We start from the raw sequence: 114,703 nt of genomic DNA, 5'->3' as shown, positions 1-114,703 counted from the left end.
GACCTTAAGTTGCCAGGTGCTACTATAGAATAGATAGAAAAAAAATAATTAAAACATTTTTATGTTTCCATTTGAAGACCATTGCTGAAATTTTTTGAAGGTAAAAATTTCAAATCCAGTGTCAGGAAAAAAAAAATTCTGTTGAAAGGATGCAAATCTCAACACATAGAGGTTCAAAAAATAAAACATGATGGTTCAAAAAGGCAGGAAAAAAAATTAAATTACAAAATAGAGACTGAAGAAAAATACAAGAAGTAAAACCAAAATCCAATTAATTTTAAGAGCATGATGGAACAAATCCTTTTCTTTCATGATTTCGTAAAAAATTTAGTTGTTGAAAATCTTTTTTGAACATGAGCTTAACTGCGGGTTAGAAATCGAATTTTTCCCGACTACAAAATCAAATTTCAGAAAAAATAACAACTAAAAAGAAAAATTTTAAAAAATAAGGGCAATTTTCTGCTTCCACTTTCATGGATGAGATTCTTTGACTGATCAATAGAAGAATCTCATTCTTGAACAGTTTCTAAGAGATGCAACCAAAAGCAAAACTCTTATCACTTAACAATCTTACTATTCTCAATAAAAGTCATTAAGCGCCTTTTTAAAAAAAAATCAAACACACTATGTAAGTGTGTGTATAACATACATACATACATATATATAAATATATATTAGGGTGGTCCTTATTTATATGGGAAATTTTTTTTTTCGGAATTCAACAAGTGCCGCCCTCTAGTTTTGTGACACTATAATAAAAAGTTAACGTGTGCAAAATTCGAACTTGATCGGTCAACAATAACACGTGCCCCTAGGCCGTTGAACTTTAACACTTTTGATAATTTTCCCACAAATCTTCGGGTTTTTACTTCAGACCCATTACATCGTTTCTCCTAGGTTTACAAAATATTTTTACAGTGAAGTAGCACTAAATTTAATCTTTTTAATTACTTTATATCATCTAAATATTTTACGTTTAATAAGAATGAAATAATATATCTTCAATCGTACGCTTTTCTCAATGTATCTTGATAGTGTGTATTTTTTTCCGATAGTCTTGGACGGTCTGCAAAATAAATTGTTTTTGTGACCCATATTTGGTAAATTAGTTGTGAAATTCTTCGATTAATATTGTACTCCTCTTTCTGTTGTATCATTCACAAATTTCAGTATTTTAACAATCTCTCTTCCCTTTAAATAACTTCCTTCATTTTGCCGTGAATCAGGATCAAATAGGAAAAAATCTTTTAGTATTTGCAACTTATCAAACAGTTTTATTGACTCATAAGTGATTCTATAAAGAGGAAGATCTTTACTAAGAAAATATTCCAAATCATGTATCATCCAAATCATATGTTATCTCAAATTTGTTAAACAGTCATCAGACACGTCTTCTTTATCACATACATTTTTTGGACTAGTCTTTACCTATCTTCAAAGTTAATTCCTTCGACCAATACGGACAAAGCTACTAGCTTATCCTCTAAATACCATAAGTGGTTTATGAATTTTCCAATCACTGCTTCTGCTGCATGTTTGTCGTCATTTTGTACGTTGCTAGTTTTTCAGACATATTATATTATTCAAAGAAGCCTCGATTTGGTTGCTGTGAAAAAATATATCTTCATACAGCATTTAATTGTAAATCAGCTTTAAAAAACAGCATAGAAGGGCTTTCTTTCATGTAAGGTCAATTTAAATTGTTTCCTAAACAAACATTTTCAAACAAAAATTCCTTTTGCCACCCATCTGGCTCAGGGATAAGCTCCAGGTTGCCGAAGTCATATTCCTGTAGGAGGAAATTCACCACGAAATATTATTACAAGTTATGAGAATTCTCTGTAATCTTTCTCAATTCTGCTTTTTACGAACAATAATATGTCATCAACTTCGTCTTTTAGAATTTAAGTGGTATGTGTACTTGATTGAAATGTTATAAGTTCTGAATGATGGAGATCTTTCCACAAAATTTTGAAGTGCTTAAATAATTGAATATCTGATCTAGAACTAAGAACTTCTTTAAGGACACACTCTGCAGTACGATTTCAAGTGCATGATGATGGCAATGCAAATGTAATATATCACCGTTCAGTTTTTGCTCCAAAAAATTGCACAATCAAACACTACAGCTAGAACAATTAGCAATAAAGAGCTATCATCTAAGATGTCATATACAACTGAAAAAGTATCTAAGGAATTCGGAGTAGCTGTTCAATATTAAGACCTGAAGCTATCACGGTAATCCTGTCAGCGTTCTTTGTTCAGTTACATCTAGATGTAGCTTTGTATATCAGTGAATAACTAAAAAATTAAAATTTAAATTCATGAAATTTAATTTTACCTCTCGAAGATTTTCTCTTGCTCTCTTAAGGATGTATGATTGATCACTAGGTCATTTGGATTTAAATTTACTGCATCTACATAAGCTGTAAATAAATGAACAACATGTTGTTTATCCCTAATATGACATTTGTCTAACAGTGATGAAACGCGAGCAGATATCGGTAGTTGTCAAGCTTTTTTGCATTGTGGTAGACCAGCTGTAGAAAACAAAAGTTCAACAGGTTATATTATATATTCCCGTTTTGGTTTCTAAATCTTGTGAATCGCAAAAATTTGATAATAAAGGACTATGCATTGAAATAGAAGAAAATTAATTTAAAGTATACATTTCTACATTGTTCCGATCTGGATATATTTTTTTTAATTTTACATTTTAGCTATTGAAAATACAGTATATTTTTATGTTAGGAGTAATAGAGGATTTTTCGAAATTTATATTCTAAAAATTAAAAATTGCATAAGCATTTAGATATGTTTATAACTAAAGAAAAACGAATTAAAATATAATTGCCATGACTTATATTTATAGCATTGAAGCCTAGCGACCCTATTTGCTACACCTATTACATACGCAGGAAAGTTTGTAAATCAACACCCCCAAAGCCTGGAAGAGGCAATTTCTTGCTGTCAAAGATAATTCATTAATGGCCTATAAAATCCCTTGTGTCTATCTATCTTGGTGAGAAGAAACGTTCCCTGCCGCTTGGTTGGAACAAGCACAGAAGAGGGGTACGCTTGACCCAAGGCCTTTGGTGTACATTTTATTCTCTGTAACATGTTAAATTTTACAGAATGAAAGTGAGAGAATGGTCGGTCTAGAAGTAGCAGCACCTATTGAGGTTCAAAATCACTTTAAATATAAAACGTTAGACTATTTTTACATAAAAATGAGAAAATCCGCAATTTTGTCTTCGAAACTCAAAGAAGGGGGCCCTAGGGGCACGTGTTAATATTCATGGATTGACTTACAATTTTGCAAGGATCATTTATTTGTGTAATGGAACAAATTGAGTGGGCGTCATGTAAAATATCTGCAACTTCAAAAAAATAAGGACCACCCTAACATATATATATATATATATATATATATTATTTTTGGGAAACTTTTTAGTTTGATTTTTGCATGCTATAGCTCAGAAATAATACAGGCACAAGTAGACACAAGCTCAGACAGGGCCTGATTACTGGAATGGTATTACAGGATATGTGAACCTGGGCACTACAATTTCAGGGACACCAAAATTGGGTAAATTTCTTTCTTCACTTTTTTGGAACCTACTACTTTGAAAATGTGCAGATTTCTTGTGAGAAGGGTACCAAATTTTACTAACTTTTTTATCACTAATGGCTTAATTTGGTTCTGAGCTCAGTCTGTGATTTTGAGGGAAGCGAGCGGAAAGGTGCTATATTATAACACGATGGACCAGATGAAACCATCTACAATAATGTTGAAAAAAGAAATCACCATTGAGTAAAAACTTCTTTGTTTGTTATTTTTACCCGACTGTGCGACGCAAAGGAGGGTAATGTGTTTAACAGTCTATGTATGTATGTCCTTTTCTATGTGGCGTTCTACAGGCTAAACGCCTTGGCCAATTTTGGTAATTCTTATGACAATCGATTTGTCTTAACATCGGGAGTGTCACTAAACACACGACAGTAATTAAAATTCTCCATATCAGCAACCAGTTGCCATTTTGTTAGTTCGGGATCGTGTCGCACGCAGTCGCTCACTACCTGCGTGCGACACAGCGTGAGGCAAATGCAGGTAGCTTTCACTGCCTGAATTTTTCGTTTACTAACGTCTACTAATTAGGGCCTCGGTGGCGGAGTGGTCTAAGCGATTGCTTCTCACACTTGAGGCAGTGGGTTGGACTTCCACCCTCGCTCCGAATGTACTTTCCCGAGTTTTGCTACGTGTACTTTCGCAACAGGCTTTTTTAGTTTTGCGAGAAAGATTTGACTGATGATGTTTGCTAGCTCGCGTCGTCATGAGTTATACAGGATGTTTATATAGCTGTGCTGTGGTTGACTTAGTTCTCGCATTTTTGCTAAAGGTCAAGCACATGTAGCTTTAAGTCGAGTTAGGTCCCTAGAGGGACTAATTATCTGTAGTTTAAACCACCGCAAGTTACTTAATAAACCTCACGATACAAACTCTCTCAATGAAATGACAAGATTGCGAGTCTTATAATCATACTAAGTCAACGAAAATTAACTAAAAAGTGTAAAATAAAAATTATTAAATAAAAACAAAAAACCTGACTGCTTAAAAACCAAAAAAACTAAAAAGAAAAATGTATAAGCCCAGTAGTTTAGAATGCTATTAAGTACTTCTGAATAACTGCACCATTGAAATAGTTTTATATTCGTACACAGAATGGAAGGATCAACAGTCGGGGCCCATTCAAATTTTACGGGGTTCCTTGATTCAAAAAGGAATGGGCCCCGACTGTTGATCCTTCTATTCTGTTTTTGAATTTATGATATGTCTTATCTGTGTACGAATATAAAACTATTTCAGTGGTGCAGTTATTCAGAAGTACTTAATAGCATTCTAAACTACTGGGCTTATACATTTTTCTTTTTAATCTTTTTTCGTTTTTAAGCAGTCTGGTTTTTTGTTTTTATTTAATAATTATTTTTATTTTCTAATATTAATATTTCACAGCATAAACAGTGGCTGAGCAAACAATACTGCTTTTTGCATTTATGTAAAAAGTTTTTTCCACGTCTTCTTAAAAAGGGGACTGAGATCAACTTGCTCACAGGACCAACTACCATCATGCCGGCGCTGTTCGGAAAATATAGAATTAATTCAGTAAAATTATTCCCAATAGCTCAAGAAAACTTCTCCTCAATCCACTAAAAAAATAATCAGGTAAATTTTTGGAACCTCAATATCTGCATATTTCAAGAAAACTGTTGCGTTAAAAGTACGACCTTGTTTTCGCATCAAAGACATTCTCATGTAGATTGATTAAACTTACCATGCTCGAATCAAATCAAGATTGCGTCTTCCCACTAATCGAGCTATCATCTTAACACTTTTGAAAAAAAAAGGTTACCGAAACCGGTAGGAAGTTCCAAACTAATTTGTACCAGTGAAGTATACCAGAAATCCTATCAACTGTGAGGGTATGAGGGAAAGGACAACTTTGCAATGGATAAAAATGCAAGCAGAATCACTCCCGATTGGGTATGAATATAACCAATGCAAGCAAGAACACTTGGGTCGTGTTCGAATTGATGACAATACTCACCGTACTAGACACTGACGTCATCATTCAACCGATTGCGTTCGACGAGCTCAACCCTTAGCTACCGGTTGATTGGTCACGTGACAGCTGGTGACACAAATGCTAAAGCAGTGAAGGTGACGTCATTATTTGTCATGTGATCGACCAACCGGTGAGCTACCGGCCGCTCATCAAACGCAACCTATGCATAAACTTCAGGAATCTTTTCCGATTTCCGATTCCGAGTCACAACTGACTACAACTGTATTTATGTCGAGGACTGCATACTAAATGCCTTGCCTCCATTATTTTTTTATACCGATAGATGGCAGCACCATCACCGGATCGTACAGTTAATGAGAATTTAGAGCTAGTCCAGGAGCTAATAGCTACCTGGTGCTAGCACCCCCAGAGGTATCGTTTCACTTGGAGGACATTGAGACCACGAGCATATTTAACGTCGCCCAGTCCCCTTTAATGACGACGGTGGATCTTCGACCATCGAGGTTCGAACTCAGGAACCTCCGGCCCCGAATCCGACACTCTACCGATCGGGCTACCACGGCCCCCAGGAATCTTTTGTTTTTAAAATTCAAATAGACGCGTTCTAATAGAGCTACTGGTTTCTTGTGCAACCGGTTGCTCTGTGCTTGCACCATACCCAGAGAAAAATTAATACTTACGGTTCAGTGTTGAAATTGAAGTTCTTCTCGAGATGTTATTATTCAGTTGGATATAGGATGGGACTAGGTCATATTCAAATAGAGTTTTATCGTTTAACTTGAGTTGTTAATTTAATATCATGACGTTTGTTCACATGGTTCTAGAGTCTCTGGCCAAGTTTACCCATAACCTTAGCGAGATCACATGATTTATGGTTAACCAGTCCCGCTTTCCGAACAAGCCTTCTTATTTATTGAAGGGAGGCAAAGCCGCACTCGACACACGGACGCATAAACGGAAACCAAAAATTGTGAAATGTAAACATTCGGAAGCAATTATAAGCATTCAATTCCAAATGCATGTTATACTAAAAAGTAAAACGTACAAATAGCTGATGTTTTATTTTCAAAATTGCGGCGCATATTGGTTCTTCTCCTGTGAATAAATGGAGTTTCCCGTTCTTTGTTTGCTGCACGAAACTGATATTTATTCATCATTTCATTACCTGTTGTAGTGACGTCTAAGTTAATTTGTGATGTCTTTGAAAATAGGAGAAGTGAAAAAAGAACCAGTAATTCATCGAGTCTCGCCACGAACTATTCCTGGTGTCTTGTCTGCACCAAATAAAGGAACAATCGATTGGTAAGAGTGTAAATGATGAACTTTGGGTTTTCCACAGCAGCATTCACGTATTTGGCACACTTTACTTTTTACAACAAAATTTTAAAGCATTTCTTTTGTAACTACTTTTAGACTTTTCTCCGAATTTTTGAAACGTTTCTCTGTTGAATGGTATCAACTGATATTGATACACACGGTCATATTATATATTTTTAAAATATATTTTGAAAATAATCTTGCAAATTTTATCATTGAAAAAAAGAAATTTATTATCTCATAAGTGATCGAAAGCAACGAAACCAATATTTTTTTCATCAGTTCAATTCACATTAATATTTTAGAAACTAAAATTCAAGGCAGGATCCTTCTGAAATATTTCAGTTCACCTCCATGCAAAGTCGGAAAAAGATTATCAAAATTTTCTATGAAAATATTTTGTATTTAATTATTCATATATCCTAGAGGTAAACTATCTTCTTGATTTTTCTTGAATATTTCGTTAGAATTTTAATCAAATAGAAATACGAATGTGATGACCAGCAATAGGCTCTGGACCCAGCTAGGCTGGTTCTATTCATTTTACTAGTCCCTAATAAAGATCATTGGGCCTCTTAAAGCTGTATCTATCTCCTTGCTCATCAGGGAAAGATGGGGCATGTTGGTCCGCTTTTCTACTTTTCATTTTTTATCTCATAAAAATATTAAATGAGCAGTTTGGTTTAACATCATTAGGTTCATTAAACACTTCTCATCATCCCAGATTTTTTTTTTTTTTTTGATAATGATCAATTCATTAGCTTTGTTTATATTCATTTTTTAACATAACTCTGAAGCAGACTAAAGTGTCCTGAGCAAGTGGTATGTTGATCTAAACTATAGAAACAACTTCTTTTGTAATTTTAGTGATAAATTATTATCTAATGTTGTACTAAACTTATGTTTCTTAATAAATAAAGCATTAAAAAAATTAAAGATCAATATAACGTGTTAAAACATTAAATTGGCCAGCTTCTACTTTGGCACTATTTATGTCAGAACCATCATTTCTCAAGAATCAGCATAACTTGGGTATTCATTAACTTCATTGTTGCTATTACTTGAATTTTGCACTTCTAATTCTTCTCAAAATTTTGTTTTTATTAGTTTTCTAAATGTGGACCAAAATAACTTAACTTGGTTTGAAGAAATGGTATCATAATTTTTTCTTTATAACAAGAAATAAAAGAAACTTTGAACAAAAGAACTTACTTTAGGGGAGGAGTTCAAGTTATTACTTCATCCTTCATCAAAATCATTTTAAAAAATAAAGTTGCAAACTTATAAGAAATACTCAGCTCTGAAAAAAATAGCAATAACCATTGTTCAATGTAACTATCTTGGATTTTGTTAAAGGATTTGCAGCATGGCTATTTATTGGTCATTAATTAAAATAAAAAATATTAATAGTTATTAACATTGGCGTAAACAAGGGGAGCCCCCTACGTTTTCTGAACCATAGGCAGAGTTATTATTTTGCCCCGCTGGTTTTTTCAAGCAATGGATTTTTAAAAATTGTTTGGCAAATGATCTATACCTTATTCTCAAACGATAATTAAGTGTAATTAGCATATTACCAATGCAATTGTTATGAATTGTATGCAAAAGTTGTAGCCTTGTGCTTCGACCACCAATTAGTAATTTCAATCTACAGTTTATCTATTTTTAAACTGCACCACAGTGGTGTAATTTGAAGACCAGAAGAGGTCGGTGTACCTGATCCCAAAGTGATGGTGAACCTCACCCCCCCCCCCCACAATATATATAGGCAAGTAATCCTAATTTATTAAATTTAAGTTGTAAACTAGGATTTAATGCCCAAAAAAAAAAGAGAGTGTTTTGAAGAAAGAGCGGACATTTTGTATTTCGAAGTTTTTCTTAAAGCAAAATTTAATTTTAATCCTTTAACTTGCACTCACATAAATGAACAACCAACCATGTAAAAGACGTGTCAAAATAGAACAATGACGCAACCACAAAGGGGGCCCACAGCCTCCCCCAGAATGCTGAGTTGAATGTTTTTCAAAACCTTTATAATTGATGAGAAGAAAAGAACACATCTTTAGAAAACAAAGTGATTTTCAGAAATAATTAGTAATGTAAAGGAAGATCCTAATTCCTTTTAAAAATAAATCTTTGAATTAAAAATATTCAAAAGTAACAGCTTATTGATCAGCTAATCCCCCCCCCCTCCTCTCTCCATCCTATTACTTCTCTCTTTTTTTCTAGTTTGTCTGAAAATAAGAAAGTTCAAAAAGCTGTCCTCCGAAGCCCCCCCCCCTCTTCCCCCCTCACACACCGGAATTATTATGGAGCATCTTCAATTTCATTTTCAGGTCTTCAATTTCAGGAATTTTCCAGTTGATTCACCCCAACTACCGAACAACATAAAAAATCGCTTAAAATTGTGATTTTGGAGTTTTAATTTCGAAAAAGTATTGGCCCTAATATTACAAAATGTGTTCTTAAAATCTCGTTTTCAAGACTTGAATTTCAGAAAATATTCGGGCAAGGGTGCCTATACTGCCTTCCTCCAACATCATAAGCAATTAGGTTTTTTAAACTACATTTGCAAAAATTTTAAGTGTAATAGCCCCTGAAATATAAAACATTGCTTTAGTTTTTAACACCGTAATTTTGAAAACTTTACCAGAGAAGAGCTTCAAAACCTCCTTCCCATAAAATTTTCAACATTTGTATAAAATTGAGTTTTTTAAACTTTAATGTTGAAAGCAGGGGAGGAGGAGGAGGAATTGAATTCAACCTATTAAAAAAGAATCGATCGGGTAAAGTCCTTGAGCTCCATCCGTTACTCTAACGCTGATATATATGGCCTATAATCACGTTTTGATAGCTTCAATTTCTGGAAATTCCGCTGAGACCCCTATACCTTTTGTCCCAAGAACAGGGTTGGGTTTTTTGCCGGCAAAAAGATATTTTTGCCGGGACAGTGGAAAAAACCATGGCAAAAATGGAAAAAACAGCAAAAACTTAATTGCAAATACAGTAGCATTATACTGTTAATCAAGAAATAGTGACAATATAATATAAATAATGCACTTTAATATTTTAATTATGTCTCTCCATGTTACTTCTAATTTATAAGGTGAAAAATAAATAAAAAAACAAATGTTGGGATTGCAAAACTTAAGATTTTAAATGTTTGCTAAAACAATTTTTTCAGAATGGTCCAATTCCTTCAATGCTAAAACAAGGAATGTTCACAAGCTTAGTAAATTAATAAAAAGATTGAGTTCTAAATTTGTTTAATTAATCACTTTTTTTTTTATCCTACTAAGATTTTTAAGCTATTTAATTAATAACAGAATATTTACTTGAATATAGAAAAATATTAACTTTTCATCACTAAAGAAATAATGTATTTTTTCTCACTTACTGGGAAAATGAATAGCCAAGAGAAGAATTTAAAAAGAAGAAAAAAAAAAATGATCAATATGTGCATTCTATATTCATTCTACTTTTTAGTAATACTAGCTCACTCTACAGAAAATGGCAAAGCCTTTTATCAATTATCAGTAAGAAGTTATCTCTTTTCATTGTAAGTTAATTATTTGTCTTAGATGTTACAAACTGAAATTTTATGTTAATGTTTAAAAATTTAAAAGTAAAAATGCTCCATAACTTTAAAAGTAAGTTAAACCTTAATTTTTTTTAAACTATAAAAATAATTAAATTAAAATTTTATCAAAATCTTTTTTAATGCATTTACTTTTATATAAAAGGAAAAAAAACTGTCTGTAAGTTGTTAACTCAAAATCTATTTTTGCCACTTTGGCAAAAACTGGGTAAAACCTATTTTTGCTGGGCGGTAAAAACCGTGGATTTTTCCATGGTTTTTTCCGCCCTCGGCAAAAACTTGCCAACCCTGCAAGAACATCAATGAAGAAAGTCTAAAATTGTGTTTTTAAAGCTACAAGTTTCAAAGTTTTTCAGGGGGAGAGCCCCCGGGATCCCGCTTTTCTATCTGATCTACATTTGTCTTCTTGTTCTCAATGTGCTCTCCTCCCTTCCCTAAAAACATTTTTCTGGTTGTGCTACTGAAATAGAACATCACTTTGGTTCAGTACACACTGTACAGATTCCTCATTCCTGGGATCCTGGAAAAAAACTTCGAAAGATACCACAAATTATCGCTCCGGTTGTCATCCATGCTGGGTGCGCCACTGTATATATATATATGTAAGGCTATACTTATAGATCTGTCTAGTATCGTAATCTAAATCTGAAAATCCCCTTACTAGCCTAGTAACTCTTCTTGGAACAATTTCCAATGAAGAACTATCTTTCTTGAGATAATTAGACAAAAACTGAGGAGTATACTCCAAATATGACCTTACCAAACTGCTATATAAAGGCATCTCGCCTGGAGTGCAAGTCATTGCTATGACTAACCAGTTGGGAGTCCCTCGGGAAAACTATATAAAGGAAGAGGAACAGTAGCATGCGTAGAATTTGGTGCATTTGAAATAGATCTATTGTTAAACCTAAGCATTCTATTAGCTTGTTACTTGCAATGCTCCACTGTTGGCTATAAACTTGAAGACCTGATTTATTAAGACTCCCAGACCCAGATCATTGTGAATCTAACTGAAAATGTTGAAAGTTCTTTCTTCTGTAGTAGATGCAACTGATGCATTTAAAATGTACTAAGCTATTTTAACATTTGTTCCTCACAAATTTTTTCACTATACCATTAAATTCATGCTCTCTTAATTTTCCCACTATCTTATGATGAACAATCCTATAATTTCAATCTGTCATAAACAAAAGGTAAACCATTACATAGGTTGGATTGCTTCAAGCTATTTCCTTGCATCGTTGGATTTAAAATCTGCAAATGAATTGGATCACCAACATTTTTTTTTAGACTGCCAAGTGTGTCGATTCACAATTTATTTTTAATAATTTCATCAAATTTTTCAATAAAAATAGTATAAACTGTATATACTACCTATGTATTGCACATCTTATTTCATATTTAGATAAAAATTTATCATATATTCACCTTTTACTTTTTTTCCAAAAATATCCAGTTTTTGGCTATTCACCTGAAAAATTATTTCCCTACCCACTAGGTATTTACCCGATCCACATCACTGATCACAAATAACAGTTCCTATCATGTTCATATTTTGTTTTTAAAATATTTATTTATTGCTGTTTTTAGGGGTTGGCAGTCATTCATAGCTTATGGATGTTGTAATCATGTTATTATTGTGGACACCAAAAATATAAAGGTATGTGTTCTTTTATTACATCTCAATCTTCATCTGTCTTATTTGCTCTGTTTTTCAGAATATAGCAGCAAGCTTAATGATGATAATTTTATGATTTAAGCACATGTTCAAACTTTACATGAATTAGCATTTCAACTGAGTATTTTAAACTTAGATTTTCAGTATAAAAACATGGGTGCAAGACCTTCCGTCTCAGAACGGATTTCTGTCTTGGATTAAATTTCCAAGATTTATGCTGTCTTCAATGATGTAAAAGTGGGAAGGGAGAGTTTCGGATTCCTCCAGTTTCCGATTAAAAAAAAAAAAAAAAAATTGGAAACTGGAGTCTTAAAAACAGTAATTTAGGCAATCTTTGGTGATTTGATGAGATATGGTTTTGGTGTTCTAACCTGAAAATGTTTTGTAGCTGATGTATTAAAAACTATCAGGGACTATACTTAAATTTCTTAAGAGAAAGGGAGTTTGAGACCATCTCCTGAAAAGTGTTTGTAATTGAAGTCTTAAAACGGTTAATCTGTCGAAATTCCGAAACTGCAGTCTTAAAAGCAAATTTTAGACCGTCTTGGGGTTCGGGGACCACTTTCCCTGAAAATTTTTTCTCAAAGCTGAAGTATTCTGAACTCAGCTTAAGGTAAGCTTTGAGGGACTTAAAAAGATGGAATTCGAAGGCTTACTCTCAATAAATTTTAGAAATTAAATTCTTAAAACTTCGGTAATGAAAAGGGGAACCGCAAATTTAAGTCAAATGTAGCTTACATAGGGGAAGGAGTTTCGGGGGGGGGGGGGGCTCTCTCCCCCAAAAATTTCTCCATGCTAAAGTATTGTAATGCTATTTTGGCTATTTGTGAGTGAGTTAAGGGTTAGGGAATTCGAGGGTCTTTCTCGGAACATTTTGGAGATTGAAGTCTTAAAACTTTGGGTTGTCTTTGGCGATGTGTTGAGGGGAGTTGCTCTTTCAATCGAAAAATAAATCTTAAACATAAACTGACACTGCCTTTAATAAACACAAAGAGAGGGGGTATTCCACCGCCCAGCCTGAAATATTTCCGTTTCTGAACTTTAAAGAGCTCTATTTTGGGCTATCTTTGAATGACATAAGGGGGAAGGGAATAGGAAGCTTCTTTCAAAAAGTTTCCAAAATTAAAGTATTAAAACTTTTATTTGGTCATAAGTCATGTATATAGGTAGGGGGGGGGGGATACTGTCCCTAGGAAAAAAAATTTATAAACAGAAGCCTTAAAGCTCAAATTTAGGATATTTGTGGTGAACTGAGAGGAAGGGGTTCGGGAGTTCCCTTCTGAAAATAATTTGATGGTCAAATATTTAAAAACACGACTTTAGGCTATATTCGAGTGCCTTAAGAGGGATGTGACTTGAGGGCCCTCCCTGGGGTGAGGATTCAGTTCCCTTATTGCTTTTTTTTATTTAATGAGTATTGGAAAGTACCTTATTTAAAAAATGTATCTACTTCACTGAAGTGGTTTTTTTATGGCTAATTTCACCACCCTGCTATCTTATAAAAGAATTCTTTTTCAAATGAAGACTGTGGGGGGAATGGTGCCAGTTCATTATCATTAGTCACCCATACCCTTCCACCACCTTTCTTTCTTTTCTGGTTTGCTGGCACTACCTTGGGTAGACTTTCTGATCAGAACTGATTTATGTTGCAAAAGTGAAAATCTTATGTCCCAAGCGATTTCATTGCTGCTATCTATATCGGCAAAAAACTAATGGCGGGGAGCCTCGAACGCTTTTAACCCTAACATTATCCAACATCGTCTAAAATTGCGACTTTTGGAACTTCAGTTTCAAAATATTGCGGAAGGAGAGTTCCTGAACTGCATCCCTTCGATAATGCATTCAAAAACATATAAATGTTACGAAAAATGGGGTACAATTTTGTTTTTAAAGCTTCAATTCTGGGGGAGAGTCCAGAGCGCCCTCCCCCCTCTTTCTCTAATATTTTTGAAGGTTGCCCAATATTGTGATTTTGGAACTCAGTTTGAAGAAAATGATGTAAGAGAGTCACTGAATCCCTCCTTTCCCTGAATTTCACCAAAATGGCCTACCATTATGTCTTTTGGACTTCGATTTAAAAAAATTCTGGGGGAGAACATCCACCCCCCCCCCTTATTGGCACTTTTTAGGTTTTTGGAATTACAATACCAAAACATTTAAATATTACGATTTAAACTAAGTTCATGTTGTTAGAAAAAAGTCAAAAACTCTTAAAATTCAGATTAAACACAGATTCCAAAACTGGCACAAATCTGCAACATTTATAAACATAAATTTTTCCTTAAGCACGCATGCTTGGGGGGGGGGGGAGGCTGAAAATATTATCTGTCTTGAAACACATCACCGAACTTGCACCCGTGATAAAGAATTTTTAAAAAGATAAAGAAGGGGTGGAACAAGGAGACAGATTAATCAGTTTCAAAAGTTTTCACAAGTTGAAAATAGGAATGAAATCTTTGAAGCATTTAAAAAATATATGTTTTTTAGTTTTTGCTTACTCAGGTTTCATATTTTATGTTAATGACTTCTTAGAATCTGAAAATTCTCCTTAATTCTCTTTTTTGTTACAGCAGTTTATTTATATTTTTTGCATTAAATTGTATTATGCTCAAAACATATAGGTTCCCAGGTCAACAATCTCGGTTATTCAAATTTTTCCTATTCAATTTTTCTAACTAATATTCGTAAATGCAGATACAAAAGAGATGACTAGTAACAAGCAAGGGGACCCTAATTGGATGGTCATCATCTGACCTAGATAAAATTTAAAACATTCTGCGAATGAGGAAAATTTCTTTTTGCAAAAGTATGCTGTACTACTCCCAAGTTTTTTTCACCGCAAACTGAAAAGTTGGGGAGTTGAAAACCAGTAGAGTACCACTAAGTGACCAGAATGTGTTTCAATATATCTATAAAGTTTTCAGTGTTATTTCTGTAGGCACCTCAAAATTGGCAACTGACTTTTGGACACTGGCCAAAAAAAAAAAAAAAAAATAATAAAACCCTTAATAAAAAAAATAAAAAGTGGTTTAAAAAATATCAAATATAATTGAGGCTAAACATTACATACAAACTTCAAATATTGCACACAAACATATCTGTATCTACACTCTTGCAGTTGTAGACCATCTGTAACCCATTAAAATCTGATTAAATTTCCTTATGAAAATTAAATGTGATGAAAGATAATGAAAAAAAAAACATCGTTAATGTTGGATGGTAGAAGACAATAATATAAGAGACATCTGATGAACTAATCCAACTATAAGTAATACAAATACAAAGGTGACTGACTTCCAGCAGCAGGCTTTGGGCCCAGCTAGGCTGGTGTTAGTCAATTTATTAATTCGCAATGAAGATCAATGGCCCTTTTAAACCTATTTACATCTTTGCTGATAAACAGCCTCTTCCGAGATAAAGCTGTTCCAAATGCCTGCAACCCTACTAACGTAATACAGTAACCCCTCGTTATATCGCTTTTTCGGATATATCGCTCTTTTCTTCTGTCTCCCGAAACATTAAAGCATTAAGAAACATCAAAAAAGGAAGAATGATCTGGATGGGCAAAAGAGTTTTCTGTAAACAATGTGGTTACTTTTACTTTTCACATCCTTTCTACAGCAAGTCGAATGGAATAGTAGGTCCATTGGGAATCAGAGGGTATTGGAATGCTCTCTCTTGTCTCGCGGCAGCTCAGAAAAACCGTCTTCATTCGCCATTTGATGTTTTCAACTTTCTGACGGTGAAAATTTACTTAAATTTCAATCTTGTTTAAATTTCAATAGGTGTTATAGTACATTCGTGAACTCTCTCTCTACATCGAAACCATTAGAAAATCATGTCAAAAAGATCCAATGCTAATTTACCTTGTGTGTATTGGACTTATAAACTATTTTTAATGACCTTCGTTATATCGCGCTTTCGGACTATATCGCTCTTTTTCTTTGTCCCCCCGAAAAGCGCAATATAACGAGGGGTTACTGTAGTTTTAAACTATTTTCCAGGTTTGCCATCGATTTGAAATGCTTAATACAATGACCTCTCTTACTGCATTCCAAGCAGAAATTAAACCCATTAACGTCTTTCATTTTGGCATTTTCCTCATTTTATTTCATGTTCGTTTGATCCAATGAAGCCTAATTTATCCTGATGCATTAATAACTAATAAGGAAAAACGATTTAGTTGCTTCCCAACAGAATGCTACTCTGTTGCAAAATAATTTATGAAGAAACAAACTTAATAAAAACCTATAGCAGGGCTGCTACTGGTGACTAAAAATGACTATTGCCTCTATTTTGAAGAGTTGCAAACTATGACAACTATTTTAGCCTAAATTAAGGCGAAAACAACTACAGTGAAGCACCGCTTATACGTTTTTAAGGAACTGTATGAAAAAAGTGTACAAACGAAAAAACGTATAATAGGTATAGGTTAATGTATATTCGACTTTGCAAGGACCAATTTTGAAAACGTATAATTGATAAAAATGGTATAAAAGAGAAATGTATAAACGGTGCTCCACTGTATTTTGTAAAAAAACTGCTATTATTTCGGTTTAAAAAATGACTAAAATGTAAAAAATATTATGGATGTGGAAAAGAAAATAGAAAGGTAAAAAAGCTCTAAGCAAAAGCTTCAGCTCCAAGTATCAACGACCGAACTTTTATAATTTTGAACTCAATCGGGTCTTCCAAGTTGCATGAAAGGTCGCCAAATTGGTTAGCGCAACCTCATTTATCCCCAAGGATAAGTAAACAGTCCTCTTTTGTTTTTTTTCTCATGGCCCAAAGCATACTTCTTGCCAACAAGAATAACAATCATTTCAAATATGTTGATTAAATAGCGAAACTAAGTTTAAAAGAGACAAAGGCGACCGTTTTAGGTGCGTTAGGTTACTCCGGATCATTAACTTCTGGCAATCCTGCAATTTTTCTCTGTTTGTTGTGCTCTACAGCTAATAATTCTGACAATGTTATTTAATGAACATAGAGCATTCAACTTTTTTATTATTATTTTATTTTTCTGTAAATGTAAATAAAACTTAAATGTATAAATAAAAGCTTACAATTATTTTATCTGCAAAAGTGATAGTGAATTTGAGAGCAGCGTTAAGCATTTTTCTTATGTGATTTAAAAGTCTCATGGACCATATAAAATACTAGACTTTTATAATACTTACTTATGCAATTTCCAACTTGATACTGCAGATAACTGAGGTTTTACTGTATTTTCTGGAATATTTTGTGCAAAGCTTTTTAAATTTGAAAAAGTTGTGTGCTTTTATTACAATCATATATCTTCGAGGTTCTGTGGTCTTTCATAAGTATTTAAAAATATTATTTATTTCTAAAATTTAAAATATAGTTGGTTTTTTCATTCATTTTATTTATTTTCAATAGGTTTTCCAAACATTAGAGAAACATTCCAGTGATGTCATAAAGGTAATTTTTAAGAATTGATCCAAACTGTTTTTGCTTACTTTTCCAGTTGATAACATGCTCTGTATGTTCTTACAATAAAAAATCAAGTGTTCAATATTCAACCTCATATGTGTATTTCATAGCGATTTTTTTATTAACTTAAAAAAGTCTATTCTTAGGTGAAATGGTCCCATGAGAATTTCTATCATGATGGAAATCATCCCTATGTTTTGAAATTGGCTTCTGCTGACAGTAATGGACTTTTGATCGTTTGGGAAGTAAAGGAAGGAAAACCTATATCCACATTTTCTGAACCTGGAAAGCCAGCCACAGGTGATCATGTTCAATGTCTGTTTCTTTTACTCAATATGAAATTTTGTTTTATAAATACAAAAGCAAAAGTAAGGACCAGCTACTGGTTTTGTACCCAGTTGGCTGTTCCTAGGTTATTCATCAATATCAGTGAACATCAAGAGAGTCCTTTTAAAACTATGCACCCTGTTGCTGCTTTGGATATGCTGTTCCAAATACCTACAGCCCTAAGTTGCCTTCCTTTGAATCTCCTTTTTAAGAAAACTAAAACTGAATAGTGTACTTTAAATAAGGTGTTTGCTAAATTTCTCCATAAAGCTAGAAGAAATTCCTTAAAATTGAAAATTAAAGCTGTTGAAGAAATCTGGTATAGTATATTCTCAATGTTATGTTGTCCATTTCATCTGTTATCATGCTTCGAAAATCATTTTCTGCAGGCCCCTGAATATTGCTGTACTAATAATGTTAAAATAATCTGGGTTATATGTTAACCTTTTTTAGAAGTTTTGCTTAATATCTTTACAAAGAGATCAAAATCATTTTTCATCTACAAGACTTGGACTTTTTTCTTTTTTTAAAGGCTAATTTTGTTTTATAACTTTCTGCAACCATTCTGGCAGAGTTTTTGTTCTTTCTTATTGCCCTCTGCAGTGAGAGGGGTCTGTGATCTTCAAGGTACACATCAAGAATAAACATGATCTTCTTATCTGTATCCTTGATCCTATGTTCCTTCATTACAATTGAGAACCAGAAATACTGGCATTCTTCATCTTGAAAATCAAACAAAAGTCAATGATGCATGAATCCCAGCAATTCAAAGCATAAAAATTCCAAGACAATTGAATGCCAACCAAGAAGCAAATTTGCAAAAAATTCTCAGTTTCGAACAGGCTATAAATAAAACTGTAACTCAAAACAAAAAATAAATAAGGATTATGCATTTTTTCCACTAGTTGATTGGCTAAGTGTCAATTTTTAAACAATATGCTTAGACTTTTTACCTCACCCCCAATTTTACATTTTCCTGCTTGGTATGCTTTTATTACTGGTCGTACAGAATACATAAAATCACGGTTCCACTGTATTCTGTTTACTTTGTTTCTTACTATGCTGCACTGCTAACTAGACTACCGAAGTAGAGATTTATAAATACACCTAGATTAATGCCTGTTTCTGTTTCGTTAATGATAAATCACAGAAAAAAAAGGAAAATCTATTTTGCATGATTACTTCCATGATTTAATTGATCATTGAAGTGCTCCATAATGACCCCCTGGGGGGGGGGGTCACTCCATTCCTGGATTAGGGGATCAATGATTGCCGATGCTATTCAATGCCTAATTACTAACATAAACCTAATAAACATGAGTTTTGGTTAGAATTAGTAGAACAGTCTAAAATTACCTTCTAGGTGGGGTTTTTATTCATAACTGCCCTTATATTCATGTAAACTATTGTATTAGGATTGACAATGTGTTTTTAAAGTTGGGGGTGGAGAGTGTCCCAACTCCCTGGCTGTGACATTGGTTTAAATAAAAGTTTAGTTTTGAGTTGCATTGTATGCAAACTTTTTGTATCTATACCTTAACTTTAACTTTGATTTAACTTTTAACTATGATTAAATAGGGTATGTGCTACATTTTGAGTTTTGAAATCCATGACTTATCATGGCTTCTGCTCGTAACTTTCCATGATTCAGGAACTGTAATTTTTCCAGAAAAATAAAATATTTTTTCACTAGAATATCTAATTTAGTGTTTTGTGAGAATTAAAATGCAATCATCTGATCTATGCTTTGGACATATGTTTCTAAAAATTCAAATAACAGTGAAATATCACTAGTTCAGCTACTTTATAACTAAAAAACAATTTATGTATCGATGACTAGTGATAAACATGAAATAATTAGAGTTTTACTTAATTATTTTGCTATTAAAAAGACATACATTTATAAACCTAAAATTGTTCAATATTTTTTGGGCTCCATAAATCATACAAAATTTTTACATAGGTAAGAATTTACATGCAAGCAAATTTATTATTTTCCAAAAAATCTGATATTATACACAATAATTTTTCAATCACTAAAAATTCTGAAAAAAAGTTTGAATTGCAAAATGATTTTTCAAATAAAAGATGCTTCAAACAAGCAGTAATGATGATGTTTTTTTTCTATGAATTCTTTTAAATAAATATTTTTTCATAAACAATTAATGAATCTAAAATTTCTTTTCTAAAAAAAAATGCTAGTAGTTTTCTAAAAAAAAAAAAAAAAACTGTGATTAGCAATAATTTTGTTATTACAAAAATTAAGTTGATAATAAATAAATAATCAGAAAAAAAGTTTAACTAAAGTTCTTAATAATTAACTTGCCTGACATTATCAGATTTATTATTGCCAAAGTTTTAGGATAGGCTACAAGTATTGAAAAAAATTCCTTATTTGATTTTTAAATGTTTTCGAACTTTTTAAAAATTTACCCTTGAAAATTTTTTAGTTTCTGTATTTTATCGATATCCTGAACATCCTTATTTAATTCTTGAAACCAATTTTATTTTCTAGCTTCATTAACTTAAGACACTCCTGAAAATTAATGATAGTTTTTATTAATCTTTTGAATCAACAACGGATGCAAATAACTTAAAATTTTCAAGTCGAATGAGAGCAGCAAAACTGGAAGTCTACAAGTCCTCAGCTGCACAATTAGACATATAAGCAGGGTTAAAAATAATGCTAAACACATAATTACAAATGTCCAAATGATGGAATCACATATTAAAGAAAAACGACCAAGTATTATAGATGCCGATGCAATCGAAACGTGTGAAAAATCGTAACTGATGCGTAAAAACGTAAGAGATGGCTAAGATGAGTAGGTTTTGCTCCTAATCTGTACAGTTCTATTCATACGCATGTTCTTGCACTCAAAATCTATGACCAGTTGTCAGATTCCATGATTATGATTTTTGAGCATTTTTTGCTGAAAATAATAATTTTCCATGACCATTTTGGATCATAGTGAAATCCATGACTTTCCATGACATTCCCTGACTTTCCAGGTGCACTGACACCCTAATTAAACTTTAAACAAAATAAATGCTGTACAAAAATATGCAAGACTTTGTAATACAGTATTTATCTTTTTTTATTTACATTCTCCAGCTCATATTTTAATCTGGCAGGGTTATCCAAAAATTTCAGAACATATTCCCTCCTTCTCTTTGAAACTCAGAAATCTTCCTTTTTTGATCATACAAAAGAATTAAACTAACCATATTCCCCTCCGAAATTTATCCATATCTCCCTCTGAAATTTTTTCTCGCTATGCACTGGAATCTGGATTCAGTCACATCAATTCCATGTTCTACAGAGTGAAAAAATAGATTGAATGTGGATCTCCATGGCTACTTTGGACTAAAACTAACAAGTTTTGAAACAAGCATTGCTAATCTTGCGAGCATTATGATGCACCTCTTTCTCATGCAAATCTCTCTCTCTTATGCAAAAAATTTGTTTTCAAAATCAAAAATATCATGTAACCTGTTGTTTTTTTTCAATTTGTTTGGGAGGGATTTGTTAATAAGAGAATTAGCAAAGTCTTAGGCGACAATGGTCAAAAAAGTTATGTGTCCTCTGACCTAAATGAAGCACTTGACACTCTCAAATGTTGTCTTATACCACTGAAAAAATAAAGTGCAAATAGTAATGCTACCTGATTAAAGGCAAACTTGTCCAGTTATTTTGACAACACTGAGATGGAAATCTGATTTAGAACTTGATTTTAGTAGAAATGATGTGTGATCTAATTTTACTTGGTGAATCTGATATGTGTATTTTTGTTTATTTACTTTTTTTTTTTTTGAAATTTGTTAAGTAATCAACTTTAAAAACCAAAACTCATAAAAAGCTCACATGAAATATCTATAAGGAAGGAACTTGATATGCTCAGATGTCGTAAAAAGTAAAACCTTTTATTACTTTGTGCAGTTTTGGATGCTTTGTCAAATTTTAATAACAAAGCAAGCAATATGTTGCATTCACTAATGAAGTTAAAAAAAAATAATATAAAGAATGTTTAAAAAATAAGTAAATGCTAGGAAATTTCATTTAAAAAAAAAAAGAAAAAAAGTCTTGTTTTTTTTATTTGTAAGAGTTATGAAAGTATTGTTTTAATTCCTGAAGTTGAAATTAAAATGTCACATTAAAGTATTCCATGTAGCACAGACGGGTGGGGAACGGTTGGCCAACTGGGGGGGGGAGGCAACCCGCAGAAAGCATTCATAAATGGTGGGCTGGTGACGCAACAGTGAGTGAACAATGGTCCAGCCATTTCTGCTCACCATTGGGCCAACCAACAATATTTTCGAAGGCCCAACTATTTCTGAAGTTTGTTGGGCTAACTAAAAATTACTTTGTTGGGACAGAGATCAGTCAAACTTTCAATAGTTTCTTTTTTATTCTTTTTTTACTGTGAAAGTGTACTGTGTGTATTCAAAGTTTTCCGAATATTTTCATTGCTCTTTTTAATTTTTTACAGCAAAATTTTGGGTATTTTTTTGAACAGTAAAAATAAAAAGTGCATTTTCCGAATATTTTATTATTTTCCCCCTTTTTTACCCCAGAAATAAAGTTTCTATTTATTGAGGTTGATGTATATATTTTTTAAACTTATTTTTCAGTTTTGTTCAGATATCCCATGAGAAATACTGAAAAAAAAATTGTTTGAACCAAAAGTTTTTTGCTAAAAAAACATAAAAGTTTTGTCATTTTTGATACATGTTCTTTTAAAATTTTCTCTGAGCTTGAGAAAATTTTCTATAATTTCTAAGTCAATAGTGCATAAAATCCTCTCTTAAATGCAATTTAAAGTCTTTTGATATCAGTTTTAAACTTTGTTATTTATACTTATGATTGAATGTATCGTCAGTATTCTATTTTTAATTCTCTATTTTGGCTGTAATGACTTATCCAAAAATGTAACATGAGAAAGCATTTTACTTTGGGCTAAAATTATAACATGAAACAGTAGGAAAAACACAGAAGCATAACCATGATATCTCAGCTTGAAAGTGCCGGGCTGGCGATCTGTTGGGCACAGATTCGATTTATGTCATGGGGGGAAGTTTGGGTTAACCTTATAAGTGAGCTGACAATTGCAAAATCTACTTGGACATCATAAACAAAGCTAAAAACAATTTTTTTATTTTTCTTAAAAATCTGTACTATATATATTATTTACTGAAACAGTTCTTTAGCATTGGGGTAGACTGCTGGGCCTTTGCTGACCCTTCTCTGTTGGGGAACAGTTGCCAAAGCAGACATTTCTAACTGTTAGACTCCAATGTTGGCCAACATTTGTCCATCCATTTGTGCACATCACATTGGTTAATGTTCTCGGTTTCATTACATTTTTTAAAATTCACTTTTCTTGAATTAAGTATTCTGTTAGTGAAATAATCTCTGAATTCTTAATTTCTGTGCATTTTCTGTTTTAAATAGGAAATTTCTTTCCTGTGCTTTAAAGAATAGTGCCATTTGTTATGTAATTTGTTGTTAAAAAATTTTTTATGTACTTTTAACCCTAGAGATTGAATGGCTTTCTGGACGTGATTCATCTCAAAACTTTCTTGTTGCATTGCATCCACCATTCTCTTTCATTATATGGAATACAGATTCTGGAACCAAGCTCTGGAAGAAGTCCTACACTGAGACATTGCTTTCTTTTGCATTGGATCCATTTTCAGAAAGTAATGTAACCTGTAAGTAACATTTCACTACCACGTGAGATAATTGAATCAGTAGTTAACTGACTCAGTCGCTTTAATGAATCAAATCCTCAAAAACAAAACAAAATCCAGCTTTAACATTTAAAAACTGTTCGAATCAAATATGCTGCTTTAAAGAATCAAGCCTATGTGATCATCCATTTCCCACAAGCATAAGGTGAATCAGCACAGTCTTTTTTTCCCCCTTCTTTTAGTAAAATGAGGATTTTTTTGGAAAGCATATGGAAAGAAGGCAGCTTAATCCTTTGTTTCCTGGTTGTTTTGCTGCTAGTCATCCAAAGTGAAAGGAGAGATGAACAATTAAGCAGCTACAGAGAAAGTATCGAGGACGTTAGTGGCTATGGAAGAGTTGTTGGGGAATTGTTTGGCTTTGGAGATAAAGCGATTGATATCCTTGAGTCTGGAGGAAGGATTGAGGAACTGGGCTGCTGACTAATGGCAGGAGCATCTTTTTTTCCCCAGTAACATTAGTAGTTTACAAAGCTTGAAATTCTTAACCTGCACAAATGTTACTGTCTCAATGTCCGACCCCTCTAGCTATTCTGTTTGAATCCATTCACTGCAATCTAAATAGAATCTCTTTTTCTTCATTTCAGAAAATTGTCTTTGTTTTAAAAGCAAGCCTCGCATTGCTCCCATATTCTTTATTTTCCTATAAATCTGAAAAAAAAAGAAAAATTTTCTATACTGCCTATATTTTTTAGTCCCTACTTCCTTGCAACTCCAATTTTTTCCCCTCGATCTTCAAACACCACTGAAACGTATTTGCACTGAAAAAGGTATTTTTTAGAACATTCCAACGCCAAACACGTGCTTCGTCAAAAATTGTATGCCTTGTTTGAGATTTCAATCATTTTGCATCTTGTAACGGTTTCAGTTATTTTTGAAGTTGGTTTATATAGTAATATAGCTGCCTTAATGCAGCTTATTTTATTCTTTATTTCTATAGTTTATTTATATCTTTTCTTGATTTTAGTTGTTGGGCTAAATCAACCAAGAAAATGATTTAATGCTCATAGTCTCAGATTTAGATGAAACTTAGCTTGTTTGCTTCATTTAGGTATTTAACATAGTATGCAGAAAATTTTTGATGAATCTCAAATGGCTTAGGTTTTTTAACCTGTTAAAGCTTTTGAGATGTCAAGGTTTTTCATGATAGAATGAAAAAAGTTTGATTTGTTCAATTATGGGAAAACTAGTTATGGAAGATTCATTGATTACAATACAGAATTAATATAGTTTTTACAAGTATAATTTTATGTGCAAGGAATCAAGAAAAATCATTAAGTACTATCACTTGATTGAGAAAATTTAAAATTAAATTTAAAGCTCCATGCCAAGCAAAATATCACTGAGAATTTTAAAGGATAACCAGGTTTGTTACTATTAATTATCATTATTAATGCATTGACAGATATGATTTTCCTCATAAAATAATCAAATTACTAGTTTTTTCACTCCTTTTTTTCTTTATTTTTTATACTTTGAAAACAAAAATAGTATAAAAAATGTCTTCACTCTCGACAAAATAATTTAAAATTGCTTGTAATTAAAATCCAGATATGTTGCCCTTGAAGGCATGAAAAATGGACATTTTTAAGTAATACAGCTAAGATTATGCACTGATTCCTTATTTGAGAATTATCGCAGAGTGCTTTAATTACACAAAAATATCGAGACCAACATGCATTCTTACAAACTTGAATATATATATATCCATTATACTGTATATCACTGCCCTAGTTCAATACTGAGACATGGTAAAAAATGCCGTCTTGAGAAAAATACGTTGAACGAAAAGAAAAAAAATCTGCTTTGAAAAATGGAAAATGTACAAGGGAAAATGAAATTAGAGAGTGAAAAAACTGAAAATCATCATATCTTGGTATGGGACCTAGATGAAGCATGAATTACTCGATGTATCAATGTAAAAATTTCAAAATCAAACTTTTTAAAGATGTCGTGAACTAGAACTGCAATATGTGTGTATGTGTAGGAATATTGAATTAATTTGCATTTTGGGAAAATGCGATCTGTTAAATCTCAAGCTCAGATGTTTTTTCCAATTGTTATTATTTTATTTTATAATTTTTTTCTTTGAAAAAAAGAGGAAAAAACACATAATGGTATTTTTGCATCAAAAAGTTATGAAAGTCGGTAGAACCAATAAAGAAATCTATAGTTATGTCAGAAAACGTAAAATACCAACTATTTTAACAGTTCAAAACCACCACAGATTACTTAAACCTCATTCATTTCAAGAAGCGTCCACAGAAGAGCACTGCTTCACCCAAGATCTGCTCTTCAAAGTCATAAATTATTACGAGTTTTTGAGAGAAAAACAAATTTACACTTGTCTTTTGCTGTTCTTTGGAGTCCTGTGGGAAAAGGGGGTAGGGGACAAGATAACTTATTAGACTTGGAAAATTGTTAGCTTAAAAAAGCTTGCTTCCATATGTATCCATTTCTTTTAATGATTTAAGTAGGATATATTTTTATTTTCTGTTTTATTTTTCTTCATTTTGTTGTGACATTGCATTAATGTTTTGAAAAATATCTTAATCTATGGTTCACACTCATATGTCATGGTAGTTTTCTTTTCTCTCATACCAATTGAAAAGATAATGCAATATAAAATACTGAAGCATTTTTCAAAAGTCTGAAAAAATCCAAGATTTGAACATACCGAAGACCCAAGGACTCCAAATTTCAGACTTTGTACTGTCTTTTGTTTTTAGTTCTTGGAGAAAATCCTCTTCCATTGTAACTGTGACTATCAACACTGTTTTCAGCCAGTGATCATTTTTATTAAACTACTTGCTCTGCATTCTTCATGACATATTGTTTATTTCCTAGTCCTGGCCAGTGACTGCATCCTATTTGTTGATGATTTGGGAGTGAATAGGGCTCCTTCTGGTAACGGCCGCAAATTTTTCATCTCTAACCCTTTGGCTGAAGACAAGAATAAAAACTCTTCCCGTATCATAAAAAAAATGTGGCTTTTGTCAAAACCAGATGGCAGATCCAGGTTAGTAAAGTTCAATTGAATGAACTTTATTATTCAATGAACATAACTAAAGTAATTTCAAATAGTTTTTAATTTTTTTTTCGTAAATATTTTATGATTTTAAACAAACATTGCTCTACAACTTGTCTATGTTAATATAAGCCAGTGGCAGCCCATGAACAGCTATTGCAAAGTGCTGCAAAGGCTAGCGCCACCACTGATTTGAGCAGAAGTTAAGGTTTCTATACATTTCTATAAAGGTCACATCTTACTCTTTAGAGTTTTATTTTGGTTATCTGTTAAGATGTGGCGAAGAATAATTTTGGTATTTTTTATGGAAATTGATCTTTTTAAGGACGCCTTTTAAAGTTCTGAATCAAATGTGAAAAAAATCTCATTTTTTTAATGCTAGTAACAATGCTGTATGATTTTACTAATCTTATTTTTCAATAAATCATTCATTAATAAGATGACCATGAGTTTAAATAAGATACATTATTGCTATCTCCTTAAATTTTATACATTCAGTAAGCATTGTAGAACTGGGAGCTATTGCAATGTACTGGCTATCCTTCCCACACCCCAGGAACTACTCAGTTTGGTTCAGATAATTTTACGGTCCAAACTCAGTTTTCATTTACCACATACTACATCATAATAGGCAAGCAGGTTCAAAAAAAAAAAAAAAAAAAACAATATAATAACAATATAATTTGAGCACTAAAGTTTTGAACCCTACCAATCTTGCCAGAATAAAACAATAATTGCTCAAAAATTATTGATTGTGCCAAAATCTCAAATGTTCAATACATTCCTCAGCATTTTGCATACATTAAATACAAATAATTTTGTTGAACAGATATAAAAATGTTTTGCTACCAGTTTGTATAACGGTGCTCCTACAGTATTGTTTTAATTTATTGCAACCTTTGCTTGAAATTTTAAATCAATTCTGAAATTCTGCCTGACTTTTCCATAATATAACATTTCAGCAGTTTCATTGCTTACTGCAACATCATCACTAGCTTTTTATAATAATAGCAGAGAGGTTTTACCGTATCTACTCGCGTATACAGTAGAATACCTTTATAATGCCGACCTGTATAACGCAATTCTCTATAAACCGCACAACTTTTCAGAAGTAAACAGTAAGTTTTGAAGTTTAAAAAATCCCTCTGTTTTGCATTGCAAACATATAAAATTGTTAGGAAAATTAAATTTTGAATCAGTTTTCCAAATTTTCATCTTAATTCAAAGCTTTTAAATGAAAATTAGCATTCACAGTAAAATGAAAAAACCAGATGGTTCTTGAAAATGCAGCTGTTATGCAAACCACAAAGCTAGCAGAAGTGCAGGATATTTCACTTTCTTGTAATAAAGGAACATATTTATTTGTGAATGACTCATTGTATAATTAGTGTTTTGATACTCACTACAGATAAAACTCATTCTGAAGTGCAAATGTGTAGATATATTTTGAATATTAGTTTAAAAATTTGTGAAATGACCTATATAATGCCAAAACCTGTATAACGCAAAATCTCTGATCCCAAGGTGTGCGTTATAATGGTCTTCTACTGTATGTCGAGAAATTTATTACAAAAAATGATGATTAAAGTTAACGGGTTGACTTATATGTGGGGCAGAATTTCCGAAAATGTTCCCCAATTTTTTTCTTAGAAAAAACATTCGAAAACATTAACATTTTCTCGATTTTAGTCCATCCCTTTTAAGCAGATGCTAAATAAGTAATTACTTAAACATTCTGCTATCCTTTTACATCATAGCCTCCCCCCCCCCTCTTAGAAAATAGAACTTCTTTGATTTTAGTACTTTTTTCTTTACAAAAATGTAAAAACATTTCTTCTCCAGCCATTAATGAATTAAGTTATTAAAAGTGTCAAATTTTAATAAATCTAGCCGGTACTGAAATCAATTTCCATGGTAAAATATCCTGCTAAACCATAGGGGATATATCTGAGCCCTCCCCCCTTAAAACTTAGCATATGGGCGGCAATGTTTTACATGGTCTGAGTGTGAAGTACAGAATAAATAATTACAGTAAACCGCCGACTACGCGAAAAGTGCGGGGATCGCCATATTCGCAAATTTTCCCGATAGTCGAGCATTATTGCTCATTTTTTTTTTTAATAATACGATATTGCTACAGCATGAAATTTTTCTGACATAAAATTTAAATAAAAGCAATCAGTAAAAAATATCGTAACAGGGAAATAGAAACCCTTTACAAAAATCACGATCACAAAAGGGAACCCTTTTGGTGCAAAAGAATAAAAATTGGAGGTTTTTTAACATAAAAATGTTCACTGCATTTCGTTTTCCTCCTTTTTATAACGCTTAAATTCAAAATTAGCCGCAAAAGTAGTTTTGGCAGTAGTAGCAGTAAAAGGTTTTTCAAAAAGTAGGGACTCGACTTATACGCGGGTTTGTGATTTTTTCCTGATTGGTCGACTTATATACAAAACTGACTTATACGTGAGTATATACAGTATTATTAACTTTTTCACACCAGTTGCTGCCAAAATTCTTTTCCATAACTGCAGAGCCATGCTTAAAGCATAAAAATTTGAAATTGACTTGACTAATCACCTTAACCTAGAAAAAGCAAGTTTTAGAATGCAAAGCTTGCATAAGTGTAGTATTTTTTTCCCTCTGAAGCAAATACCTTCAATCCTCTACCTGCCTAAGATTGTGACAAGTCAGGGTCCACCAGGGAAGAACTGCTTTGCTTGGTTTGGGATAGAAGAGTTAAATGCAAACATCCCATACATGGTTAATGGTTAAAGTATTTCTGGAATGAACAAACTGTAGAAATTGATCTTGTTTTGCTTTGCATTGACTATTGTGCACTTCAAGCGACATGTACATGGTTGATGTGTACAGCTAGAAAACATGCAGCTGGAACCATGTATATTTTAGCCTCATTTACATGGTTTCCTGCTGCATTAGTATCTAAAATCTATTGAACGTAGTATCTCAGCTTTGCGCAGCTCCTGATGTAATATTTGTTTCCTGAAAGTGTCTGCTGATTTAGAGTAGGTGAAGTGTTTCATTGCTGTCTAGATTAGAGCTAACCCAAGTCTGTGAGTAACACATGTCTCTGTTGTAGGGATGGGTACCTTCTATTATCTCCTAATAGATAACAAAATACTCTGTTGTTGTTAAGTTGCATAATCGGCAAAGAAAGTCGAAATCAATTAGTATCTTTTTCAAAAAGTATACAGATAAATCTCTACTGTTAATAGTGAACTTCTGATGAGTAAAATATCAGTTCTGCACAGATATTAGCACCAATGAACTTGATATTTTAAGATGGTTTTTGCGACTGATTATGATTTTACAGCATATCATCAGAATGTATTTATTTTATTACCCATTTCTTTAAAATTGTCGTGAAAAAAATTGAATACTTTAAAACACTTTATTAACATTTCGCACATTTAAAGTTTTTTTTTTTTCATTTGTCCTTAATTTTTTTCAATGCAGTTTGTACTATTCACAGCATTATCGCTTTTAAGCTCTTTATCTAAATGAGGCCTATTTGATTTTCTCATATTTTGTAACATTATTTTTATTTTGAAACTAGCAATATGATTAAAACCATTTCCACTACTTTTTTGTTGTTGAGAAAAAGCATTTTTCTTTTCAAAATCTAGCCAAAATTCCAGAATGAAAGATGCCATTGAAAGGGTCACTGAAAAAATGATCGAAATTCTATCTCCTAATCATAAAGATTAGATAAGTTAAAATTAACATTTATGGTAAAAATAAATAAATATAACATAAAACTATAAAACATAAGACAAAGGTTTCAACAAGAACTAGTTTTTGGTTGTGTTTTCAGTGAACCCTCCAAATGGAATGTTTTAGAAGAGGTTGAGTGAAAAAAATCCATTTTTCTTTTGTTAGAACTTAAATATACAATTCTCAGCCTACAGCCTCTGGAACCAACTTTTCTCCTCTTTGTTTTGTTTATTGTTTGCCTTTTAGAGATGAACTTGAAAAACAAGCGTATGCTTGTAATAAGCTTTATTTATGTCTTTTCTGTTTCTCTTCTTTTAATAAGGGCAAAGGTTTTCGTACTGTTTTGTTGTGCATACACCTTTGTTTGCTGCTTGGAAAATAGGCTGTTGTTTTAATCTTGTCCAAACTGAAAATAGATAAGGCGAGGGGATGTTCATGTATTTCATGCATCACCCCAGGCTCTTGATTTTCATTGGGAATTAATAGATTGACTAGGACCAGTCTAGCTGGACTCAGAGCCTGTTTCTAGTCATCATTTTTGTTTGTATTTGGACCTGGAGTGAAGTTAGATAGGTTTGAGAATTCAATCTCATTTTGAGCTGATGTTCATATGATTTTTACCTTTTTTAAGAGAAATAAAAGCCTGCAATGATCACTTTTTTATATTGTCAGTCCTGCTCTTTAACTGAATAAAAAGAAAAGCTTAAATATAATAAACTGTGCTGAGTTAGCTAAATCTCTCATGATTGCAGTGATCAGTGACTACTCTGTTGATATTTTTGAAGCAGAAAGACAGTATGTATTAAAATTTGTTCTTAAAGGCTAGGTTGTTATGCTAATAAAAAGAAAACAGTTGCACCATCACCATATTGTACCTCAGCAACAGAAGTAACACAATTCAAATATTTGAAAATTTTTGATTAAATTTTACTGATAATTATTGAATAAAGGAATTTTCCACTCATTTAAAGTGTGCTGTAAAACATTTAACCATAAACTGTTGTTTGAGATGGATTCAGAAAAGTCCTCTCTCTAAAAAGAGGCCTGGGCGGGGTAGGAAGGGGATGAATTTGTTAGAGGGACACTGCATTTCATATCCTCTGAATAGAAAAACAACAGAAAACGGCACTACCTATTGTTTTATGAAGTGGGAGTTTTTATTGATGTTGCATGGGCTTCTGAAGAGTTGAACACACCAAGTGTTGATGACTGTTTGGTAATTAATTTTTTTTTTCCAGATATCATTTAAAAAAATAAAATCTTATCTCAGCAGTTGCAGAAATATTCAAGTTAGCAGCTAAGGAAACGGGGCAGCATTGTGAAAGCTATGTAGATCCTAATCCAAGGATGAACACAAGGAAGGGGCGGTGGGGGACAATCGCCCCCCCCCCCCCACCTTGAGGAAACCTGACCTGGCAATTTCTTTGAATTGAAGCCCTAAAATGCAAGTGTAGGACTTCTTTGATGATGTTAAGAGAAGGAATAGGCTTCAAATATCCCATCCAGAAACTTTTCAGAACTGAATTTTCAAAAAGGTCATTTTAAACGATCTTCGGCAATGTTAGAAGTTTGAAAGCCCCCCCCCCCCCCCGGGCTTTTGAAAAATGTAAGTCACAAAGAAGGGATTTTAGACATATCTGGTAATGTTAGGGGAAATAATGGGAGAAGTAACTACCCTTTGGTAATTTTTCGAAAGTGAAGTTTCAGCATAATTTTAGATGACCATTAATGATGTTAGGGGGGGGGGAGGCTCGAAACATTTCCCTGGAATTATTTTGTAATTGAAATTCCAAAATGCAATCTTAGAATACTTCATAAAACAGAAAAGGTAAGAAGTACTTTGGGGAACCTCCTTGGTTTAATTTTGACACTTAAGTTGTTTTACATAAAAGTCCTGTGGCACTCCCCTCCCCCAGCAAATTAGACATGCAGTAAGAGGTTAGTAAACTTTCTGGATCTGTCCTTGTCCTAATCACAGCATTACAATGCTGCAAGATTAGGCTTTCCCCTACTATAGAGTCAGTATGCAGCAAAAGTTAAGATACAAATGTCAAATTTAGAATTGCACTTTTTTTATGTTATCTTGGAAGACTAAATGACTTGAGAAACTTCTAGAGCTAGAAGGATTCACTGAAACCACACTTACTATATCTTATAGTGATTGAGAGTTCTCTTTACAAGGTTAAATAAAAATGATTAGCTCAACACATGACATGTGTCTGGCAAAAATTGCCGAATTTTGTAAATCCAGTTAAATTGTACCTATTCTATTTTGTCAGATTGTGTATGAAATAAATTTTTGTGTGTAATAAATATGTGTTATGAAGTTTTTTTTAATGTCAATTATTTTATCTAATTTAATGAAATTTGGTTGATTAATGTATAATGTTTACCCACCTGTTGCATTTTTTCTTTCCAGTCCCTCAGGTCTATGGTCTTTCTTACTTTTTAACATTCTCACTTTGTGTTAATGTAGCTCAAATCTTCATACTTCAATCAGAGCTATTTATAAAAAAAAAAAAAAACTATTTTGGAATTTATACTTGTGCCTTATTTTAATATAAAATATCAGTGGGGCAGATTAATAAAAGAAAAATCATTTCTTTTCTTTTATGTTGAAGATGAAAATTTTTCATTTTTGAACTTTTTATCCTCATTTTTGATTAATAATTACCGAACCCCCCCCCCCCCTTTAATGTAAGATATTAACTTGAATGTGAAAAAAATCAATTAAATAGTACTACTGGTTTGATTTGAGAGCATTGTGATAGTATAATCCAATTCTCTTCTCATTGAATTATACATAATTTTATTGTATAGTCTACTTAGAACTGATTGAAACAAGGTATAATATGTGTACAAAGAGGGAATAAAAACTTAATGATGTTAGTATATTTTGCATATACCTGTCTATATTATCTATAAGTTTTCCGTTCGGTTGACACATTAGATTGATGACTTTTTGAGATGTGAATAGGATTTTTTCTTGGATTTTTAATTTCATGTAGTTAAATTTTGATACTCTGCACTACTGATTGATTGTATTTTTAGTGAAGATGGCATAACCCTAAATGAATGCCTTTTTTTGACCTATCATAAGTCTTATCGCCACCACTTGCTTTTGCTGTACCCAAAGGAAGTGCTCATTCTTGATCTTGAAATAAATCAGGTACTTTCTCTTTGCTGTACTCTCTCCATCCTATTATGGTTCTCAAACTGATATTAAGATATCAATGATAGTTTTTTTATGTACACATCAACTTGCTCCAAACTCGAAATGTAAAACATTTATTTCTTTTCTTACAATTGCCACACGAATTCACATTACATTAAAGATGCACATCACTTTGGTTTTTTCTCAGATTTTGTATTTTTTAATGCAGTGTAATCATGAAAAAAAAAATCTCATTTGGCAGCTTATTTTTAAAATTTAGCATAAAAATTCAAACACTTGAACTGTGTGCCAGAATGCATGTAGAGTTGTGAAGTTCTTTTGGACATAAATGTTTTAGTTTTTTCTTTTCTTTTTTCTAAAAGCATCTATCTCAAATGTTGTTGGATGCAACACTTAAACAGGATTGTAATGTATTGGGCATTCAGCTCATTTTTTTTTCTGTAATGCACTAAGCTTTGGTTTGTTGCCCCATTTCCAAACATCAAAAGAACATTTCATTCATTTATAAGACTTATATTAGAAATAGATAAACCATGAAAAAAGCAGTGCTATATAAAATGAGTATTTTAAATGTTGACGAATGTTTGACTCTTTTAGAAATATCATATATTAGGCATTGATCCTTATTTTACACATTTTGTACTTAACTATTAGAGTAGGGTTTTGAAATGAAACAATGGAATTGGTCTAAACGTATGCAACTTCTGCAACAGCTATATTTTTTTTTTCTTCTTTCAAACTTATTAAAATAGCTTGCATCGAAGAATTATAATAGAATGCTTTTTATTTTTGTCTTTTTGCAGTTATGGTCAACAAACTTTTAAGGTCACTTTTCATTAGACCTTCCTAGTCACTCGATAATGAAATTCAATTGTATAATATTTAAACATTTAAATGTAATAAGTTTCAATCTAAATTTAAGTGAATGAAGGTGTGGTGATTAAACCAATGCTGAAGAAATTTTACTAATGTAATTTAAAAATGTTGCAGAATAGAATTGAGCGTAAACATGAATTTTAATTGTTTGAATTCAGTGTTGATTTTATTCAGAATTTGTTTAAAATAGTGTTATTACACAGTTTTGGTTATGTACTTTTTATGTTAAGTAGCTAAGAAAGGAAACATGAGAAAAATCAATTGAGGTAGTGAGAAGCAAAGGGCTGTAAGTGGCGAAATTAAAAATTTGGTGATAATCAGTACACATGGTAGGTGAACCTCTCCTCTGTCTTGGGGCAAGAGATGGTACTAATAGTCGTGGTAGTTGTTGCTATACAGCATGATTTAGAAAAAAAATCAATGAAAGCCTACCTAGGATCTTATCTTTAAACACGTTTTACTCAAAACTTGAAAATGTCCACTTGCATCCCTGTGCTTCTCACTGCCTCAATTGTTCATTTTTCACAAGAATGAAAATACTGGAAAGTAGCAAATATCAACATTTCTTTTCTCTTTCAGACTGTTGGCATTGTACCTATGGAACATACTAGTTCTCCTATGATGCAATTTTTCTCATGTCGTCAAAGAGATTTGTTCTACATCTTACATGAATCTGGTAGTGTGTCCCTTCGACTAAGGCATCGCCCAGAATGTAAGTCCTTCTGATAAATTCATTAGCACCCACATATATAACTGTGCTATAGAATACTTCATTTCATATTCTACCCCAGATTTCAAATAAAAGTGCTCAATACCATGGTGTCTGTTTATAATCAAAATAAAATTATAAATTAAAGCCCTTGTAAAGGTGGACAATTTCTGATAGTTGATGTTTTCAGTTTTCATAAAAATTTTAGGATAAGTTAGCAGTACTATAAGAAAAAGGGAAGTTTATTTGTTTCTAAATCAAGCTTGTTTGTCCTTGAGTAAAGATCAAAGTTAAGGTCATAAATATTATGTTATTTAATATATTGTTGCCTCAGAGCAACAGTAAGATATCTTAGTGTTATTTCTGGGGATAGATATCTAACTGTTGCTCTCAGGTGACGATATGATTGTTTTACTTCTAAAGCATTGACTGATCCATGATCTGTGTCTGCCTATGGGATTTTTTGAAAATCCATGAATGGTAACTTTAAATTGCCAAGACCTAGCAAGGAAACCCTCGATCATGCAATTCGCAAAATCTATTCACTTTTTTGTAATAGCTACTACTGTTGCTTAGCTCATCAGATTTTTACTTTATCTATCTAAAAAATAATAGTGAAAAAAAAATGCTAATCCAAAAATTGATCTTTCAATAATATTTTTTTAGACGTTATTAAAATAAAATTATGTAAAAATATCATACATATTATACAAGACAAAAAAACAGGAAAGTTAATGACATAGAGAACTTACAACCAGGGCAAGATCAGGGATATTTTTTCTTCTCAGTGCAATATATTTTTGTACTCACAGCATACACATGAAAGAAGCCTAGATTCCTTAGCCTTCTGGATTATTTTGTCAAAAAAAATCATTTTAGTGGAAATATAATGTTTAATCAGTAAAATATTTAAATAATGTATCTTTTTTCACCAATAAAGTCCAAAGCTCAAAAATTTCGACAGATTCCCAAAACTCCAAGTTCTCTACTGCAAGCCCAATATCTTAGAAAAAAATCAAGCTTTGGCAGCTCTGCTTGATACTAGGTACATGTTAACGACAACGATTTGGTGGGTCACTCATAGCTTTATGGAAAATAGTTTTTTGAAAATGCTGTTTTCGTTTTTTGCCTGTATATCTGTTAAAGCCATGAGTGACACATAGAAATAACCAAAGAATTAAATACACAATATGGTATTGTACTTAGAAAAACATAAAACAATATGGGTTACCCTTGGTTTTAGAAGTTAGTCTAAAAACTGATAATCAAAAAGAAAAGGTCAAGTTTCAAGGTCAATTACTCTGTAAGTCACAAGTCAATTACTTTGAAATATAGCTGCAGTTATACATCATCGCGTACATTAATCCCACATTTATTTTCTTGGAGTTTCCTCATGACTTAGACAGATATTTGGCCAGAAACAAGACCAAAAAAAAAAACAATGAAAATAGATATTGTAAAATTGACCTTGCCCTCCAAGTCATGAGTAATCCACCAAGTTATTTATGCTAACATCAGGGTTCACTCCCTGAAAAGTTCCAGAGTGGAAGGCTCGGAAAGTATTGGGGATTTATTTAATTCTACATTTGAATGTGATCCTTGTGTTATATATCTAGTATTTAGTAGTAGTCATATTTTAAATAATCATCATAGGTTAATCATAATTGCTTTTGAGGAAAAATATTCATTTGGCCAACATTATGTATACATGACCTTAAACTTTGATCTCTGCTCAAGATAAAACAAATCAGATTTGAGAGGGAAGAAGCTTCACCTTCTCTTATCAATACTTTTTAAATAATTCTGAAAGTTTAAGGAAAATTTAAGGTATGACCTCCGTCCACTTTGTCCATTTAAAGAAAAAAAAAAGCTCTAAAGTTTTGTTACATAATGTTTGACAGTAAAAAAAAAAATCTATGTTATGATATTTTGTGTCTGTACTCTCAAGTATTATTAATAAATTTTGTGTGAAGACTATTCAAGTACAAAAAGTACCCAGTAAAATGATATATTTTACAGATACTTCACTTGATATAATATCCTGAAAACATTATTCCTCTTTCAATATGCTTTTCATTCTATGTTTGACCTAATGTCTGCTTTGCTGTTTGAAACATTTTGCATGTTTTTCAAAGCTTATACTGTTAAGTTCTGTAGTTTTTTTTTTTTTTCACCTCTTCAATACCTTGAAAATGTTATCTCTGAAGTTTCTTTCATCTTAAGGGTAAGAATAAGTTACAGGAGAGCTAGATCAGATTAGTAAAGCAGTAAAAAAACATTCTCTTGCCTTTTCTCTTGCAAAATGGTTGACATTTAATAATAAAACAGCCCATTTTCTATTGCTACAACTGTAGACTTCTTTCCTCGCTCAGTGCTTGCAGAGCATTCTGAGAAAAATAAGGGAATAATCACTTACCAATATATACACTGGTGTCCAAAAGTTAAGCATAGTTGTTATTTATGTGAGTAATGTGAGAAATATACATCGAAATAGGGGGAAACGTGATATGCGAGTGCAACACGGTTACAAAATAAGGAAACTACTCAAAAAACGGTAATATTTACTTTTATCATCCCAAAAAATAGTTTAAATGAAAATTAGGCATATGAGGAGTTTACTCTTTGCACAAAAATTTTTCTTTAAAAGATGATGCTGAAGTTCAATAGTGTGTATGGCCACCTCTGACTGCCAGGCACGCTGCACAACGATTACTCATACTTTCTATGAGGTGGTGGATGAGTTGTGGGCTTAAACAGTTTCAAGCATGCTGGAGAGATGTTTTTAGCTCCGGAGCGGAGCTTGGCGGGGGCGAACGGGCTGCAAGTTGTCTCTCGAGCATATCCCAGACATGCTCGATAGGGTTCAGATCCGGGGAGTTCGCAGGCCACGTCATTCGCTGGATATTTTCTGATTCGAGGAAGTCATCGACCACAGCTGTTCAGTGACATGGCGCGTTATCGTCCATGAATATGAACTCAGGACCAACAGCACCTCGAAACAAGCGAACATAAGGCTCAAGAACCTCGTCTGTGTACCTTTGACCAGTGACTGAGCCTGTCTCAAAAATATGGAGTTCGGTGCGGCCATCCAACATAATGCCCGCCCACACCATTACTCCTGCTGACGCAACGTGATGTCATTCTCTTATGTTTTGCGGTTAGAAACGAGTCCTCTTTTCTCTCCTGATCGTTACTTGATGAGAATCACTCTGTAGAGTAAAGCGGGACTCATCACTGAATATCACATTAGCCCACTATCCCAGACTCCAATGCCGATGTTGCAAGCTCCAGTTTAAACGAGCGGGTTTATGCGCTGATGTGAGAGGAATGCAAACTGCTGGTCTTCTGGCATACAGACCGACATGATTGAGTATCCTGTAAACAGTTTGGCTCGAAATTGTTATTCCTGTGACGGCACTGAGCGCCGAACCCAGTTCTCTGGCACAGCTGTCCCTATGACGTCGTGCAAAAATTGCCTGAAAACGATCTTGGCTTGCGGTTCTGACTCTTGGTCGACCTGGTACTGGTCGGTGGGTAACATCTCCCGTATTTGAAAACCTCTGCCACAGTCTCGAGATTACACACTGAGGCACATTAAGAATACGAGACACTTCAGTTTACGATCGTCTAGATTTTAGCATTCCAACGATTCTTCCTTTCGCAAGCATGTCCAATTGGCCTCTTTGTGTCATTATTAGTTCTGTTTCACCAGATCCAATGTTTCTTGGTACAGCAATTGCATGAAACGCGGCTGAACTCTCAGAAGCGTGCGAGCTGTTTTATCCACATTCCGAAACGCGCACCTAATTCGCGCATGACACCATCGACTATACTATTTTGCATAAACATATTGTTTCTTCTTCAACCAATGAATCTCCATAAGTAACTTTATATACTTTTACGAAAATTTACAGATTTTTCTCGCATTTTATGAATTATGCTTAACTTTTGGACACCAGTGTACTATGAGGGCTGTTTTTTTTTCAACCCCCAATAGGTTATAAAAGAAAGGTGGTTGAACATAAAAAATAACTTTAATATCAAAAGTAATGTACAACAGAGGTTGCTTCTCTACATAATCACCTTGAGAATTGAGACATTTGTCATATCAGTGAACGAGCTTTGAAATACTCTCTTCAAAAAATGTTGCTGCTAATGATTTGAAGTGCCTTGGGATCCTTTCTTTGAGTCCATGGTCATTTTTGGAGCAATGTCCCCCCCCCCCAATCCTCAAGCTATTTCTTCCATTAACAGTTTTTTTATGTGAATCTTCAGTTTTCCTTTAGCACTTGGTCAACTTGTTGAGCAAGGTCCTCTGTGGTGACAGACTTGCCTCCTTGACTCTCTTCATCATGCACATAGTTTGAGCAATCTTTAAACTTTCGGCACCATTCAGGAACCACACTATCACTCATAAAGTTTTGTAGATACACTTGACTTATTCTTTGATCAATTTCTACTGCACTATTCTCTTCTGCTTACAAAAAAGGAATAATGCTTTGCAATTCACACTTGGTGTCAGACTCTGCAGTAACAGAGGATGTAGAAGAGAGATTTGCTGTGCACACCAGGTCACCTGCTGCATGCCTGGCCTTCATGGTGTATGATAGGAGGTTGAAAAGAAAGCAGCCCTTGTAGTTTCCTATGGAAGCCTAGCTTGAAAGAGCAGCACTATCGCATCTGATTATGTAGTTTTTTCCACCTTTTCATGTCTTTTTCATTCTTGAGTATACTTCAACGTAGTGTTAAATGTTTTATAACTGTTTCATACATTCCTTATTTCAAACTCACTGTTATTAGTTAATTAACAGAAAGAAAGCGATGTAATCATTTACTGATGTGCAAATCTTTATTAAGTTTATCCTGTGATAAAATTATTTATTTGAAAAATATTTTTGAATAAAGGTTCAGAAAGCAGTCTAGAAGTGTCTTATGATTTGCAGTGCCAGTCTGATGCTCTAAGATTGACTAAGCATGCTCGAGTGACGGGAATGGCGCTGTGCCCTGTGACTGAAATGAAAGCCGCTCTCCTTCTCAGTGATGGGAGAGTCTTATTTTTCAAAATTGATGCCCATCAACAGGTAAACGTTAGTGGAATCTTTCATGAACCGTTAACAGAAAAATCTCTTAACAAAGAAAACTGTTAACAACTTTTCTTAACAAAGAAAACTGTTCATTTAATTGTTATAAAAGTCACCAATTATTTAAAATGTATTTTCTCTAGTAAGTATAAGTATCTACTATATTAAAATTTGACTTCTAAAAAAAATGGCAATACCAACCTGTATGTATATCATTGTAACATCTTGAAATCAGTTGCAATTTGAGGTTTGAACCAGATATCAAAAGATTTGTAGTTTTTCAGCGGTCATGTTTGGCCAACTTGCATCTTTAAATGACTTAAATTAGCGGAGATATTAGTTTAATACATCGAATCTGGGTCGCATTCTCTTCCTTTCCCCTTGACATGACAGGACTCTTCATGATGTTGCAACACTGCTGGCACACTGTCAATAATTCCTTGGCTCAGCTTCAAACACAAGTGGGTTGATTCAATACTTGCCTGATTCGAGAAAAAGTGAATTAAGTAAGGAACGTTTTTTATACAAATGTTTAAATATTTTTCTTTCAAGGAAAGAAATTTAGGACACTTTTTTTTGATACAATGATTTTTCCTTTTTTTCTTTTGAAGGAATGCTATTTACCTCACAAAACTGCCAATCAAATTTCTTTCATTAATTTAAGCTGCCTCAAGCTCCTTCAATACCTCAGGGGAACAGAATTCTACACCAATCCGCCTATGGCAATTTGGGCAAGCCACTGTGGGCAGCGAGGCTAAGGCTGCCGATGCAGGAGGCTAATCTAACGGCATTGGTAGCTAGTCATCATATAAACCTTGTTTAGTGTGTATCATTTTGAAAACTTTAATGTGACATGTTAAAGATAGTAATACAGGGGTGCCCACCTGGGGGAGGGGTCATAATGCAGACTGTGCCATTGAAATTTTTAGAGGGGGTTGTTTTGAGGGGTATTTTCATTTGCGTGGGATTCTTTATGATATTTACAGGGTGCCCTTGCTTTTCGGGGGGTTACCCCTGAATTATATAGCAATGACAATGGTTATTTGGTTTTTCATTTGTAAAATAATACCCTGGTAATTGCTATTCTTATGTTATCTACTATTACATTTTGAAAAAGTAAAAAATTTTCATACTTCAGAATTTACACTAAACTGTGTAAGGTGTATCAAACTGTGAAACATTTTGTACTGTAGTAGTTTGTCATAAACAGAAAATTTTGTACATTTATAATTTGACAAAAAATAGTTCTTGATCCTCACTATCTCCCAAATGTATTTTTATTTACCTGTATATTAATGCAGACACAAGCTTTCACATTCTCTTGAGTTCACTTTTTGTTTGGCTTAAAGCAATCCATGTTATCAACTATATAACATTATCTTAATTTTTTGTCATTTGTAAAACTTCCAGACATTTATGAAAAATGTTATATAGTTCTCATGCTATTGGAAATCCCACTTCAGGCATAATTCTTTCCATAAATTATTCATCTTTGTGACTTTTGTATTTCTTGTATTTTAGAGGTTTCATGTCATTCATGCATATTTCACAGTAAAATCATTAACATATGCATTTGATAAATGTATTTCAATGCATTACAGAAAGAAGAGAAAACCTTTCTTCCTCTATATTTGGCAAAAGTTTTGGACCACACTCAGTTCCCTCAAAAATTGATTGAGAAAACCTGCTTTCAGCACCCAGTAAGCACTCTTTCTGATGCTCTAGGTCCTGCATTATATCCATCAGAGAAGCATGTCCAAAGAAAAGAGACAGGACTCAATATTTTCGTCACTGGTCTCTTAAGTGCACTTGCCTCTCCCCCTCACGTCATACGCATGTGTCCACCAGTTACTTTCCGAAATTGGAATGTCTACAAGCCTTACATGGCTATAGGTGAGCTAATATTCCTATTATACTGATAAATCCATTTCCTTGAAACGTGAATTATTTTTCAATTAAGAATATTTGCGAATACTAAATTTTATGTGACTATATGTTGTGAATTGAACTGCAAATCTTTTTACGTGAGAACAATTGCATTTAGTTTTAACCAATGGAATTGCAGATTGAAATTTTTCTCAAAATATGAGTGTTTTTTTTATCGCACCTTTTTATAAATAGGTTCTTTTTCTTTCTTAAGTTTGATTTCTTTCTTTTTTTGAATAAGTGGCTGTTTAAAATGTAATATAAACACCCTCTTACAAAGGAAAGGTATCACTTAAATCCAAGTTAGAAGTTTAATACCAATCTTTCTCCAAATCCTCTTTCTGCTTGTATGCGTTATAAGTACCAAAAATTAGCTCTAGCTTTTTAAAATGAGAGTCTATAAACGTTTCTCCCTGTTAATTTGAAAAGTTAAAAGATCCGACTTATAATTAAATGCTTCTGTTTCTCCACAGGAACATAGCTCAAACTTTTTAAAATGTTGCTTTTTCTGAAATGAATTATGCATTCTGAAGTTAATCTCTACTTTCCCTTTAATTCTCCCCACAAGTGCTCATTGTACCAGATTCTGCTATTAATTTTATGTATATTAAAAGTTACGTAAAATCTTTACATTCTGCAGCAATAAAAGTTATGCATATCTTATGCATGTATTTTAATTTTTTACTGTAATAATTTTGTGTTCTTTTTTAGACTGAGAAAAATATGAAAGCTCAACATATTTGTTTGTACTTTTTTTTAATAAAGGTAATGCAGGTGGCAGTATTCAGATAATAAATATGGCAACTGGTGTGATAACAAAGGAGTTTGCTCTTCATACTTCTCCTGTTAGGTATATCTCTTTATTCTAACAGCCTTAAATTAACGAAAGCTATTTTTCCCATGTATGCAGTGATTATTTATGTGATAGAATTTTACTTATCCTTTGGATCTTGTCAAAATTAATTTATGGCAATTTGTAGAATCATCCAATGCAAAATCGTTTTGAATTTAACCTTTTTTTACACAGGCGTTTAAAATGGTATGCATCCATTTCTATGTGTTTGTATAACTTATTGTACATATTTTCAACTCTATTCTTATTTTGAAACATAATTAGCAAGATCCAAAGAGAGTGATGAACAATCTCAATCCTCAACAGTGAAAGTTTCATCTAATGGAAGTTCACCAAGTATTATTATTAGGGTGATATTAAATTCTTTATTGCAAAGTCCAAGAAAGTGAAAAAATGGCCAAAATTAAAAACTTAGTAGAATTAGTGTCAAAGTAGAATTAAAACACTAATAGAATTGAACTTGTTCTTTGCAAATAAAACATTAACAAGTATCCATTTCTCCCATTTTTTTATTCTTTTCGGGTTTTTTTTTTTTTTAAATTAAACTTAATTTTCTTCCTTAAAATAGTTACTCACAGCCCTAATAGATGGCGTTGCTACCGGTTAGTTAATCACGTGACAGCTAATGATCACTTGCTCCAATCAACTGCTTAGAATGGTAACGGATGCGGTAACCGGTTCATCATAGAACGCTGCGGTTAGTAACCGGTTACTTACTGGTCGACCGGAGAGGCTCGTCGAACGCAAGGTGAGCGGCAAACATCCGATGGGTGCGTTCAGAGTTTCCACTGAAATGCTGCCGGAGATGGTGTTTTGGTTAACTCTATGTTCGTTTTTCCACTTCTATCTCAAGCATGCGCCATTGCCGTTTTCGCGGTATCGTTCAGTTTTCAGACGCATGCTAACTGCGCCGCGTGTTTTCATCTTGCTACTTGATCTACAGCGTGCGTTGTAGTTTAACATTCATCTTTAGCGATGTCTGAAAAAAAGAAATATCTACAAACTTATGAGAGCGATTATACGAGTGAATTCTCTTTCATAAAAAAAATCAAATAAATACTTGTTATAACAGTGTTTTTTACTTATTATAGCATCGTTTAAAATCTCCCTTTTTCTCCCTTAAAGCTTTGACTGGATCTCCCGTTTTTTCTTTTCATAAGGTTGGCAAGTCTGTACTTCATTCTATATTAAAGGTGTTTCACTTTTAGTGTTAAATTAGCTCTTAATAGTTTTTTGTGTCCCATCTTTGAGTGAAACTTTCACTACTGAGGCATACCAATTTCATCACTCTGAATTTATCAAATTTATATGATATTATATTCATTTGGATACCTGGCTTCATGGTTTTGCTGCTTTGCCCCAACTTCACATCATTTTTTCCCCTGTAATATGTTTCCTTACTTTTGGTTAAGGATGTAAAGAAAAGACTCATTCTTAACGATGTATTGTATCTATTAGAAAATATTTTATGGGTTGGGGGTTAAACATGTCAAATCATTGAGGCATGCAACCCGACCATATCGAATTTTCCCTGAGACTTTTAGAAATCATCCTTTTTTGTACTTACCAGCAGTGCTTAAAAATGCTCTATGGAAATTGTTCTTGGAAAATTCAAATTCTTTGGTAATTGTATAATAGCTCATTTCAAAGAGAATTACATGTATTTTAATGGAATGAATAACATTTTGAAAAAAAAAAGTTCTTTTGCAAAACTTTAAAGATTTAAAAAAATTTTGAAAAAAAAAAAGATTTTGCATTCAAAATTTTTAGAGTTGGACTATGAAGTTAGGGTGATCAAAGCATGCAAACATCCATTTCGTGAAAAAAACTCAAAGCAGAATTTAAATTTTAGTGAAAGTTTGATTATTTATGAAACAAGCTAGGCTGATCATTTAGGAGGGTTAAGGTCCCCTTTAGGTTTGAAAAATTAATGCTTTTACACATAAAAAGGCAAGGTTTTAGTTGTTTTCCTATAAAATTTGCCTTGAGTGTACTCCCTTTGTCCCTCCCCCTGGAAAAATTCTAAATGACATGTGTAAAACAAGTTTTATGTAACCTTTATTTCCTTCAAAGTTGAAATAGAATTTAAAATATTTGAACTTGACCATAATCAGGAATTATCCCGAGATTTGGATATTTCTTGATCACAGTGGGTGTTTTTTTTTTCTTTTTTTAGATGATGCAGTTTTTAAATGGCTATACAACAGTAACTTATAAATAATACATCAGATAAAATTAACAAACTCAAAAGACTTAGTCAGCAAACAAGATGATTTTTTTGAAAAAAGAAAAACACTTTAAAATCTACAAATATCTTGATTTTTGGAGAATCCTGTTCAATAACCTTATGTTTATTTTTTTCTATATTTCTTCGTAATTACTGACCTGTGCAAAGCATTTTCACTCTGCTAAATGAATTCAAAACCCATTTTTTAAAAACTGTTTTTACACAAACAATAGCAAAAATGTGACTTGTTTATTTTTGGCTGATAGCATTGGAAAAATCTTTAAAATGGTGTCTTACTTTTAAAGTTTGATGATATATTAAAAGAAATTAAATAGGAAGCCCACCAAATGCACCTTTGAGTAATAATAAATAGGTCGTTCCATTTTGACCTGCAAGACCTTTATTTTTGCAACCGTTAGCCGTTTTTTATGATAAAACATCAGAAGTTAATATTTATCAAAACTATGAATAATAAACTTTCTAGTAAAGTTATCTAGCATACAAGACTTCTGATTTTCTGCTCTGAAACAAGTAGTGTGCTGTTTGTTACGTGCTTTAAAACAGTATCAAGAGAAGAAGAAAAAAAAAAAAAAAAAAAAACTGCAAGGTGTTATAACCTGCATTGAAAAAAATAGGAAGTTTATATGAAAAATTAAGATTATAAGTAGATTTGTAATGTAAAATAATTATAACCTGAACTTGACTAAAACTTTAGGAAAATAGTCCACTTTTCCTTTTTGAATTTATGAATTTTTATCATTGGATGAAAACTTGGATTGTATGTAAAATTGACTGAAAAGCACTGATATGAATTAAATCTTCTGAACTGAAACAATGATACAGTGTTTCAGTTAAATAATGATACATTGTTTCAGTTCAGAAACAATGATACTTCTCTGCCATCTGTTGAACATATCATTTTCCATCTGTATGTATTCTAGAAAATGTTTTTTTAACATCTACCAATACTTCCTTTATATCATTTATAATGATTAAATGATAGATTCCCATACAGTTTCCTTTATGAAATTTTTAGAACAATGGTAGTAAACTTTTCAAACAGTCAGTATTTTGCTTGATTATCTTTTTTATTTCTTAGGGGTATAGAGTGGATAGGATTAACTTCTTTCCTCTCATATGCACATCCAAATACAGGAAGTAGCCTCGGACAGGTGCGAAACGAACTCCTCCTCACTGATCTACAGTCAGGAAGAACCAACATCTTAAGAGCAGATAGGACAGAAGAATCACCCATTGATATGATTCGTGTCTCTTACCTTAGGCATGAAATTTTTTCTATTTTAACAATCCTACTTTAACAATCAAACTACTTAAAAAGACCTTACTGTTCTCTCTCAATATATATATATATATATATATATATATATATATATATATATATATATATATATATATATATATATATACACATGCACACAGTAAAACTCGTGTATAACAAGCCCTGATTTAATGAAAATCTGGATTTAACAAGGAAGTCAGAAATATTTGGTTCGTACAATGTTAAATGTATGGGAGCAAAACTCGCTTGTAACGAGCAGACCCCAACTTAAAGTGTGCAATATTCTTGTGGTTCATAAATTTTCTATTAACTTCCTACCCAGCTTATCCTTTTTGGGGAAAAATTCCTTTCACATTTCGAACTAAATCTAAAGTTATAGATGAATCATAAATCCTGAGAACAAGTGATGATAGCACTTTTTTCAAAATATTTGGTAGAGAAGCGTTTGAAAATTATATATTTATTGAAGGATACTCAAACTCAAATTCAAGCTAATACATATGAAAAAATAAATAAAAGAAAAGGACGATGTAACAAATGTGACCCTCTACAAACTTGATGGCTTTTGATGAGCAAAGAAACTTCCAACTTTTTTTGAATCCATGGGTTTAAATGACAATGTTTCTTACGCCATGAGCATTCCTCGAAAAACAGTAGCACAAGAAAAAGACAATAAGACAGCTGAAAGTAAATTAAAAAACTTTCATACTGTAGAGAAATACAAAAGCAAAAAAGGAAAACTGTGACTGATTTTTTCCGCAAACCCGTATTTTACGAGCACTCAGTTATTACAAACAATTTTTGCGGTCCTTTTGTGCTTGCTATAAGTGAGTTGTACTGTATATACACTCAGCAGTACCTCCAAATAGCAGACAGTCATGGAACCAAATGTTTTGTCTGTTATTGCTAGGTGTCCGAGAGAGAGGATTACTTTTGCTTTTCAAACTTATATATAATAAAATATGAAATTAATTATTAATAAACTATGAAAACTAGAACAATAATGAAAATAGTACTATTACCAATATGCTCTAACAGACTTATCAGAAGTGTATTATTTACAATCACTTCATTTTCAAAGTGTAATGCGAAAAACTTATGCGGGAAAATTGAACTGCATATATATATCCCAAACTAAAAAGACATTTGTTTTTAACAAACTTTGTAGAAGAGAGCTCTAGTACAGTTAGATGAAGAAAATGTAGTACAAATACTATTTTTTTTACTTTGGCTGTGTTAAGGGTAATTTTTGAGAAATTTATTTTTATTGAATCTTAATGCCAATTCAAAGCTTTTATTTATGAAATTACTGATGGCAAAAATTATCTTTTGTCTCAAAAATTTGAGCCGACTTTTTTTTTTTTTAAATTTTGAGTAATATATAAAAAGTTCTATTTTCAAAAATTGAAATGCAGTTTCTTGTAGACTTAATAACATTGACAAAAGTTGGCTATTGTTTGATTAAATCAAAATAAAGTGTATTCAAAGTATGAGAGTGCTGTGAATGATTGTTTTTTTTTTTTTTGATGTAAATGATTATTGATATGATTCTTTATTTTCTCAATAAAGTTTTTAAATTGCCGTTAAATTCATTTTTGTTTATGACAACAATTAAAAAAGATAATTTTGACTTCATTTACTCAGACAGTACATGGTCATTGTCCTGAAAGAAGATCCTTTTGAAATCTGGGATTTGAAGCAGCTCACACTCTTGCGAGTCATGCCAAAGAATTATCCAATCGTTACTGCATTGGTGAGTGTGTACAAATTTATTATTGTCTTCACTTTTATTCGTTTTTTTTTTGTGCATATTTGTTAAACTCTTTCGTATGAAAATTTATTTTGTTTGATACACAAATGATAGTGCTGTGTAAAAATGAAGCTGTGGATTTCTATTGAAAATAGAGCCTATCCTGTAAGCTACTCTACCTTAATCTTTTTACATCATTATGATGTTGCGTCTGATTTCAGGATTCAGACTCCTTCGCCAATTGTGCAGAATAGCTTCAAATGAAAAAAATCTGCTACAGAAGTGTAATGTTGGCAGTTTTTACACTAAAATTAAATATTATGCCTTTGTTATAGTATGCTTTTGTTTTAAAGATTGCATAACTGCCAGCTTTTGCACATTAGGTGTAAAATTTATGCATTATGTCAGTTATTACACCTCTCTGTACCAGGCAGAATTTTGATGTTGTTGTTGTGTTGTTTCTATTCCTCTGGTTGTCTGATGGAGTCGGACAAGAGCCAGTAAATCATTGACCCTTAAGAAATCATGGACAAGAAGAGAGGAGGCATATAAGTTTTCTTTGGTAAGACCCAATTAGTTCAGGATATGTTCGGCTGCAGCCAGCCAAACCCTGCACTTGGAGCAGACCGCAAAAGTTTTTCTGCCCTCAAAGACCAAAAGACTCTTTGTATGTCCACTCGCTAATCTAAAAATTGCTAATTTAGATGCTCTATCGCGGTTCAGGTCAAAAGAAGAGTCTGGTACCCTGGCCACATACCAGCCATGTTATTGAGGGATCTTCCACTCCTTTGATATATGAGAATTAATTTAGGACAGATGCTCTGAGTTGGTAAGGGCAGAGGAGGCTACAGCCCTCCTTGGCTAAGCGATACGCTTGCTTGGTTCCAAATACATCTATGTGGGATGGTATCCACTGAAAATGAGCATCGTGAAGCTTTAATATAAGTTGGAGGTTATGAAGGATGGAGATGCTTGTTTTGTCTCCAACATGGGTCCAACTGTATAGATGTTGAAGGGAGCTGAAACTGTCCAATAGGATCCAGAGTTCCCCAAAGTCGCTTTCGTTAATGATTGCTTCAAGGCCCAGATTAGTTGCAGTAAGTTCACTTTTAAAGACTGGAGAAATCTGGGTTGCAGGAGCTAATGAAAAAGTTATGCCCTGATTTTTCAATGTAGACCCCACTACCTGCACGATCGTCTAGTCCACTGCCATCTGTGTAAATTTTAATGACATCGCAGGGGATCTCATTTATAACTTCCAATGCTAGGTGACTAAGATGAGCCAGAATGAGATCTTGCTTTGTGATTGGAGCAGACAAGCTTAAGTGATAAAGGACTCTAAGAATTTTTGATATATTCTGAAACCCGTTTGCATCAACTTCTGTACTGTTCAATCATTTTTTGTCCACTATGCTGTTTTGTCGTTGAGATTATAGTAATTTTTTTTTTGAGCAATCACGATTGCTTATTGTTCGCACTTCACTGTTTTTGGCATGCTATCATTTTATTTTTCCACCGCCACCCTTCGCACCATCACCGTTGACCGGCTCCTCACAATGCTGCTCCTATAGCGAAAGCCGTCTCCAGGTTGCATCCATGTCCTACACACACGGGCATACATACACAACTACATACACACACGCACGCACGCATACACACACACATACACCTACACACACATTCATGCCTGCACACAGATACAAACACATATGCCTACACACATACACATACCCCCTACACACAAACACACATACCCCACACACAAACACACACGCCTACATACACACACTCGTGATTGCGAAAAACATAATTTGAATTCAAGATGTCAAAATTCAAATTAATTTTTATATTTATTTTCAATCTTTATTATAGTGTCTTTTCCATGGAGGACTAACACATGCATTTTTTTTTCACCCCCATCCAAAAATTATAATGCGATTGCATCTGAGTTAATTCAAGCAAGCACCTCTCATAAAAATTGCTTATTTTTTACTAAACTTGCCAAAAATAGGATTTATGAAAATTTTAAGCAGTGGTCGGTAGAACTACATTTTTTTTGTAGCTAACTACAATAACTTTATTACAAATGTAGTTAACTACAAATACCTTTCTTGAAAAGTAGCAACTGCAAACTACTTCTGAAATGTAGTCACTACTTTGCTACTTAAAAAAAAAAAAATAAATAAAAAACATTCACACACCTTGTTTGAGTATTGAGCAAAAAAAAGGTTTAGATTAGTAAATTAGCTCATTTAAAAATGGAATGTTACTTAGAATGATCTATTCTTTCTTTTTTTTGAGTCGATTTGTCACTCCAAACCACTTTCTACAATTTTTACAAATATTCGCTGCAAGAAATGAAAAGTTAAAGAATCTTAACTTAAATTTTTTTATTCTTTCTTGCCTGCATATATTTATAATTCAAGAAGTTACACTCGGCTACTTGACAATGTAAGTTGAAGCAGTCATTTATTGATTTAAACATTACATAGACTTCAAAAACTAATTTGGTGATAAAAAGCATCTTATAAACAGAAGAGAAAAACCTTTAGTATTTATTTTATATGAACTTATAATTTGTAGGAAGTAATTAATTTTAAGATTCAAGCTACGGGTTCAGACCTGGACACCATTTCCTTTCTTATGCCACTGATAAAATGAGATTAAAACTTTTTTCAATCCTACCTAATAATTTCAAAAATTTACAAGTAACTAACAATCACTTTTATTATGTTAATGTATCAACCTTCAATCAATAAAAAAAGGAAAAATAAAGAAATGTGAAAAATATCCCTAAAGCTACTTATTTGGCAATTATAGCTTATTCTTTTCTTTCTAAGCCACTCTCGATTCAATACAAATATTGGTAAAATGTAAAAATTACAATGCCAAACGAACTAAGAACATCAAACAGATAGAAGGTATGGCGTCAAAATGATATGTCTGAGGTCAGATCATATTTTTATAAGTCTTATTTCTCATTGCTTTCACTGATTTACTGGGTGAAGAGACACCAGTCAAATTCATTTGAAATTTGTTTCTTTTTTAAAACTTTACTATGCAGTGCATGATAAACTTTCAACAAGATTTGGAAATCTGATCTTGTGGAATTGTGTTGCATTTGCATATTTCAGTCTTATTCTTTGTGTTCCACAGTGATCAGGGTCACAAATACTGGGCACCAAGTCAGCTGGTTAGCTAAAAATAATCTCTTCATGACTAGTTTTTAGAAAGATAGGGCAAAAAATCCATTATCAATACAATTTTTAATATGAGGTAGCATTTATCTGTAAATAAAAACTTTGTTTCTGTGCTTCATACAAAAAAGAAAAGTTATTTACAAGAAGTATTATAGTTTTCATTAGTGCCCAGCTGCTAAATTGCCTTTGGAGACGACAGCTGTCTAGCATTCTTTCATTTATCATGTTCTAATCATATTCTATGAGTTTCATATGTAGAGAAAATATTGGCCAATTTACTTGAAAGATTCTTTTGTGGAAAAGAATATGTTCCAGTTGTACTACTGGATGTGGTCATATTTTTGAGGTATTGTTATCCACTGTTATAAAATATGTCCTTGTCTCAAAGCAACAGTTAGATATCTCAGCCCTAAAACAACAGTAAGAAGGGACAATGTAATGATTATTGTCAGTTATTTTTAATTTTGAAAACATAAGAAATACTGTTGTTAACTTTTCATTCTTTATTTAAAATACGTCTCTTTCATGTCACACAAAATTTGTCTCTCTATAAACATCACAGTTTTCATTTATCACTTCTCTTTTTTTTTTTTTTTTTCATTTTCATTGAAAAAGATGTTATTGTATGGCTATCTCCTGCCAAACTCGCAATATTCTCTAATTGTTTTTGAGATGTTTTAATACTTAGAATATTATTCAACATTGTGCTACTAATGTAACAAAGTGCTTGGGAACATAAGCTGACATAACCAAGATGTAGAATATTGGTAATTGCTATGCTTTAATCCATTTCAAAATTTAGTAGTTACGTCATGAGTTTGAGAGCAGTGAGGATATGATTTTACCTTTCACGTTTGACAATAAGATATTATAAGGATAACTTTATAATTTATGTGTAACACTCAGTCTGCATTATTTTGGGATGCTACTAACAAGACTGAATCCTTATGTAAGAGGTATTACTCATTGAGAAACAAAGTGTTACAGGTGACAGAAGAAATATTTTGAGTAAAACATTGGCATGGTTGGAATCATACAATGAGCCTTAATATAACTTAACTTAATTTTCTTAATCACCCTGGATAGCCGCACTTGTTGGGACTACTGTTAGCATTGCTGGCCACGAAACAAATGGGTGTTTTTCATGTTTTTTGCACTAGTTATCTCCAATTGTTCCATTTTGTTGTTTACACCTCTTTGCTTCCAATTTGTGATCATGTAATTAAACTAAAATTTGTGACTCTTTTTAGGAATGGTCTCCTAGTCACAAGAAAAGTCAATCTTCCCTGGAACTGTCATTTGAGAAAAATAAGGAATCATCCTCAGAATTTTCTATGGAACGAGATGTGTAAGAATGCATTTTGAAATATTTGTGTGTGCTTATTCTTTATTATTTTGTCCAAAAAATTTATATATTTTTTCTTTTGTGAAGTATTACATGCATTTAAGATCTGTTCTGAAACTAAATAGACATTGATCAATTTATTTTTGATTAATGGCTCTCTCATCTTTTAAATATTTGTTGTTTTTCCATTTTCCTATCATATTTTCAAAAAAAGTAGTTCTGAAAATGATTGCTTTTCTTAGTTTTTCATCCCCCCCCCCCCCTTTTGGAATTAAAAAAGAAGACAAACCTTGTGTTAAACACCCAATATTTTTTGCTAATTAACAGGAAATGAAAAAAAATAACACCCCTAGTATTTTATTCTTTTTAAAATTTATTTATTTACATTCTGTAATAGATTTTGCACTATGACTTATTTGTAAGAAGTGGAGGAAAATGTTAATATCAGCGCATTATATCATTAGGAGAATGTTTTACGTCCAATATTTAAAGCAAAAATTTCATTTCTTTATCCCAAAAATTTTCAAAAAAAAAAAAAAATGGCACCAAGACAGAGCCACCAGTCATACCACGAGAAACACCACTGCATTCCTTGAAAAATTAAACTTGTTGCTTAAAACAGGTATTGCATACATGCCTTTTCAGCATACTCCTGCTAAGTCCCCTGATGTATCTTCTATGGACTATTATACCTTTGGTGTGGTGAAAAGAGCTCTCTCTAAAGGCAGACCCACTACCATTGATGGACTTTAGAAAGTTGTGGAACGAGATAGGCAAGCGACACGTCTAGAAATGTTAGGAAAAGCCCTGCTATCATAGAAAGCATTATGTAGACATAGACCAGAAACAAGGTTATCAGATTAAGCTTATATAAAAAAAACTAAGTTTTAAATGTTAAGAAAATTGCTCTGTAATCATTTAAAAATGTGTAAACACCCTCTGTAGCTAGCTGTATATCTTATGAATTTTTGTGTCAAGTAATTTTGCTATAGTTTACAGTTATATTTCTTTAACCCTCCCTGTACAGCTCAGCTTTTATACTTTCCATTCCTGAAATACGGGGCGATTTTTTAATATTTTCTTTATACAGGGTGTTCCCCTTTAACCTGCGAGTCAAAAATACAAAATTAACTTTTTATACAGGCCCCAGGTCCTCCAACTTATATTTAGGGAAATAATCTCCATTGAAAAATAGTTCCAACACAAAAAATATGAAACAAGTACGACCAATATTCACCGAGATATGAAACGCAGCGTTTTGTGACTTACAACACTTTTCACTCGCCGTCAGTAACACCTTTTAGGGGAAAATATATTGGTTAACAAGTGTTTAAAATTACATGTGTGCATAGAGTGAATTTTCAAATTATTCGAGGTTTTGTAGCGTGTTTTTGCCTATCACAACATCACATTTGAATTTATTTTTGAATAGCAATGAAAAATATAAATACCTTTTTATTTTGTCAACCTGTCATTCTTCTGAAAGGGCGATAAGTTCCAATCTCACCTTCTGTATGGCCCCTTAAAACTTTGAACTGGAATATCTCCTTGAGCATTAGTCGCACAAATGTCAAGTTTTTTGTGTCAGTAATAGTTTTCAACGGAGATTATTTCTCTAAATGTAAGTTAGGGGACCTAGGGCCCCTATAAAATGTTAATTTTTTTTTGACACCTTTTTATTTTTGCTTCAAGCTTTCAATATCTTAACCCTGCAGCTGATTTTGAACATTTTTGCAATTGGAAGTATGCATTTAGGACTAACGGTTGCAAAAATAGAGGTCTTGCAGGTTAAAATGGAACACCCTGTACACATATCTTGCAATTCACATCTTCATCAGTTGTTTTAAAATAATACAGGGATTTCAATAGCTTTCAAGCTTAAGAAAAATATACAATATGATGCCCGCTTTAAACCAAGCAGGGTTTATTAGTAAAAAAATCAGACACTATTTCTATTTACGTATAATGCAAATAAAAAGTAAGATGACAAAAGGCAAACTCACACATAAGCAGGGGGGGGGGGGAATCAAGCAAGAGAATTGAAAATTCTGAACCCTCCTGTGCCATCTATCAGCAAAAATAAGCATCAAACCTTTTAAAAAATCTTTCAATCCTTCTAAAATCTTTTAACCTACATGGGAGAATAGCGGGATCCGTATTGAAATAAGGGGAAAAAATTCTTTGCCCCCAATTTTTATGTGACCTGTTGTCGGGGACAAAACTGGACTGCTCAAATTGCGGGAGCCATACGCCGAGGGTTAGTGTCCATTTAGTTCTGTAGATTTTTATGAGTTAAATAATTTAGAATTTGAGTATCGATTTTGAATGCATAAAATTGACATTTTTTGATTGTTATAAATGTTTATATAGGCATTGTTCTCTAGGTATTTTTCTTTTTCATAATGTATCAAAGCTATCTCCTGATAGGTATAACTCAGCAATGTTAGAAAGAGTTGTCAGATTATTGTAATGCGCTGAAATACTAATCAATTGCTGCTATCTGTATTTTTAAACTTATAGATAATTTGAGTCAGTGAGAAGTAAAGGGGTGTAAGTGCCAAAACTAAAAATTTGGAGATAACCAGTACAAATGGAAGGTGAACCTCTCCTCTGTTTTGGGGCAAGAGATAGTACAAGTAGCCTTGGTAGGTGCTGCTATACAGCATGATTTACAAAAAAAAAATTCAGTGAAAGCTTATTTAGGTCTGCAACTTAAAACCTGTTTTACTCAAAACTTGAAAATGTCCACTTACATCCTTTTGCTTCACCTCGCCTCATTTGTAATAGAAATAACATTTTAAAAATATGTATATATGCATTTTGATAAGAGAGAAAATAAGAAAATTAAGTTATAACACTAAACTAATTAAGAAAATTAATAGGTCTTTTGAAGAACTTTTAAGGAATTTCTATTCAAACTTTTAATGACTTAAAATATTGTACAACCAACTCATTTAGATGCCTCAACACCAGATTATGTGAGTCTAAAACTTTTTTATTTTCATTTCTTACTGAAATTTTCAAGTAATTATAGTAGCAAAATTTTCATGTTTCCGTATGCAATTTCTCAAATAGCATTCTCAGGTAAATGAGCATTTTCAATGAAATAATGAATATTACATTCACAGGATGTCTATGAAATGTTCATCATATCAGAAAGAGAACCTGGTATTTACTGATACAAATGGTATGCTTTACCATTTTTCTGTTGATGGAAATGTTGTCAAGCATGGTTCAGTTATCCCTGCTGATGTAAGTAAATAGCCATTTTTTATTAATTTAATGCATCTTATAATTAATTTGTATTTATATTTTTATGAAATCCTTCAAATTTGCAGTGTTTATGATAAAAAATGTTACTTCACTCATTGTCTAATGGGGTGACTTTGTGACAGCAGGAGTTAGATCGTACCGAGTAGATTGTGGCATAAAAGGTAGAAGGCTGTTTTTATAATAGATGGAAGGTTTTAAATGTGGCTCAATCTCAACTCACGCTATCGCATTCAACCTTTATGAAAATGTTTCTTCTATTCATTTCTTCAGTATTTTTTTTTTCAGATGTTAAAATTTGATCAAAAGCAAAGAACATCAATCGTATGATATCAGGGTTAGTAGTTGTAATTTTGGTTATGATTTTCGCCAAAATTTTAATTTTAAATGCCCAGTAGTCAAAGAATAATAAATTATATTGTGGTGAAAAGTAGTAATATGAGCAATGATATTAAAAAAAGCACAACTTTGAAAAAAAAAAAGCAGACATACATGTTTTGTGAGGTTACAAGAAACCCTTTTTCCTATGCTCAAAAGATTTTTTGGATGTTTTTCCATCTATAAGCTCTCATTTTTTGCACTAAAAAGGAGTTCGCTGTGATCCCTAAACACATGTACCGTGAGAGCGGGTAAATTTGGGACTGGGTGGCTAACTTTCAGACAGTGAATAATTTTTATTTTATGGGTTTCTTTGTGGCACACACTGTTTTAGTCCAGTGTGCAATCAGGTCTGTTGAGTAAACCTGTATTGCGCATTTACTTGACAGCCAGTTGTCAGAATACCAGTCCACTGCACTTGTTGCAAGCAAAGTTATTCTCTCCATTTGTTTTTCGAAAGTCTTGTTTTGGTAAAACTTTTTTTTGTGTCTCAAGAACTGTGCGCACCAAATCATATTCAAGTCTGTTTACACATTGATAAATACCACCTCAAGTGATTAATGTAAAAGTAACCATGGTATTATAAGTTTTATGTTTTATAACCTGTACATTGTAAATTTGTATTGTTCTTATGACCTGCTGAATATGATATTCTAGGATTCTTATCAACTCATTTCCCTTGCTGTTTCTAATGTATGTAGTGCACCTATATAATAATAGTGTGGTAACATTTTTACAAAGTCATGTTTCCCACTGCTTTTAATGTGGATAAAGCACTGTCTCAATGTTATCCCAATCAATGGGGTAAGATTGGGACGGATGTTTAAAAATAATGAAATACCATAACAATTACAGTTATTCTTTCACCAGATCTTGTAATAGAAGTCTCAACTGACATATTATTGATTTTGGAAGCTATTTTACTTTGAAAATAAAAATAAGAACTTATTAAAACTTTGAAAAGTGTCCCAAAGTTACCCCATCTCACGATATTTAATTTTTTTTTTAATATTTGATTTTTTAATGTTGTTGTTTGCAAAGGTGGATACTAGGGATGGGCGATAGTTCTATAGCCCCACCCTTGTGGGGCTGTTGGTAGATCATCCTTGGTAAATTTTCGATATTGAAGCTCAAAAAACAATAATTTTAGATAATCTTTGATTATGTTGAAGTAGGAGGAAAAGAGGCTTGTATCTCTGCCCCAAAAGTGTTTTGAAGTTAAGTCCAAAGCATTTATGATGAACGTTTGCAAACCATGATTCATAGTAAAGGGTATGTAAAAAAAATCAACCACCCCACCCTTGCAAAATTTCTAGAGCTTTAGGTTGTTAATATATTTAATTTAAGAATCGTTAGGGTTGAAATCTCCTACCAAAAAAAGACTCTTATGCAGTCTAGTATATTTAAAGTTCTGTAGGTAAATGACATTGGAATAGAAAGACAGTAATATAAAAATTGGTAAGTGGTCAATGCATTTGTAGGGGTATGACATTTTTATGCAAGTATTTTGACTTTATTCCAAGAAATTTCAACTTTGACTTTAAATTTTTATATATCTCTATACAAGAAACTATTATGTACTTTAATAAAATGTATCATGTTCCTAAAAACTTTTCACAGTTAAAATAATTTGTATATATTGCAGGCATGACTTTTATGTTCACATCAACAACATGTGCAAATAATTACTTTTTAAATCTGAAATGATTAAAAATAATTCTTATAATACACATAATTTTTATACCACAAATGCTGCTTGAAGTTTTCAAACAGTTTGTTTTCTCCTAACTGCTGTAGAATAGCTTGGCTGAAACTTTTTCCTTGCTTCTCTTTTTTGAAATTAAAATATAAATTTTATTGCCCTAGCTGAATTTTGGAATGACACCTGAATAGGTACCATTTCAAAAGAAGGGGAAAATAAAAAAAGAAAAGGGCAAGTGGCCAATTTCTGCAAGAAGTTTTGAAAACTAGGATCCAGCTATATGATGATTTAGTTAGTTCATATATTTTTCATGGTATTTATACAGCCCCAAATTACTGTATATGCATTTAATTCCTTCATTAGAATGAAATGAACTCAAGGATATACATTTCCTTCCTGGATATGAATGGATCATTTTGTTTACTTATATGCATATGATAATATGAACTCAATACTGTCAGGTAATGTTTAAGTTCACGCTGAATTTTTTTAAAAATCTTTTATTGTAAATCAAATAACAAATAACTAAGGTAGTTGCATTTTAACGCTTGTAATTTTCATGTTTTAGCAAGCAATGGGTAGTGTAAGCTGCATTGCATGGAAAGGAGATCACATTGTATTAGGTGATGTTGATGGAAACCTCACAATTTGGTACTTAAAGGGAAAAGTATCCAAGTGAGTTCAAATTTTTAGAAGTGAAGTATTTTATATTTGTGTTAAATGTTTGAAATATAATGTAAATGTCTTCAATTTTCGTGAAATTTCAGATTTTGTTTGTAGTACTATTATAAGAAAAAGTGAAGTTTCTATATTCTTAAATCTGATTTTTTTTGTCCCTTAGTGGAGGTCAAAGTTTAAGATTGTGAAGATATGGTACTAAATATATGATCGTTTTGCTCCAAAAGTAATGTGTGACCTATTTCAATTTTTTAAAATATGAATACTACTTGGTACTAGGTACACACTAGCATAAATAATTTGGTGACTCAGTCTTGACTTTGGGCGCAAAAGTCAATTAAAAATGCTATGTTCGTTGCTTTTTTTGGCTTTGTTTGTGTCCGGATATCTGCTAATGTGACCCTCCAAAATAATTGTAGGATGAATTACTCACCATAGTATAGTACTCAGAGAAATAGAAAATGACATGGGTTACTCTTTGCTTTAGCAGTTTAGCAGTCTCAAATTTGATGATTTAAAAAAAAAAAGTTTCAGAGTCAAAACCTCTGTGCTCGACAAGTCAATAGCTTTGTGATATAGCTGTAGTAAGAGTCCATGAGGTGTAGCTTAAGGTCTAAGTTAGAAACCCGTGGCATCTAATCAGCTTTTTAAATTACACAATTCCAAAGTTGACAGTTTTAAACAAAATAATCCAAGTTTTAGATCAATTACTTCTAAAAGGCTTGAGTCAATAAATTTGAGCAAGAGTTGTAATTATAATCTACGTGGTTGTACAGTATAATTACAGCTCGTGCTCTTAGCATAGTTTCAGATTCATATTAGAAACTCATGGGATCTCAAAACGGTCTGAAAAATGATGATTTCAGTATAAAAAAAGCGCTTCTTCACAAGTTTACATGCGTGTTACACAAAATCAAATGAGTTCAAACTCACAAAAATATAAAAACATATTAACAGCCAAATGTACTTGGAGCTCTCAAAATTCCATGCTTCCAGTGTGATAAAATGTTCTGCTACCTTAGCTACAAATGGCAATTCGTCTCAAAAGCTGATCCCCCATTCTGGAGCACTATTTTTTAGAGTTCCTAAATCCACAGAAATTAGATCTTGGTGATTTTATAGTGGTCTAGAGATGCTTTTGAAACTAACCTATGCAAAATTTTAGCTTCCGAGATTGATATATGGTGAATTCCGGTGGTAACGGAATGACAGTTTGAACAAAAAAATCGATGTATTTCTGTCTGTGATCACATCAAAATATATATATTTGAAAAACTGATGCATGGACTTTTATACACATCATAGTAAGTTGTTAAAAAAGCCAGGAATATTTTGCCAGTAATGTTTTTTTTTTTAATAAAATTTAAAAAAAGGTAACGAAAGGACAGTTTTGCAACATCATTTTCACTCAATCATGTTCTCCCCAAAAGTTTAGCCAAACTATAAAAGGAAAATTCTATAAAAGTTAGAGCACATATGGGGTGTATTAAAATTTCACCTCTAGTTTTAAAAAATAATTATTTTAAGCATATAAATTATATATTTGTTAAGGGTAATGGAAGGACAAGAAGTTGAAAACAATTTAACTTGGTAAATTTCAACTTACAAACATTTGTTCAGCTAATACAGCAGTCTGAAACAATGACATCTAATACCTGAGCCATCTGTTACAATTCTGAATTCTTGAAATTCTCAAAAATGTTATCAGAATCCATAGAACATTTATCTTCTTTGTCAGGGAATACAGAGATCATTATTATTCATTCTCAAACAAGATATTTTTACTCCTTCATCTTCTCTATGAAGTACCTGTCCAACATTGCCCTTTGTTGATTTCTTTCCCTTCCATTCACCTAACAAAACTTGTCCAAATGTTATGTCTTTTGCATATTCTCATTTTGGTGCTTTTGATTCAGCTGTATCTTCTTTTTAATATTATTCATAACTGTCAGTCTGTTGACTGTCAGTCTGTTGACTGTCAGTCTGAAGTGAAATCTCCTTTTATTTGTTAAAATACTGACTTTATTCAATAACATAACTTGTTACAGGGTTCAAATAGTGCATATTTTATGTGTCACGATAAGAATGGATATTACTCCATCATTTTGAAAGTTGATCTTTGAATTCACTGATCTCTTTGCAGTATCTTTAACGGTTGAACTAATGCTCTCAACAGTCCTTTCCTGTGACTTGTGTTAACAAATCTGAAAGCAGTTTAAATATTGTATTGTTCCAATATAAATGTCAAGTTTGTAAGCAATCGTTTCTGCTCAAATTGGCTTATCAAATCACAAACATGTCATACCAAAATAATTCTTGCATGCTTAGGAACTTTTAAGTAGTTTAAATGATTTTTATCAAGTACAATAGAATAAATAAAATCACAAAACATTTTTTAAAAAAAATTAAAAAAAAGTTTATTTTTTAAATGATAGCACACATAATTTTTGTACAAATATTACTTATATACATTTTAAATGTGGTTACTAGTTTTAAACAATAATTTGTTTTCCACTAGCATATTAAAATTTTACCCTGTATCAGCTTATAGATAAATGTCCTTCCATTAATGTAAAAAACCATGTAAATGAAATCTATATTAAAATTCTAACTGAGCCTCCTTGACAAGGAACATAATTCTGCTTTGCATAAAATAACATCAGTTTCTATATACCCAATTGGTTCTTGGTGAACTAACTGAGATGTAGTATTTTGTTAATGGAAAGACATCAAACTCACCTTAGTAATGGACCCATTTCACCGTTGAAGAAAGAGAAATTTTAAATTACTTACCGAAAAGTTTAACTAAACATTCAAAAGGTAAAAGTTAACCTAAATATTATATGCTGATAGCAAGTATATTTAAATTACAGTATGTTACAAAAAAGAGATTTTTCGCTCTGTAAAAACACCAAGAGAAAACTTGATTTTGCACTTGATTCTCTGAAAGTCATCAAACTATTGGGGAAAAAACTGGTTTAGATTCAAGAAATTCATTTATTTCTGAAGAGAAGTAAATGACAAGTGACAGAATATTAATTTTTAAAATTCAAGTGCCATGTCTCCTTTTTCCTGGAATTCACCATATATTGCTAATATTATTATCCTGTGTTGAATTTTTTTGGCAAAATTTGGCGATTTGTTACCAAAAATAGTGTCAACTTGGTTATAGCTTTAAATTTCTCGCAAATCCCATGGGCAATGTTAAATAGTGCACGGCAGACTAAATCTACATACAGGCAAAGTTTCAAGAACTATGGTATTTTTGAGCAAAAAATCAATGGGAATAAACGCCTAACTTAGCAAGATTACAGAAAATTAAATGCATAAGAACTAATAAACAATTAATATTTGTAAAGTTTTTAATAATGTATTAAGACACAAATCAAAGGCATAACATGTAAAATTTGGCTCATGAATTTCTTATTTTGAGCTCAACTGCAAATTCCACATTTGTGCTTAGCACAGCAGAATATTGCTCTTAACTTCAATAAAAATGTAGTACCCACTTATAATCATCTTTTTGATAATGAGTTGAACCACTTTTGCACAAAAAACTTGTGATTCAAAGTTTCTGTTGTCAATTGGCAAATAGTTGAACCTTGACATGAACCACTTTTATGAAGCAGAATGTAATTAAAACTAATTTCTGATGGTATAATAATTAATTATTAAAATTGACTTTCACCGCTTTAGCTCTCAACCGCTTGTATGAAGAGTACCTAGCTAATTCTCATTTCATGGTTAATTTCCTTCAGTAGTTAAAAAAAAATGTGTACTTTCTTATAGAGGGATTTCCACTCATAGAGGCTGGATTAAGAAGATTCGTTTTGGACCTGGTAAGGGCAACATGAAAATCTTGGTTTTGTATAATGATGGTGTAGATGTATGGGATGTCAAAGATGTGAGTGTTCTGTAATGCTCTTTATCTATTTACTGTAGCTGCTTAAGGATTTTAAAGTATTAAAATTTTTAACATGAAGTAACTTGTAGAATTTCATAGTGAAAATTATGTTCTTTAAGAATTTGTGTATATTTATTTTCTAATTTTAAAGAGAAATTTTATTAAAAAAAAAATTTAAATCTGACTTTAAAAAGCAAATTAACATTGAAATTCATTTAAAATTTTATAATTTTATTTTCATAAATAAAGCTTGCTGATCAATTACATTTAAAATGAAAAACACTAAAGGTTTCTCTAGTAAGAAAAATTGTGAATGTAAAGGTTAGAACAAACCAATGTTCAAATCATGTCAACTTTTCATTTTGAAGTCCTTTGGCAGCAGAAACAGCACAAGGATGCGATGACTTCTCAGATTCTTGAGAAAGTCTTTGAATTTTTTCTTAATTGGAAGAAAGAAAAAATAAATTTTTATGTAAGGACAGTTTGGAGATCTTAGATTGCTTTGAATCCAGAATCATATCATATTTTTCAAAGTATTATCCACAGATAATTTATTGCATCCTATTATACACTGTACAGCATGTAGATTAGTACAATAAAGGAAACAATATAGCTGAAAGAATCATCGTATTTTGACCCAATACATTTTGTGTTAATTAATAATGAAAATATATTATAACTGAAAGCAAATGTTAAAAGATTCTGCATAAATCACAATGGGAAATTTATATATATTATGTGTAAAACTTGTCATAAAAAGCATAAAAGTAAGCTAAAACAGGGTGTCTATTAATATTGGAAATACTGGATTTTTTTACTGAAATTATACTGGAGTTAAAATATTGGGCAAGTGAATGAAAAATTGAGAATGAAATATGTACTATTGATGTGAGGGGTGTAGGGGGGTAAAATAAACTGTTGTCTGTTGTAACTCAGACTGTGATCAGTATTTTTATTTTTTCAAAATGTTTTATATTTTTAGCTGATGAAAAGTAACGATATCATGATTAAATTTATTTATCCTATCGATAGTTTTTGGGTGTTTTTGATTGAAGTTGAATTTCTAAGCTAAGTTGCTTACACATATTTTGTTGTTTAGCTTGACAAATAATGAAGTGGGTGTTAACAAATATTTAAACCAAGGTTTTGAAAAAAATCAAGGTTACTGGAATTGATGTCTGCAATAGTTGTTGTAATTTTTCACTTCATGTTCAACAAAGAAATAAAGTAAAACATGATACCAACAAAATAGCTGGGTGCAGGGATGCCTTTATATGAACTGTTACAAAGCTTGCATCAGTTTTTCACAACTAAAGAATAGATGCTGAAAAGAGATAAAGCTGATGATAGAATTATTAAAAATAGTAGTTAAACTAAACATACATATATGAGGAAAAACGTATTAATTTTTGAGTTTGTAATTGGCATGTATTACTTTGTTTTTCATTTTGCTCTGAAATTTATAACCATAAAAAGTTTACTTTTTGTGGGATGCTCCTGCAAATTTTGTAAATGCCATACTATAAATGCTAGAAACTACTGTAAAATGGTCCAACTATGGGGCCACTTTTTCAATGTTTTCAATGAAAAATTCCGTGTACATCTTTGATTTAGAAATTTGAGAACTTTAACAATGTTAGCTAATACATCTCGTCCTTTCGAATGAAACTTAAAAAAAAAAAAAAAATCTAAGTTGGAAAGAAGAGGAAGGGGAATTTTCTCCCCATGGCCCATAGTTATACCCCCTACGGGGTGCAACTATGGGTCACCTCATTTCATTCATTTTAACCTAGAAAACATTCTAGGACATCCTAGAAAACATTTTTATATGCATGGGCCAACTCATTCATTTTTATCTTAGAAAACACATTAAGAACTTGATCTGGCCTATTGTTGTCTGAGACTACACATTGTCCTCTGCTTGAAACTGTATAAAGAATTTTTTTTTAGTCCATCATTTACACTTTTTTTAAAAAAAATTTTTAAGGACTTAATCATCACTTATCGTCTCGAGTTCAACATAGTAAATGTGGGTAACATTCTTTATTATCTGCCTAGGTTTTGACACAGAAGCATTTGAAAACTAGAAAAATCTCACCAACTAAAGGCTAGGTACCTATACTTAGGCCTCAGAAAAATACATAGGTTGGGACAAATTTTTAAACGAGATCAAAAAAAAAAAAAAAAAAAGAATTTTGAAAACTGAAATGCAAAATCACGATTTCTTATTCCAAATATCATCAAAATAAGTAGTTTTTAAAAAATACCTCAGTTTGTGTTTTGAACCAGTTTTCAGTTAGCACCTTCTTCAAAAATCCTAGGAGTATGTGCGATAGGACGACCCTTAAGCTTTCTTCTGTCTTTTCTTGCCACCATTTGCAATAAATAACACAAAATATGGGGGAAAGCATCCCTACAGAGAATGAAATGAAGCTCCAAGCCACTAAAAACCGTGAAAAATAGGTGGTCCATTGTTGTACCCCAACATTCCCATTTTCGATAATTGTTGAGAGCTTGTGAAAACTATGAAACATTTTAAGTCAACAAATGTCTTAATTCATAACTGACAAATTAGTAAAGCAGATCTGAACTTACCAAATCTTGGAAAATAGTATACGTGATCTGCCCAAAAGAGACTTTTGACTCTTCCATGAGGGAGTCGAATCACACACTAAGAACGACTAAGTTATCTAAGGTATACAAAAACAACGGTAATCTCTGATAAAGCATCTTTAGCTACCTAAATAGTAACACTAACTGGTGATTTTTTTTGGAGGTCGTAAGTTCGAAAAAAAAGCCACTAGAGAGCAAAATCATCACCATGGCAACAGTGGCCAATTGTTGCCCCCTTGGCACAAAGTTTTACCTTTTTACAGTATATTGGAATTTTGCATAACCCGATCGGTAGACACCCTGTGAAAGTTTTTTCACATTCTAAAAGTAGAATGTGAATGTTTAAGAGCATTTTAAAACTAAAGCAAATGTCTTCAGCTTAAAAAAATATTAGTTTTTAGATTTGAGTATTTAATACATTATATATAATGCATCAATTTTACCTCTGATCATTGACTTTGAAACTTAAGTACTTAAAACTATCTAACAACAGCAAAAAAAAAAAAAAAAAAAAAAAAAAAAAATCTGTCATATAATCCAGGGCAGGACAACACAAAATATACATACCCAAAAATTAAAAGAATTTTGACTTTATCTGTGGATTATGGTCCAAACATAAATGTCAAATTTAATGTGCAGAGGTGCTGCCCAGATAGAAAAAAGTCAAAGATTTGTAGATGAGGATCAGTAAGATGATTCATCTCAAATTTAACAGTCAGTCAACATTGGCACAATAGCCTTTGTGAGCCCTGGCCTTCTTCAGGAAAGTATTTTCCATTCTACCCTCTTTTCAGAAATTGATTACCAGTTCTTAACTTTTAAAAATTGCAAAATTGTCATCCCTGCCATCTTCTGTTGATCTTTCTCTTAATTTTCTACAAACAGAAGTTGCATTAAATACCTTAAGGGCTCTTCTCTACATTCATTCATAGAAGATGACTTGCACATCTCATTCTATTTAGCTTTATTGATTTAATAATGTTCTTATGTTTATAAATTTTACAATGCTCAAAATTATATCTCTATTGCCATTAATTATTCTCTCTAAAACAGTTCGAAAACTGGTATTCAATTAATGGTTCAGAAAGATATTCATTTAGTATATTTCTATTTAAGAGCATTTTAGTAATATTTCTATTTAAAAAAAATTGTGCATGGTGCTATGCAGAAACTAAATGTTTTACCTGGTTCCTTTTTTTTCCAGAAACTAGGTGAGAACTTTTAAAAAATGCACATAAACAAAATATCTTGCTTTTTCCCCCCTTTTTTTGGACTACTGATTTTTTTTTTTTATGTTCATATGTTTCAGGCATCATTTGTGTCTGGTATTCGTTGCCCTCGTGACATTCCTCGTGTGCAGGATCTTGATTGGGTGGGTTCAGATCGTCCAGTTTTGGCCACAGCAGATGGTTGCCTCAGAATCACAGATCTTGGTCTCAAGATATTTTCCTCTTCTGCATATGACTACCATATACAGAGTAGGTTTTACTTATGAGTTTCAATTCCTGAAAATTTTATGTTTCAAAAATATTTGAGGAAATGCAATAGAAATAAATTTAATTTTTTCAGCTCAAAAAAAAAAAAAAAAAAAAAAAAAAAAAAAATCCAAACTATGAGGGACTTTTTTGATGCTGAGTCTGAACTGTGGTTGAATAAACTACAGATTCAATAAACCTTTGCTTAATCTGAACTGTGTTTTAACCGAAAGAAAAGACATATGAGAAAAGATTCATACAAAATTTCTGCCTGTGTGTGGAATTGGCTTTAAGTTTTAAAGTATTAATTTAAGCTATACATCGGGGTAAAAAAGTTGAGTTACGCTTTAACTATCAAAAATGCTCTGTTTCTTTTTTTGTGTAAAACCTTGCTCTCCTATTTGCGATAGTTTTTCAGTCTTTTAATTTGATATTCTATAGATAACTTGTTATCTGACTGCCCTTGGAACAGTGCTGGTAATGGGGGCAATATTTAATTGAAATGTTATGCTATAAATTCAGGTAAATTTTAGTTTTTGACTCTCTATAAACATCATAGCCCCTCAATTTTTTAACGAACCCATATTTTAGAAAGCAAATGTTCAGTAACTAACCAAAAGTGTTATAATGCAGTGAAACCTGTGTAAATTGACCACCTGTGGTGCACTACTTTAGTGGTCAACTTAAACAGGTGGTCAACTTACAAAGGTTGATTTATATGATAAAGGTTAATTCTGTGTCTGAAAAAAAGCGGTCAACTTAGACAGGTGGTCAACTTCACAGGGTTTACTGTATTACTACTTTTTGAGTTGTAGACTGTAGACTGTCCCATACATTTCTGGCTAATGTTTTCATTGACATGTCTATAGAGCACTAATGATTCTGAAAAGGTTACTTCATGTTCTGAATGGATCATGATCAGAATCATGATTGGATAGAGCATCGATCTCAGATTTGGTTGTACTGTTTCTGATCTTCTTTGGTCTTGAGAGAGTAACTGGTTGACTTGAATGAACTACGGTAGGGAAAAAAGAAGAAATTTTAGAAGTTGGAAAAAGTATGAGTTCCAATGCTTAAAAATGGACAAAACGAATACCCCTCAATAACAAAGAGAATAGGCGATTTTAAGAGCAAAAAATCTGCTCATCAGAAGTAGTGCTGTACATTCAAATTGGAGATTGGTGTATCCAATGATGATTAGGATCATGATTCATTTAGAAGTTCATGCTCTGACTTCTTTTTTGAATTCATTCATGCTCTAAAAAAGCCGGAGACCTGCCTTAAGGCAAGAAACACCAAGATGGACCATAGCCTACAAACCTGAAAAGTTGTTATATTTTTGATGTTAGGCATGAGAGAAAGACAACATTTTTATACAGTGTAATTGATATTTTAAAACTTTTATGAAAACTTCCTTGTGAAATTATCATTTGATGTGCGCCTCCCTTTTTGAATTGCATTTATTTTTAATTATTTTTTACATTTATTTATGTATTTTAATCCTTTTAGCTCATTTTCAAGCAAAATGTTTGTGCTATCAATTTTATTTCTTAATATATTCTTTGCCTATGATGAAATTTTAAAAAACTTATTATAAGTTTCCTGCTATTTTCAAAACAGCTTGTTTGCAAAATGGCCTTGCGTTGAAGAGCATTCAATTTCTAGCAAAAATATATGTGCCATTCCAATCCGAGTTAAAAGAGAATAAGAAGTATAATATTATAAATTTCTTTTCAAAAATGTTTGTTAAAAACATTTATTTTGAGAAAAAAAAAAAAAGGTTCCTAGGTTCAAAAGACATCAAGACAAGGTGGATGGAAAAATCATTGACAGGAATATTCTGCTTGTATCTCTTGGCTGAATTTTTTTTGGAAATGTTATTGCTTGTTTCTTATCTTGGAAAAGAAAAATCTCTACATGGAGAGGGGAACTAAAGCTCTAGATTTGAGTGGGGAAGGTATGTTTGAGATTATGGAATAATTTTACTATGGGCAAAAAAGGGCTGGAGGTTATAATTAACAGAGGGGGATACTTGCCAGGTTTTAAGACAAGCCAAGTCCATGAAAAGAGCTCCTGGCACGCACTGCACTTTTAAAATTTTTTGGAGAGAGGGGTAATTTTAAATGGTTTTTGATCCCATTTGGGATGGCTCATGCTTCTCTGTTTTGGGGGAGGGGGGGGGCAATCCTGTTTTAATGAAGGTTAAATTTTTTGAGACAGCAGCAAAAGAATTTTTACAAAGCTCATTTTACTACTGCCAAATTTTTGAGCTCAGTATTGGGAATAGTAAAAATTCTTTTATGGGTGTTTTGACATTGCAAGTACAGGAAATAAATATGCAAAATGAGTTTCTCCTCTGGGAATTCATTGATAGAAATATATTTCTGCTTTTATCATAAAATTGTTTCAATGGAGTTAAAAAAATTATGTATCAAAGTTTTTCTTTTCTTTTTTGATGTTTTATGATTTTTCTGTTTAGTTCAAAATGTGTAATTTTATCTATGACAGTCATATAAATCTTATAGTTATCCTTTAATACCTTTATTGTAGTTCATGTAGACAGATCAAATTGTTCATATCACATCTGTTTAATATATACCCTTTCAGGTTTTTTTAGTTGGTTATAATGGTCTTGTACCCTTCCATAGGTGCTCCCTTTTCCCCCCATCTGCTTTCACCTCGGGTGTGCTTTTACCTAAAAAGCTTCTTACAGCATCTCTTATCTGAACAAACAGAATTCTTCTCAGACATCGATCAGCAGGATGATCCTGACATGTTCCGGGCTCAAGTACAGCTTCGATCTCTAGACAGAAAAACAAAAGAATTTTTGAAAGGATGTCCTTATGGAACAGCAGAACGAAGTCTTCACATCTCTAGGTAGAATCATGCTGCTACATAATGTATGAGAGCAATTAGTTACATTATTTTATGTTTCTTAGAAGCATTCTTATGGTTTAGGGCTTGCTTTTAACTATTTAATGCTTTGATTTAAAGGAGAGACATGCTTTTTAAAGAACTCAACTCAACTAAGAAAACTTTGAAATGTATAAAATAATTTGTTTTTAGTTTAATAACATTTTCAGTTTCATTCTATGTCTTTGCCAGGCTACTTTATATGTTCAAACAAATGCATTAAAAATGCCAAATGTTTCTAAAAATTGTGGTACATTAAAAAATTATATGCATTAATACATCTCCTAGCAATTGCAAAACTCAGACGTTATAAATTTAGTGCACCTGCACATAGTTTCAAAGAGTTCTTCTTTTGAATGTAAACAAATTTAAAACATGTATTTCACTATAATGATAAAAATAATTGGTGACTATATTTAAACAGATAACTTTTTCTTCCATTATTTGACATTTTTGTATTGATTGAGTGTCCACATTATGTACTATAATTGATCACTGCACTGCAAACCTTCTTTGATTACTTATGTGATGATATTAGGTTGTTTCTATAGAGTTTAACTATAGAAACTTATCCTTTTGTAAAATCTCATTGGTGCATTGACAGCTCTATTAATGCTAATTCTAATCAGTGAATTAGAACAGATCTTCTTTGTGGTTTATTTTATGAATTCTTTCCACTTGAAATTTTGAACAGGCTGTTTGGGGATGAGGAAGGAGTCATTTTCTGGACAGTTGCTCTGCATTTTCTGAAGCAAGCCAAGTATCAGAGTCTTCAGGTGATCTTTTTTTTATTTCTCATCCGTTTTGCTGACTGTAATATGTTTATTTCTGGTTTTATGTTAACTGTTGGTTTATTTCAGTATCCTGGTCAAGGAGATGGCTTCAAGCCTGACATCTACTTTGATCATCCTCTAGACACAGCATATGATTTCTTCTGTGATAGTGAGGTTTACAAAGTAATGTATCAAATTTATTACTTCATTTCTTTTCATTTTATATTACCATTTATATTATCAAGAACTTGGTGGTGATCCAGAAATGAATCTGCATTGCATATAATTTCTCTTATAAAATTAGATTGAATGATACGAACGATGTAAACTTTTAAGTGTTGCACAGAACCAACCTGAATGAATGGTTATACTGTAATATCTTTCAGTTAGTGATGTGCCAGATATGTGTATCCCAGTGACGGCGATTTGAGGCGGCAACTCCCCCCGCTATTTTTTCATCATCAAAGATTGCGTAAATGTTAAGATTTTAATTTCAAAATATTCTGGGTAAAATTACCCAAACACACCAAATATTGTTAAAAATTTCAGTTTTGAAACTTCAATTTTGAAAAACATCCATGAGAAAATCCCTGAGCGCACTCCTTCCTTTAAATTCAAAGATGACCTAAATTTGCGTTGTAAAGACTCCAGTTTGAGAAAAAAAACAGGAAGAAAATCCCCTTAGAAAGAGCATGAAACAGCCTTTTTAAGGCTCCAATTTTGAAAATAAAAGTCCAGAGATATTTTTCTGCAGTCCCCAAAGGAAGTTCTGTGTTCTTAGGTTTTCATCAGTTCAATAAAAAGAATACTGGGAGAACCATTGAACCCTTTTGTTCCTCCTAAAGTCAATAAAAGAGAAGTCTGAAATAACGTTTCAAAAGACGTTTTAAACTTTGCGAAATTTCTGGGAGAGAACCCCAAACCCCTTGCTCTAAGTTTGCTAAAGTTGGCTTTATCTTGCGTCTTTAAGACATCAGTTTAAGATTTTTTTCCTGGGAGAGCCTTCCTTACCCTTACATTACTAAAGAGAGTCCAAACTTATTTGTTTTTATTATTATTATTACTAATTAGACTTTATTAAAAAATATATTACAGGGATAACCCTGGAAACGTCTCTCCCTTGCAAGGGCGCCCATATGAGGAGGGGGGTAAGTGGGTGCTCATGTCCCCCCTTTGAAATTAGAACTTCTTTGCTTTTAGTGCTTTTTCCTTTGCAAAAATGTAAAAACATTTCCTCTCCAGCAATTAAAAATAAGTTATTAAATATGTCAGATTTTAATAACTTTAATCTGTACTGAAATCGGTTTCTATGGGGAAAATATCTGAGCCCCCCTTAAAATTTTGCATATGGGCACCCTTGCTCTCTTCCCCAAATGTTGGCAAAACTCCACTACTAAAATGGCATTTTTAAAACTAAAATTTCAAAACATTTACGAGACAGAACATCAGGCCCCCCCCCCCCAGTCACTCAAGGTAGCCTAAAAAGTCTTCAACTTCCTAAAAAAATTTTGCCCCCGCACTTATAAGCCCCACTCACCACCTCTACTGTATCCATATCCATTGCTTTTTTGGGGATTTTTTTTACATTGTTAAGTTTTGTAAAGTTTTTGAAATTCTAAATATAGATAGCAGTGTAATACTATTGTAACGGATTCGGTACAACTTCCAACTTTCTTGAAAGGACGACACAGTTCTTGATTAAAAATACAGGAAATTTATTTACACTATGTACAAGAAAGATCGTCAACAACTGCTAAATTAATCATCAGCAATTAAGCAAATATCACACAACACTGTAAACTCAACGGTTACACACGTATTTACTTCCAAATACAAAAAACAACAGCTCAAAAGACTTCACAAAACAGCAATAAATGCTCTCCAGCGTTCCGCTGCAATGATTCACAAGCAAAAACTAACTCGAAACTGAACTTTTTATCACGCGGGACGCTTTTATAAACATCGAAAAGTTTCCACAACATTCGAAATGCTTCTCGAAATTCGTAGACCGTTATCTTATTTCTTTCACAAATTTTATCAATGAAAAAAATATGGGGATCGTATACTTCAGCCGAATGTACAGGGACTGTATATTCATTACGGGAAACTATTTACAGGTTACGTTACTACAATAATTACTATTTACAGAATTTGTAACACTATTAAATTCCATTTAAGTTTGTTTTTATTTCTTAACAAAATTAATTAGGTATCATTTCAGTAGCAAAATAGTCAGTTTTTAGTGATTTGAGGTTTGTATGGGAGATGCGCGGATAAGCAAATTTGCCGATTACAGATGCATCGGCTGTTAATAATTGACCGAGTAATGATCCTAATGATTATTTTTAAAACTACCAGCTTCTCTATCATATTTTTTCTCTTATAATTTCGACTTTAGAAATAGTTTATAGTTTATTTTTGAGGTACTTTATTTTTCTAAAGTTTCCTAATTTTTCCAAAATAATCTCAAATTTTAATCCAATTTCTTTGAGTCAAATTTCATATTGTCAAAGAAATTACATTGTGTTTATTAGATATGGAAATTTAAAGATATTTAGGGGTAGCCTGAGGTTAGCAAGCTAATTTAGGAGAACTTTAAATATAAATTTTTTTAACTATTAGTGGCCATTTAATCCTAGACTTTTATTCTTTATAAAATTTGTTTGGCCATCTAAAAGCACTATGCTAAAGGAGGAAATTATCAACCTATGAAAAATGTTGAAACATTATATGCATATGTATATTTTTTCAAAATAGAAAAATAAATTTAAAAATAACATTTCAACCATCAGTTTATGAAAAAAGAATAAAAATAAAGTATACACATATATATTTTTTAAATCAATTGATATTAAATCACTTTTGTTGAATCAAAAATTAATAATTCGAAGAGTAAATTGCAAAATATGTCATGTAATCATGTGTAAGGTAAGCACACCAGTGGTGGTCAGTGCTTAGTAGTGCTTCAGAAGTGGCCTTTTCAAGGTTTATATCTGAAAAAATAGGATTCCAGGTCTCTCAATGGATTCACACGTGCAGGAGGTAATACCTACTGCACGTTTGATTCACTTTTGAACCCATTGAGAGACATGGAATCCTATTTTTTCTAATATAAACGTTGAAGTGGCCACTACTGAAGCACTGGCCACTACTGGTGTGTTTACCTTATAGTTTTCCTTGAACATTTATTTTAGACCAGAGATTTCCAATCTATGGCTCACAAATAGATTTTGTCCAATACATGGGAAGCTTGCAAACTGAAAAAAAACTTTTTTATAAATTGGATAATACAGCAAAATCTTATTACAATGAAATATCGAACAAAATAAATGTTCAGTCCCATTTTAATTGCTATCTTGATTGAGTTTCTTTACAATAATATTCCTTGCTACATTGAACAAAAATAGCAGTCCCTTGAACTCTATTGTAACAGAACAGGATTTAACTGTATATTTCCTTTTAAGTATTTTAAAAGAAAACTAAGCCCAGGAAATTTTAAAAAGCACCTCTAAGCCTTAATTAGAAACAAATTTGTGGGTGTATGGGGAAGGAAGTTATTACTAACTAAACTATGTGAACTGAAATATTTTTGACTTATTGACCCATCTCGCCTCCAAAAATTTACTATTTGTCCCTTGAGTAATAAATGTTGAAGATCCTTCTTTTAATAGAGCCCCTGAAAATCCTTTGTGCTTTTTTATTTAGGTAAAATTCCATTTAGTGTTCCCTGTAGAAATTACGTAACAAATTATCCACTGTAAAACTTGAAAGCGTTTAATTCACTTTTTTTTATTTTCAAGGTGTTAAACTATTTCATGATCATTAGAGCACTTACATGCCAGTAACCAGGATCAAATGGCACTCTTAGAATCTGTTCATAATCCTTTTATTGTCACATTCTGAATTTTTATCAGTAATATGTGGATCTACTTGCCTCCTGCTTGCAAGCGGAACTTTTGTGGGTTTATTCACAGAATACAGTTCACAAACTTTTGTATGCTGCTGTAAAAAAACACTTTCTGAGACATTTCCACCTCTTTTCATATGTGGAAGGGGTTTTTGCAACTTTTTTTCAGAGTTGAACAAAAAAGTGCTTTGTGACCTGAGTTAATGTTAGTTATACTTCTTTTCCACGTATACCAAATGAAAAATAATTTATGACAGTTTAAGGAATTACAGAATGTAACTTTTTGAGTCAATGTGACCTTATGCATTGTTTTGTCTTGAGTAACAGTTATTTTTGGCTGGTTAAGTATGAGATCAATAGATGTTGAGAAAATTGATTTAGAAAATTTTTAAAGGAATTTATGTATAGAAGTAAAATTATATGTTTTCCTTTATATATATATATATATATATATATATATATATATATATATATATATATATATATATATATATACTTTTGCAAATTAAAGCTATTTTAAATCAAAATGGTTTTCTTTGTTGTCCAATATTTAGCAATCTAATGTTTGGCAAATATTTGCTATGAAATTTATACTATGTTTGGGACTTATTATTTCTTTGGTGTAGGAGAATGGAGTTATGCAAATAAAGTAGCTTTTTTTTCTTATAGCTCCAGTTTCTTCGAACCATTCAACGTTCAAGATTTCTCAGCGAAAATATTTAATGTTGAACATGAGTAAATGTACCCACTTTTTTCTTCCGCTATTTATTTTTTAAATTATCGGAAAACTCAAAGTACTAGATCTACTTATATTTTTTAAATTTGTTATTTCCTTGCAATAATCTTTTAAATTTTTCAAAAAGTAATATTGAATTTGTTTGAAAGTTAAGAATGCATTCGTGTTTTTTTAGCTCTATTTCTCAGCCATTGTAGTTAAAATACCAATTATTTTGATGTTTTATGTACTTTATTACTTGTCTATCTTTTCTTTTGAGGAATGAAAAATTTGTTTCTCACTTTGTCATTACATTTTTTATTTCCATATATAAAAAAGTTTCTAATAGTAGAAATTTGACTTCACTGTACCAAAACATTTTATGCCCATTTTAAAACTAATAAGAAGAAATCTTTCAAATTTTTACTCTCAAAATTATCAAAACCTTCAAAATAGTATTCTGTCATACAGCAGATAATCATGTTTAAAAAGATTTTCCTAAATGTAGAAATTGCATGCAATGTTAAAACTCTAGGTTACATGTCAGCTACCTACATGACAATTTTAATAGCTCTGTTGTTACAACTGTGCTTGCACATGTTGTGCATGATTGAACATGAATTAATTCTAAACTCACTTATTTTTGATGTTGCAGCGTCTTCAGCTGGATCGAGTGCATTTACACTTGAGTAAGCGAAGTACTTATGCACAGACACAACAATGTTCAGAGAGACTCTTGCTGCTTGGGCAAACAGATCAAGCAGTTCAGTTGCTTCTTGAAACGGACAGTGAGAATGACAGTTTTTATGAAGATTGTCTTAGGTAATCACATCAAAAACAGTTGAAATACCTAAAATTTAAATTTGTTAAAGCTCTTTGCTGCTGTTCATTCCTATTCATAATGTTGAAATAAATCTTCCTATTAATTTATATTCATATGCTAGTTGATGTGTCCCACTGTTTGGATTTTAAATGTAACATGTCAATTCAAAGAGGGGGGAAAAAAAGGTCATTTGCAAGAAAGCCTCAAGGAATCTGCCTGCCATAATATGACCATTTTTGCAAAAAAATCAAAAATGAATTTATAACCAATTAAGTACACTACAAAGCCCTATCATAAGAACCAATAGTTGAACTCAAAGACCTAAAAAGCCAGTTGAAAAAAGAAGCTTAAAAAAGTAAACCTATTGACAAGTACCAAAGAATATATAAGCTACTAACATAGACAATTTTATCCTCAAAAATTATCCAAAACAGAAATAAATTGATAAATTGTTTTTTTCATCTGAATCTATTAAGAAAATCTTGTTAATTTTATCATAAAAGTGGTATATGGAGGCAGGTCATATGGTCAATCCGAATAAGACCTATTTAGTTCCCTTCACCCGGAAACGTCGCAAAAACTTGTAGATAATTGAGTTCTTTGGTTCCATTCTTGCCTACTCTAGTGAGGTCAAGTACCTGGGTGTGATCTTTGACATGGAATCCTCACCTTATGCTTATTACCGATAAGGCCAAGCAGATCTTTTGGTCTTGTAGGCATACCATTGGTAATAATTGATGTTTTTCAACAAAAATCGCTTACTGGGTTTATACTAGAGTAATTGTACCTACAGTTATGTATGGGGGCAATTGCCTGGTGGGGTAAAACCTGTACTGTAATGGCTGAGGGTTGCCTCACTAAAGTACAAATTATGGCCACTATTGCAATCACTAGTGCCATGAGAACAACTCCTTCCCGTAGCCTTGAGCTCCTTCTTAACCTACTTTCACTACATAAGCAAGTGGAAATGGAGGTGATTCTGTGTGCATACCGCCTCAAGCTCATGGGTCTCTGGAAGTCCCCTCATTACCTGTCTCTATATGATAAACTTTGTGCAAAGACTAGTAAGCAGCCTTACTTTATGATGCTTTCAGACTAGATGTTTTAACAATTCAGCTTTAATGCCAATTATAACATTGTGTTTCCATCCAGAGAGCAATGGAAGGATGTACAGGAAATCATTGGCAAAGCGCACAAAATCTGGTTTACAGATGGTTCCAAGACTGCATCTGGAACCGGTTCTGGTATATACTGCAGCAACAATAACACAAATCTATGCTTCTCATTAGGGAAGCTTGCTACTGTCTACCAGGCAGAAACTTTAGCCATATTGGCTTGTGTAAATAACTGCCTAGGGCGAGGCATAAGCGGTAGGGTAATCAGAATATTCTCTGATAGCCAAGCTGTGTTGAAAGCTCTCAGTAGAGACTGCTTCTCTACCAAAACTGTTTGGAAGTGCCATAATGCACTGGTAAGACTAACTGGCAGTAATAGGGTTTCCCTTTACTGGGTTCCTGGTCGTTGTGGGCAATGAATTGGCAGATCAATTAGCTAAGCAGGGCTCCAATGTACCATTTATGGGACCCGAGCCTGCCCTCTGCTTGCTCTACAATGCAGTAAAAACTACCGGAACGAATCTTCTTATGGGTAAATCATATGGCTGGTGACTTCAATCCAACTCTCAAAGACAGGCCAAGACTGAACCAGCAGACTCCCTGGTTTAGGTCCAAGGAACTGCTTAATTTGAGTAGGAATGAGATCAAAAGTCTGTTGGGTTGCTAACCGGACACTGCTCTCTAAATAGGCATCTTAATCTGATGGGTGTTACCGACACTCCATCGTGTAGAGGATGTCATATGGCTGACGAGAGCTCAATTCATGTGCTATGTGAATGTGACTTCTACTCTGGGCAGAGATTTCAGCACTTGGGATACCACTATGTAGATCCCTGGGAACTGCCTTAAACTTTGGTTAGGCAACTGCTGAAAATTTATTTCTGTTATTGGGCTACTTTAGTAGTCTAAGCGGGGACAGTACAATAGACCTGTGGTCTCAGTGCTGGCGCTCGTTTCAAGCGCCCCCCTTTTCACTTTATACTTCAACATTTTAGCGGCCCCTAAATTTCAAAATATTTTAGCAGCCCTGTGCGGCCACACAATTTGCCACCCCCTTAGCATGACCCTGATTTTATGTGCTCTAAAATCTTAATAACAAATGTGAATGTCACACCAACAAAATAAATATGTATTCAAATATTAGAACAAAGTCTACAGTTCTAAAAAATCAGATATATTATTGGCATTTTCTTCTATATATCTGCATGGCAAAAAGTTTTATTAAATTTTGTTTTGATTTCAGGGCTTGTCTTTTATCAACAGTACAATGCTGTTGGGGACAATCACAGTCAGTAGTAAAGTTAGTTGCAACTAACCTTATTGCTTCGGGTCGCATCTCAGAAGGAGTACAACTCCTTTGTCTTATTCAAAAAGCCTCAGATGGCTGCCGCTATCTTCAGGGAGCCGGCAGATGGATTCAGGGGGCTTGGCTGGCCAAGGCAAGTTTTTATTTTCCAGTTTGCAAATTTTATTTCTATCTGAAATCAAGTTAGCAAAAATGTTTCAAATAAAAGAAAGGTAAAAGTTTTTTAATTGTATAGTTTTTTGACTTTCATTTTGTTATTCCCTAAGAATAATTGAAGTTTTGTAAATTTTGTTAAATGTGTTAAAATTATAATTCTGTTATTTTGTTCTGATAGTTGTCGGTTTTGTTCTAAATCATTTAGCAAATCCTGGCAAACTTGTTCACATATATTTTGTGTTACATTGTACTTTCTGCACCAATCTGAGAATTTGAATTATGACCTTTTATATTTTATCTATATAAATAAAACAAAGAATATATATATTTATATGTGTGCATTAGGGTGGTTCAAAAATGCATGTAAAAAAAGTTTCTCCTAGATACCGGGACACCCCTCAATATTTTTATACTTGTGGATAGCAATATACTGGAAGAATTTTAGCTTCCTATTTCAACTGAAAGAAGGTGCTCAACCACCTCCCCCAAACTTCAGTAGTATGGGGAGGACGGTTAAAAAAATACTTCGAACTGAAAAAACAATGCTACATATTGTAATATACACTAGAAATATGCTTATACATTGCAATAAAACATTTACAAAAAAAAACAGCTGGGGAAATAAAATGTTTCTAAATTTGTGGCCTTTTCTATGCTACGGCTAATGTTAAATTAAAGCGTCATTGAGCACCGCCTTAAAGTTTGAGTAAGAAGCTAAAATTTTTACAGCATAATACTATTAGTAAGTGTTAAAAAAAATAGGGGATGTCCTGGACTCTAGCTGGAAAAAAGTTTTTTTGAACCAGCCTAGTGTGCATGTTCCCCATACAAATCCACAGTTTTCGTCGGATCTGAACCAGATTTGGCAAGGAGGTACTTGGGCACCCCAGAAGGAACATAAGGGGGTTTTTGAAGGCAAAAAAAGTCCGGAACCGTTCGAATTTGAATTTTAGGGCCCAAGAAGGGCATTAAATGGTTCTTTCTACCTGAAATAATTACTTGACCTAACTTTATTATCAAGGTAGACCATGCAAAACCGGGCAATGCTGCTAGTAAGAAAAAAATTTAAAATAACTGCAATTGAAAGACTTAGACAAAATAGACAAATATCATTAAAGAGATACAAAATACACAATTTAAAGACCTAGTGGTTTTTTTTCTGTTTACTAATTCATAAATACAATCATCCATTAATTTGATAAAGTTTTGGAGTATTTTTGATTTGTTATGCAGCAAAGTACTTCCTTTTGAATCTCGTGTACGTTTCTCAGTAGAGGAGTATCGGGAGTCATTTAGTGAACTTTATGACTTGTAAAGATCCAAGCAGTTTCCATTAGGCTTCGGTTTAGGCTACTTGCTGCTCGTTCAAAAACATAATTACTTTTCAAACTGAACCAACTTGTTTTGGTGCAAGAGGTATATGTGCTGACATTACCTCATTGAAATTTGCATTGTTAGCTACGTAAAAGTTGTGCAAAGGGTAGGAAATGACTTTTGATTGTCTCGATGCAATTTTCTGATATTTTATGACTACCAGTGCCTAGACCTATTTAATCATTTAAGCAAAGATCTAGCCCATTCTTCTTTTTGCTTAAAAAACTGTCAGCAGTATTATGCTCTAGTATTTCTGAAAGGTAAAAATTATACTTTAAAATTTTTGTACATGCTCTGTAAGCTCTTAATTTAAGTTGTGAATGGGATATTTTATACCTTTTTTGTTTGTATAAATTTTATATTAACAAAATTATATACAGTCAAATCTCCATATATCGAACTTCCACATATCGAAATTTTCTATTTATCAAAGTCCCAACAAATTTTCATGTCCATTACATAATAACAAAATAAATAACATATTAACAAAATAAAATAACATAAAATAAATAACATATTAACAAAATAAAATAACATAAAATAAATAACATATTAACAAAATAAAATTATATACAGTCGAACCTCCTTATAACGAGCCTCCACATATCGAAATTTTCTACTTATCGAAATCCCAGCAAATTTTCATGTCCATTACATAGAAAAATTGTTTCTATGTATCAAAAAAATCTCTGTATATCGCGAAATTTTTTTCGAGTAATTTGGGGATTTTTTTTCCATTTTAGACTGTTTGTCTCATGAAAAATGAAGGTTAGGGGAGAAAATTATTTTCACTAAAAATTGCTACAAAATTCACAAGGAATCTTGGGTTGAGGAGTGTGTAGATAAGTCATTTTCCCTTCTGGAGTTCTTAAATTCCCTCAAATTTATTTCAAATCTTAGTTGCAACCAGCAATACAGTAAAATCAGTTTCAAGTTATCCTTATTGTCTGTTAATCATTATTCCTAGTCCTTTTAGCTTCAGTGAAAATCATGCAAGTTAAGTAAATTTATTTTTTATTTTTCTCTCGATTGCATTGTCAAAACAAAAATCCCGTAATGTTGCGGATGAAGTGGAATTGCCGAAGAATGAAGATGTATGAAGGTGAAAAGATATATGTCATTTCTGGTAAAATTAGTAGTTCCGCAAGCAGAGTTCTTGCTATTATGAGAAATCAGAAAGTCTTAATAGAAGCACTTAAACTTACAGAAAACTCACTCAAAAAACATGGAACAGCATTACAGTTGGCATAAACTAGCTTTAATTTTAATGATTTAGGAGATTTTTATGATAAACTAGCTGTACCCGACGCGCGTTGCTACGCCAACAATAAAATACATCATTATACTGATTTTCATGACAATCGGTTGAACGGGGCAGAAGTTGCTACTCTGCAGTGCCACCTGGTGGCGAGTGGCTTCAATGAGCATATTATGCACCTTCTCCGTGGAAAAATACATATATATATATATATATATATATATATATATATATAGCAATTTTCATAATAATCGGTCCAGGTATCAAGTGAAGCCGTGACTTTACTCAAATTTTGTACTCACGCAGTTTGCAAGATCAATCAATCGCTAAAAATATCAAATAGAAAAAGTTTTAAATCCCCTCGTTGCATGAAAAGCCATAAAACAATAAAGAAAGAATTTATTTGTTCAAACTCAAGAAAAATGGCAACAGCTAACTTCTTATCAATGAGATCTTTCACGCGAATTAATTTCTGCAGCCGATAATTTTATTCGTATTTATCCAATGGATTGTGACTTAAATTGGAATAAAAAAGGAACTATCGATCGGATTTTTTCAAACTGGTCCATAGACATTCCCAGTACCAAAAATAACAAACGGTGAAAGTTTCAGCCAAATCTTCCGGGTAGTTTTTGAGTTCATGGATGACATACAGACAAACATTCATTTTTATACATAAAAACTAAGATTGTTTCTATATATTGAATCTTTTTTACGGCAATTTGCTACTTTGATATATGGAGGTCCGACTGTGTATATATATATATATATATATGTATATATATATAACATGTGTGTGTGTGTTTGCACTGTATCTTTGTGACACATAATTCTAGAAATTCAAAAACATAAATTAGCTCTTAAATAGTAAAAACTAAATGAAGTAGTAAATTATTTTTTGTGTGTGGGAGGGAGGGGAGGGGCGGGTTTATTTAAATAGATTTGCGAGCTGCACACAATTTTTTTAAAGGGTAATATGAAAGTTCCTAAATAGAGCAACAAATCAACTGAATAATTTTTTCAAGAGTGCAAAACATGAGAATGCTTTTTTGAACATAAAATTTGCTGCTTACTAGAGTTGAAAAGTGCATGATTCTGCTTACTTTAAATAAGTAGATTTTGTGAAATTTGATCACATTTGGTGTACTAGATATAAAAAAGAAAATTATAAGAAGAAAACAAAGATTTTTTCTCTCTAAATACACAAAATTACTTTAAAATTTAAATATATGCTTTTATTTAATGTAATAAATCTGCTTCTTTTGTTTCTAAATATGTGTTTTTGATTAATATATTGTTTCATGTTTTAGGCTGCTCTTTCAGAAAATGAAAGTCGAGAAATATTGAAACGTTGGGTAGACCATATGTGTTCAGCTGCAGTGGATCAAAAAGTGAGCTCAAATATTATTAAACACTTTTAATATCATCATGTAATAAAACTGAGCTTTTCAATGCATTGCTTTTTCCTGTGCAATGAATTCAATGTGTTCGGGAATTTGTATTTTTGAATCGTCGCCTTAGAGCAACAGTAAGATATCTTAGTGTTATTTCTGGGATTAGATATCTTACTGTTGCTCTGAGGCGATGAAATATTGTTCTTACTGTCAGTATTTTTTATCTTAATGTTTGCTTGTATAATGAGTGTACTCTTGACATCCAAAATTAAAGGGGAAAATCTTTTTTCTCCAGTTTTTGAGTTAACAAGGTCATAACCAAAATACAAATTTCAAGTAAAAACCGAACTAACCAAACCATGTGGCATGATAGCCCGCCAGGGCCAAGGCCTACTGTGCCCATCTCAGTTTTCCTGACCAGGGGCTCTGGGGTGCAAGGCAGATGTCCCAGTTAGGTGGTCAGACTAATGCGGATCCCCCCAGTGTATGGTTCCCAAGCGTGCTTGGTACTCATTTTATCGGCCCACTGAAGGGATGAACGACTTAGTCAACCATGCCAACCCGAGAATAGAACCCTGGCCTGTGGCGTGGGAGTGCAAATCGCTACCACTGAGCCACTGAGCTTCACAGGTAAAAACACAATATGTGAAACTAGGCGATCCGTGCGGAACTCCGCACTATACTTTGAATCTTTTCATGTGGCATTTCGCTCGTTAAAAATTTCAAAGAAAGAACATTATAAAGAAGAATATAAAAAAAATTGGTTGCACGTATTTTCAATGCAAACATAAATATCATTAAAAGTGTGACTGAGTAACTCGTGAAAAAGCAGTATTTGTGCTTGTGAAAAAACAGGTTGTGGCAAATACAGTTCTGCCTATGTGCGCATCTGATGGAAAAAAAGAAATATTAAACATATAATTATTGACCAGGATTCAAACTGCCGCCATTCTGATTAACAGCACAACACTCCAACCAACCGAGCAGTTGCACCTTCGTTTTCGAATGCCATTCATTGAACCAATGTGTAATTTAAAAAAAAAAAATGATCATGCGTTTATGTTTTGTCATTAGCCAGCATGATACCCTTAAAATTATTCGTAAAACATGGAAATTGATCAAGAAATGAAGAAGATCTCACGTAGCAATAGAAACAAACATTCTAGAGAAATAATATATTAGATTGAAAATAAGTGTTTTTATTTTTGAAAATTGATACAATTTTGCATAACAGGCTGCTTTAACCGTTAGGGCTTGAATGTCAGTACATGCCTTTCTTTTAATCGAACATTTAAAATTCAAAACCAAAACCAGTTGAACTGAGTTCATTTTTAAGTGTAATTTTTTAAGTTTAATTTTTTGTTAATTAATTGAACATAGACAAAATGCATTCCCCCTTCCCAACCCCCGAAAGAAAATTAGTAGTTAATGAGATCTCACTAATGAAGTTGATAATAATTTTAATGTTTTACATCGTATTCGAATAAATAGTTAGAAGTTTACTGGGTGAAACTCGTAATTTTAATTTGGCATAGTATTTTTTCATTTATACAAAAGTCCAAACACTGCTTTTAGAAAAATCTACTTTTCAGCATACAATGAAAATGTTTTCCTGCACAAAAAGGATTCCCTTGAGGTAAATCTAATACTTTTTTTATGCTTACATTATGCTTAGTGGTCTGAACGGAGTCAAAGCTTTAAAAAAAAAAAAAAAAAGAAAGAAAGAAAGAACACCTTACGATTAATAGTCCAATTGACTGAATAATAACTGTAGCCTGTATATAGGAGTCGAAACGCCAAGTAGCATTCCCGTTGTATTTATTTTATTGCCTTACATGTGTTATCTATTGTATGTTAGGTACATGTAATGCATAATATTAATCTAAATTAGCTATAATGCTGGACAGCTTGGGTGGGCCCCAAGTTCAGCTAGTTTATAGTCGAGCGCTCCTCCGAAAAACATATCAATTTAACAGAACAACAACAAGCAACCGTCCAGTGCTTTTAAGTTTTATTTTTAAAAAAATAATAAAAAACAGGTTAATTGTCATTTTTTTCTTCGCCGAAAAGGACGCAAAAAATTGGAAAATTGTATTAAAGTTTTGCGTTAAAAAAAAATCTGCATAAGAACTACAGTCTGCATCAAAGTTTTGCAACAGCAAGAGGCGTCAAGTTGTTGATAATTTTAATGTTTCACTTCGTATTCTAAAAAAATATTCCTAGTTTTTACTGAAAAGCGTAATTTCAATTTGAGGTAGTAATTTTTTTATTTGTACAAAGGGTCAAAAACTCATTAGAAGAATCTCTATTTCAATGTACAGTTTTTTTTTTTTCTGAACAAAATACTATTCCATTTTAGTCTGAAATCTAAAACCTGATACTTATATTTTCGTTTATATTATGCTCTTTTTTTGACTGGAACCAAAGCTTTAAAAACAAACAAAAAAAAAAAAAAAAGCCTTACAATTAAGAATTAATAAAACTCCAACTTGCATAAAGTTCTCATAACAACAGGGAGCTTTTCCATCTCATGTATTCTATTACCTCATATCTTTTATGTATTGTTATTAAGTGTTCATGTAAGTGTGATATTTCTCTAATTTTTTGATGCAGATTGTCCGGAGCTGGGCCTGAACACACATTCTTCTGGTTACCAGTTGAATGCTCTGTCGATCGAGCTGTTCAGCTCCGTCGGTCACGGTGCAAGTTAAAGTTATAAATTTAAAGGAAAATCTCATTCTGGTTCTTCAAAACAGATTTTTTGACCAAAAAAACTATTTTTAGACCGTGGGTCTATTTTTCGTCAATAGCCTACACAATAAATTGTAAAATAAGATGCAAATCAAAGAAACCGATCAAGAATTGAGGAAGATCTCACATAGAAACAAAAACAGGCTACAGAAATAATATATAAGGATAATATTTTTCAACTTAGGATAGATAAGAATATGTAATGGCAGTTGAATAATTTTTGTTTTTTAAATGAGTCAGAAGTAGCTATGTTTAATTGAAAAGAGTTAGTATGATTCAGTGAACTTACATTGTTGGAAATTCAGTAAAAACCCAGCCTTTTGGCCTGGTGACATCTTTTTGGAAATTGTTCTTCAACCAACTTTTCTATTTTGAAAAGTAATGGCAAAAAGCAGCGCTTTAAATTTTTCCCCAAGCATTTCATGTTCCTTCCCACAGGAATATTAACCATTAGACTAGGGTGCAGCCCTCTCCCGCCCCCCTTGTTATGATGCCAAAGATGAACAATCATTGAGAGCCAGTTTTAGCTGAAGCGACCGTGAGGTATTTCTTTTCGTAATAGACACCGTAATCACAGCAAAAATCTCTTTAATTGCTTTCTCCCAGTTTTAAATGTGTAGAATTCTATAATTTCCATTGTTTGAGGGGGTTTTGGTTCATCTTCCCTTTTGTAGGAAAGCAAAAAGGGTGGAAAAGTCAAGTGAACTGTCTTGAGAATGTTTGTTCAATTCTGATGGTTTCTTTAGCTTCACAGAACTTTTATTTCTCGACACTACTTGGCTGTAAAAAGTCAAAGAATTTGCAGATATAGGCTTATTTAAATCGTTCCTAATCCTTCAGGGAAATATTGAAGGGCCTGAGAGATTCTTGGAAACATACCTTGATTCAGCAAAACAAACTGAATTTTAACTGATTTTATCCAAAAGGTTTTGTTTTTACTTTGAAAAATGTTCTAATAGCATGGTTTTGAATAAAACTCTTTGACATAAGAGTTAAAAAAAAACATTAGATAAATATGCAAAATCAAGTGTGAAAGTAATCTTTTGTTGTAACAAGTTTTTCTATGTATCAAGATTATACTGTAGTAGTTTTTCAATTAGACAATAGAGAATAGTTTTCCAAGGATAATCCTGGCTTTATGTATGTTTTATTTTTTACAGAAGTAGTAGTTTTACCACTAAAAACACTTTGTATTTTTCAAGATTTTTTTTTAAATTTAAATTCAGAAAAAATATTTGCTAATTTTTAAAAACAACACTTCTCTCCCCCCCCCCCCCCCATGGACTGATAAATGGCAGTATCTGCAGAAATGAGTGTTCGGGATTAGTTGAAGAAACAAAATTTGAATTTCATATTAACAGTACAACAATAAAGCTGACATGCAATAGATGATAAAATACAAAAAAAAAAAAAAAAATCAAAGTTGGCAGTTTCTGCCCTTTACCTGCCCATGGCAGAACAGTTCGGATCAGTTGTGCTGAAGCAAAAGAGGAATTTAAATAAACTAGTTGTGTGTACTTTTAAGTGTATGATGCCTAACTTTCTTATGTGTTATGCAGTAAATACTTAACATCCTACACAGTAATGTATGATATCTGTTTTTTTTTCTTTTCTGAAGGAAAAATTAACTAGAAGCAATTTCATAAAAGAATTGGAGATTTTAAAACTACCTTACTATCAAGCTCTCAGCTGATTGTATTTAGAGTTCTGAATACAGTTAAACCTCGTTATAAGTTGTCACTGAAGGGACCAAAAATTTTTGACCACTTATGCAAAGTGACTACTTATGCGGAGTGGGAAATTAAGGAAGAAAAAAAATGCCTTACAAATATTCATGAATAGCAGTAGAATTCTGTGAGAAAAACAATAGCTTATGTAATCAATGTCTATAAATTAGTGGAAATATTAAAAAGGGGGGAAAATACTAATGATAGTTACTTTGTTTCATTTTCTCTTACTTATACATTACTAAATAACAACAACTTATTTTAATGTAGTTACAATACATTAATACAATCCTTCAATGTTGACTCATGAAGTTGTTGCTTACGGAAAAGAATGATCTCTTCTAACTTACATCAAGCTTTAAATTCTGTGTTTGTAGTTCCTTGAACGGATGTTAAATACTGACTAATTTTCTCCAGGTAGTAGATTTTGTATGTCTTGCTGAAAGGAGTTTGATTCATACTCTTGGCACTCGGCAGAATCACAGCAAGAAGTATGCTTTGAACGACCAGAACGGAGGATCAAAATTTCAAGGAAAAATGACTGTCAAACAGCCTTTTAACTAAGTCTGACACTATTTTCTAAGATCCAATAAGGAAAAGGAATTTTAGAAAACAATTTTTGAGTGACTTGTTAACCAGGAAAAATTTTATTTGGTGACCAGTAAAGGAGGATCATTTTACATTACTGTGAATGAGACCTTTTCGGGACCAAAGAAAAACGACCACTTAAACGGAGTGACCACTTAACCGGTCGACTACTTATTGAGGTTTCACTGTATATGCGAAAACATACATTACACAGTACGTTGCTATCCTGCCTTTTTGTTCATATTGACCTAACTGTTTAATGGTTTATGCATGTAGATACATTAAAATGAATGTTTGTAAAGCATACTTGGATAAGCTTTGTGTTAGTAAAAAACATAGTTTCTATATTTAAATTAGAAATCCCAAATAACAGAGAAAACCTGGAATTGTCAGGAAATATCAAAAATGACGTCAACAACCTAGAAAATCATGAAAACTGACCTAGAAAAGACTTTCTCTTTTCCATCATAAATTTCTTCAACATTTAAAGTAGGTTGTTATGTTCTTATAAATTTATTGGAGTTGATTTTTAAGGTAGCAATTTGTAATTGGAATGAACTAACAAAAACATATAGCTACTCTGGGCATTCCAAATTTTGAAGCATTTTAGTGTTAGTTCATGCTAAGCAAACGTGCTGCAAAACTTTTAATTTATATTTTTTTGGGCAAAGAAGCTATCAACAGCCACAAAAAGAGTTCTAAACACCAAATTGCTTTTTAAAATTCAAGAAAAACATCTGTTTACAGACAATTCCATAAAAGGAAGCCACAAATTCAAAAATCAAGTCTGAATTTCCATGGAATTTTCTTCTTTTCTTCAAACCCTGAAAAAGTTAGGGAAGCTAATCTCTGAAAGTGATTGGGAACCCTGTTAAATTAACTTTGTGTTAGTAACAGGAAACTCTCTTGAACAAAGAATATAAATGAAATAAGGATAGAGGATTTTGGACTTTGTGAAAGTAGTTTTGAAATATTGCAAAATGCCTGAAATCTATTTTTTCAGTTGACTGGATTAAAAGCATTGCTAATATTTTTATTTCATGTAATTAAATAATACTGGACTTACTTTTCAGTATTTGGTTAGTATTTGTTGTGTTAAAACCTCATAAGTTTTTTATGATATCTTTAGGCGAGAGGAATACTAATGCTGCTATCCCTGTTTGAGTTTTGGGATGTGGTACGAATCTTGCATAGTACCCAAAGAGTGGAACGAGCTGCGCTTTTCCTACAAGCTTGTCTTGAATTCGGACTCCTTCGGAAAGATGCCACCAACAATATCCTTTTTAATACTTGTCCTGACCTTGTGATTTCGCATTATGTTTTGATTAATTTTAATGTAAACACAGCTCTTATCAAAATTTTATTTTAATAATATCAAAAGAATAGATGTCAGTTGAAACATTACTTCTTTTCCTAGTGTGTAAAAGGCCTGCATAAACAAGGCTGTTGTTTTTTTTTTTTTGGAGGATCAGTATGATGTATATTCTATGTTTGCTAGATATTATTTCCTGATTCTATGTACTTGCTACTTTTTTTGTATGCAATTCTTTTTCTATGCTCTGCTTTAATATTTCTGTGGTTTTTCCCATGTCCCACTTTTTTTAAAAAGATGTCATTAGAAAGCCCATTTTTATGTTAGATGATATTATCAAATGACTCCAATGGTAAACTTTAGGGACAATAACTGATATCTGTTTGTAAGTTAAAAGCCAAATGATTGATAAGTCTAAAATCATGAAATCGTGCAAAATAACAAGCATGTTTATCATAACAATCTCAAAAATGTATAAATACTCGAAGCATTAGCAAGTAACATTTTTTATGGTGAGGAAAGCCCCCCCCCCCCTCCGCCCTACCTATTTCGAAAAATTTCTTCTGAAATATCCATTTTTATAATATTGACAAACTGCACCAGATGTAAATAACTTGTGGACAGATTTGTAGAGAGAAAGTAGATTGGGTTTGTTTCAAGCAAAGCAGTAATGACTTGAAGCTTAGCCGATTTCAAATTTGACTTTTCCAAGTCCTAAAAATTCTGAATTTGGGACATTTCCTGTTAAAAAAACTTCTTATCACCCCATCAATGAATGATTTAATTCTGTTTTTATTTTTTGTGTGTATCTGCTTTAGTTCTGTGCTTCAACTGGGCCAGTTAGAATAATAGTGGTGACATAAGTCAAAAAGTTTGCAAACTGAGTTAAGCATGGTTTCGGGTTCCTCCTTTAGTTCCTCTGTTAAGTGTAGCAATTTTTCAAAGAAACAAAAATATATTGCCCACTAGCAGGGCACAAAAATTGTTCACTCACCAAAATTGCTGTTCAAATGAGAATGACGATGATATAAGTCTGTTTCCATACTGCTGGTGTGACTAGCAATCAGAATTTTTTCTAATTATATCCGCTCGAAGAATTGGAACAAAATTTATGCCTGAGTTGTTTCAAGGTATGTGCATGAGATTGTTGTGATATTTAAAGGCACAGAATTCACAGTTACAATTACCGTGAGAAAATCTTCTGAAAATTTTCAAATGGCAACACCAAATTTTTTCCTTGCACGAGTGGATCAGTGTATTGAAAAACCATAAAAGCTAGTGGAACGATTGAGGTGTGACAAAAATTGCCAGTTTGTAACATTTGCAAAGAACAGCATTTTTAGGCCTGATGGATTTTCAATGCACTTTAGATAACTCTCAGGTTTTGATAGTAGTAAAAGCACCAATTACAAAACACCTCATTCAAATCATTGCTTGTGAAAAAAAAAAACTTAAAAATACAGTGATAAAAGAATATTTCTTTAGTCACGTGTACAAATGTGCCAATTATCAATTTTTGTTGCAAACCATTCCTTCCAACACCATTTCAGGTTTAACTTAATCTACTGAAATGCAGTTGAAATATATTTGGATGTTATTTTTTCATTCTTTTTTTTTGAAGTTATTGGGTCTATATGGACAAAACATGTACTTGTAAAATTTTATAAAGCAAGCTTCATAATATCTTCATACAGTTCTTCTCTTAACTTGTTTTAAGTTCAGACATAGAGGCTGTTTTTATGGATTATTCAAAATACCTGTTGTCTGTCAAAAACCGTTCATCTGCCATCCATTATTTCAAGTTGGGATCAGATGCCGATGACCAGCCACCACCAGCAGTGGAAGTTATCTCCTGAAAACTGTTTCCCAAGTAACAGTTTCTTCTATCTGTACCTTAACATATCTGCAATTTGACATCTTGCCATCTGCATATTCCATGAATGATTTAGAAGTACTGATGAAAGATGTCCTTTGAAGGAAGATAATATATATATATATGTAAATAGTTTATAATCAGAGTTAAAAGATTTTCATACAAGACTATAAGGAAGCAAATAATGACTCTTTTGCATTTGCTGGTGATTTACATTAAGTGTCATCAAAAATTATTATTTTATGAAGAAAAGTAGCATATTTTGTACTTGAAAAGATTTAATAAATTTTTGTTTAAAAACCAGCCCTTCTTTCTTCTTTGTTATATAACTTGATAAATACCTTTAAATACAATTTATTTTGAAGAATTTAGATAGAGTTAAGAAATTAAATTTCATATTTTTTTCAAAAAGTATTTAAATAATTTCAGCGAGCAAGTTTTTTGTTGAATGAGTGAAATAGGCTAAATAAATATTAGTCAGTTGAGTGCTATGGATTGTTGGAGGAAAAAAACTGATAGTTGAAGCAAAACGTTTTAATTGCATTTCACAATTTCTAGTTTGGTAATTTAGGTTTTGGCATCTTTCCACTAAATGCCACTTTTCCTCATTCAATAATATTTTTCAAATCACAGTAAAAATGTAAGAAAACTGTTACAGATTTAGGTAGGAAAAAGGTATTTTTATTATTATTTTTATTTTCATACTCTGTTGCATCAATTTTATGATATTCATTATCTTACAATGCTTTATTCTTTGGCAATAGTTTCTATTTGTACATTTAATTTAAATCTTTTTCTGGTTCTGTAAACCTCTAATGTAAAACTGAGATTAAAAGACATATTTTTCCGCAATTTCATTGATAACTAAAAACTAAATTTTTAGTTCTTCAATAACTAAGCTGAATTTACTAATTTTGTTTTTTCAAAGTTATTATGTGTTAAATTTCATAGAACTGAAAATTAGTTAATTTTGGGTTTTTTTTTATTTATTTTAATTATTATACTATTTATTATTTACTATTATATAGTTACTATTTATTATTTATTCACTTTTTCCTTAAATGAAGAGCACTGTCCTTACTCCTTGTAGCAAGTAAATGAAGTATTACATTCAATTAAAATTTTCCTCTTAAATTTCAATCTAGGCATAGATTTCAATAACCTCTGAATTTTGCCTGTTTTCGTGATATCTGTACATATAAATGTACATACATAGTATAGGCTACCAAAATCCATTTGAGCCATCTTGTAGTCCATTTTGGCAAGTTTTGCTGTGACACCTGTATTTGGGGGTGTTTCTGATTGTACCTGCAGATTTTGTGTTTAGGCCTGTGGTTAGGGAGTGAAAAAAAAGTTAAATACGGAAGTAATTGGTGTAAAGTTGGAAATTGCTTTAATCTATGCTCTATGGGTCTGGAACGACCATACAAAGTCCCCCCTTCTGCTGAGTGAGTTTTAGCCGTTGCACCCAAATTAGTGACAAAAAATACTTGTTTTTTCATTAAGATAACAATAGCTCAAAAATTACCCTTACAATGGCCATACATTCTTGTAGAGATTGTAGTAGAGACTACTTGTAGAGATACTTGTAGAGATTAAAATTCTGAAAAAAATGAGTACCTACAATATACTCAGTGCACAACCTAATTTCAAAGTTTGGCTCAAATCACTAATCAAGCGCTTCAAGCCAGAATGTACCATTCCCACTCCAAATAGCCCTCACTGAGACTCCGAAGAATAGAAAGCCGTAACACTAAGAATCATGCCGGTGCTTTCCTAAATACGGAAGCAGCTGGAAGGTACATGATCATCAAATTGACACATTAGATGTTGCAGATTACAATGTAACAAAGAAATGAAAAAGGATCCATTCTTTATACAGAACTCATTTTATTTTTAAAAAGAAAGCACAAATATACTGATATGTTAATTTCAAGTAGAATTATCCAGAGAAATTGTCTGATTTTGAGTGATATAATTTGAATTAGAAACAGTTTTTTGGTCAAAGTAAAAAAGTTTTCCTGTTTGCTTCTTGAAGTAAATCATTTTTTTAAAATTTAAACAATTTAAATACTTAATGTATAATAATAAATGCTTTGCTGTGATATATGTGGTTTAGGAAATCTGAGCATACAATATCACAAATTAAATGTTTTAAAGAAATGCACATTAAAAACAATATATTAGCATTAAAAAAATATATTGTATTATTACAAAAAGAATTCAAAGTACAAATGGCAATCATCTGGACTTCAAAAAAGTTATTATTTTCCTATTAACAGAGTAAAATAGCAAATATTGAAAAAAAAAAAAAAAAGAAAATTGTCGCAACTTAAAGGAGTTTTCAAAGCATAGCTGAAAAAGCTTTAAAAATTCAGACATATATACCATAAACTAAAGAATTTGCCAAAATCGTTTCTAAGAGTATGTATAATGAACTTACACTTGATCCTTATTTAAGATATGTTTTTGCTAGATCAGCAGTAATTCATTAAAAAATAGTCATCTCTTTAACAAATGACACTTGATCCTTATTTAAGATATGTTTTTGCTAGATCAGCAGTAATTCATTAAAAAAATAGTCATCTCTTTAACAAATGACAGCCAATAAATAAAAATTCAAACTTATTTCCATGAACTCTCAACTTTTGCATTTCATCAAACTTACATACAGTTAAGATTAATAAGAAAAGTATTAGTCATATTGTAATAATAGAAAAAATATGTCAATACGATAACTTGAAAAACAAAGGGCATGACAGAAAAAGACATCAGGTATAAAAAATTACAAACAATATATAGTATACGCGTGGGTCACCTAAATTAATACACTGAGCATGGATAAAACATTTCACACATGCAAAAGTTTAACTTTTTTTTTTTTTTTGACAAAGCGAAAAAAAAAACGTTTTTACTCACAAACATTGTTGGAATTTCGAATTTTTCACAATGTTTTGGTAGAATAACAAGTGACTATTGGCATAGGTCTAGGAATTCTTCTTAATTTTTATCAGACCTAAATTGCCAATTTTATTTTGGATATATTCTCTTTTGATGTAAAACAGTGGATATCATCCCTTTTGCAAAAAAACACGCATTTTCTTCAGAAATAAACTTTAAAATTGAAACAAAATATTTAACATTTTTTACTATACTGCAACCGTTTAAGCACCGTTTATACGTTTTTGAAGGGACTGTATGAAAAAAGCGTACAAATGAAAAAAACGTATAATCGGTATAGGTTTAGGCGTATTAGACTCTTCAGAGACCAATTTAAAAAACATATAATTGATAAAAACGTATAAAAGAGAAACGTCGAAATGGTGCTTCACTGTATTTTTTTTACTCTACTTTTTTCCTTTGTACTTACTTTTATTCTTTTCATTGAACATTTAAAAAAAAAAAAGACCTTCAATCCAATTAAGTATGAATAATAAGATCACCCAAGCCAATTCAAATAACGTTGTATACATAGGTATTAATAGATCACAATTTTTATCACAACTAATCACAAATTAATTAATCACAGTAAAATAGCAATACTAATTATCTAATATTAATTTAGTAATCACAATCTGAGGTCGTGCTTGTCTAACTGATAACAGACTTGCACAAGGCGCAAGGTGCTGCAATGCCTTAATACGGATGGGTATCATACTTGATTTGAAATGCTCAGCCAGTGCTTCGCACCACTATTTTATTTGTGAATGAAATTTTGATATGAAAGTGAATGAGTGGGTACCAGTAATTAAGGGATACGTTCCACTTTGCTGTAAAAGACCTGGCGTGAAATTAGGGGATGGATATACACCGTTTAGGTAGTAAAACCAATGTTTACGCAATTTTTAACAGCAGATATAAACCAGTTCGAGAAGAAAGAAATTCATGTGTCGATACGGCTTACACTAGAGATTCTGAAAAAAAAAAATTTTTTTTTTTTTTTTTTTCAGAAGTGGATATATTTTGTTTTGAAAGTAAACTCCTCATATAGATCATGATACTAATTGGGCAGATAAGTGGGATAAGGCAGTTGATGCTGGGAAATGTCAAATACTACATTTAGGTCATATAAATAAACTTACAAGTTATTATTTACTGGGTTCAGTCATTAGTCAGTCAGAAAATGTTATTGATTTGGGTGTCTTAATAAATCAGGACTTCGAGTTTAGTCAGCACTGCAACATTGCTATTAAGAGAGCCAACAGAATGCTTGGATTTATCATTATAGACCAAGAGCTGACCCCCGAAAACGCGATTTATCTCTTTTATGGCTTGTGGCCGGTTAAAATAATAAAAAAATGCAATTTAAAACTTTGGCTCGAATCCCCCCCACTAATTTTGGGTCACACGGCTGCGGGGGGTGGATGAAAGGTCAAAAAAATGAAAAATATCAAAGTGATGAGTTAAATGGCCAAAAACTATATAATAGCATTAAATTAATAAGAAAAAACCCGTAGCGAATTTCCCCCCCAGCTATGTTGGGGCGAACGTGGTGCCCCCCAGGGGTAAAGTATCGATTATTAAACTTAAAAAAAAATGATCACTTTCGTGGGGGGGAATTTTACAGGGTATTAGTTTCATTATTTTGATTGCCAAAAAAAATCCCCCCCCCCCCAGTAACTATGGGTCAATTTGTCATAAAAAAATTTTTTTGTTCCTCTTTATTTGGTTCAAGTCGAGTATTATTCGAACTTACGCATGACTGTTTAAGTTGCAAAAGAAAAAAAAACCCAAAGTTTGAACGTTTTTTCATTAAAAAAAAACTCGTAGCAATCCCCCCCCCACACCTATGGAGGGGGTTGCCACGCGGTGCGCAGTTTTACAACGTGGTGCCCCCCCCCAGGGGTGAATTGTCGATTGATTAAATTAAAAATAAATGATCACTTTCGTGGAGGGAATTTTACAGAGTATACATTTAATTGCAAAACAAAATATCTCCTCCCCAGCAATTATAAGTCTACTAGCTGCATTGCCAGGCGTTGCACGGTCTACCTCAAAAATGTACGTGTATTCGGCGTTCCAAGCATTTTATACAATTACATAAATTTCCTCGCTTTCATTACATTTCTTATTGCTGCTCCACTCCTATTAGTCAAAGCGCAATGTTATATAGCCTATAGCCTTCCAATAAATGGACTATTCAACACAAAATGAATTTTTCAGTTCGAACCCGTCGTCCCTGTAGACCAAGAGCTGAGCCCCCAAAACACGGTTTATCTGTTTTATGGCGGGTGGCCGGTTAAAATAATAAAAAAATGTGATTAAAAATTTTGGCTCTAATCCCCCCCCCCTTCCGCCCACTATTTTCGGGTCACACGCTGCATGGGTGGATGAAAGGTCAAAATAAAAGAAAAATATTAACATAAGTGAAATGGCTAAAAATTATATAATAACATTAAATTAATTTAAAAAAACCACGTAGCAAATCTCCCCTCCAGCTATGTTGGGGCGAATGTGGGAGTCCCCCCCCCGAGAAGTGGATATCGATTGTTAAAATTTAAAAAAAAAAAACACTTTCGTGGGGTTGGGGATGGGGAACTTTACAGGGTATTTGTTTCATTATTTTGATTTCCAAAAAATGTCCCCCCCCCCCCCCCCAGTAACTATGGGTAAATTTGTCAAAAAAAGTTTTTTGTTTCTCTTTATTTGGTCCGAGTCCAGTACTATTCGAACTTTCCCATGACCTCTTAAATTGTAAAAAACAATTGCAATTATTTATTCGGTAAAAAAAACACGTAGAAAATCCCCCCCAGCTATGTTAGGGCGAACTTGTTGCCCCCCAGGAGAGAATTATCGATTGATTAAATAAAAAAAAAAAAGATTACTTTCGTAGAGAGGAGGGATTTTCTCAGAGTTTACATTTGATTGTAGCAGGAAAAAAAATCCCCCCCCCAAAAAAATTTTTTTTTTAAATTTAAATTAGAAATTTCGAAATATTTTTCAAAATGAAAGGAAGCAATTCAGCGTCCGTACATCTGCTTCTACCATTGTGTGCTCAGCATGAAAAGAATGAAGGGGAAAGTATACGCCTGTGATGATTTCTTCTTGCTGTTTCGAGGGCAGTTTCGTCAGTGATCAACTGTAGCCAACACAGTGAAGTCGTTATAGCTGTTGGTTTTTCTTTTCGGAGCACACTGTACCGCATCCTTAAACTGAAAACGTAAAAAAAATCCTTTTTTTCAAAAATATATTTTGATGTTTTTATATTATGAGTGTTATAAAGGGTAATTTTAAGTGTAGCCAGCCACCAGATAAAAGATAATGTTTTGACAGAAACTTTATTTGAAGGAATAAAAGTTTCAAAGATTCGAAAACACTGAAAACTGAAATTCCGTGATTTAGATTTTTCCGAGTTCTTAACAGAAGCAGATTTATATCATCGAGATTGCAGGAACATTTTTATCAAACTAGATAGACACTATCACAACCAATATGCAGAAAGTAAATAAATCTATATGAATTTCCAAATTATTATTTTAAAAATTCATTTAACGCATCGGATTAACGCATTAACATTTACAAGTAAAAAAGTCGTTATTGCAATTTTAACATAAAATCACTTTTGTTTGTGAAATAAACTCATAATTACTGGGGGTAGGGGGAGATTTTTTTTTTTTTTTTTGCAATTAAAACAATTAAATGTATACTCTAGAGAAAATATACTAAATTATCTTTTATCTGGTGGCTGGCTACACTTAAAATTACACTTTAAAACACTCATAATATAAAAACATCAAAATATATTTTTGAAAAAAAGAATTTTTTTACGTTTTCAGTTTAAGGATGCGGTACAGTGTGCTTCGAAAAGACAAAACCAACAGCTATAACGACTTCACTGTGTTGGCTACAGTTGATCACTGACGAAACTGCCCTCGAAACAGCAAGAAGAAATCATCACAGGCGTATACTTTCCCCTTCATTCTTTTCATGCTGAGCACACAATGGTAGAAGCGGATGTACGGACGCTGTATTGCTTCCTTTCATTTTGAAAAATATTTCGAAATTTCTAATTTAAATTAAAAACATGTTTTTTTGGGGGGGGGGGAATTTTTTTCCTGGCTACAATCAAATGCAAACTCTGAGAAAATCCCTCCTCTCTACGAAAGTAATCTTTTTTTTATTTAATCAATCGATAATTCACTCCTGGGGGCGACAAGTTCGCCCTAACATAGCTGGGGGGGGGGGGGGGATTTTCTACATGTTTTTTTTACCGAATAAATAATTGCAATTGTTTTTTACAATTTAAGAGGTCATGGGAAAGTTCGAATAGTACAGGACTCGGACCAAATAAAGAGAAACAAAAAAACTTTTTTTTGACAAATTTACCCATAGTTACTGGGGGGGGGACATTTTTTGGAAATCAAAATAATGAAAAAAATACCCTGTAAAGTTCCCCATCCCCAACCCCACGAAAGTGATTTTTTTTTTTAATTTTAACAATCGATATTCACTTCTGGGGGGGGGGGGTTCCCACATTCGCCCCAACATAGCTGGAGGGGAGATTTGCTACGTGGTTTTTTTTAATTAATTTAATGTTATCATATAATTTTTAGCCATTTCACTTATGTTAATATGTTTCTTTTATTTTGACCTTTCATCCACCCATGCAGCGTGTGACCCGAAAATAGTGGGGCGGAGGGGGGAGGGGATTAGAGCCAAAATTTTTAATCACATTTTTTTATTATTTTAACCGGCCACCCGCCATAAAATAGATAAACCGTGTTTTGGGGGCTCAGCTCTTGGTCTACAGGGACGACGGGTTCGAACTGAAAAATTCATTTTGTGTTGAATAGTCCATTTATTGAGAAGGCTATAGGCTATATAACATTGCGCTTTGACTAATAGGAGTGGAGCAGCAATAAGAAATGTAATGAAAGCGAGAAAATTTATATAATTGTATAAAATGCTTGGAACGCCGAATACACGTACATTTTTGAGGTAGACCGTGCAACGCCTGGCAATGCAGCTAGTAGACTTATAATTGCTGGGGAGGAGATATTTTGTTTTGCAATTACAGTAGAGCGCCGATTATCCGAACACGTCGGGACCGACCCTAGTTCGGATAAGCAAAAGTTCGGATAATTGGACAGACAATTTAAAGGATATCCCTATCTATATAAAAACCTTCACACTTTATCCAGGCTTAGGACTGGCAACACTTAGTGCTGGCGTGTTTAAAAATGTTTTTTTTTGTTTTTTTTTTCATTTTTTAAACTTTTTTTTGTCTTTTTTTCATTTTTTAAACTTTTTTTTGTCTTTTTTTTAAAAAGATTATAATTTAAGTAAAAAAGCTTTTGATTTTTTCTTGCTTCAAAGAAGACATTCTTTTCAATGCTGCCATATCTCTAATGCTTCTTAAATGCATTGCTTGAATAGGATCAGCGTCTTTCTGCCTTTCGAGCCATTTCATAGCTTTTTCCAAGCATTCAAAGGCTTCGCTATGTGATGGACCTGGGTCATTTTCAGAGCATTCATTTTCAATTTCATTTTTATTTTCTTCATTTTCGCCTTAAATCTCAGCCACAATCTCATTGTCATTTAAAATCTGATATCCAGGGTCTTGCATGTCACAATTTAGCCACTCATTAATTTCTTTTTCCTCATAATTTAGGATTCTTCCCATCTCTTTTATAGTTTTACACTCCTCATTTTCCTTATCAGATGCTTCTGCTCCAGTATCAATTTTTTCCCTGTTTAAAATTTTATTCCAGGCATTTTTTAACGTTGATGATTTTACAAGCTTCCAGGAATCGGCAGCCATAATGCAACAATCTTTTAAATTAATGTTTTTGGCATTCTGGGAATCAGGCTCTTCAGTGTCTTCTGATAGAAGCATCTTTCTCAACATTTGCTTTCTATAAAAGCGCTTAAATGTCTCTATTACACTCTGATCCATGGGTTGCATCAGTGATGTAACATTAGGTGGCAAAAACTTTACTCGGAACTTCCCATTTTCCCGTTCAAGGGTATCTGCACACGGATGTGAAGGTGCATTATCAAGAAGTAGGAGCACTCTGCACTCTTTCTTCATATCTTCTTGATGTGTCTTAACTTTAGGAATGAATGTGTGATCATACCAATCAATGAAACCTTCTGATGTCATCCAAGCCTTCCTTTGAGAAGTGTAAATTACTGGCAGATTTTTCCAATTATTAAAACATCGAGGCTTCTTTGAATGTCCTATCACGAACAATGGTATTCGATGGTTACCGGTTGCATTTGCGCAATTAAGAACTGTGATTCTTTCTTTGTTTAATTTAGTTCCAGAAGCACTTTTTTCGAACCCAGATGCTAATGTTTTTCGGGGTAAAGATCTCCAAAACAGGCCGGTCTGATCTGCATTGTAAATAAATTCTTCTTCGTATTTTTCTGATTTTACAAATTCAATAAATTCTTTTACGAATTTCGTAGCAGACTCTGTAGATGCAGATAATTTTTCACCATGCAATCCGATTTCGCGTATACCATGCCGTAGCTTAAAATTTCTAAGCCACCCAGAGCTTGCTTGAAATGTATTAGTATTTTCTCCATTCAACTTTTCGTTGAAAAATAGTGCCTTCTCACATAATAAGGGTCCAGAAATGGGATGACCAGATGAGCGTTTCTGCAAAAACCACATGTGCAAAGCTTTATCTACTTTATCATCAAAGGATTTTTTCATCGATTTTCTATCTAAGCTTTTCCTTGCTCACTTTCGAGTCCCGTTAAATACTTCATAATTGATTCTTCATTCTTTTTTATATCTGATATTGTAGACTTTCCTACATCAAACTCCGCTGCTAATTTTGAAGCGGCTTCATTATTTTTCAGCCTCTTCAATATCTTTCCTTTGTCTCCTAGCGAAAGAACAACTCTTTTTCGCTTTCCAGACATCTTTTCACCTTCGTTGCAGAAAAAGAAATGAGCTAGATCGCTGGTGCAATCAACAACCACTATCAAGAAACCTTTAGTAACAACCACTAACAACTCTATTAACAACAAGAATTAACAGCGGCTAGCAACCGATATCGACGATAACAAACTCTAAAAAAAGCAGAGCACATGATTCTGAGCAACTCACTTTGTCAACGTAGATACGTCACACAAACCAGTTTTTCCCCACGTGTCCACAGCGAGGGTGGGGGGAGAAGAATGCAAACAGGAATTTTGTGCTTTGACCTTGGTTTCTCAACCCCTTTCTTCAAACCTTTTGTGTTCTCTCTTCCCACTAACAAAACTCCCCAAAAATACCTTGCAGTTTCCGGATTAAAATTTGTATGCCAAGAAAGAAAAGAAAAAAGATAGATAACAGGGTGAAAAAAAAGAGTACGTACGTAATTGAAAGCTTGGTTGGAAGGGACAGAAAAAAAAAATTTGGTTTTGGATGAAAAATATGCCGTTCGCATAAAGTTCGGAAAAAAATTTTAAAAGGCGAAAAACACGGTTCGGATAATTGGAAGTTCGGTTAAAAAATTTTAAAAGGCGAAAAACACGGTTCGGATAATTGGAAGTTCGGTTAATTGAAGTTCGGATAATCGGCGCTCTACTGTAAATGTATACTCTGTAAAACTCCCTCCACGAAAGTGATCATTTATTTTTAATTTAATCAATCCACAATTCACCCCTGGGGGGGGGGCACCACGTTGTAAAACTGCGCACCGCGTAGCAACCCCCTCCATAGGTGTGGGGGGGGGGGATTACTACGAGTTTTTTTTAATGAAAAAACGTTCAAACTTTGGGTTTTTTTTTTTTCTTTTGCAACTTAAACAGTCATGCGTAAGTTCGAATAATACTCGACTTGAACCAAATAAAGAGGAACAAAAAATTTTTTTTTTTGACAAATTGACCCATAGTTACTGGGGGGGGATTTTTTTTGGCAATCAAAATAATGAAACTAATACCCTGTAAAATTCCCCCCCACGAAAGTGATCATTTTTTTTTTTAAGTTTAATAATCGATACTTTACCCCTGGGGGGGCACCACGTTCGCCCCAACATAGCTGGGGGGGAAATTCGCTACAGGTTTTTTCTTATTAATTTAATGCTATTATATAGTTTTTAGCCATTTAACTCATCACTTTGATATTTTTCATTTCTTTTGACCTTTCATCCACCCCCGCAGCCATGTGACCCAAAATTAGTGGGGGGGATTCGAGCCAAAGTTTTAAATTGCATTTTTTTATTATTTTAACCGGCCACAAGCCATAAAAGAGATAAATCGCGTTTTCGAGGGTCAGCTCTTGGTCTATTAGATCTATTTCAAACAAATCAAAGAAGTTTCTTCTGCTTTTGCATAAAAGTATGGTAAGACCTCATTTGGAGTATGACGTTCAGTTTTGTCTCCTTATCTCAAGAAAAATATTTCTTTTTTGGAAAGAGTTCAAAGAAAGGCAACTAACTGTGACAGATACAGGATTTCATTTTCTGGGGGGGGGGGGGGGGGGGGGGTTCATGGCCAGGCGTGAGAGTGGACTCAAGTAAAATTTTTTGAAGACACTATGAAATTTTCAAAGCTATGAGAAAACCTCCCCCCCTCCCCGTGAAAAATTCAAAATTGCATACAAAAAATTATTGAAATAACCATTTTTAAAGTTTATTTTTTTAGGTTGTAGAATGTGTTGTCAGCTCTAAATTTTCGGAAACGGCAACCATAAATTATGCAGTCTCACGTAAGGCAATTTTCTTAAACTTGGGTTACATTTAATTAAAGTAATAATAAATAAAGTAAATCACTTGGTTTGATCTCTGGGACTCACTTTGTTAAAGCTCTGGAGAAATAGCATGATATTTCCTGTTCTAACGATGAACTTTGAATTTGTGCTTAAAAAAAGTTTTAATCCTGTTCAAATTTACATAGCGACTTTCTATAAAAATTGGCATCTCAGATACGAGTTGAAAAAACGTATAGGACTTGTTGATATTTGTAGTGGAACCCGAAAGTTATAGATCTGCTGGGTCTGAATTGAAGGATTGTTTAGCATAAAAGTTGTGATTAAACGTACTAACGTAACTAAAAAGTTATTAATAAAATAAGCATGAATATCATTGCTTCTTACGACGGTCTCTGCTGTTTTTTTATATTTTATGTTCCGATATCTCGTTAAAGAAGGTTCATTTCATTCATATATCTGAGTATGACAAATTTATCTTATATGCAGAAATGTACTCTTAAAACTTCCCTTAAAATGCGGCAGAAATATAATTAAAAATTAAATATTTTATGAATGTAATTTATACATTGATCAATACTCACCGACTGATTCTTTTCGGTTGTAGAAAAATCGGAGATGGACGAGAACGTCGCACAGTGGTTCAAGGGCGGAAAAAATAGCCATTTTTAAGTTTTAAGATAAAAAATATTTCATGCCGTAATTACTTAGCCCTTGAGTTGTAGTAACTTATTCCATAAGAGTTTTTTGAAAAAAAAATTCGTTTTTACAAAAATAAGCCGAGATTGTTGAACAATTATGTTTTTACTTTTTTCGGGCGTACGCCTTATACTTCAGTTTTAATTCATTCGTTCAATAAGGAAGACTAAAATTTAATAAAAGTCATTTCTGATTGGTTTTTTACACTTATAGGATGCATATTACATTGTAGTTAAAAATTAAAAATTCATCAAAATTGAAAACTACCTGAAATAAAAAAACATTATTTTCTTAAAAATATAATAAAAAGTATTGTGGAATATACTTTTATCGGCGGCTTCCGGTGGGCTAAAATTTACATATATCAATAGTTTAATCCTTCCTGTAAATAAACAACAACATTTTAGCTGCGACTGCAGTCGTGGCAGATGTTTTTGTTTGATCTTCGCTATTTACGAATACCAATATAGTAAGTCAGAAAATAACTCGTAACGGTATGACGGGGGTAAATTGCGTTTTTATCAAAGAAATTGGTCATCAAATTTGACATGCTCCAGACTAACGTATGTCACAGTTTCACTACTTTGCAAGAGAGCCTAAAAACGTTTGTTTACTGTTTCCGAAAGTTGGGGCTTTTGAAACATTCATCAATAAATATAGAGGATTTTTTCAAAACAGATTTACGTTGTTATGGCTTAATGCGAAGCATCATTCTACATGCAATGCAGGAGTAACCTGAAAATAACAATTTTCGGACCCGTTTGGCTTTAAAGAAGATACACATGAGAAAGAAATTTTTAAAACTCATGCAGAATTCTATGTAAAAAGTTTACTAACCATTCTGTTCATAAAACAATTAAATCAGAAAATCATTAAACGTTTGAAATTTCTGATTTCCTTTTCGAAATCATTCTAGTATAAAGCCGTTCTCAGTTTGTCAACATTGCCAGAAAATATTGTTCGAGGGTATCAATTGCAATAAATAAACCTTGCGTGTGGCATACGACTGATTTAATTCATATTTTTTACTAAAAAACAGAAATGAATTTGAACTACAGAGAAACCCCGATTTCACGTTTCTCAGAGGCCTGAATCAAACATAAAATACATAAAATATGGGAAAACGTCAATTCAAATCCAAAAACATAAATATGGGAAAACGTAAAATACGGGAAATGTACAAAAAGCAAAAATCAGATAAGGAAACAAAAATAGTAATAAAGGTTGCTACGATGACGCTTATAAAATGTAAAAAATGCGATATTTTACGAAAAGAACATAATTGTACACACCAGTTTAGATCATTCTAACACATTAAGTAACGAATTCGGGCGTTTAGGTTGAAAATAGTCAGTAATAACGAGTCATTCAATCCAAAGTAAGTACAGCATCTTCCAGGATTGAAACACATTGCAAAGTTTTTTCCTGGTCTTTATGATAAAGAAAATAGTTTTTCACTATGAATTGAATTGAATACGAGTCTTCCGACTTCCACAAATTATAGAGGACTGCGTTTATTTCACGCCTTGCCTCTGTTACTAATAGGTGATGTGTCTCTCCAAATGTTCCTTAGAAGTAGTCAGAACTAAGTCCAACCGCCAAGGGGTTAACTAAAACGAAGTGCATAAAATTCAGATACAAGCAAAGATAGACAAGAAGAAAACCAAAAGAGAGAGAAAAACTAGAAACCACATGCATGACAAAAGCAAAGTAAAGTCGAAGAGATAGCAGCACAACCAACAGACACAAAGGGAAAAAAGAAAGAAAGCATGCAACAACAAAGAGCTGTCAAAGAAAGAAAGAGCTTAAAGTCTGAGCCACTCCAGGGGAGAAGATCGTATCATGAGCCAAAAAATTGCCGTTATAACTGATATTGTTCTTGAAAATATAGTCCAATAACTTTTCTCTATGGTTATTTGTATTACTGCAAAAGTGCAGAATATGATCCACAGTTTCCATCACTCCACATTTATCGCAATTTGGGGAATTAGAGGATTTAAGTTTGAAAAGCTTGTTTTTAGTGATAATACTATCACAAATTAATCTATTTAGGAAGATTTCCATCTTTCTATTTTTAACTGTATTGTTTGCTTTAACGGAAGGAATTTTTCTATTTTTAAACTTTTCAAAGTATTTAGATTTCTTCCATTTTTCCTGATGTTCTTCATTTTGCCTACTTGTTAAAAATCTACATGTATCTTTCCATGTTGTGATGTTTAAGCTTGGGGTGAATGAATTGTTTGTTGCCTCTTTTGCAAGAGTATCTGCTTCTTCATTTAAATCAATGTCTGAGTGGCTAGGGGTCCATACTAAAGTAATATCATTTTTATTGGTTAATTTCTCTAGATAAATTCTTGTAATTCTAACAAGGGGGTCCTGATTCTTTTTTTCATTTCTAATAGCATTTATCACACTAAGGCTGTCTGTAAGAATAATAGTCGGAGACTCAGCATTAATTAAGTATTTGGTGGCATAGTAAATGGCAGCAAGCTCAGCTGTAAAAATAGAACAAAAGCTAGGAATTTGAATTTTCCTCTTAACATCTTTATTTTGATTCACGATCCCAAAACCGACATAATTCCGGTTTTTGGAACCATCTGTAGCCCAGACTTCTTTTCCTTTATTTTCATTTAAAAATTCTAGAAAGTCCTGTTTTATTTCTTCTTTAACTTGTGTTCGTTGAAATCTTCTTTCATCCGTGATTATTTTAAGTTTTTTGTTGTACCATGGTGGGTTGTTTTCCAATTTTTTATCTTTCCAGTGGTTGGTGTTATATAAGAACATAAAGTTTTTATAGAAGTTTATAACATCTTCTTCCACCTCTGTTGAACTTGTTTGATTGTGTGTTTCAGTGTTGATTTGTTTATCTTCCTTATACATTATTTTCAGCTTCCACTTTATGATTTTCCATTTCAACCTATTCTCGTACATATCAATATTAGTGAAATGTCTAATAACATCATTTGGTGCGAAGTTGTTAAGTTTTAGTGCATTCCTGATAACTTTATTTGTGATAGTATCTAGTTTATTTCTGTTATATTTAGTGTCCTTAATTCTACAAATGTTTCCATAATCAATTTGCGGTAGTACTACTTGTTTGATAATTTTAAGAAGGTTATCATTATTGAAGCCTGTTCTGCTTCCCAAATACTTAATGACATTACTGCTTTTATTGATTTTCCTTTCAACTTCATTAGTATGTTTTCTCCATGATAGGTTGTGATCAATATGGATTCCCAGTAATTTATGTTGAACTTTCCAAGGAATGGTTTTTCCATTTATCTTTATGATATCTGTATATTTATTTCTCGTGGCTGTCATGTCTTGGATGCTGCTCTTTTCCGCTGAGAATGATAACTTGTTGATTTCTGACCATTTCTCAATATCAGTTATAAAATTTTTGAGGGCCGTTGCTGCAGTGTCTTTGTCTTTGTTGAAGATTATACCGCATATATATATACTTTGCAGGTGTCGTTACAACAGTAAAAATCCGTCATAAAACAATTGAACAAAAAAGGCGATAAAATAGACCCCTGTGGTAGTCCAAAATCGACATTTCTTTCTGCTGATATCTTACTTCTCCATTTAACTATCAGTTTCCTATTCTTCAGCCACTCTTTAATCCAGTTTATAAGGTCCTGTTCTATTTTCAATGATCTAAGTTTTTCTACTAGGATTTCATTGTTTATGTTATCGTATGCTCCTTTTATATCCATAGAGACAAGAAAAACTGTGTTCTTTTCATTTCTTAAAAACTTTATAGAATTAATTATTTGACCTACACAATCTTCGGCACTTTTCCCTTTCCTGAATCCGTGCATGTAATTAGGGAATATTTTATTTTCTTCTTCCCACCATGTTAGCCTTTTCAAAATGAGTTTTTCCATCAATTTGCAAAAACATTGGGTTAAGGCAATAGGTCGGTAACTATCTATATCATGTGGGTTTCTCCCAGGTTTGCATATAGGTATTATCATTGATGTTTTCCAATTATCTGGAATTTTTCCTTCTTTAAGGCTATAGTTGAAAATATTTAGACATATCTTAATTGCTTTTTCTGGTAAATTTCTAATAATTTTATTCGAAATTTTATCTGATCCAGCTGTTGTGTTTTTAAGTTCCTTTATCTCTTTTTGCAATTCTTCTATTGTAAAAATGTGGGTATTGCCTTTGATTTTCCTTTCTATTGCATAATTTTTTCCAGTTGTGTCTATTTTCTTTTCAAAATGTTTAGCAAAAAGCTCCACTTGTTTGTCTTCTTCAAAATATTCAATATTGTCCTTTATTAAAACAAGGTTATTGGTTGGTGTTCTATTCATAATGTTTTTGAGCTTGTTAACAGACTTATAGATATCTTTAGGTTGTTTTATTTTGTAGTTTATGTGTTCCCAGTACTTTCTTTTGGCTTCAATTATACATTTTCTGAAGATCGCTAATTTTTTTTTATATTCAATCCAATCAGCAACATGTTGTGATCTATAGGCTTTGTTTTTTGCTTGATTCTTCTGTTTTTTCCTTTTTGCACACTCCCTGTTCCACCAATTATCATTTGAGTTATTATTGTTATATTTAATCACTTTAGTAACATTTTCAACATTAGAATCAATAAGGTGAGTGAATTGAATATAATTGTTACAGTTAAACCCATTAAAATCAATATTATTCATAATTTTACTCATATTCTCTTTAAAATTGTTCCAATTAACGTATCTTTTGATTTTGGTGCTATTTTTCTTTTCTGTATTTCTAACTATGATAGGATAATGATCACTTTCCCCGTGTTCATCGATTCTAAACCAAAATAACTCTCTGACCAGTTCTGCACTTACTATGGTTAAATCAAGAATTCCATCGTCTTTTTTTTTTGTTTATACGTGTGGGAATGTTTTTATTAATTATACAAATGTTGTTATCCTGAATCCACTCATAGAATTTAGTAGAGCTGGGAAAAGATTTCCTGTCACCCGTTATAGTATTTCTTGCGTTGAAGTCCCCTGTGAAAATCTGATTCCTTCCCTTTTGTATTATTTTTAAAATATTTAAATCAGCATCTGTGAAGGTTCCTGGCGGCCTGTAACAATTGATGATTTGGTAGTATTTTTTGTTATATAAAATTTTTATGCTATTAATTTCAAAATTAGAATTTAAAATGTTAATCTTTACTTCACAGGCTGAGAAATTGTTTCTAACATATATACAAAGTCCTCCCCCTTTACTGAGGGAAGAACGTTCTTTTGAAAAACAATAATACCCATTGATTACAGGGATGTCACAATTATTGCTCCAAGTCTCTTGGAGGCAAATAATAGTGGGAGATAACCAAGAAATAAGGTTTTTCAGATAAATAAAATTTTTTGCCAAACTGCGGCAGTTCCATGATAACAAAAAACAAGCCAGGAAAACGACCAAAAAAAAAAAAAAAAGGACACAACCCCTTAATCAGGATTGTGGACCACACCCTCAGCATCCATAGGATCACCATCAAAGGGAAAACCCTCCATATTCTCAGAGTCCGATAGACTAGATCCCGCGTTTGGAAGAATTTTATCACAACTTCTACTTCCCATAATATCTCTGTACTGCATTATCATAGCAATTTCAGAAGTATTCAACTTTTCATTCTCTAATGTGATATTACATTTTGCGCTATATTTAACAATTTGTAGTTCCTCTTTAATATTTTTTATTTCAAGTTTTAGATACACGATTTCTTTTTCTCTATCCTTCAGCTCTTTTTTTAAATTATTAATTATTGCATCTTTATTTTCCTCCTCCTTTTTACCTTCTTTAACCATGTCTGCATACGTTGTGTTTTTTCCTCGTTCATTCCCTTTATTTTCTGAAAATCTTATTAACACAGGGCAATTCTTATTTTCTGCATTGTGGTTGCCTTGGCATCGAAAGCAAGTAGTTAAATTGCCGCAGTTTTCGTGTTCTAATCCACAGTCCGCACACCTTACCGTTCCTTTACAATATTTGGCAGGATGCCCTATTTTTTTACAATTTTTACAAATAAGAGGCTTTTCTATGAATTTACTGATTTTATAATTGACCCAACCTATTTTAATTTCAGCTCTGTTTGTGATGCCCAGCTCTTTTACTAGGACCACAGGTATAGGCGTTTCAGCCCCTTTTTTTTTTGAACCGGATGACTTGAGTGACTCTCATACCTCTTTCAGAAAGTTCTTTAGCAATGAAACCCACTGAAAGGTCTACATCTATGTTTCTAATCACATATTTCGTACTTATTGCATCCTCTATTAACCTTGTACCGACTTCTATACCTAAGAATAAATTTGTTTCACTAACCTTCTTAATGGTATCAGTACTGCTTGTTGTAACAATAATGTTTCCATTTCTGGTGAAATAAACGTCATCTTCTTTTTTAACTATTTTGCCAATTTCATTATGGAAGATCATTCCCTTGCTCTTCGGTAATTCTTTATTTATTCCAAAAATGACAATTTTACTTTTAGTTGCTCCATTTCCCAGCGCTGCTTGAATTTTATCCGTTCGAGACAAACTTGCCTCGTAAACATATTCGTTTCTTTTTGTGACTTTATCTTTCACACTTTCCTCCATGACCCTATCTGGGCCATTTTTTCGTTTATTAGCCATACTTACTCCTCCCCAGAAGGAAACCAAAAACAGGTGCTATGCATTACACGCACAGCAGCAAAAAATCAAAAATAAAAGCAGGAACAAGTAGAAATACGAACAAACTATCGAAATCCCCAATAAATGAAAAACTCTACCACCACGCAACACTTCCACGAAAAACACCGAAAACCTTCACTATTATTAAGCTCTTAAATGCAGTATTGAAAGAAGAGATGAGTTGTGTTTCCTCTTCTTCTTGTTCATCTTCATTGGCGGCCGAAAAGTCCATAAGGACAGCTACGGATGGAGCAGAAGCGTTTCTGTTTTCATAGATTAACTTTCAACAGAGTGGATTATGTTTAAAAATGCACAGAGGGAAACACTTTTCTTAATTTTAAAACATTTTTTTCTCTTTTTTTTAACTGCCAAGGGAAAACGTAAAATGCGGGAAATTCATAAATAACAAACTTTCCATCCGGGTTAAATTAATATTATTAGTGTATGGAAAAACTGAGACCTGATGATAAAAAACGTAAAATGTGGGGAAAACGTAGATTCGAGGGACGTAAAATCGGGGTTTCGCAGTGAATACGATCAGCAAGCATGAAGATAAATATTACCATGCAACAGTTTTAACAATTTTCCAAAGCATTTTTTTGAGAATATTCAAAGTTTTGAGAATATTCAATTTTTTCCGCTTTTTGTCGTTTTGAACCATTGTGCGTCGCAGTCTCAGAGTCTGATACAAGAACTAGGGATATGTTTCCATCGGATTTGGGTTCATCAGTTTTTTTAACTTTGCAAAAAAAGACAATGTATTTTCGACCGAAATCTTCATTTTTTTTGTTATAGGTAGTCCTTTTCTATCAAAACGCGGCTTTTTTCAGTACAGTTTCTGTCTAATAATTTACGGAAACCCTCGTTAAAGAGGTTTCGCGCTAAAACGAAACTAAAATTTTACATTTCTTGCACAAAATCCAAATCACTGATTTAAACTAATCAACTATTCACAGCACATTTACAAATAAACTCAGCACGAACAAAAACGAAACTGTCTAAACATCACAACAGAAAGAAAAACTAATTTATAGAAACTTTACATAAAAAATAATTACACAATCAAATGTTTTATTAGTTAAAGCGATCAGGCGGCAGACACTTTGTTGATTCAGTTTACTGGCGCCTGAAAACAGCGCTATAGAAACACTGTCTCCTCAAGCAAAGCTACATATCAATAGCAAATGACATGTTATTCCTTAAAAAAAAAGGAATTCAAAAATTATTTTCTTTTTCTTATGGTTCCGTTCAGATTTTTTTTTTTCAATCAGTCATTTTCACTACGCAATGAACCTTATACGATTACAAAGAAATTTCGCAGATTCCGGGGGGGGGAGGGGGGAGGTCGCGACCTACATGACCCCCTCCCCTCCTTGTATCCACTTCTACATGTAATGTTCAAAAAATATTGAATTAAAAAAAAAATATTTTTCATATGTTTTTGATCAAGTTTTTTTTTTCAAGCAAACATTCAAATACGCTTGCGGTTTGGGGGGGGGGGGAGCGTCATGACTCCCCTGACCCCCCTCTCCTTGTATCCGCCACTGGCTACTAGGCTAGTGAAAGAACTTTTTGATTTAGATTATGATGCTAGACTCAAAAGGCTTAATATGTATAGCGTAGAGCAAAGGGGAGTGAGAGGAGACATGATTCAGTTGTTTAAGTTTATCAAAATGAAAGATGTTAATGGGTTAAATTTTTGCATGCAAAGCATGGCGAGGGGTCATTGTTTTAAGCTATTCAAATCTCAGGCTTACCTGGAGATTAGAAAAAATTACTTCTTTAGTAGGATTGTGGGCACTAACGCAGCTAGAGAAATTCCTTCTGCAGGGGGTTTTTTGGTGAAAACATTCCTTACACGTGGAAAACTACTGAATTAGGATTGGCAATAATGTTAAAACCAAGGCCTCTGGGGGGTGTTTATGCCCCCAAAATTTCCCACCCCTTTGCTGCGCCACTGGTTGCACTTGGAACAGTTAACCAGAAGAGGCTGCATTGAGCAAGAGGGTAGATAGCTTTAAGAGGGCCATTGATATTCATTGGGGGCTAATAAACTACAGGGACCAACCAAGCTGGGCGTAGAGCCTGTTGCTGGTCGTCACATTTGTATTGCATTAAATAAATATAGCATGCATAAAAATAATGTTAAAAATTTAGAACATATGTATGTTCACAGAAATCTTAGTACATTAGCGAAAACGGTTGAGGATCATGTTTCCTTTAGGAGAAAGGGTGTCAACACTAAAATTTGGCCAATCTGGTTCTCTAGGGAAACTAAAGACGCTCTAAATTACAAGCAAGCCGCTTTTCATAGGTTTAGAGAAACTGGTCACAGTGCAGATAGGCTCCAATATTGTAAGGCAAGGCGTAAATTTAAGTATTTGGTACGGATTCAGAAAAGAGAGTTGGAGCAAAGACTGGCAGATAACATAAACAGGAATCCCAAGAGGTTTTTTGCATACGCTAATTCAGGGTAAGTTCGAAATAGTCATTTTGGGTCACTGGTTGATGAGCACGGAATTTTAATTCAGGACGACAGTGGTATTGCTAATGTTCTTAATAACTTTTTTTCGAGTGTTTTTAACGATAACTGTATCTCAACAGTTGACACCAACAAGACACAAGCTATAGTACAGCTTGAGGACTTTGTATTTTCCATGGATGACGTTTTACTTCATTTGAAAAAAATTAAAGAGACTAAGGCTCCGGCACCAGATAATATTTATCCAAAAATTTTAGTTGAATGTGCGGTGGAATTAGCAGATGTAATCGTAAATATTTTCAATGCTTCTTATAACTCGGGGACATGCCAGAGGACTGGAAGCTGGCTAACATTACACCGATCTTCAAGAAAGGGTCTAAAGGGAGTGAGGGAAATTATAGACCTGTGAGTCTAACTTCGGTGGTTTGCAAAATTTTTGAAACATTGATGAAAATTAAGATAGTAAATTTTCTAGAGACTAATAATCTGTTGACTAGCTTTCAGTACGGTTTCAGGAAAGGTAAATCTTGTGCAACTAATTTATTACATTTCTATGACAAAGTTACCATGGCTTTGGACAATAAGAAGCCTGTAGATGTTGTTTACATTGATTTTCAAAAAGCTTTCGATAAGGTACCGCATGTTGCTCTACTTAGCAAATTAGCTGATATAGGAATAGGAGGGAAAACTTGCATTTGGGTAAAAAACTAGCTGACTGGAAGGAAATAAAGGGTAGTTGTAAGGGGAAATTATTCTAATTGGAGTGAGGTCTTAAGCGGGGTTTCTCAGGGATCAGTGTTAGGGCCTGTTTTGTTCATTGTTTTTATGAACGATATTCACAAAAATATTTCTGGGAACATGAATTGTTTTGCTGATGATGTCAAAGTTATGGGGACTGTAGAAAATGAAGAACAAGCAAATCAGCTGCATGAGGATCTAGATCATATTACGGAGTAGGCTGATAAATGGGGTATGGCTGTTAATGTTGGGAAATGTCAAGTTCTACATTTAGGGCATAGAAATAAGTGTACAAGTTATTATTTTCAAGGTTCAGTCATTAGTCAGGCAGACAAAGTTACTGATCTGGGGGTCTTAATAAGTCAGGATTTAAAGTTTAGCCAACAGTGCAGCATTGCTAGTAACAAAGCCAATAAGATGCTTGGGTTTATCAATAGATCTATTTCAAACAAATCTAAAGAAGTTCTTCTGCCCTTATATAGAAGTTTGGTAAGACCTCATTTGGAGTATGCTGTTCAGTTTTGATCTCCTTTTCTTAAGAAAGACATTAATGTATTGTAAAGGGTTCAAAGGCGCTCTACAAGGCTAATAAATGGACTTTCTCACTTAGACTATGATTCCAGGCTTAGAAGGTTAAAAATGTAGTCTTGAGCAAAGAAGAGACCGAGGGGACATGATTCAGTTGTTTAAATTTATTAAAATGAAAGATGTTACGGGGCTGAAGTTTAGCACTGAAAACAGGACAAGGGGGTCATTGTTTTAAGCTATTTAAATCTCAGGCTAACATGGATATTAAGAAAAATTATTATTTTAGCAGGGTAGTGGAACCTTGGAACAGCTTACCAGAAGAGGTGGTAATGAGCAAGGGAGTAGATAGTTTTAAGAGGGCCATTGATCTTCACTGCGGATTGTAAATTGACTAGGACCAGTATAGCTGGGCCCAGAGCCTGTTGCTGGTCGTCACTTTTGTATTTGTATAAGCAGCAGATATTTTCCCCTACTTTTTTTACAACTTGATTTGTTTGCAGGAGGTAATTCTTGAAAACAAAACCATTTCCTGCAATATTTTTTTTATTTAAAATATATTTATTGCTACAAAAACTGAAAAAGCCTACAACTGGTAATTTTTTGGACGGAAAAGAGCATTCTTAAATAATCAATAAATGATATCAACAAAAAAAGGTTTATATTTGAGCACTTTCTCCTACTTACCCCCCTTTTTTTTTGATACGATTGCTTTAAATTCAAAAGGTGGGTGGCCCAGTTTGCGGGGTAGGGGGGTATACTCATCTGTTTGTTTTTTTTAATGATCTTTAAAAATACTTAAAGCCTTATTTTAGGAACTTTTAATATTTTATTAACTTATGTTTATTAATAAAGTCCAATATAAAATAATCCAATAAAGTTGATTTTTTTTTTGTTTCAAAACTTTTGTATCAGACTTCAAAAACAAATTGTCCTAAAGAAGGATTACCTCAACCGACTTTACTATTCTTTTAGCAATTACCGAACAGTTCGTTACGGCTGCCAGAGACTTCAGTTTCACCCTTGCTGGGAATCATC

The 114,703-nt window shown here is 32.7% G+C and overlaps 1 protein-coding gene across 1 annotated transcript; it reads left to right on the top strand.

The window, feature by feature from the left end:
* The first annotated feature begins 6,575 nt into the window (after positions 1-6,575).
* On the top strand, positions 6,576-91,212 carry LOC129231214 (WD repeat-containing protein 11-like). Its single transcript, XM_054865470.1, has 26 exons — positions 6,576-6,887; positions 12,091-12,160; positions 17,579-17,620; positions 17,779-17,932; positions 23,498-23,671; positions 26,555-26,726; positions 33,522-33,639; positions 35,101-35,233; positions 40,136-40,311; positions 41,913-42,204; positions 43,003-43,087; positions 46,417-46,599; positions 48,262-48,370; positions 52,818-52,915; positions 56,041-56,164; positions 58,831-58,937; positions 62,730-62,844; positions 66,767-66,935; positions 69,581-69,809; positions 70,540-70,621; positions 70,706-70,801; positions 75,896-76,062; positions 78,422-78,617; positions 82,583-82,663; positions 88,862-89,006; positions 90,761-91,212. The coding sequence occupies exons 1-26, from the start codon at positions 6,781-6,783 to the stop codon at positions 90,898-90,900; spliced, it is 3,564 nt and encodes a 1,187-aa protein (XP_054721445.1). The 5' UTR covers positions 6,576-6,780; the 3' UTR covers positions 90,901-91,212.
* The last annotated feature ends 23,491 nt before the right edge of the window (positions 91,213-114,703 follow it).

Source organism: Uloborus diversus, chromosome 10 (genome assembly GCF_026930045.1).
Source record: "Uloborus diversus isolate 005 chromosome 10, Udiv.v.3.1, whole genome shotgun sequence".
Taxonomy (NCBI): Eukaryota; Metazoa; Arthropoda; class Arachnida; order Araneae; family Uloboridae; genus Uloborus; species Uloborus diversus.
The sequence above is the reverse complement of the archived record's forward strand: the minus strand, read 5'-3'. Positions and strand labels throughout refer to the sequence as shown.

Bases quoted from the DNA above. Each gene is read 5' to 3' on its own strand.
- LOC129231214 (XM_054865470.1), top strand. From the start codon at position 6,781: ATGTCTTTGAAAATAGGAGAAGTGAAAAAAGAACCAGTAATTCATCGA. The intron at 40,312-41,912 runs GTAAACGTTAGT...AATGCATTACAG, and splicing joins AAATTGATGCCCATCAACAG to AAAGAAGAGAAAACCTTTCT. The intron at 52,916-56,040 runs GTAAGAATGCAT...TTACATTCACAG, and splicing joins TTTTCTATGGAACGAGATGT to GATGTCTATGAAATGTTCAT.